Genomic DNA, 121,896 nt, shown 5'->3' with positions numbered 1-121,896 from the left:
CTGTGTCTTGCAGTTCTTCCAGCTGTATTTCACTGTCACTATATTAGAGCCCTGCTGGTGTGATGGTTAAGTTTGGGGAGAGAGGCATTCCATAATCTTCCATTTAAGTCTCAGTGTTGTAATGGATTTGTGTTTTAGGTTTATGACTTTTGCAACTATTTCCCCAGTGGTATAGATTTTTGTTTGATTTTTCTTTTGCTCCTATCTACTCTCTTGTTTTTGTTCCTATCTACGCTCTTGAAATCTTGACTCATGTTGATTATTTTATTTTCCTTTTTATGAGATGGAAAGGCTAGCTAAGCCTGGAGTGGAAAAAATACCCTTTCTCGAACTGGGCTAGGCTTTGGTAAAAAATTTCACTCTGGAGCACAATTTTTATTCTGATAAAATTTGAGACATAGTTCACAATGATTATAAGTGCCCCTGCCTGAGGTGTAAGGTCAAAGCCTAGAATTATGTGCTTCCTTGGCATTTGGTAAAACCAGGAGGGGCTTGAATGGCCTAATCTAATTTGCCCTCTGTTTAGCTGGGATTTATGATAAAACATACTGTCACAGACATCCATCCTTATGTAGGAACTCAGGGTCACCTCACCCTCTTGCTATTACTAAGCTTGCCTCCTATAGCACCTTATTGTTCACTCTGTTCCCAAGTGAAACCCTCATGCATTCCTGCATTGCATACAATATTCATCACTCTTGGGCTGTGAGTATATGTGACTAATAAATTACAGTCAAGTCATATGTCCAGGGTCAGCTGTTGTGTGTTTGGTTACTCCCCATAACCCTAGAGTGGAATCCCTTCCTCACCATGACCGGTTCAGGGAGAAATTTTATTGAGACATCACCTGGAAGAAGTGTCTATGATATTATGAAGGTTCCCAGGGGTTTCTCACACTTATTCTAGTCCATTGTCATCCTCCAGCAATTTTCCAAAATTACTTTTTAAGTGTTCCTATCAGTTTATGACTAACAATGGCTTCTACTTCAGATAAATATATCTGATCCCTTTCTTCCTGAATGATTCCCCTTCTGTCCAATTTTGAGGTAATGATTTTCCCTGAAACCTCAGTTCTCTGATGAATCCAACAAAAGTCATTTATTTTTAGTTTGTCCAACTTTTTTTGTTGTAAGGATAAAAGTGATGAATTCTAAGCTTTTTACATATTGGGGCTGAAACCAAAAGTCCTGATTCATTCCTTTTTTTCTCCTACTATATTCTCATTTCTTTATTACTGAAATTTCTCTTAGCAAAGTCACAACTATCTTCATTTCTAAATGTGATGGATATCTCCTTATTCTTTTTTTTAAAGATTTATTCATTTATTAATGAGAGACACAGAGAAAGAGAGAGAGAGACACACACACACAGGCAGAGGGAGAAGCAGGCTCTCCCCAGAGACCCCAATGCGGGACTTGATCCTGGATCCCGGGATCACTTTCTGAGCCAAAGGCAGACACTCAACCACTGAGCGACCCAGGTATCCTTCTCTCCTTATTCTAATCTTCTTGTGACATTTATTATTTTTTAAAGTTTTTATTTACTTAAGTATTCTCTATACTCAGTATGGAGTTACGTATTCTTCCAACTGAGCGAGCCAGGTGCCCCTTTTTGTGACATTTATAACTGTGGACTAATTCCTCCTTCTTGAAATTATTGAATTTCTAAAATTCCATATTTTTCCCTCTCCTAGGTTCTGCTATTATCTAGTCTTTAAATGTCGTGTTTTCCAGGCTCCATCTTCAGTTTCTGTCACTTCTCATATTCTCCTTGAGTTACTTCCACCTTTTTTAAATTGAAATATTAATATAGAATGTTATATTAGTTATGAGTGTACAACATAGTGATTTGGCAGTTCCATACATTACAGAAAGCTCACTACAATAAATGTAGTTACCATTTGTCATCATACAACATTATTATAATATTATTAACTACATTCCCTATGATTCACTTTTCATCCCTGTTACTTATTTATTTTATAACTGGAAGTTTGTGGCTCTTAATCCCCTATATCTATTTTTCCCATTCCCCCTATCCACCTTTTCTCTGGCAACCACCAGTTTGTTCTCTACATTTTTGAGTCTGGCTTTATAAAACACATGTTTATTTTAGTCTAGTTGACATACAATGTTATTTTATTAGCACTTCAAGATCTCCATGTGTTATGCTATGCTCACCACAAGGGTAGCTACCATCTGTTACTGTTTATCACTATTACAATACCATTGACTATGTTCTCAATGCTGTACCTTTTATTCCCATGACATGTTCATTCCATAATTGGAAGCCTATATCTCCTATTACCCTTCATCCATTCTGTCCATCCTCCTTCCCTCTGACAACAATGGGTTTGTTCTGTTTATTGGTTTGAGTCTTCCTTTTACTTGTTTATTCATTCATTTAGTTTTTCAGATTTCACATATGAGTGAAATCATATGATATTTTTCTTTCTAAGTCTGACTTATTTCGCTTTGAATCATACCCTCTAGGTCCATCCATATTGTCACAAATGGCAAGATCTCATCCTTTTTATGGATGTGTAATATTCCATTGTATATCTATACCCTGCTTCTTTATCCATTTATCTATCAATGGGTACATAAGTGGTTTCCATATCTGGCAATTGTAAATAATGCTGCAATAAACACAGGGATGCACATATCTTTTTGAAATACTGTTTTTGTTTTTTTTTTTAAGGTAAGTACTCAGTAGTGGAATTATTGCATCATATGGAATTTCTGTTTTTAATTTTTTGAGGAACCTCCTACTCTTTTCCGCAATGGCTGCACCAATTTACATTTTCACCAACACGGATGTATCTTTTTGTCCACATCCTTGAAATACTTGTTATTTTTTGTGCTTTTGATTTTAGCTATTCTGTAGTTGGGAGATGATATCTCATTTGTAGTTTTTGTTTATCCATTTGTTTAGCTTTTTAATATTCTATGTATAAGTAAAATCATATCTTCCTCCTGTTTTTTTTTATTAGCTATTTAACTTTAATCACTCCTAAGATCACCTTTATCTTAATCCCTTCACCTTAAACCCTTAATCCCTTTACCTTTGTTTAGATCTCTATTATCCTACCATTCTGGATATCTCCACTTGAATATCCAATATTTCATATTTGACACATCCCAACATGAAATAAGCATTTATTTTATACACTGATCACCTCAAACCTGATATTTTCCTATATTTCTCTATCTCTGAAAGGCTCCACTAGGCACCAGTCACACAAATCATAAACTTCAAATGCTATTCCATTTCTTCCTTGTCACCTATCAGTCATCATGTTTTCAGTTCAGTAACATCTGTAGAAGGTATTTTCTATTTTCCAATCCACAGCCAGTAATCTTGTCTCCTAACACTCTTCTGCTAAGTCAGTGGTTCACAAACTTTGGTGTACATCAACATCTCCTGGAAGGCTTGCCACAGTGCAGACTGCTGGGGCACAGCCTATAGTTTGTGATGTGGTAGGTCTGGACTGAGGGATAAAAATTTATAACTTGTTACATATCTAACAAGTTGCTGGGTGATTTTGTTTTTGCCAATTTGAAGACCACACTTTGACAATCATTGTCCTAGACTATTGCCTTAGCCTCCTAATGAAACTCCCTGTTTCTATTCAAGACTTCTAAGCCATATTTCACACCTAAACCATAATTTGCTTAAAAGTTATTATTGCCCTTCATTGCCATTTAGGGCCTTGCAAGTGTCTGGTCACATACTAAGTGTTCACTGTTTGTGTAGACAGAAGAGGCACCAGAGAATTAGTAGGATTTGCATAGGAGTTTAAACAGTTTATGCTAGTGTTAGGGTGGGATGGGGGAAGGGAATAGGCTATACAGCTTCAGTTGCAATATTACGTGTAAGGAAGCATAGCCCATCATGGAAATCAATTAATAAATAAGGACACATATAAATAAATATATATAGATATATTTCGCCAGTGAAGAAATCAACCAAATTGGAGCCAAAAAATGATACTAGACTAATCTATTCAAGGATAGAGAAGAACTCAGTATCTTAAACATCTTATTTTGCTTCACAGTGTTAAAGAACCTGGGTTTACTTTTCCACTTCCACCCATCTTACACAATTTGAATATTTGTTCTAGCATTCCCCCATATAGCTTTTTAGAGCACAAGAAATATATATTTATAGAGTATATCTACTTACTCAGTTTGTATGTGGAAACTTTTTCCATTAAAATTAGCTCAAGGACTTTATTTAGCCTGCCACCACAGTCAAGAATATATTTGTTATATCCCTAGAGTTTTCGTATTATGATTTCTTTATGAAAAGAATTGTCGTTTACTTGAAGCTTCCCCTTCAAAGATCTTTTTTATGTGGAGCAGAGAAACCTGTTTCCCGAAATATTATTCTTCACATTTAGGAAACTTCATTGAAAACTATTTGTCTCCTGTCCACAGAGGTGAATAAATTAAAAAAAAATACAAATGTAAAGAAGATATGAGTCTTCCAGGGATGATAGTTGATCATTCTCTCTTGAGAACTGTGGATGTCAATTAGGGTCTGTATCAGAATCTTAAATAAAAATACATATCTCTCTTCCTCCCTCTTTCCACTTTCCTTCTGAGAGCTCACAGCAGAGGGGAGTGGATGTGTCTATTTTGAAACTGCTTCTAAGGTAATTCTAATTCACTCTCTGAAAGAACTGACTTAGATTACTGGGTCTCAGATTTTTTTTTTCACAAATCAGATTTTTTTTTTGATTGAGGGGTTTATAGTGTTGACCTTTAATTTTGATTAGTAAAGGCTTTGAAATGAAAAAATAAACTACCTTATGTTATCACCATCTCTTCCAATTAAAGGATATTTAATACAAAAATGCTAATAAACACACTCCCAGAATAAGGAATAATCCTTTAAATAATAATTTAAAAAAAACACAGAATGAAAAAACTTACCATTTTGTCCTCACTTTGTCGGGGATCATTGAAAACATCACTATGGACCAGTGCTTTTTCTAGCCTCTGAGAGCCATTGCCCTAGATAAGTTAGCAGCTTCCAGGAAAGAAAGTTAACATCATCTTTACTGTCTTTACCTTTTATTTTAATTTATCATTTTAAAGCTTTGCTTTCCATGTATATCATAGTAGCCTATTTTGGTTCAATTAAGCATTTCCTTTCCTGTTTTTCTCTGTTCTGCTCCAGGGAACCATCCTCAGTGCTAAGAATTCACAGCATTAGATCAGGTGGTCCTTTTTCTGCCCTTCATCCAGTGGCAGGTTTAAAACCCTTTGATGATTTAGCTGTATAATATTTAAAGTTCTATTTCAAATCCTTCAAACTTAGGATTTTAGGAAATAGCTAGCTGCGTGGGAAGGCAAGAGAAGAGTCTATTAAAATCTACAATCCTCTTAGTGACCCATTCACTGAGTCTCTCAACAAATCTGTTCAAGTTTTCTCCTCTCCCGAAAACAAAAGACAAAGCAAATGGGAAACTAAAACTCTACCAAGGCAAGCCTAAGAAAAGCCCACTCAGAAATAAGCCTTATTAAGAGAGAATATTGTAAGTGCTATTTATTTTGTACACTATGAACCCTAGAATCTCAAGTAAACAGCTGAGTGGGGTTCAGCCTCTTCAGGCAACTTTTCTTTGTAAAAGGACTGAAAGGACCTGAAAGGACTTTCATACTTAGAATTCTGCAAATACAGAAAACAACTAAGACTACATTCTGTACTAAGAGCTATGTACTGTGTACATACCTATGACCAACTTTCAAGGCTATACAAGATTTCTGAAATCCATTTTCTTTTCTTCTTCACTCATTGCTTTCCATAGGCTTTGACCAAGGGGATGACTCTGGTCCAGTCTCCACGTCCTGCACGTGACATTGTTCTCATTCATCCAGGTCAGTTGGACCCCTTCCACTCCCTTTTAGTTTCTTGTTTATGTACTTGACCAAAGACTAGTTATTAGACACTGGCTCTTTAGCAGTTTTTATGGAGAGCTTTGCCTCCTTTCAACATTTTTGTTTATTATTAGTTGGGCCTGTATAATCCCCAGCTGTCTGTATCTCTAAGCTGAGCTGTATCTCTAAATGTCTCTTCTTTGAGGATCAATGTCCTTCTTAACACTAAAGCAAGGGTTTGTGAGGAAGGAGGATTAAATCCCTTTTGACAAGAAAAATGACTTTCTATTTGAATGAAAGCTGCAAATACATTTACTTATTTCTGTGGGACCATGGTTACATCAATGAAGTACCATTAAATGTCTCTTCTCTAACACTTCCCAGGCCTCCTGAGCAGTAGTAGTTATGATAAATGTATTAACAAGAAACATTTCTGTAGTGCTTCCTATGTGCCAGCCATTATTCTAGTGCTTTATTTTTATTAATTAATTTAAATTTTAAATAACCTGAATTAAGTACTATTATGCCCACATAGCAAAAGAGGACCCTGAGGCACAGAGATTTAGCCCACAGTCACTCAGGCAGTGGTGGAGCTTATATTATGAACATAGGCTCTTCTGCTCTAGAATCTGGTTCTGTAGCCACTAGTCTTTATTGTGAGAAGGCAAACATTGCTTTTCAATCAACCTATGTCTAAAAATTATGCCTGCTACATAGTTTTGCAAACAATGAAATTAGGGTCAAGGCATGATATAATAGGGCAATAATCAGCTTGCAAAATCTCTGGGTACCTTAGGGAAGCAGAGTTAAGATAGCACAGATGTGAAATCCAGATTTAAAGATTGGGAGTCACTAGCTGAGACGATGGGCAAGTTTCTCAACTTCAATACTTTGCTTTCTCATATTTATACAGAACAAAATCCATTTTTTAGGGTTTATGAGCTGGACTACAAAGAGAACACTGCAGCTGAATAACTGAGTTAATAGAGACTTTGAACTCATATGCTCCCCTTTCTCACCTGTGTTTATTTCATCAATACATACATCACATTTACTATTCTGTACTTTATTGGGTGTTTTGTATATACCAACTGGTCATGTATACCAAATGATCATGCATGCCAACTGGTCAAAGCCTCCTATAACAACTCCATGAGAAATTGTCATTATCGTGAAGTCTATTTAAGAGAAGAAGCTAAAGCACAGAGTGGTTAAATCATTTGCCCAGCATCACACAGAGCTAGGATTAGTAAAGCTGGGATTCAAATTCAAGCACACAAATACTGAACTGTTTTTACCTGCTAAGCCATGCTGCCTAATACTAGTTCAGCTGTGGAATGAGGCTGTTTGATATTCTAGCATTCATGCCTTTGCATAAGAGGGGGGAAGGGAAGGGACTGCAACACAAATTGTTTAAGAAACATTTTTGAGCACAAACTGTGTGGTCTAGTGGGAATTAGAAGTGTTCTTTTGACCAGCTACAGCTTTTTATTTCATAGTCAAATGCCCATAACTTTGGAATCTAAAGATGACACACAGAATTGATCAAGTAGGAATTTGGGATTTTACTAGAAAATTCAGGACCTAAGCCCACCAAGATTATACCATGCTGCAAATAACGTAATCATTCCAATATCATATCACTGCACAATAACAGATAAGCTAAGCTCATATTGCACTGTATTCTTAGAGAGAGAGAGAGAGAGAGAAACAATGAATAAGACTGAAATGGGATTTTCTGCTTGGTTTGTTAATGAAATATCTTGAAAGCACTTTCCACAACAATAACAAAACGCTCCTGTTCTGGTAACGTAGACAAATTCCAGCTGAGTGATTACATTCCACCTAATTAAAAATTCTTTCTCTAATTTCAGATTCTCCATGTTTACGATGCTCTTTACCTTCTGTCCTAAATTGTTGTTTACTATGTTTTCCTGCTGCTAAATTCCTTGCTGCATTTCTCCCTGGAGGTAGTTGTATACTGATAATGTTTAAAATAATTCTATATGTAAAATATGCATGGAATATGTAAATATTTGTACTTTAACACAGGAATAAATCTAAATTAAAATGTATAAATCTAAATTAAAATGTATAAATATATTGTTTTCAGAACTCCTTGCAAATGTTTCACACAGTCAAAACTCCTTTTGAATATGGAGTTAAAGATTGGACACATAGTTGTAATTATTTATTAATCATACATTTAATATTCCCCAAGCTGCCATAAAATGTCTGAGGAGACGTGCTGCTAAGAATAACTTGCTCAGCATTGCAGTACAATGCAGACAATTTTCCACAGGGAAAGAAAAAAAGAAACATATCTTTTCACCTGTTGCCAAGCAAATTGCTAACGATTTTGCCCATTTGAGCTGAGAAGTAATTAGTGGTATGGGATAGAGGCCAAGCATATCAAGAACTTGAAAATGTGTTCCTACTTATGTACTGATATGCCCATTTTGGATTTAGCTGTATTTCTGTATATTTTATGAATTTTCTTTAATTCTGTCACAATGTTAATATTGATAACTTGCCTTTCTGAAATAGCAATTTAAAAATAATGATCACATTTTCTATAGACACAAATTGTAATTGTATGAATAATAATAATAACAAACTAAGCCAATTAGGTGCACATGTTAATTTGGGGATCTGACAGCTTAATCTGATTTTTCTTTTTTCCATAGTAACTAAGCCCTGAGCAGTACAGAGGCTCACACCAGCCTCAGAATATCATAATGCTTACAGCCAGTGGCAATGGCTTAATGGGCTAATCCCTGGCATCAAAACCTTAGCAGTATTTTAAAGCTCTAAGTGTCTTCAAGGTCATCTGATTTACTTTTCCTGACATGATATTTAAACATTCAAATGGTGGCCTAATCCAATATTTCAAACCTCCAAGATAGACTAATATGTCTCTCTAGACAATTTTTTTCTAGGGTTCAACTACTCTGAAAGTGGAATAAATAAATAATTAAATGTATAATTTTATCCTCTGTTTCAGGAAGGATGGTAAGTTGGCACATGCCTACTTTTTTTTTTTTTTGCATTTGTGTAATGTGATAACTGGCATGGGTCATGGACAAGCATAGAGCCTGAGAACCAGGGAAGTTAGAGATCAGCTATTCTGGACACTTGAAAGGCAGCCACCCAGCCCGAGGGAAGAGGGACAGGAACATGATGGAAAGAAGTAGTCATGATCTCATCAGGCAGTCATGCTTGTAGTTACTGCCATTTTATAAGTGTATGGTCTTGACCCTGTCTGCTGTTAATGGTGAGTCATTCTTGAAAAAAAAAAAAGGCATAGGTTTATTTATTTATTTTTAAAGATTTTATTTATTTATTCATGAGAGACAGAGAGAGAGAGAGAGAGACAGAGAGAGGCAGACATAGGCAGAGGGAGAAGCAGGCTCTCCACAGAAGCCTAATGTGGGACTCGATCCCAGACCCCGGGATCATGCCCTGACTCAAAGGCAGACACTCAACCCCTGAGCCACCCAGGCATCCCAAAGCATAAATCTATACTTAAAGAATACAGTATACAAAAACTTATGAGTGGTGTTCCCAGACAGGTAAATGGCATTCTAAGAAACAACAAATTCTGAAAACAAAGTAAGTTATTAAATCAGCAATTGTGACGTGTGTTTCTATGTGTGCTGTTGCTTTGCTAGGTTATTTGAATAATCCAGTACTCGAATACAACTCAATAATTTTCACTGTCATTTCCCAATGTTTGACTGTTTGTGGTAGGCCACAGTTCTTGCAAATACTTTAAAGGAGGGGATTGAAGAGAGAAAGATATGAACGTTGTGTGGAATACTCTAAATAAAATCAGAAATTGATTTAAACTCTGAATTAAAAAAAACAACAACTCTAAATTAGCAAAAGCAATATTAATTTCAATAGCAAAACCAAAATCAGAGCAAGGAGAAAAGATATTTTCACCTCTAAAAAGGAAATGAACTTATATGAAACAACATATATTCTAATGCCTAACTTAAAGATACTTTTGGAACCACTCTTAAAAATCCAGTCATGAAAAATGCAAAATGAAAGGTGTTCTATATCTGGAATATTTTTTACAAAACAAAGGTCACGGTTATCAAGGAATTACTACCTTGTGTATTTTAAAAAGTTCATTTTAAGCATAATAGCCTAAAGGACCAGATGACATCATCAAGATGGTGACATAGATTGTTCCTGGTTCCTAACTTCAATCTTCTTAATATGAAGACCAACTAGCCACTATGCAGACAGGACACCATTATGAAACTGCAGAGTTCAGGGAGGAGGCTGTAGGCCTCCCCTGGACAACAGAGACTGAGCAGGACAGCATTTGAAAGATAAGAGAAGTCCTTTCACTTTAAACATATCCCCCCTTTCTGAGAGGGCACTGTACCTTACTAGGAGAGCCTCCCTGGCTCTACAATTTTTTCCCATGGGAAAAAGAGGACACACACACACACACACACACACACACACACACCCTCCTCCTGGTCGACATCCAACTTCCCCAGCATTGTAGGATGGTTCCCAGGAGACTTACTTGGGTCATCCCTCACAGGGATCATGGGGAGAATCTGTGAAGTTCAACTACTGGGGTTAAGATAGAGACGGATAAGGGGGGTAGGGCTTAAAGGAACTAGTATTTACATCTTGGCAGATCCTATTCCTGCTTGCAGTGGCACCTGAGCAGAGATCCCAGCCAGCATCTCTGTAGATCAGCAGACTGAAGCCAGTGACCCTGTCAGGCCAGGAAGCTTGGTTGGCATTTCAGCCTTATTTAGTTCTCTAGCCAGAGGGCCACATTAGCTGTGAAGCACATATTCTGGCCTTGCCTGAGCAGGAGAGGAAATTCACAGTTCTGCCCAACTACTAAGCACAGCATCCAGACCCACTCTTCAGGAATAGTGGCCACAAAACCCTGAAGCTGTGGAAGATATCTCATGGTTCTGCCTGGCAGGGAGCCAAGCCAGCAGCCCTGCCCATCTGTTGAGCATAGTCTCTTATTCCACATAGCCAGGGAGGCTCAAGCTTCCTGAGGAGCTTTGGAGCCCAACCTATGGTAATGACCCAGCTGCCAAGCCCAGCCTATAACCTTACTCAGTAGTAAAGCAGATGATATGGCCTTAACGGATGGCTAAACAGCTTGTGTCCTGACCCAAGCACAGAGCTTATCCAGTGACCTTGCTCAATCACAGAGCATATCCTGCAGCCCTACCTGACTGAGAAGCAAGGACAGTGAGCCTACTCAGCTTCAGAGCATGGTCACCAGCCTCACTTAGCCATGGGGTATAGTTAGAGGCCCCACTTGATCAGAGAGCCCAGCCAGCAACCTCTCCCAACAGAGGAGCATGGCCAGTAGCTTACTGAATTGTGAAGCCAGCCTGAAGCCCTGCCCAAATTTGAGGCATGGTCTGCTGCCCTAATTGCAGAGCACAGACTAAGGTCCCATCTGACCATGAATTCCAGCCCACAGCCCAAATGGAGAGTCAAGCCAGGGATAACACCCAAGTTGGTGGGGACAACCTGAGGCCAAACCTGAACAGGAAGGATTGCAGAGTATAGCCCCAAACCCTATCCTATTGCAATATTTCATCAGTGGCACTGCCCTGTGGGGAGTATAGCCTGCAATCCTACCCAACCAGAGGTGACTGCAGAGCCCAGAGAATGGCACCATTTAAACATGGAAAACTTGCCCAACTAGGTAGTGCACATAGCAGCACTACTTGAACACAGAGTCCAGCCAGAAGGCCAACTCAACCAGTGACAAACTCCACCCCCTCCCCAAGAGCAGGGACAGTGGCCCAATCTAATTAGAGACTCCAGTGGCAAGCTCCATCTGCTCACAGATGCTACCAGCTGACTGAGTACCCTAAGCTGAGCTGGCTGGTGAAGGTCTTTCTGTGCTGAAACAAAAACTGCAGAATTTGAACAAAGAGACTGTTTACTCAAAGGCAGATGCCAACCCAAGAATAGAAGGATCACAAAGCATCAAGTAAATATGACACTACAATGGAATCAAATAAAGCTCCCATAACTTAGCCTCCCAAAATGTAATCACTGAACTGTCTAACAAAAATTTTAGAGGGGCACCTGGGTAGCTCAATGGTTGAGTGTCTGCTGTTGGCTCAGGTCATGGTCCCAGGGTCCTGGGATTGAGTCCTGCACTGGGTTCCCCAGAGGGAATCTGCTTCTCCCTCTGCCTATGTCTTTGCCTGACTCTCTCTCTGTGTCTCTCATGAATAAATAAATAAAATCTTTACAAAAAAATAAAGCAACTCTTAAAAAAAAAACTTTAGGAAAATTGTCTCAAGGAAATTCAGTGAACTACAAGAATATACAGACAACTAAGTGAAATTAGGAAAAAGATTCATGAACAAAATGAGAACTTTAACAAAGAAATAGAAATCATCAGACAAGCTAAGTGGAAATACCAAAGCTTAGGAACACAATGACTGAACTGAAAAATTCAATAGAAAGCTTCAATAGCAGATTTCAAAAAGCAGAAGAAAATTCAATTTCCAATTTCTATTGGAAATTATCCAGTCAGGAGAGCAAAAGGAAAAAAAAAAGAGTGAAACACTGTGAAGAGAGCCTAAAGAACTTATGGGACATCAGCAAAATAAAATAAATTTATTTTTTATAAATAAAAATTATTTTATAATTTTTATAAAATTATAAGGGAGAAGAGAAGGGGAAAGGAGAAATGAACCTATTTCAACTATTGAAAACTAAGTTTTCAATGGAAAAACTCTGAAACTTTGGAAAAGAAATTCACATCAGATTTATGAGGCACAAAACACTCCCAAAAGTTTCCATCCTAAAAGGCCTAAACTGAGACATATTGTAAGTCAATTGTCAAAAGTCAAATAAAAAGAGAAAAATTGAAAGCAATAGAAAAACAACTGATAACATACATGGATACACCTTCAGATAATTTAACAACAGAAACTTTGTAGGCCAGGGAGGGTGACATGATTTATTCAAAATATTAAAAGAAAAAAAGTCCTATATACCAAGAATGGTATACCCAGGGATCCCTGGGTGGCGCAGCGGTTTGGCGCCTGCCTTTGGCTTCAGGGCGTGATCCTGGAGACCCGGGATCGAATCCCACATCGGGCTCCCAGTGCATGGAGCCTGCTTCTCCCTCTGCCTGTGTCTCTGCCTTTCTCTCTCTCTGTATGACTATCGTAAATAAATAAAAAAAATTAAAAAAAAAAAGAATGGTATACCCAGCCAACTTGTCCTTCAGAAATGAGAGAAAAATTCTTTTCCAGACAAATAAAACTGAGGGAGTTTATCATCATTAGGTCTGCCAAATAAGACATATCGAACAGTGTTCTACTAGTTAAATTGAATTGATGCTAATTAGCATTGGAAAAACAAACTTATAAAAGTTATCAGTAAAAGTAAATATGTCATTAAATCAGATTCTCTAACTGGTAATAGTACGTAAATCATTTACAATTATAGTTTGAAAGTTAAAAGAATAAACATACTAAAAATAACTGTAACTGCAATAATTTATTATTGTATACACAACATACAAAGGATGTAAACTGTAACATCAGTAGCCTACAATGTGATGGGAGGGAAAGAAGTAAAAGTATATGTTTTCTATATGCTATAGAAATTAATTGTTATCAGGTTAAAGTGGGATGTTATAACAGTAAGATTTTTAATGAAACCTCATGGTAACCACAAAAGAAAAACCTATAATAGATACACAAAAGTCAGGGACACCTGGATGGCTCAGCAGTTGAGCATCTGCCTTAGGCTCTGCGCATGATCCCGGTTTGGGGGATCGAATCCTGTATCCGGCTCCCTGCGAGGAGCCTGCTTTCTCCTCTATGTCTCTGCCTCTCTCTGTGTCTCTAATGAACAAATAAATAAAATCTTAAAAAAAAAGATACACAAAAATCAGGACAAGAGAATCAAGTTAAAGCATAACAACACAAAAAGTCATCATTTCATAAAGGAAGAGAATAAGAAAGGAAGTAATAAAGGATCTACAAAGCAGTCAGAAAACAATGAACACAATGGCAATAGTAAGTTGTTACCCACCAATAATTACCTTAAATATAAACAGATTAAATCTCCAGTTAAAAGACAATGAATGGAAGAATGGAGGAAAAAATAAGATCCACCAATATGCTGCCTACAAGCAACTCAATTTAGCTTTAAGGATGCAGACAGGCTTAGAGTAAAAAGGTGGAGAAAAGTCTTTTAAGCCAATGATAACCAAAAGAAAGCAGGGGTAATAAATACTTATATCAGACAAAATAGATTTTAAGCTTGAAATGGTCACAAGTGATAAAGAAGACCATTATATAATGCAAAGGTGGTCAATGCTTCAAGAAGATATAATGATTATAAATATTTATGCTCCTAATATAGAAGCACCTAAATATATAAAACAAATGCTAACATAGTTAAAAGGAGAAATAAATATCAATACAATAAGAGTTGGTGACTTTAATAACACACTGTCAACAAGGATAGATCATTCAGACAGAGAATCAATAAGAAAATAGTGGATTTGAACAATGCTATGGACCAAATAAAATTTAACAGATATTTACAGAACATTCCATCCAAGAGCAGCAGATTACACATGCTTCCAAGGAGAGTTGGAACATTTTCTAAGATAGATTGTGTGTTAGGCCACAAAAATGACTCAGTTCATTTAATAAGATTGAGATTATATTAGGTATCTTTTCTGATCATCGTGGTATGAAAATGGAAAACAATCACAGGGAGAAAGTCGGACAATTCTTGAATAGATGGAAAATAAACATCACACCCTTGAACAACCAACGGATCAAAAAAGAAACAAAAGAGGAACAAGATTAACTTAAGGGAAATGAACACGGAAACACAACATACCAAAACTTCAGAAATAAAGCAAAAGCAGTTCTTAGAAGAAAGTATAGCTATAAATGTATATATGAAGAAAAAAGAAAAGTTTCAAGCAAACAGTCTAGCATTACACCTCAAGGAACTAAAAGAAAAGTAATTTAAGCACAATATTAACAGAAGGGAGAAAATAAAAATCAGAGCAGAAATAAATGAAATGGAGAATATGAAAGCAATAGAAAATGTAGAAAAAAAACCCCAAGTTTGGCTCCTTGAAACGATAAACAAAATTAACAATTCTTTAGCTATTATAAATGAAAGAGGAGACAATACAACTGATACCACATAAATAGAAAGGATCATAAACAACTAATATGAGAAATTTGACACCACAAATTGGACAGCCTAGAATAAATGGATAAACTTCTAAAAGCACACAATGTATCTAGAGTACATCATGAAGAAATAGAAAATCTGAACAAACTAATAGTGAGTAAGGAGATCAAGTCACTAATCAAAAACCTCCCAACAAAGAAAATCCCAGGACCAGATGGCTTCACAGGTGGATTTTACCAAACATTTAAAGAATTAATGTCAATTCTTCCCAAACTCCTCCAAAAAATTGAAATTGAAGAGGAGGAAACTCTTCCAAACTCATTTTCTGTGGTGAAATTACCCAGATACTAAAGCCAGATGAAGACATAGGAGAACTACAGAGCAATATCTCTGATGGATATCCTTGCAAAAATTCTCAAGAAAATACCAGCAAACTGAATTCAGCAGCACATTAAAAGAATCATACATCACGACAAGTGAACTTCATCACTAGGATACAATGATGGTTCAACATATCAACAACAGATCAACAAATGTGATAGATCACATTAATGGAAAGAAAGGTAAAACTCATATGATCATCTCAATAAATACAGAAAAAGCATTTGACAAAATTCAACATCCTTTGATGATAAAAATTCTCAACAAATTGAGTATAGATGGAGTGCACTTCAACATAGTGAGGGCCCTGTGTTACAAACCCACAGCTAACATCATATTCAGTGGTGAATAGTTGAAAGCTTTCCTTCTAAGATCCAGACTAAGACAAAGGGGCCCTACTATCACCGCTCTCATCCAGCCTATTACTGGAAGCCCTAGCCAGAGCAGTGAGGCAAGAAACAGAAATAAACAACATCCAAATTGAAAAGGAAGAAGTAAAATTGGCTCTGTTTGCAGCTGATATGATCTTATATGTAGAAAGATGTAAAGAAAAGATAACTAACTCATCAGTCATTATTCAGAAATGCAAATGAAAACCATAATGAGCTAATATTTCACACTCATTAGGATGACTTGTTTTTTTTTACAAGGTAAACAAATAAAAGAGAAAAGAACCACTGTTGGCCAGGAGATACAGAAATTAGGATCCTTGTGCATTGCTGGTGGGCTTGTAAAATGATGTAGCTACTATGAAAACAATATGGAGGAAATGAAATGTCTGTCTTGAAAATGAGGAAATGAAATGACTGCACCCTCATGTTCACTGTGGCATTATTTACAATAGCCAAGACATGGAACAACCAAAGTGTCTGTCAATGAATGGATAAATATGTGATGTGTGTGTGTGTGTGTGTGTGTTACTAGACCATAAAAAAGAAGGAACTTTTGTCATTTGTAACAATATGGACAAAACTTCAGGTTATTGTGCTAACTGAAATAAGTCAAATAGAGAGAGGTAAATATTATATAATCTCGTATATGGATATTTAAAAAATGAAACTCATAAAGACAGATTGTAGATCGGTGGTCACTGGAGCAAGGGTGTGTGGGAGATGAGTGAATGTGTTCAAAGTATGAAATTCCTATTATCAGATGAATAAATTCTGGGAATGTGATATACAGCATGGTGACTATATTTAATAATCATGTATTATATACCTGTAATTGCTAAGAAATTTAAACATTTTTAAAGTTTTTAAAGTTCTCACCACACACAAAAATATAACTGAGATGTAACCTTATTGTAGTAATCATTTCACAACATTTGTGCATACCAAATCAGCTTGTACATCTTAAACTTACTCAATGTTATGTATCAGTTATATCTAAGAAGAGTTGGAAAAAATAATAAATGTAAATTTTAAATATTTCTAGCACATATATTTCAATTTCTAAATAATTCTTAAAATTAATATTAATTTAAGGTTTCTGTTCACAAATGTCTATATGGTAGAGATCATTTTTACATGGTATTGAATTATATAACCTTATCATAATATATTGCATTATAGTAATAATAAAAACCATGTGTTTTTTATTGTTTCTTAACACGGAAAATCTTTGAAAATTTTAGTGTAATCCTATCACAGAAAAATAATTTTCTATTATGGTCACTCATTATTATTTTAAAACAAAAATCCAGAAGCGGGGCAAGAAGGCGGAGGAGCAGGGTCCTCACCTCACCTGGTCCCCCCAACTCACCTGGATAACTTTCAAACCACCCTGAAAACCTATGAATCCGACCTGAGATGTAAAGAGAGGACAGCCTGATGCTACAGAGAGACGGGTTTTCGCTTCTAACAAGGTAGGAAGGAGGAAAAAAATAAATAAAAACTAATCCAGTGGGGGAGGGGCCGTGAGGAGCCGGGATAAGGGGGCAGAAGCTCGGGGACCAGAGAGCCCCCCCCCCGGAGAAGCAGGAACCTTCAAAATCCGCGATTCTTCCCCGACGGAAAGGCGCTCAGCAGGCAAACCGGGCAGGATCGCAGGCACCTCCAGCCTCCCGGGGCCACTAGGAGAGCAGGCACCCGGGGAGAGCGCACCCACACCGGCAAGCTCGGTAACGGGCTGGAGCGGGCGGGGCCTGGGGAGCAGCCGGGGTCGGGGGGCTCCGGGAGGGGGCGCTGTGCCTGCGGCCTCCAGGAGCTGTGGCCCGGAGCAGGATTCCAGCCGCAGGCCCGGATCCCAGGGCAGGGAGAGGAGACACAGCCCAGGATCCTGCGCTGCGCCCCCGGCAGGCGGAGGCGGGGAGGGCACAGGACGTCGGAGGCTCCTGCCCCCCCCCGCACCCCCGAGCTGTGCAGGTCAGCACCCTCCCCCGCCCTGCGCCTAGGCCAGTGTGGACTGGGAGACCGTGGTAGTTACTGGGGGAGCTGACTCCAGGTCTGGAGAGTTGGCCGCCCCCAGGGGTGTTGTTCCTCCTGGTGTCACCCTGTGCCTGGGAGGGGCGGGGCCGCCAGGGAACACGGGCCTCATGGGGTCAACAGCTCCCACTGAGCCCAGCACCCGGCGGGGGAGGGGTGGGGGGGCAGGTCCCTCAGATGCACACCCCTGAGAATCAGCACAGCAGCCCCTCCCCCAGAAGACCCGCTGGAAGGACAGGGGAAGAGCAAGTTCTAGACCCATCAGTGCTGGAAAGCTCCAGGACCAAGGGGAAAATCGAGAGAACATAGTATATAGAACTAGAGGGTACCCCTCCTTTCTTTTCTTTTTAAAATTTTTTCCCCTTTTTCTATACAACTCATTTTTATATCAGACTAAAAATCTCCAATATTTTTTGCTTTTACCCACCTTAACTACAATATTTTACCAACTCTTCATTTTTAAGTTTCTTCCTTTTTGACTTTCAAATTTCTACAATTACATGTCTTAGATATATTTTTCACTTCTGGATTCCTTTCAACATATTCAAATTAATTTTGGGAGATATACAAGATATGTGTTTTTGTTTTGTGTTTTTTTGTTTTCTCTTTGTTCTGCAATGGTGGAAGTTACCCAGTTTAGACCCACAGTCTAAAACATGACTAACATACACTCAGAACCAAGTGAAATACCATGCTGGTTCATTCTGTGAGATTATATTCTCTCTTCCTTCCCATTCTGCCCCCTTCTTCTATCTTGTATATGTTTTGGTGGTCAGTATTGGAGCTTTCAATTCGATGTCAGAAAGCCAATTCAGAAGCACAATTATAAAGCTATTGGTGACTCTGCAAAAAAGCATAAAGGACTCTAGAGACTTTGTTACTGCAAAATGGAGATCTAATCAGGCCGAAATTAAAAATAAATTAGTGAGATGAAATCCAAACTAGATGTCCTAACAGCTAGGGTTAATGAGGTGGAAGAAAGAGTGAGCAACATAGAAGACAAGTTGATGGTAAGGAAAGAAGCTTAGGAAAAAAAGAGAAAAACAAGAGACCACAAGGAAAAGTTAAGGGAAATAAATGACAGCCTCAGAAGGAAGAATCTAGGAACACCTGGGTGGCTCAGTGGTTGAGCATCTGCCTTGGGCTCAGGGCGTGATCCTGGGATCCAAGATCGAATCCCATATCGGGCTCCTTGCAGGGAGTCTGCTTCTCCCTTTGCCTGTGTCTCTGCCTCTCTCTCCCTCTGTGTATCTCATAAATAAATAAATAAATAAATAAATAAATAAATAAATAAATAAAATATTTTTTTTTAAAAGGAAGAATCTATGTATAATTGGGATTCCAGAAGATGCCAAGAAGGAGAGAAGGCCACAAAGTATATCTGAACAAACCATAGATGATAACTTCCTTAATTTGGGGAGGGAAACAGGCATTCAGACCCAGGAGATAGGAAGGTGCCCCCCAAATCAATAAAAGTCATTCAACATCTCTACATTTAATAGGGAAACTTGCAAATTCCAAAGATAAAGGGAAAACCCTTAAAGCAGTGAGAGATAAGAGATCCCTACCTTATATGGAGAGAAATATCATATTAACAGCAGTCCTCTCCACAGAGACCTAGAAGGCCAGAAAGGGCTGGCAGGATATATTTAGGGTCCTAAATGAGAAGAACATGCAGCCAAGAATACTTTATCCAGCAAGGCTGTCATTCAGAATAGAAGGAGAGATAAAGAGCTTCCAAGATAGACAGAAACTGAAAAGAATATGTGACTACCAACCTGGCTCTGCAAGAAATATTAAGGGGGACTCTGTAAAAGAAAGAGGAAGCCCAAAGAAATAATCCACAAAAATAGGGAAAGAATAGGTATTACAATGACACTAAATTCATATCTTTCAATAGGTACTCTGAACATGAATGGGCTAAATGATCCCATCAAGAGATGCAGGGTTTCAGACTGGATAATAAAAACAAGACCCATCTATTTGCTGTCTACAAGAGACTCATTTTAGACCTAAGGACACCTCCAGCCTGAAAATGAAAGGGTGGAGAACCATTTACCATTCAAATGGTCCTCAAAAGAAAGCTTGGGTAGCAATCCTCATATCAGATAAAGTTTATCCCAAAGACTGTAGTAAGAGATGAAGAGGGACACTAAATCATACTTAAAGGATCTATCCAACAAGAGGACCTAACAATCATGAATATTTATGCCCCGAATGTGGGAGCTGCCAAGTATATCAATCAATTAATAACCAAAGTAAAGACATATTAGATAATAATACATTAATAGTAGGAGACTTCAACACGGTACTTTCTGCAAATGACAGATATTTTAAGCAGAACATCTCCAAAGAAACAAGAGCTTTAAATGATGCACTAGACCAGATGGATTTCACAGATATATATAGAGCTTTCCATCCAAATGCAACTGAATACACATTCTTTTCAAGTGCACATGGAACTTTCTCCAGAATAGACCACATACTGGGTCACAAATCAGGTCTCAACTGATACCATATGATTGGAATTGTCCCCTGCATATTTTCAGACCACAATGCTTTGAAACTAGAACATAATAACAAGAAGAAATTTGGAAGAAACTCAAACATGTGGAGGTGAAAGACCATCCTGCTAAAAGATGGAAGGGTCAACCAGGAAACTAGAGAAGAATTAAAAAGAGTAATGGAAACTAATGAAAATGAAGATACAACCGTTCAAAATCTTTGGGATACAGCAAAAGTGGTTCTAAGAGCGAAATACATTGTAATACAAGCCTCCCTCAAAAAATTGGAAAAAACTCAAATACACAAGCTAACCTTGCACCTAAAGGAACTGGAGAAAGAGCAGCAAGTAAAACATACACCAAACAGAAGAAGAAAGATAATAAAGATTCGAACAGAACTCAATGAAATAGAGACCAGAAGAACTGTAGAACAGATCAACGAAACCAGGAGTTGGTTCTTTGAAAGAATAAGATAGATAAACCATTAGCCAGCCTTATTAAAAAGAAAAAAAGACTCAAATTGATAAAGTCATGAATGAAAGAGGAGAGATCACAATCAATACCAAGGAAAATACAAATACCAAGGAAATACAAATGATTTTATTTAAAAAACATATTATGAGCAGCTGGAAGAAATGGATGCATTTCTGGAAAACCACAAACTACCAAAACTGGAACAGGAAGAAATAGAAAACCTGAACAGGCCAATAACCAGTGAGTAAATTGAAGCAGACATCAAAACCTCCCAAGACACAAAAGTCCAGGGCCAGATGGCTTCCCAGGGGAATTCTATCAAACGTTTAAAGAAGAAATAATACCTATTTTACTAAAGATGTTCCAAAAGATAGAAAGAGATGGAATACTTCCAAACTTGTTCTATGAGGCCAGTATCACCTTAATTCCAAAACCAGACAAAGACCCCACCAAAAAGGAGAATTATAGACCAATATCCCTGATGAACACAGATGCAAAAATTCTCAACAAGATACTAGCCAATAGGATCCAACAATACATTAAGAAGATTATTCACCATGACCAAGTGGGATTTATCTCCAGGATGCAAGGTTGGTTCAACACTCATATAAAGCAATCAGTGTGATAGATCACATCAACAAGAGAAAAAACAAGAACCATATGATCCTCTCTATTTAGATGCAGAGAAAGCATTTGACAAAATACAGCATCCATTCCTGATCAAAACTCTTCAGAGTGTAGGGATATAGGGAACATTCCTCAGTATTTTAAAAGCCATCTATGAAAATCCTACAGTAAATATAATTCTCAATGGGGAAAAACTGAGAGCCTTTCCCCTAAGATCAGGAACATAAAGGGATGTCCACTCTCACCACTGCTATTCAACATATAGTACTAGAAGTCCTGGCTTCAGCAATCAGGTAACAAAAAGAAATAAAAAGCATTCAAATTGGCAAAGAAGAAGTCAAACTTTCCATCTTCACAGATGACATGATACTGTACATAGAAAACCCAAAGACTCTACCTCAAGATTGCTAGAACTCATACAGCAATTCGGCAGTGTGGCAGGATACAAAATCAATGCCCAGAAGTCAGTGGCGTTTCTATACGCTAACAATGAGATGGAAGAAAGAGAAATTAAGGAGTCAATCCCATTTACAATTGCACCCAAAAGCATAAGATACCTAGGAATAAACCTAACCAAAGAGGTAAACGATTTATACCATAAAAACTACAGAACACTTCTGAAAGAAATTGAGGAAAACACAAAGAGATGGAAAAATATTCCATGCTCATGGATTGGAAGAATTAATATTGTGAAAATGTCTATGCTACCCAGGGCAATGTACATGTTCAATGCAATCCCTATCAAAATACCATGGACTTTCTTCAGAGAGTTGTAACAAATCATCTTAAGATGTGTGTGGAATTGGAAAAGACCCCGAATAGCCAGGGGAATATTGAAAAAGAAAACCAAAACTGGGGGCATCACAATGCCGAATTCAAGTTGTACTACAAAGCTGTGATCATCAAGACAGTGTGGTACTGGCACAAAAACAGACACATAAATCAATGAAACAGAATGGGGAACCTAGAAATGGGCCCTCAACTCTATGATCAACTAATATTCGACAAAGCAGGAAAAAATATACACTGGGAAAAGGAGAGTCTCTTCAATAAATGGTGCTGGGAAAATGGCGCACGTGCAGAAGAATGAAGTTAGACCATTGTCTTACACCAGACACAAAGATAAATTCAAAATGGCTGAAAGATTTAAATGTGAGACAAGAATCCATCAAAATCCTAGAGGAGAACATGGGCAACATCCTTCCTGAACTTGACCACAGCAACTTCTTGCAAGATACATCCATGAAGGCAAGAGAAACAAAAGCAAAAATGAATTATTGGGACTTCATCAAGAAATTTCTACACAGCAAAAGAAACACTCAACAAAACTAAAAGACAATCTACAGAATGGGAGAAGATATTTGCAAATGGCATATCAGATAAAGGGCTAGCATCCAAGATCTATAAAGAACTTATCAAACTCAACAGCAAAGAAACAAATAATCCAATCATGAAATGGGCACAGACAGAACAGAAATCTCACAGAGGAAGACATAGACATGGCCAACAGGCACATGAGAAAATGCTCCGCATCACTTGCCATCAGGGAAATACAAATCAAAACCACAATGAGATACTACCTCATACCAGTGAGACTGGTGAAAATTAACAAGACAGGAAACAACAAATGTTGGAGAGGAGGTGGAGAAAGGGGAACCCTCCTGCACTGTTGATGGAAATATGAACTGGTGCAGCCACTCTGGAAAACTGTGTGGAGGCTCCTCAAAGAGTTAAAAATAGATCTGCCCTACGACCCAGCAATTGCACTGCTGGGGATTTACCCCAAAGATACAGATGCAGGGAAACGCCAGGACACCTGCACCCCAATGTTTATAGCAGCAATGTCCACAATAGCCAGACTGTGGAAGGGGCCTCCGTGTCCATCGACAGATGATGGATAAAGAAGATGTGGTCTATGTATACAATGGAATATTACTCAGCCATTAGAAACGACGAATACCCACCATTTGCTTTGACATGGATGGAACTGGAGGGTATTATGCTGGGTGAAGTAAGTCAATAGGAGTAGGACAATCATCATATGGTTTCATTCATATGGGGAATATAAGAAATAGTGAAAGGAATTATAAGGGAAGGAGGGGAACTGAATGAGAAAAATTAGAGAGGGAGACAAACCATGAAAGACTCCTAACCCTGGGAAACGAACAAGGGGTAGTGGAAGGGGAGGTGGGTAGGAGGTTGGGATGACTGGGTGATGGGTTATGAGGAGGGGACTTGACGGATGGGCACTAGGTGTTATACCATATGTTGGCAAATCGAACTTCAATAATAAAAATATATATCTTTTTAAAAAACCCAAAGACATTCTTTGAAAGAAGATATTCAAATGACCAAAAAGCAAATAAAAAGATTTTCAATGTTACTAATCATTAAGGAAATGCAAATCAAGACCATAGGATAACACTTTACATCTATTAGGTTTTTTACTGTGTTTTCTTTTGTTTTTTTTTTTTAAGGAAAATCTTAGTGCTAGCAAAGATGTAGAGAAATTAGAATATCACACCCCACTATTGGGAATGCAAGATGATACAGCTACTTTATAAAGTAGTATCTGGCAGTTCCTCATATGGTTAGAGATAGAATTACCATGTAAGTCAGAAATTCTATTCCTAAGTATACACTCAAATAATTGAAAACATCCCAAAAACTGACAAATGGATAAACAAAATGTGGCTTATTCATACAAGAAAATATTCGGCCATGAAAAACAAACTACTGATGCATGCTACAACATGAATGAATATTGGAAAGATTATGCAATGTGAAAGAAGCCAGTCACATATTATATTATTTCATTTATTTGGCATATCCATAATAGACAACTCTAAAGAAATAAAGAGCAGATTCCTGGTTGCTTAGGTCTGGGGACAGGGATAGGGGAAATAGAGGGATAAAAGAGTGATAACTAAAGGATGGGGGGTGGTGAAACTCTTAAACTCTCTGTGATAATGGTTGCATATTTCTGAGAATAAAATAGAAAACCGTTGTATTTAAATAAATAAATAAATAAATAAATAAATGAAAACAAAATAACATCTCATGAAAAATACAGAAAATTTAAGATTTTTGTGAAAATTACTGTGAATTCTCATTTCTAGTTCCTTAGTCCCAAGATTAATATCATTTGGGTACTTGGAAACATTATTAGAGAGTGGCCTGGTCTTCCTATCATAATGTATTTTTTATTCACAGAATAGTTGGAATTCACAAATTTTTACCTATTTTATTTTTGGTAACTTTTTGACAATAGAATATTCTGGCATCAACACATATATACATATACACACTTCCTGGAAGATGAACGAACACGTATTGTGAAAAACTGAGTCCTGAATTCCCATTTCTCAAGTTGGTGACGAAAATGTAACTTGCACAAGTATTTGCTGTCACTTTTCAGCCACTGTGGATGATGTCACTGGCAATAAGAAAAATGTACAAACCAGAAATAACAGTAGTTACTTCAAAAATTAGTATTAGTAATTATTATTCTGCCTTAAAATGAAATGGAATTTGGATACATTCAACAACATGGACAAACTCTAAGTTTATTATCTAAGTGATATAAGCCAGATACAAAAGACAAATATTGTGTGATTCCACTTATGTGAGGTACGTAGAATAAGCAAATTCATAGTAACAAAGAGTAGAATAGAAGGTATCAGGGGCCCAGAGGAGGGAAAATGGGAGTTATTGTTCAATGGGCACAGAATTTCTGTTTAGGATGATCAAAAAGTATTGGATAGCAGCTACGTTTGCAGAACATTATGAATGTACTTAATGTCACTAAACCATATACCTAGAAATAGTTAAAATGGTAAATCCTGTGTTACACACATTATGTGACAACAAAAATAACCTCCCAAATTAATATTCATTTACAAACTCTGGACCAAAATATGATTTAATATATTTAGCTACAAAAGATGCACTTATGTATCACTTTATGAAGCATGAGTTTTCATCTAGATCCCATGATTTTTGTAAATTATTTTTGCTGTGGCTATTCTAAGATTTCCTGTATATATATAAAGTGTGCAGTGGTAGCTATTCACATGTTGCTTTCATAACAGAAGAATTTCATTCACATTAAACATACACATATGTCACTTCTATAGTAGAAGAAGCTCATATGCATTTATATCAGTTATCAAATTTCAAATTGAAAAATTGTTATGTTCTGGCAATGATTTGATTTCTTTTAAATCCAATTGACAGAATTTAAGAAACTATTGGGAGTTTTTTTTTTTTAATCTTTAAAGATTTTTTTTTTATTTATTCATGAGAGGCACAGAGAGAGAGAGAGAGGCAGAGACACAGGGAGAGGAAGAAGCAGGCTCCATGCAGGGGGCCAAATGTGGGACTTGATCCCAGTTCTCCAGGTTCAAGGCCAAAGGCGGCGCTAAACCAGTGAGCCACCTGGGCTGCCCTGGGAGTTCATTTTATTGAAAGTGATATATCATTATTTGGAACATCTTTGTTGACTTATTTGTAAAAGTGAACACTAAAGATGTATCTGTTTTCATGGAGATAATATGATTACAAGTTTTGTGTAGCATAATTTATGATTAAAAAATGGTTTCCTAATAAATTAAGAAATTTATGGAGGAGCCATGTACAGGAAATTTGTTAAGGTACACTCATAATTTAAATTCAAACCAGCTATAGTATTCTATCCTTTGAAATATAAGCTATCATTATCCAAATTTACAAATATTCTGTACATACACAGAAAACTGAGCTACAAAATTTCTTTGAAAGAGCTAGTACCAAACACACACACATTATCATGGCAATATATATTTTCTCTTCTTATGACACATCACAACATCGATTTTAGATATGTTTGAGCTTAAACTGACCAATTTGGTAAGTCATTCTAATTGTCCTACAGTTACATTGATTTCTTTTGTAGCCAAGTTCCTTAATATTTCATGTTGTTAAAAAACAATTAGAAGTATTTAATAACTGTGTTAGAGTGGAATTTCAATTTTTGAAGCTTTGAAAGGAACTACAATTACTGAAGACAAAGCATGAAAACAAGTAGTCATCAAAATTTATTCCTACAAAGGAAGCAATTGAGCAAATTAAATAAGAATGTAAATGTTGTACATGATTTAGTTTTAAAATCCTATAATTGTATTTTGGAACATCTCATCTGGTAGAAAATCTTTTGATGGAGCCTCTGGTTTTTATTTGTATACATTTATTTTCTGTATCACAGTAAAATGAAATTGAGAGGATCAATGATTTTCGAGGATTCAAATTTGGCAAAACATTCGAAAGAATAATAAAAAGTGTCAACTCATTGACAAGATCCAACTGTAAAACTGTTGAACATTGTTACTTTGAATGGAGCAAAAGGATATTTGAGATGAAATATTTCCATTTAAATATGAAAAAATAAAATTCAGACTATCTTGCACTTAGCAGAATTTGCTCTGAACAGACTATGGCCCTCAGTGCTATAAACAGAATATTTTCTCAAATATTATGTTCTACATAGAGCAATTAGGGGTATCAAGAATTTCAAATCTATTGACCAAAAGATGCCATTGTGAGGATGCATCTAGGTAATATTATGATAAAACCATTTTACTTTGCTTTAAGAACACACATATACATTATTTAGCTTTTTAGAAATAATTTCATTTTATAACTATTCCTGTACAAAACTAGTTTCTAGGCCTACCAGTATAAACAAAATCAATGTTAGTGACTATTTCATAAGTCATATTACTTAAATTATTTTGATGTCTTTTTTCATTCTCAAAAGTATACATTTGAACAAAAATTGATTTTGGACAGAATGATTGGGCAGGTAATAATAATATAATTGCTACTTTAGATAAACAGAAATGGAGCCCAGGGAGGTAAAGTAACCTTCCCAAAGTTACACAGCTAACAAGTGCTAAAGTGATATTGAAAAAAAAAATTTTTTTAATGTAATAATAAACTGTTACCTATTGGGCATCTCCTATGGACTGAAGAGCATATTTGGTGCATGACATATACTCTTTATTTCTCAACAGAAGCTGTAAAGCAGATTATAATTATTTTTTATTCTTATTTTTATAGTCAAGGAAATTGAGGCTTACTGAAGTAAGATAATGTGGCCAAGATCAACAGCTGGTAAGTGAAAAAACTGGATTTCCTTCTGTCTGATCACAAGCTCATATCTCTTACCCATTCCTTCTTTTTTTCCTTCTGCAGATTTATTGAGATATAATTCACATATAATATTGTGGAATTTTAAGTCGTACAATGTGATGATTTGATATATGTATGTAATGCAAAATATTTACCAAAATAAAGTTAGTGCATCCTGTACCTCACATAATTGCCAGCTTGTTATTGTTATTCAGACCCATTCTTAATGGAAGTTTTAAACAATTCCTAGGAAAACATGAGATACACAGAAAAGGAACCATAATCATTACTTTGAAAGTAAAGGGACCAAGGTTCCTAATTAAGTAAAGATTCCCAGGTTCCAAGGTTAGCTAATAAAAAAGGACAAAGAATGGTCAACATGGTAGACTGTCTCCCATTACCTGTGGCTTCACTTTCTGTGGTTGCAGTCACTCACAGTCAATGGGGTCCAGAAGCACATGATCTTCGAGATGCATGGTTAGCAGGTCAGTAGTATAGCCTAATGCTATGTCACGATGCCTGTGCCACTCACTTCTCTTCATCGCATCTTCTAGGCATTTAATCATCTCACATCATCACAAGAACAAGGGTGAGAATAGTACAAATTATTTTGAGAGCGAGACCATCTTCACATAACTTTTATTTACAGTATATTGTGCTACTTGTTCTATTTTATTATCATTATCATTGATCTCTTGCTCTGCTAATTAGACCCAGTAAGTTTAATAAATTAAACTTTATCATAGGTGTGTCTGTTGAGGAAAAAACAGAGTACATTGGGTTTGATATTATCTGCAGTTTCAGGCATCCACTGGGGGTCTCGGAAACTATCCCGCATGGATGAGGGAAGACTACTATTCCCAGCATGTAAAGAAAATGAATTTTAAGTAAATAAGCCCAAGTTAACATTCCAGCTCTATAACCTACTAGCTGAGCAATCGTGAAGCCTAGTTTCATGATCCATGAGCTTCAGTCTATAAACAAAATGGCAAAAAAAAAAAAATGTCTATCTTAGAGTGGGTTGAGAATAAAGTAAAGTAGGGTTTAGAGAATAAAGTGAAGGAGCACTTAAAAACAAACTTAGAATAGTGCTTCAACCATTACTAGTATTGAACAAATGTTATCTATTATTATTATTGTTCATATTAACAACAATGTAAAGCAGTCCTTCTTTGAGAAATGGCTCATGTGAGTCTGCTTGCTAATGCCACAGAAACTGCCTGCGTCACCTTACAAATTGGACTTCGTTGCCTATATGTTTACCTTGGAAAATAACTATCAAATAAATATGTGGGTTACCTGATGAGTGGATAGGATGTGGGAGATAGAATTTTTTTTAAAGATTTGTTTATTTATTTATTTGAGAGAAGAAGAGAGGGCAGAGGGAGAAGGAGCAGATTCCCAGCTGAAAGTGGAGCCAGACATGAGGCTCGATCCCAGGACTCTAAGTTCTTGACCTGAGCCAAAATCAACAGTCAGCTGCTTAACTAACTGAGCCATCCAGGCACCTCCAATGACAATGTTTTAATAGGCCAAACCAGTTATAATTTTTATCATATTCCTCTCCTAAAAATTAGGGGGATTCCTCCCATAGCACATTATCCTATCTTAAAGAGTGAATGGAACCAGGAAATCAAAATGATATAGCTTGTCCTTAGATAGAATCATTTTAAGCACTTTTATTCTGCTGCCAAGATTATTTAGCATTATCCTTGGTGGGAGGGGTGTAGGCAGTGAATTTGGTAATAAGATTTTATTATTGGCATCAAAGTTTATGTTTCTTGTGATTGTCTTTCAAGGTAAAAAATGTCAAAGTTGTTTTTCTGCCCCACTTCTCTAAGGGCTTAAAAAGTACATTTTTTAAAGATTTATTTATTTATGTGAGAGAGAAATAGTGTGGGTGAGCAGGGAAAGGGGCAAAGAGAGATGGAGAGAATCTCAAGCAGACTCCCCTCTGAGCACAGAGCCTGACATGGGGCTCTATCTCACAACCATAAGACCACAACCTGAGCCAAAATCAAGAGTCAGATGCTTAACTGACCAAGCACCCAGGTGCCCCTAAAATTTATTCCAGAAGCAATGTTATACAATTACATTCTTGAAGCAACGTAATGCAAGGTAAGGAACATTTGGCATGACAATCTAAAGATCTGCCATCTTACTAGAAATATGAATTTTACTAATCTCTTAGGTTTCTAAGCCTCAGGTGCATTATCTGCTAACAGAAATGATGTTTGGGACTTCAAATGCAATAATACAAAATAGAGACACTGTAAACTGGAGAACTTTGGAGGTAGTTACGCCATGTCACACACCTTGTGTGGATATTATATGAGACAAAAATACTAAATGTTTTATATTTTTAATACACAAGAACATTATATGTACAATTGTTACAAAGATTAGATGGCTTAATCTGCTCAAGTAGCTACTAATGAACTTTTATTTGTTTCGTTCAGGAACTCACGGATAGTGAACCAGACAGTATGTTGCAATGGTAAATAAAACAGAAAATGTCCCTGCTTCATGGCATTTACCATCTACTAGAAAAGTTGGACATAAACACTCAATTATATAATTAAATGTTGTGATAACTTCTATGAAGTAAACTAACTGGCTCCTAAGAGACAGAATAACAGCTGGGGAGTGGGAGCTAAGTTGGACTGGAGAATTGGTGGGTATAATATTTGAACTGAATCTTAATAGATGAGTTGCTTTTAACTAAGTGAAGACTATTAACGGATGGGTGAGAAGAGGTGAAGGAGCTGTCTCAGTGGAGAAAATAACATATATAAAACCTGAAGCAGGCACAAGGTTCGTGTTCCCTAGGAACCTTTTTGAAACTGGTTCAGTGATGTTGTCATGTGCAAACATGAGATGGAGTTTTAAGATCTAGACAGAGGCCAGATCCTGCAGATCGTTTGGGGCCATGTTAAAGAGATTGGGTTTTATCTGAAATAGAAAGCAAAGCCATTGAAAGGGATAGGAGAGGGAACCTTTTCATATTGGACAAATTTATTTGCAATGACTCTGAGGCATTTAAGTGGCTGAGTCAAGTAGTTAACTGGATATGAGTTTGTCATTCTGGGGGTTAGGATTGGCAATATCAATTTGGATATCATTAGCACAGACAGTATTTTTAAAATCATGAGAATGAATGAGACCACTAGGTTGAGAGTCTAAGAAAAGAACCCAAAGAACTTCAACACTGAGATGTTGATAAAAAGAGTAACGAGGGCAGCCCAGGTGGCTCAGTGGTTTAGTGCTGCCTTCAGCCCAGGGCGTGATCCTGGAGTTCCAGGATCCAGTCCCACGTCGGGCTCCCTGCAGGGAGCCTGCTTCTCCCTCTGCCTGTATCTCTGCCTCTCTGTCTCCTCTCTGTGTATTCTCATGAATAAATAAATAAAATCTTAAAAAAAAAAAAAAGAGTAACGAGTAAAGGAGACTAAGAAAGAATTGCCAAAAATATAAGAGGAACTGTGGTGTCAAGGCATCAATGAAGCCCATGGTTTTGACAAATAGTGGCCACTTGGGTCAAATCTTCAAAGTTCGTTATAGAGGTCAGCGTCAACTTTAGCAACAATGAGTTAGATGGAGTGTTGGAGGCAGATGCCAGATTCAAGCGAGTGGAAAGGCAAACAGAAGGTTCGAAAATAAAGCCAAGGCCAGAGGAAAGTTTTTAAAAAAGATTTAAATACAAACAGAAAGAGAAATACAGAGCAGTAAGTGTGGGAAGATGAGATGCTTAAAACAAACAAATAAACAAACACACAACTTTTTTAAAGACCAGAAGTAGTAGAAAACGCTTATATGTTAATGAAACAATCCAATTGGAGCAGAGGTTTAAGATGAAGGGGAGAGAAAGAACAACTGAAGAAGTAAATTCCTTGAGAAGGTGAGAGAGCCCAGGATTCAGAATAGAAGCAGAGGGCCTCTTTGTTAGAAGTGGTTACTGATCCTAAAGATGTGGTGATACAAATTTACTCAGCTGCATGAATCTCTTCATTGATGCCCAGCTTCAAAGATGCAGCCTAGAGGCAGGTAATTGGGTTGATCTCATGTGGAGTTTTGCCAGAGCAGTTCATGAGATTGAGAGATCAACAATGGCAATTTACAAGGTGGTGCTTATAGCAGGTTGGGCTTGGGACTTTTGATAATAGACTGATGCAGACTTGGTATTTGTAGCAGTAAGCAGCATGTGGCCTAACTACTTTCAAGATGTGTCCTGCGATGTATATTCAATTTGAAGGCTAATACCTGTTTCTTTATTGCTACTTCTGAAGTACATCTAGGCATGAACATTTTAGTAGCTAAAATGTAGTGCCAATTTTTCCCATTCGGCATTCTTCGGTCAAGTAAGTAAGTAAGAATAAGCATTTTTATGGATCTCTATAAACATTATTTTCATTTTGAATTCTAAAGATGGGTCTTGTAAACACCTTTTCAAAATTTTATTCCAAGTTGGTCTTCACGCAAAGACTTAGCTCACTACTAAGCCTGAGGGCATGGTGGCTGTGAAGAACAACCACAGGCTCAGGGGATAAGTGAGTGGGCAATGACTTTGGGGCAGCCACTTTCACTTAGAACACATTCCTAAAAGTGTTGCTTCTGGAAACTTCCTAATCACTGGGTATCACAAATGATTACTTGGCCTACTGGGTGAAAGATGTCACAAATTAGCTTTAAGAAATTTAAAAATATGAGTCTAAATATGAATGTAAGTTAGATTAGAGTGCACATGTAAAGGAACTAATTTTTAACATTTTTGGATAAGATTTCCCTGTTTACAATCTACTCTCCCTTAACAAATACTTTCGATAGATTTTTTTTTAAAGATGCACTACCTAATTATCCTCCTACACCCATGTTCCTTCTTTGAGGCTCCTTCCTTTCTGTCTATGAAAATCCATCCAGCAGATACCCTCTCTCCCAGCTAAGCCCTGACTGTGACCTCTGTCTTGGCCACCATTACCTCCTTGTCCTTTGAAGTGACAGCATGCAGTGGTGGCAGTAGGATGCATTTACAACAGAGCAGGCCTCCTCATGCAACTAGCAATTCCAAATGCCTATTATTTAATGGGGTGATTTGGTGTTTTACCTGTCTGCCCAGTATAATGAAAAATGTAAAAAGAGAGGTAATTTTCTGTGATTGTTCTAAGTAAGATTAGGATAATTCTTCTCCATAAATAAATAATCAAACATTCATTAAAAAATAAGCATGTTATCAGTAGAAATCAGCAAGCAGTTTAATATTTATTTATGCACAACACATGTTTATATTTTAACTTCCTCCATTCTTCCCAAGCTCCCAACCTATTGGTAGCTTAGTTCACTTTTGGAAAATGTATAACAGCTATTCACAAATTCTAGGAGAGGTACTTGATAAATATTGAATAAATGAGTAACACTGTATGCTGTACCCATATATTATCTCATGTAATTCTCACAGTAACCCCTGAGAAATGGGTATATTATCATCAAATAAAGATAGGAAGAGTTGAGGGGCTTGAGTAACCAGCCTACAGTGACAGAGCTAGTAAGTGAAAGGGCCCAAATTAAGCCCAGGACTCCACATTCAAATTTTTATGTTCTTTTTAGTATCTGCACCATGCTTACAAATGCTGCATTGTAGGAACTGGGGTGAGTCACGTGACTGGATTTGGATGCAATGGCAAGACAGTAGATGAGAGTCTCTGGCATGTGTTGTCTTCTAAAAATACTTTTTGGAGGAACTAACTAGTCCTTCCCTCAGAAAACAAACCCATGATTTAAATCTCTTGGTATAGCTTTGCTTTGTCTATCACTCATTTTATAGGATCTTATGAGATTTTAAGGGCATAATATCTTTAATAACATAATCATGAAGAAAACATGCTATGATGAAAGGCCACTATAATGTAGCAATTTAGCCCTAAAGTAATAACCCTCAACTGTAAATGTTACACCATTTATAAGATTGTTTTTTTCACCAGACAAAAAGTATTTGTGCTTGTCATATAAACATGTGTGATGTACATAGTTAGTAAAACTGATAGTATTAATAAAAATCTTAATAGGCTTCATGATTAGAATAAAATGATATTTTGATCCAAATCCCTAATTAGAACAGTACATTTACCAACTGTTCTCATGGGAAATGGAGCCAGAATTCATCATTTAAAGTAGTACCTAATTAATCCTTTTTTGTAACAGATGTCAACCTTATTTTCAAATCTTTTGTAGACAATGACTTGCTGTATGAATCTTTTAATTGTGTATCTTGGGTTATTTATTTTTAACATTGTAATACGTGGTTAAATAAAGGAGATATAGATAATCAGTTTACCTTTGGTTAACTTTTAAATCTGGTTAGCTACTAGAGTAGAGCTATGGAATGTTGAACACAACAAATATAGTTATGGTTCCATCAGAATCATTGTTAAATAAAATGTAACAGTAAATCTGTTAATCACAGTATAGTGGAGAAGCCCTGAGCTTGGGAGCTAGGAGACCAGCCCTCAATTGTGACCCTGCCATGGATTATTGCATGAACTCAAGCAATGTACCCTGTCTTGTGGACTTCAGATACTGTATGTGCGTTACAAGGCCACTGGACTATGTGACTTTTAGGGACCCTTCCAGGGTGAAGATTCATTACCTTTGAAAAACTACTCAGTTTTTATGATTCACAGTCCATTTTAATCTACTTCATACATACGTGTATAGGTATGTGTATGACAATACGTGTGTATGTGTATATATACACATCCATACTCACACCTCCATCCCTATATTTACTCTTAGTGTTTTGTTCCAATCCATAGTATCTTTTGATGAAGGAAAGGAGCAAGCTCATGGAAGCTGATAAAGCTACTTATACTTTTAGACATGTATTATCTATAATAAGTAAAAAGGGAACCACTTATTCAGTGGCAGATTTCACTATGCACCTCTGGGAAGCATAATATTACATTTTGAATGTGTTTTTATTGATTGGTCAGGAAAAATAATTATATAACCAGAATTTAGTATATATAACTTTAATTCCTATGGATGCTTCTTTAATAAAGAAATACACATTCATATTCCAGTAAGCGATTACTAAAGCTGACAAAATTACAGTCTGAAGAACAGAATAAATATGGAATAGATTGTGTCAAAAATGGTGTCGGTACATGCCATGAGAATTAAAAGCATCAGCTAAAGGCATCAGCTTGTAAGTAGGAATTTAGGTACCACTATTGTTGAAGATTTGAACTATGTGATTTTGTATTTGGATGAGGTCTACACAAATTTAACCCTTGAGATTCTGTTGCTTTTGCATTGTCTCTGTAACATCTAACAAAAAGCCATGAATCTAGTAACCTTTAATGCCAGATGGCTAATAATGGCTAAGAGTCGTTAACGTTTATTAAGAGCTCACTCTATACCAGGCTATGTTTTTTGCACATTACCTCTTTATGTCATTTCACCTTCAAAACAATCATGAATCCTTCTACTAACTTTATTTTGCAGATGAGAAACCTGAGGCTTGCAGGTAACATATAGCTCAGCCTACACCACTCAACAAAGTGGTGAGGACCTAGGATTCCAATTCAGATAGTTTGATTCCAGACTCTTATCAATACACAGTGACAACAAGTCCAACCAACTAACCAACAATAATACAGATCATTCCTAAATGTGTTTATCGTTAGCCTGAGATCTAGGCATGGATGTACACTTTCCCACTAGACTTATCTGCTAGAAAGTCCAAGTCCACCCCTCCACCCCCTAACCACAGAATCACTGAACCTTTACCCTGTGCACCAAATGTGCTCAATCTCCAGGGATTTTCCTCCTTAGGCAATGGTTCCATCATTCATCTATGGCTCAGAGCTAGGTATCAACATAGTCCTCTCTGCCTTTACTTGCTACATCCACTTATCTATTACGTCAATTCAATTCTATCACTCAAATACTTTTTAAATCCTATTGCTCTTCTCTATTGCCATGGCCTCCGCCCTAGTCCAAGAGGCTGTTATTTCTCATGTGGACAGCTGTAACTTTTTCCAGTACTGGCTGCTCTTCTTTGAGGTTTGCTCCTCTTCTTTCCATTCTCTATACTTTAGTTAGAGCAATGTTTTGAAATCACATATTTGGTCATATAACACAGCTACTTAAAATTTACATCTTTTCATTACTTTTCGGTAAAGTCCAACTTCCTTAACCAGTTCTGCTCCATGTTTAGCCATTTGCCCCAACCCCAAATTACCTTATGACATCATCTCTTCCCATCTTATGGCACAGCCATAGTTCCTTTCTTGCAGTGCTTCACTTTTGCCTTTACTGCTTCAGGCCCTTCACGCATTTGTTTAGAACGCAGTTATCAATTACTTCCTAAATGATAGCCACTGTTCTAAGCACTCAAGTAGGGTGGTAAGCCAGACTAAGTTCCTGCTCTCAGGAAATTTTTCTTTTAATAGTTTAGAGGGACAGACCATAATCAAAGAAAGCAATGTATTTTCAGGTAGTTGTGAGTTCTATGAGAGCAGGGCAATGGGACAGAAAGTGAGTGGATGTCTGGGGTGGAGGGTAGCATATATATGTGTTTCTGGATGCCTGGAATATTCTTACATTCTCCCTCACTGTCCCATCACACTTTCTACCCTATGCCTCACTAAGTCCTACTCATATTTCAGGTCTCAGGTTAATTAGAAAACCTTGATTAGAAGGCTTTCCTTGACCTCTCCTTTATCCAGACTAGAATAGATGCCTTTATATTCTCATGCTCCAGAGGTCTCTTTTGTAATTTCTCAATTTTGTGACTTTCCTTTTGTAATACTCATCACACTTTAAATTACTTATTTGGAACATTTTAATAATTATTTTAAAAATTATTGCTTTAAATTTTAAATACTTGAAATAATTATAGTCATAATAAACAAAAATTATACATTTATATAATAAATAATAATACTTAATTACTTAAAATTATAATTACTTTGAGTAACTACTTAAAATCCATTTCTTACATTCAAAATTTCATGAAACTGGTCCATTCTACAAAACCTACACCTGGAAGACCTCTCCTCTCTGGAGTTTTAGGGATGACTTCTCTAAGGAAGTAATAATTAGTCTGAAGCCTGGGTAGTAAGAATTAGCCAAGAGAGGATTTGATCTGTCTAGGTGAGAAAACATCTCAGGGTAGAATGGTGTGAGTGACAGGGATCAAGGTAGGTGTGCTGTTTTAGATTGGGGGTCAGAAGAGTTTCCCTGAAGGGGTAAAACTTGAGTTGAGACCTGACTGGCAAGAAGGATGGAGCCAGATATATGAAGTAAGGACAGCGGAATTTCAGAAGGTGAGAAGAGTGCAAAAGACAGCTTGGTGGAGCCTAAGAGAATTAAGGAGATGAGCATGACTGAGATATAAGTGACTAAAAAGGTTTGTGGTAGGAGTTGAGATCTGAGAAGTAGGCAGAGGCCAGATCACAGAGGGCTTTATTGGCTATTGCAAGAAATTTGAACTTTATTTTAGATACATTGAAAAACCTGGAAGATTTAAGGCAGGAGAGTGACATGCTTGATTTATGTTTTAAGAAGATTACTCCGGCTGTTGTATAGACAAAGGATTTTAGAAGGCAGAAGGGTGTGCAATGAGACACCAGTTAAAAGCCCATAAATAATATAAATGATCACCTCTGTAATGTGAATGAAGAGTCAAAAAGGAACCTCTTGCATTCTATCATAGTGATTATTTCCTTTGGGAACAAAAGAAGTAAGATGTAGTGAAAATATTTAGGAGTCAGGCAGACTTGGGTTTAAACAGTAGCTTAACTATGTGACTCTGAATAAGGAAAAATCCATTCCTCACAGGGTTATTGAGGGGACCAATGAGGTAAGACTCTCAATTCTATCATAGTGCTGGCACTTGAAGAAGCCAATAAACATGCCTCCCCTCTCTCCTTTTAAAGGACAAATATTCCATGTGAAGAATAATATATGAAATTACCAGTGACTATTAACAGCAGTAATGAGTATTTCACATGGGTCTACTATTCTGGGCAGTGTGCCTGGTGCTGAGGGCAAAGCAGAAAACAAGGGAGGCCACGTTCCCTGTCTTAGGCAGCTTATAGGACAGTAGGAAAGATAGACATTACACAAATATTTATAGGATCATAGTTGAGGTGAGTCCTGCAAAGGACAAGGTCTTTAAAGCATATAATAGTAAGAGCTCATCCAATCTGAAATTTTAGGGAAGGCTTCTGGAATGGAATCTCATTAGAGACCTGAAGGGCGAATGTTAGCTAGATGATGATTTACTTGATCTGGTCTTTGCCAAGGTCACAGCTTGCAGAAAAATAATTTTTATTAGGATCAGAAGGAAAAATCAAGAAAAGGAAACTGAGATGAGCCATCTGATGCCAGGGATTCAGAGCAATGACTTGTGAGGGTATGTGATCCATGATGGGAAAGGGGAAGTACACAAGTTTGATGCTCAGCATAGACAATGGATGGACACTGTATATATCACTGAGAGCAGAGGGAAGTATCATGCTCATAACTTCACACTTTTCCTTTCCAGCTTCCAAGACATTGTGAGTATTAATGGTGAGGAGGAATTAGCCTCGGGAAAATTGGGTTAGTCGATAGTTTAAGAGTTTGGGCAGCTTTTTCAGTTGAGGAGAACTGAACAGTTTCAGGGACAAATAATTAAATGATAATTTCTCTTTGCTGGTATCTATAATAAATCTGTTCAGAGCTCATCCACAAATCTACAACTGTCCTGATACTCAAACATCAAAATATAAAGCATGGTCCAAAAGCTAAATTGATTCATGAATGAAAAGGCCTTAAGAGGGATCCCTGGGTGGCTCAGCAGTTTAGCGCCTGCCTTTGGCCCAGAGCGTGATCCTGGAGTCCCGGATCGAGTCCCACGTCAGGCTCCCTGCATGGAGCCAGCTTCTCCCTCTGCCCGTGTCTCTGCTTCTCTCTCCCTCTCTGTATTTCTCATGAATAAAGAAATAAAATCTTTTAAAAAAAAAAAGGCCTTAAGAGATATCAAAGTGTTTTTGATCCATTTGTGCATAATCATCTCACAAATAATTTACTTGAAACTATAAGTTCAGGCATGATGAGAAAGTTCAGAATGTAAGGAGGCCATATCTGTAACCTCAATCCTTCTTTGTCCAAACTTTCAGATTGGAAGGAATGCTGAAAAGTGCTCATAATACAACCTTTGATCAAGTACCTTTTTGTTTTAGAAAAGAAAATATTAGAGGGAAAATGTAAAGTCTGTATTCACATTTGGCAAATTAATGTGAGCACCCTAAACAACAACAACAGAGAAAAGCCCAAGTCCTACTTAGGAGAAAAATATTTTGGTATTCAAAAACCATCTGCTCAGAAGGATTTTTCCCTATTTTTTAAAGCAATGTTCATTTTCCATCCCTGCCCGTTGCATTTAGAGAGGGCCAAGTTGACAGTGTTCCTTCCTTCCTATGTGTGCTGATGTGGCTGAAAATCCCAGCGGCCAATCAGCAATTTTTGCACACTCCAGTTTCCAGTCCAGCCTGTCCTTTGAGCAAGGATTCTAAGTGCAGCTTGCCAAGAGCGCTCTGTTGGTGGTCTTGGCCTCAAAGTGAGAGTGATGTCAAACTGAATTGTTTCACCTCTGATCAAGGAACTCCTACTTGTCCTGCAGGCTCCTGTGTCTTCTCTGTGCCCTACAAGGTTATAGTCCTTTAAATTGGGTCATTGTGGGATCCCTGGGTGGCGCAGCGGTTTGGCGCCTGCCTTTGGCCCAGGGCGCGATCCTGGAGACCCGGGATCGAATCCCACGTGGGGCTCCCGGTGCATGGAGCCTGCTTCTCCCTCTGCCTGTGTCTCTGCCTCTCTCTCTCTCTCACTGTGTGCCTATCATAAATTAAAAAAAAAAATAAATAAATAAAAAAAAAATAAATTGGGTCATTGCAAACATTTCTCTTGCCTGCTGCACACAAGCCAAATCTCTTCAGTTCCCTCTAGTTATTCTCCTGATCCCTTGGAGTATTCCATTCTTTTCTTGGGAGCAGAAGCTCAACTTTTAAAAAATGAGTCAGGGTGGAACTCCGCCATTTGGAGACAGGGCTCTTGCAAAGGGACCCAGATTGTGAGATCACTTTTCTTCATTGCCCTCACAATAAATGGAGAGTTTAAGTCACTGCAAACCTACAGCTTGATGGATTTGGAGTAGGGGTTAATTTTTTTTCCATGTGCTTTCTGAGGACAATCTATGCCTTGGACTTGATGCATATGTTAGGGTATGCACAAGAATGTAAAAACATTCTTCAGGGATCCCTGGGTGGCGCAGCGGTTTGGCGCCTGCCTTTGGCCCAGGGCGCGATCCTGGAGACCCGGGATCGAATCCCACATCGGGCTTCCAGTGCATGGAGCCTGCTTCTCCCTCTGCCTGTGTCTCTGCCTCTCTCTCTCTCTCTGTGACTATCATAAAATAAAAAAAAAAAAAAAAAAAAAAAAACATTCTTCAATGGCAATGTTGAAATTTACTCTGATCTGGTGCTTTCCCCCTGTTGTCTAGATTTAGATTCTTTTAATCCCTTTGAGAAAGCATCAGCTTCAACTGGATTTTTTTTTTTTTTGCCTTCATTGTGTAAACAGATGTAATATGTAAATGTAAAATGCCTAGCAAACTGCCTGACACATAATGGATGCTGATTAACTAGTAACTTTATTTCATTTCTTCTAATTTGCCCATATTTTAAAATAATCAAAATAATAATTTTTTTTCTCCAAAGGATCTCCGTAATATATCCTTCACCTTTCAAAATGTTTTATATCAGTGGAATTAAAGTAGCATGTTTATTTTTTTTTATTTTTTGGGGGGGTAAGTAGCATGTTTAATATAGAAAAATGTACAGTTCATCAGAGAACAGATTTAGATCTGAATTTCTTTGTTTACAGTTTTTACGGGAATAGAGAAACCAACATGCTTAAATAATGAATTTCTCTTTTTGTGGTTAATCATCCTTGTTTGCTGTTTGCAAGGGGAAAATCTTGAATTTATAAATGGACCTTCATAGATTTTAAGATCTTCTTAAAGTGAAAACTTGTATAATGCAAATGCCATCTAATGATTGGTGACTATAAGGGTTTTATCTTACAAAACTTCTGTAACAATAGGTTTGTATATATCCTATACCTGAAAAATACATCAATCCTTCTGATTCCATTGCTTTAGGGTGGATCCTTTCCTCCCAAAGGGAGAATATTTCTTTTACCATCCAGAACAGCCCAAACAGCTATTTTAATCAATGACCTTTGAAGCACCAATCACATTACCCTCCTAACCATAGATTCTTCCAGTGACAGTTTATAAAAATAGTAGGATTCCTTTTTATTTCCAACTAGGATGCCTACTGCCATCTCTCTAGAAGTGTTACATATTTTTTAAAAAGGAATTTTTGAGAAACCCAAGGAAGAACTTGGTCTTAACATATCAATAATGCGCAGAAGAAAATAAGGGGAAGAAAAGAAGCACCGTCAGGGAAATTGCCCGCATGGATAAGAGGGTTTGGATCTGATGCCCTCCTATGCTTTCTCCTGACTTAAATTCTGCAAAGTCCCAATACTTGCTTGCATCAGAAACTTTTATTCAGGGCCATGAAGAGCATGAAAATAAATATTTTAGGGCTTCCAACATCATAGATTATTGAAATTCAATAAACCCATAGAAAATTTGTATATATAAAGCAGATTTATTTTCATTAGGTGAGAATGGAGACTAAAAAAAGTTTCTATAACCTTAAAAGAGTGGAAATAATTTTCTCTACAAAAATTGTGTTCTCAAGTTTCATTGCCTTGTGTCAGTTTTCAGCCGAGAGTGAATTTTTATGGTTGAGTCATAAACCTCTGAAAATCATACCGCTAGTTTATAGTGGAAGGCTGACACCACTTTAATTACAGTGTGGCAAGGGCCTGGGTGAGAAGCCTTGCATTAACTCCTTCACTTACATTACACTCTCCTTCAGACACAGGTGGACTTTGTGATTCGATCATGAAAATGTGTATTTTGAAGTCGTGGGGTCCATTTTATTTTTGTTTCTTTGCCCCTTCCAAGAAATACTATCTTTAGAGTTATAATGAATGGTTTCATTCCTTAGATTTGGATCAAAGCAATCTGCCATCTCTGAATTAACCAAACTTCCTAGGCTGTTGTAGCGAACATCAGACTGGGATTTATGAGCTGTTTTTGGATTATTATCACTGGGATCTTTCTTTGGCTAACACATGAAGAATAAGGTATTTGGTCTTCTAACTTGCAACTGAGAAATGACTTCAAAAACTCATGCCCTACAAAAGAAAAATCCAAGGCTTTTGACTACAACAGTTTCTTTGGCAACGTTGCCCATATTTTGATGAACAAGGAAATGATCAAGCAACTGTTTAAGAAGATCAATGAACCATAAGTGGCCCTAAAATAACTGACTCATGAAAGCAGCAAAGCTTTTCTCAGGCATCTCAGGGATTTCAAATATGGAGGCTGTTTTTTTGTTGTGGGATTTTTTTTTTTTTTTTTTTTTTTTGTATTCACATTTAGAATATAAACTGCTAAGGGATCACGACCATGTATTATATTGTGTTGAGTACATTGTGAGGCCTTAGAAAACATGAATCAATTATGACATGTTGGAAAAAACGGAGGAAAGGAAGACAGACATCTTATTTGTAGTAAGATACCTAGGAAATTTCATCCTAAAATGGCTGAGGAAACAGTCCTAATGAAATAAGCTAAGCTGGGACAGATCCATCAAGTCAATAACTACATTAGCAATTACATCCTTTTAGTGAAAAAGCAATCCTGGGCCATGTCTCCGTAGCTATTGAGGGGATGTCTCCTCAGCTGTGCTGGGAGAGGCCAATACTTTTGGCTGCCTCAGCTCTCCAGGGCTTTCCGTTAAAGCAGTTGATGGATTAAGTTGGCAGCTAACAAGGGCCAGCCACCAGAGTGTATTGGGACTGTGTCTGGAAGCTCATAGAACATTCTGAGAGAGTTTATATCCAAACAAAGTATAGAAATAGATTTGATGGCCTCTAGGAAGTTTCCCTTCCTTCCTTTCCTTTTTCTCCCTCTCTCTCTCCCTCCCTCCCTCCCTTCTCCCTTCCTTCTTTCCTTCTTTTCTTCCTTCCTTTCTTTCATAAATGATCATTCCATTAACTGAGAAAGTAAACAACTACATGCTACTCTGGATGGAGATAGACATGCTGATGAACCATGTTTTCAAGGTGTTCTTCACCAAGTGATAATTTATTCATGCTGCAAGGGATCTTAGAGGAAAACTCTGTCCACTGACTTGCCCAAGCTCTTTCTTCTAAATCATAGACTTGCAATTCTTAAAAAAATGAATCTAATATATTGGGTGCATGTGTTGCTCACTGTCTGTACTCATTTTATTTTCTGCTTACTATTTCATGCTGTGTATGAAGCCTATTTTTTGTGTGTGTGTTTTAAAATCCACAAGCATCTACCACCACCATCCCCCAGTGTGGTCCCAGATCTTCTATCTCCTGGGCTCATAATTTTCAAAACCTAGTAAAATACAGACAATGAGTTTAAAGTCAATATAATCAGTTGGAGTTGAAAAACCTTTGTTTACTTGTTTGGCTGACTGGTGTTGTAAAAACCAAATCAATCAATCTTGGCTAAAAGTGGTTCCAGCTGATCCTTGTACATTTAGTCCTGCTTAGACTTGCTATTACATTGTTTAAACTGTTGAATTCTCAACCATTTAAATGGACAGCCTTTGTCTTCTGCTGATAACCTGCATGCTGCTTGATTAGCACTGGTTTGATTCGCTTCCGGGCACTTTTCTTTTCATTAAACCCGATAGCTATTTTGGCTTGGAACTTCTAGAAGCACCCTAGGATCACTTATGTGTGTCCTTTCCATTTATAAAAGTCAGCTCCTGGTTTCCACAGGATAATGTAGGTAAAAGTGCTTTGAAAAAGTTAAAAGCATCATACAAATACAAAGTACTGGTATTTTCTTATTTGGGAAAGTAACCTTGGTGAAGCAGGTTTGGTACAGTACAGAGTTCAACTTTTGTTCTAGATCTTTCTTTCTTTCCTTCCTTTCCTTTGAAGCACTTCAAGAGTTTTCCCTTTCGGATCCCTGAAGCCTTGAAGTTGCTTTTCTGCTAGCATAAGGAATAAGCAAAGCAATGAATAAATATTTCACAGCTAGCATTTCAGGAAAAAACAACCTACTGACATCTTTCTGCTTTTGGAAATAGACAAATCAACTTCAGGGTATTGGGATGGCTGGGTTAGGGGGTTATCAAAAATAAAGGCCTAGACAGGGACAATACAACTGGCCAGGATACTTTCAGGCAGCTAAAAGAAGCCCTGGGGAGTGGAGTCCCAGAGTTCTCAAGATTCAGGTTGGTTTCATAGGATCAGCTGCTTGATGCTCTTCCTTGAGCCCATTCATTGGCTTACTTCTAATGAAATTTGTAGATCCACCCACAAATAAGAGTCATTCTGTAAGGGAAAAAAAATAGTTACAACTTATAAAAATTAATTTGACATTTTTGGCTTCTATAGTTCTCTAGTGCTTCTTATCTGGAGCTTCTTTCATAATCAAATGGCAAGAGATGTGAATAGCCATTATCAATAATATACCTTAAAGATTCAAAGAGAGCTCTAATGGGTTTTGGGAACTAGGTGAAATTGCTAGTGACAAAGAAAAGTGATTTAAAACACCATAGCAAAGAAAAGAGTAAGCAAGCTCAAAAACCTCAGTTAACAATGTTAATACCATGTTGGCTAATGCACAAGCAGCTTCAATTTCCTTAATTAGTTCAGAGTTCAGTGACAACATATTTAATCAGTAAGCTAACAACTGCAGCAGCTGATTGCTCTCACCGCCGTGTGTGTATGTTTTGACTGAAAAAGTAAATAAAATTACTTTAACTGCAATAATAAAGTGGCATCCTAATTTTATTACTGTAGCAACCTTTTAGAAGTACCATACAGCAGTGAAAATTGATTATTTCCCAAGTGCTTGTTTTCCCCTTCCACGTGTCACTGTGGTCAACCCTTTGGCGATGTGATGGCTAACTGAGAATCCGTTGGTCAGAGACAGGCCACATCATCTTTCTGTGGTTCTGTGTCTTTTCTGTAAGGTACTGAGCTGGTTCTGAGCGCACTGCTTGAATTCACATTAGCAGCTATTTTACTGGGTGGCAAAACGTGGCCTTTGGCAGACGGAGGGATCTGTTCAAAATTCAGTGTTTTTCCAATTAAACACACCTAGAAGCCAGCAGTGTGTCTGCTTGTTTCTTTTTTAAAGTGTTTTTGTCAGTGAGATTGGGAATAGGTGTCATTTTTCTCATCTTCTTTCTGACCTATATAAGGATTTTCATTTATTTATTTTATATTAACTAGCTTGGATTGTGCTATGGTTTTCCTGTTAGCAAAGGAGAACTCTCAAAAGCAAAGCTACTCACCCAGGAAACATGTCTTCCTATAACCTTGGTCCTCCGGGGTCTACCATATTTAGAATGCATTATGGTTCAAATTGTTTTACAATTCAAACCAATTACCATGTAATGAAAATAGCCTGCTATAGTAACCTGCTTCTTTTGCCATCAATATCTACATAAGATGAGGGACTCAGTTTATCTATATATTAAGTTTTCTTGCCTTCAGCCCTCATCAAAAATACTGAGACAAAGGTCTGACTTGAAAGACTTTTGATCTCCTTATAAAAACTCCTGATCCAGGGCAGCCCCAGTGGCCTAGCGGTTTAGCATTGCCTTCAGTCCGGGGTGTGGTCCTGGAGACCGGGGATTGAGTCCCATGTCGGGCTTCCTGCATGGAGCCTGCTTCTCCCTCTGCCTGTGTCTCTGCTTCTCTGTGTCTCTCATGAATAAAATTAAATTAAATTAAAAAAAAAAAAAAAGAGGGCAGCCTGGGTGGCTCAGTGGTTTGGCCCCTCCTTCAGCCCAGGGCCTAATCCTGGAGACCTGCAATCAAGTCCCATGTTGGGCTCCCTGCATGGAGCCTGCTTCTGCCTCTGCCTGTGTCTCTGCCATTCTCTCTCTCTCTCTCTCTCTCTCTCTCTGTCCATCATAAATAAATTAAAAAAAAACTTAAAAAAAAAAACTCCTGATCCAGTATAGCAGAAGGAATTTTAATTAAAAGAAAGAAAAAACCCAAATACTCAGATACTTTTATTTATCTTAGCTGGAGTGGTGATGCTGTACATCATCATCTTTATCAATAGCCTTATATTATGTGAATATGCCAAGTACCTAGCTGCTTTATCTCATTTAATCCACACAACCACTGTGGGGGTGTAGACATTATTATAATACCCATTTTTCAGATGAGGAAATAGAAGCACAGAGAAGTATATATCGCAGAGAGATCTGAACCTAGGCCTTCACTGTGCACCTCAAGGTGATCTTAATGACATTGCTAAATTCTTTCTCATCCTGCATTATTAAGGCTACCCCAACTTGTTTGGGGTATCCTGTGTGTTACAAGAAAGAATCAGTTCTCTTCTTTATCTCTGAGCATATTGGGACTCACAGTTTTCCCCATAAGACAGGTCTAATCAAAGGCCTCTCATTGACCAACTTCTTCTCAGAACCAGAGATTGATTTGGGAGGGGCGTTGATTTTGGGATGGGTGGTTTCCTTGTTTTTCTTTTCAGAATTACACATCTCCTCTCTTTTGAGCTTATTTAAAAAAAAAAAAAAGGATACCCATAGGCCTTGCAGCTAGATGAGTTCAGGCTCATTGAGCCAGGCATGAGTTAAATCCCTGACTCTTTGAACAAGTTACTTAACTTTTGAACCTAAATTTTCTCATTGGTAAAATGGAGATATAGATATCTACTATATATACTTCATGTGAGCATTAAATGTGATCGTAATGCTATTTTTATGTAATTCAAGATATATATGAGATCTACCCCCCCCAAAAAAAAAGAAAACAAAAAAACTTTGAACAACCACCCAAACCCTCAGAATTAGATAGATAGAGCCAACAAAATGTTGTGTAGGATAGGCTTACTTCTCATGTTTTTTGTTTACGTATCACTCGTGTTATCAATATCTGGAAGTCTGGAAACATATTTCAGTGAGAAGTTAATAGTATTTGCACTCATGGTAACAGAGGTATATGCGAGGGTATCCTGACTTTTGAGATGTCTTTCTCTACGTCTGTGGGGCATCTCTTGGCTTTGGGTTTCTGTTACCATTGGATTCATTTAGTTGTGGATTATCTCATCACCGCAAATATGTTGTGCGACTGATTTCTAATGGCTTCCCACAACTGATAACAGTCTGATCCTTCTCGTGCCAGGCATCAGTGACCCGAGGCTATGTAATTAACAGTAATCTACTGAAGCCTGTGGGCAGCAGATTCCATTGCAACCCATATACCATTTAAAATTGAGATTTTACCATATTCTAAAAAGTCCTTCAGCCATTCTTAGTGGCTCATCTAGAGAGGGCTTGATTTTCACTCTGTACTTCACTTCTCTTCCTCTCTGCAGACCTCTCTCTACTTTCCCAATCCTCCTGGAAACACCCAAATTTGCAGCTAATTATGCAGAGAAATAATTTAGTTCTGAGTCTCATTTCTCTCCTCTACCTTCTAGCTTTATTTTTCTCCCACAACCAAATGGCTCATCAATGTGTTTTGCTGTGTTCCAGAATTTATGCCACTCTCTTGGGAGGCAGAAACTCCTGTAGTGTGGTTAGAGTTTCATGTCACATTCTCCCTCCTGTCACCCACTGTATGCTCATTCATAAAGTTTTTATTAAATACCTATTATATGCCTAGTAATGGTAAGCAAAACTGATAAAGAATGTCTGCCTCTGAAGGGCTTACTTGGGTCACCTTTACCATTTTTGTCTCTTAATAACTGTTGTGACTTGGGGAAATAGCAATAAGACTGAAAACTGAGAAAAAACATTCTCCCTTCATAATGTGGGATTAGCAAAATGCTGCTTCTAATTCCCTGTCTTCACAATTAGAGAGTCATAGTACTCTATCATCATGGATATTCCGAGTACTAAGAAGGTTAAAAATAAAAAGTGCTATGGCCATCACAGCATAATATGAGAAAAGTCAACCTGAGAGCTCAGAGTAAAACAACCAAAGAAATGAGAAACAGAATTTGGGTTGGAATTTAGATTTTTCTCTTTTTTCATCTCTGGATTTACAATTCTACTTCCCTTGCCACTAATGTGGCAATGTCTCTGTATTTTCTTGTCCCCCTGGACTATTCATTTAGAAGATAGTAAGAGAAAGTTGGCAGGTGATTACTAATAGTAAAGTTTTGAAAAGGAACTGGAAGAGCCAAGGGTGTTAAAATGCAATGGGACAGGAATATTCAAACCTCTACCTGGTAGCCTATTGGTATATCCATCTGTGACTTTAAGATTATCCGTTTTGTAATGACCAAAATTTAGCATTTTAACATGTCACACGTCAGCTCTCAAAATCCTGTTTTTAATGGCAGCAATGACCGAAGTGAAGTTATATCAAGGCAGCTAAAGGAGGCTGTTAAAATAAAACTTCAACTGTGATCTGAAGGAATTAATTTAGAAAGCTAACATATGTACCAGGTGCGGTCCTACCTAAAACACTCTAAAAATAATACAGGATTCTCAGAACGAGGACCAAAAGGGACATTTAGCACTAGCATATTTTGTTTGTTCCCTAATAATTTCTGTAAAAAAAAAACCCATAAAGCAGTCTTAGATGGACATCAATTTTGCTTTCCCACCCCTCTGGAACTAGGCTATTTTATCATCTGCAGGAAATCAGAGAAAAATAATTGTATTATAAAAATGATTTTGGCTGGCTTCAGAGTTTTTAATTGCTTTATTTTTCCCTTTGAAACACCTGATATTTAATAGGCAGAAAAAAGTACATGGAGAATAAACATTTTTATAAATAAACAATAAGCGCCAAGGAGTATTGTTGACTGCAGTTGAAGCCTCCCACCAAAATAGATTAATGGAAAAAATAAGACCCTCTTCCATAAATTGGCTTAACAGGATGTGCTGTCTTAAGGATCTCTCCAGGATTGCAAAAGTCTGTCACTTCAGTGATGAGAGGAGGCTAAGTAAAGTGTACTCACTAGTGACATTTCTGGGCAATGCAGACATCTCACTCCTTCTTGCTCAGAGTCCAGACACAGCGCAGAACCAGCCGACATGGACAAGAGTGTGGAAGGGTTTCTCTCAAGCATCCCTATTGGCATTTTCCTGAAGTTTTAGCACAGATTGGGCCTTTTCCTTGCTTACAGGAAAGTTCCATTTTTCATCCTCTGGAGAGCCATGATTACGTCCTGTTTGTAATGCCTCAGAAGGAGCTGAGGTCTTTCATCAGATTAAAGTCATTGTCTGAGTGACATGAGGAAGGAATCCATCAGTTATCACCCAGGGAACACACTTGTCACCAAGGGAACAGTTTTGGAGGAGCAAAGGCTGAAGGGGTATTTATAAGACAGAGGAGTTGGCTATTTCCAGGATTTTTTAATGGATACGTTTTCCGGTTGCAATAATCCGATGATAAGAGAGTTGGTTAGCCCTTAAAAAAAGTAATTAAACAACATCATTCTAATTAAAGCCAAACCAGGGTGTATTAAATTTCCCTTGGAAATACCCCCTACCTCCTTCACTCTGGGGTGGATTCTGCTGCATGCACGCTGCTCTTTCTGTCCTCCACAATTTTGACCAGCAGGAATGTCAAGCAGGGAAACCAGTGCAGAGGGCAGTATAGGAGCAATCCTACGTGTTCCTATTTAAAACAAACAAACAAGCTGAAACAGCTGGAAGAGATGAAAGAGACACGCTGCAATTTATTTCTGTCTGTCGCCCAGGGTCCTGCAGAAACTAGAAACACATTTTCCCCTTTCAGGATGGCATGGTGGAGGGAATTGTCAACGGAAATTACAATTACAGAGAAAAACAATGTACTTGGGTCAGCGTGAAACAGTAGCAATGGATAGACCCACCTCTAACAAATCACACTCTTCCCAATGCTCTTCCACCCCCCAAAGTGTGACTGACCTCCTCTTGCAAGGGAACAAACAGTATAGAGAGTCGTTTAAGAATATGGGCCAGAGGAGCCTTCAGGCCTTCAGGCCTTCAAAGGCTTTGCTTTGAATCTCAGCTTTATTAATCTGTGACCTTAAATGATTCAGGTTCCTATATATAAAACAGGGATGATAACCGCATCACATTATACAGTTGCCATAAAGATGAGGCATGCATGGTGCATACAGCAAAATGCATAGAATTGTCAAATCATGATGTAGTGACCGCGGAACTCACGTAACGTTGTGTATCAACTATACTTTCAACTATACTTCAATTAAAAAAAAAAAGGTAAGGCATGTGACCTGCTTAGCCCAGTGCCTGACACACAAGCACTCAAACTGCATCAGCCATTGATCAGCACAGAAATGTGGAAATGCAGCTGCTGGGTTTTGGAGAAGTAAATGGAATTTATTAATGGATTAATTCAACAAAGCACTGCTGCTCTGTGTAGATGCTGTTTAGGCTTGGAGATGTAACGACAAACAAAAGAACCAGTCTCTGCTATCATGGTGCTTCGGGTAGAGTGGGGGAGACAGTCATTCAATCAATAATCACACAAACAGTTCTGTACAATTATACTAAGTGACTCAAAGAAAATATAACTAATGCCACAGAGAATATAATAGGGACCCTAAACCAGACTCCGGTGTCAGGAAAGATCGTCCCGAGAAGGTAACATTCAAAGCAAAACTTGAAGGATCAGTAGGAGTTAGCCAGATAAAAGAGATTGGAGCTGGTAGTGTGTGCTTCAAATAGAGGGAACAGTGTGTACCAAAGGGCTGATGCAGTAATGAACTTGGCCTATTTGAGGAAAAGAGAGTAGGCTGATGAGAAGAAGGAGAGTGAGAGAGGGGATGGGAGAGTGAAGAGAGAAAGCTGCCGAGGCAAGTAGCAGCCGGGTCATGCAGAAACTTCTAGGCTCTTATTGACATTCTGACTTTTTTTTTTTTTTCCTAATAAAATGTCATGAGGCAGTTAAAGGGATTGGAGGATAGCAAGTGACAAAATTAGACTTGTGTTTTATAGAGATCATTCTGGCTACTGTTTGAGAATGGATAGGGCAAGGAAAGAATGGATGTACAGAAAGAAGGTGGACCTTCACTGGAGATGTCCCAGTAAAAGGCAATGAAGAGGGTGGTAAGAGTGTAGACACAGGGACATTGATCGGATTAGAGACGTGTTTGGAGAGTTAGAGTGAGAGGAGTCGGTGGTGCATTGGAGTGATGGGGGTGAAAGAGCAGGCTCAAGGACGACTCGCTGATGCCGTGGTTCAAGCAAGTGGTTAGATGTACATGTCAATTCCTGATGGACTAGTTCATTCTCTTAATAACGTTGCTGTTGGTGAGGTTCAGAGATTGCCGTTAAGGATTGGCTGTTTTATTACATAAGTACATTAGTGTCATTTGGTGCAAGCATTGTCATTTTAAATTTGGGAAGGCATAATCAAATATTCCCTAATGACATTTTGTAATAAGTTGCCAATATATAGATTTCCAGTGGAAAAGCCCTTTCTTTCTTTCTTTCTTTTTTCTTTTTTTTTTTTTTTGTATGCCCTGCTGTACTTCTGGTGTTTTTGCTGGATTTTACACATACAAATATTTTTTGGTATTTAGGGATTCCTCTGTATTCCTCTTCTTATCCTCCTTCTCTGCCCCCCTTTCTCTCTCACAGCAGGTAGTCCTTTATCATGGGTGCTTATCTTCAGGAAAGCTGTCTGAAGTGAGACAATAATAAGATGGATAAAACCATGCTATAAGAAAGGGTGCCTACCGTTAAGTGTAGACACCAGCCACTTAAATGTGGGTAAGAGAAGAAGAGACTTTCTCAACAGCTTGCTGGGTTAGTTGAATGGGAACAGTAAAGGAGACTCTCAGTTCCAGAAGTCAGAGAGCCCTAGGACATCTGACATTGCTATAATCTCATATTCAAGAGTAACAAATATCGAGTAAAATGGTATTTTTCTGCTGCTTCACTCGAGCTGTCCTGGTGGTGACTATAGCATTCTGAAGTATTTTGACATCATTACCCAAGGTAATGGGGGATATGGAGCTGCATTACTATTTCAAGCTGTTTTGTTCTATCTGTTGTGTATCTATTATTTTTGGAACTCAAATTCAGTTAAAAACTAAATTAGGGCAACCTCTTGTCTGACTCTGCAAAGAAAGCTCTCGATATTAGTTTATAAATGAAGAGTTGGAGAGATAATTTCTGTTTTAAATTATTGATGATAAAATATTATTAATAATGTTAATAAATAATAATCCAATGAAGCCACATTTTACTGTTAAAAATAATCATGTAACACTTTCAGGGTCATGAAACCTGAGGAGATGGCTACATTTTGCAGTTTTATGAGCAATACTTCCATGGCATTTGCAATGGACTGAATGTGTCCCCCCAGAATCCACATGTTGAAGAACTAATTCCCAATATGACAGTATTTGGAGGCAGGTCCTTTGGGAGATAATTGGGGTTAGATTAGGTCATTTGAGTGGGGCCCTCACGATGGGATTAATGCCTTTATAAAAAGAGGAGGAGACATGAATCTTTCTCTTGGCCACGTGAGGATGGCTATCTACAAGCCAGAAAGTGGGCTCTAGGCAGAACCCAACATGCTGGCACTCTGATTGCGAACTTCCAGCCTCCAGAACTTTGGAGAAATAAACATTTGCTGTCTAAGTTTCCCAGTCTCTGTTTTTGTTACAGCAGCCTGAATAGGCTAAGACAGCATGGCTCTAGTACTTATGTGTATTTGCTTACTTTTAAACTGAGAGGATTGAAGGGTTATTAAAACAAGACCTTTTAGGGGCGCCTGGGTGGCTCAGCCAGTTAGGCGTCTGCCATCAGCTCAGGTCATGATCCCCGGGTCCTGGGACCAAGCCTCGCGTCGGGCTCCCTGCCCAGTGGGGAGCCTGCTTCTCCCTCCCCCTCTGCTTGTGCTCTTGCTCTCTCTCAAATTAAAAACAAACAAGCAAAAAGTACAATTAAAAAAACCCAACATTACCTTTTTACCTTGCTGTTGGTTTCAACACTGTTGTTTCTTTATCCTTCGGATTATTCTCCTACAGGCCCTGACTGCTGAGCATTGTGTTTGTGGGAGACTGAGCATGGGAGCGCATGTGACTATGGTTGTGTGGGCCAATTAGAGGCCAAGCGAGAGACACTGAGATTCTAGGTTCTGGTCTTTTCACTGGATCTTTCAAAAAGCTAATGGGAATAGACATTTATTGAGTCTTTACTCTGCCAGGCTTTTTACATATGTTGTTTTCCTTGGGCCTTGCAAGAACTTTGTTTTATACGTGATGAACCTGGGGCTCAGAGAGGTTAAATAATTTGCCCACAGGTATACAACTGGTGGAAGGTATCAACTGGTGGAAGACTGAATTCTAATTTCCAAGTTCTGATTCCAAGTCCTTGTTTATTATTTCTCTTATTCTCTTATGGCCTCTGTGACATTTTTGCATTTCCACCCAATTCATCAAGTGTGGGATTTATGAGAAAGCTTTCACTCAGGGCCTGCCTGGTTCCGCTGGCTTCCCAGGACATCAAATAGCCAGACCACCCTGCATGCACGACCAGGTAGAGTGTAGACTACGGGCACGTTCATAGTTCATAGTTGGAGAACAGAAGTGCACTATGGTGGCAATGGCTGTGCAGGAGCACCCCCCCCCCATGCGCACACACATTTAGGGGGGTGCCAGAGGAGAGGGGAGAGGACAGAAGCTGGTGAGGAGCTGCCCTCCTGTGCGGGAGTGAGACAGGCGCCGATGGAATCCCCAGGCCAGACTGAGGGTGCGGCGTTGACAGCTCAGCTCCGCCTCGCTCACCACCTGGGAGCCGTCCCAGAGCCCCCTGGCCAGGGCGCCGCCCCTAATTTTATGGGGTTTGGGAGGAGGACAAGCAGTTTGAGCAGCCTACGCCGAAGTTGTGGTAGGCTTCTCGTGCAAATGAGGCTGCAGTCCGGTTGTTTTGTTTCCCGGTTGGGTTTAGATGAACAAAAGCTCTGTTTTCTTCAGAGCTGATGATAAATTAAGCGTGTTTTCTGTCACAAAAATTGACAAGATTAAGTGTCCCATGGTCATCGCATCTCTGATTATGGAACTATCATTAACAAGCAAACATCTGGCCATTATTCCTGATGAATCTGTTCCTGGATATCTCTTGACAAGGACAGTGGGGGGGTGGGGGGTGGGGTCAAGACTTCAAGCGCGAAGGAGCCCCGCTTCACGCCCCCCTGTTGACCCCGGGGGTTCTTGTAAGCGGAGCGGCCTGGCTCCCGGATCCCGTCCGGCCGGAGGAGAGCTCGCTCCCCAGGTGCAGGTGCGCGCAGGTGCGTGCAGGTTCCTGCAGGTGCGGGGGGGGGGGGGGGCGCTGAGGCCGCGGGTCCCTGACCCCGAGCTCTTCCCCGCGGTGCCCCGAGAGCCTCCTGTCGGGGCGGGCTCCCCAGCCGGGCGGCCGCGCCAGGTGACCCCGGGGCAGTCGAGCCGGGTCCCCTGCCCGCGGCGCCCGCCGCCTCCGGGCTTGGCTGCTGACCTCAGCGTGGGGGGCCCTGGGGGCACTGCTGCGAGCTCCTTCCCGCGCCCCTTCCTTCCCGCGCCCCTTCCTTCCCGCGCTCCGAGCCTCCCGCCGGCCCCAGGGGCGCCCGACGCAGTCCACGCGCAAAGGGCCGAGCAGGGGCTTTCCCCGAGCGGTGCGGAGCCGCCAGCCAGGGCCCGCCGCGGCCCGGAGACCCCGCCCACTGCGTCTGTGTCCCCTGGGGGAGGGCGACGGGGCCCCCAGTGCTCGGGGCTGAGCGACTGCCGACGGCCCGGGTGACCCTGGGCCGGGATCATCCCGCGCGGGCTCCCTGCTGTGGCCCGCTCTTTTCTTCCCTCTTGCCTGGGGCCCCCCGCCTCTCTCATCATCTCTCTGTCACTCACTCTCTCCCTCATGAATAAATAAATTAAATCTAAAATAAAAAAAAGGGCGAAGGGTGAGGCCCCCATCGCCGCGGAGGGAGGCCGACCTCACGCTCTGGAGGCCCCACAGTGCAGTCTGCGCCAGTACTGCCCGTCTGACGTGCCTGCTTCTCCTCCCGGAGTGCTCCGGCCTCCCGGCGCGCGCCTCTTCCACCCGCTTTTCCCCCGGCCAGCAACCCCGGCCATCACCCGGGCCACACCCCGTGCCGCCACCTCGGCCAGCACCCGGGCCAGCACCCAGGGCATGCACCCAGCCAGCACCCGGCCAGCACCCAGCCGCCACCTCGCCACACCCGGGCCAGCCCCCGGGGCCAGCACCCTTGGGCAGCACCCCCCAGCATCCGGCATCACCCGGACCAGCACCGCCAGCCTCCGTGAGCGCCCCACGTTTTGCCCACGCCCTGCCGCCACACTCTTCCTCCTCGCCGGCTCCCCTTGGCCGCCCTGCTGGACCGAGGGCCACCTGCCGCCACCACCCCGCGGCTCCAAGGCTTCCAGGGTCCAATCCCTCTAACCGAGGGGGCCCGAACAGCGTCCGCCAGTCCATGCCGGCTGTTCTGTCCCCCACCGTCAGTCATGACCGTGAAGCGGCCTGGAGGCTGCGTGGACCTCGGGGCCCCCGGGCTCAGCCACCATCTGTGCCGCACTGGCAAAAGTCCCTTAATCCCTCTGCCATCCGGTTTCCTCGTGTGCAAGCGAAGAATTTAGGACTCGAAGAGCACACACACGCTCTCAGGTTGTTCTCGTCCCATCCTCGGCATCAGCGACCTGCGCCTGATGGCCGCGCTCGGCCAACCGCACCTCTCGCTGGCGTCCACCGCGCACCGTCCCTGAGACTTGATTTTATCCTGTTGAAATCCCACCCGTCGTTTAAGACACGGCCACAGGCTGCTTGGAGCCCTTCTCATTGCTCACGGTAGCTAGGCAAACGCCTTACTGTGCACCTCATTTTCTCCTTCAACATCTTTTTTTTAAAGATTGCATTTATTTATTCATGAGAGACACAGACACACACACACACAGACACACACACACAGGCAGAGGGAGAAGCAGGCTCCGTGCAGGGAGCCCGACGTGGGACTCGATCCCGGGTCTCTAGGGTCACGCCCCAGGCCTCAGGCAGCGCTAAACCGCTGGGCCACCCGGGCTGCCCCCCCTAAACATTTTTTTTTTGTCATGACTGTGCACCCACCTTCTTTTTCCTTCTTCCCGAAAGGTAGAGCTGTATCTTGTTCATCTTTGTTTCCCCTACAAGGCCCAGATCAATGCTTCTCACAAAATAGATGGCCAGTAAATGTTCATTGAATTGAAAAACTGCAGTTTGTGCCAACGAGAAAAATGTGCCTTTTTATCACTGGAAACTGATCAGGGTAGTAGCTAAATTCTGCAAGAAATTACATAATGAGATTTAGCTCTAACTCATCCTGATTTTTATGCTAATTGGTTCATTCAGGTGTCATAGGGGGCATTTGGAACTGACCCGGCCTGCTCCTTATTGGGTAATTTGCCACACAAGTATTAATTGGCGATATCCATCTTATCTATTACTATCTACTTTCAGTCTTGGAGGAGGAGTCTTCGCCGAGGTCCAAGCGCATTCCATAGTGGAAGGAAACACATCTGGACATATCTGGCAGATGGATGGGAAGGTCCGTAAAGATTCAATTTGCATAGGGGAACAAGGCAAGTCCTGGAAGAGAATTTATCCTAAAGGCAGATGAAGTCAGTCAAGGTTGCTCAGTAAAAAGACCCAGCGGTCAGGGAGATGTCCTTCTGACAAATGATAATATCGAGAGGTAACATTTATTGAGTGCTTACCAAATGTCAGGCATGGTACTAAGAGCTTCTTTGTAAGCATTATCTTGCTTAATCTCCATTTTGCCCTATTAAGGTGCTAACCCTTATCCATCTTTTAGAAATAGGGGAACTGAGAGAGATCAAGCATGTCTGTCACATATTTAGTGAGTGGCAGAGACGGAACCACACCTGGGATGTTCTGACTCTAGAGCAGGGTTTGGTCACTTACAGGCCAAATCTGGCCTGTGGTCTGTTTTTACATAACCCTCAAATTTTGGATGTTTATACATTTTTGGTTTTGTAGAGAAACCAAAAGGAAAACAAAGACTATGTGACAGCAGCCACGTGAGGTGTGCAAAGCCTGATGCATTTACTACCTGGCCCTTTATAGAAAACTTCTGCTGAGCTGGCTCACAGCACCAAGCCCATGGCCACTCAGCAGGCCAAGGCCTGAAGGACCATCGCTGGATCAGCTGCCCCATGGAATTGGCCTTTCAGTAGTAGGGAGGGAAACTGTGGCGAATGATACTTGAAAAAAGTGATCTCACTGAAGGTTCCTTGAGATACTGCGGGATAAGACTACCACTTTTGTCTACATGCGACCAAATATAGCACAAGAAAAGGACAGAGGCCTGAAATGCGGTGGCTTTTCTCTCCTAAAGATTACTGGGACTTTGTTGAGTTCCAGCATGCAGCAGGCGGCAGGCTGCGGAGCTTCTGTGGTGCAGGGCGATGCCACATGTTGGCACTAGATCTTTCTGAAACAAGGCAGCTTGTGACCGCAGACCTGCCTGAGAGAAGATGAAACAGGAGAATAAAAAAGAAGCCATCACATGGCAGCCTACAATAGATTTTTATGAACAAATATTCCTTAAAACTTGCTTCTATCCGGGAGAGAGCGATGAATAAGTGGAACACAGGGGATTTTTAGGGCAGTGAAACTGTTCTGTATGACACTGTAAGAGTGGACAGATGATAGTATGCATTTTCTGAAACCCATCGAACAGTACAGCATAGAGAATGCACCTTAATGTAAACTGTGGGTCTTGTTAATAATAACGGTGTCAACATTGGTTCATCAATTGTGACAAATGCAGCACGCCAATGCAAGGTGTTCATAATAGGACAAATAGGACAAACTGTACAGGAAGATGGGGCTAGGGGGTATATGGAAACCCTGTACTCTCCATTCCCAATTCTTCTATAAATCTAAAACTGCTCTAAAAAATAAAGTTTATTAATTAAAAAAAATTCACCTAGATTCTATCATTCTAGAATCATTTGCATTTGTTGGGGGAGATAACTCATAGGGCTATGGTCTCATAATAACAGGTGAGGATGAGTCATGAAGTATTATTTATTCTCTTAAGAGAAGCTCATTAGTGTCCTTCTTCCCAGAAGACTTGTGTGGCCTGGTGAAAGCCATATATTACCAGTAATTTATTATTTAACTGCACACTTGTCAGTTTGAGTGAAAATTATCAGACATTTCTCTTATTGAGAAAAGTGGTTAGTAGTTAATGGAAAAAGACTGTGAGCCCATCAAAGAAATTGTCAGAAAATCTTGAACAAATATATCAACAAGAGCAAATGTTTATTAACTTCTCACCAAGTGGCAAATTCTATGGGTATGTTAAAAGAAGTACAAGATGTGGCTCTTACCCATAAAACAACAAGCAATCTCAGTCATAAGCTCAAATGTATTTGCATATGACTAAGGCTGCATTTTTTTACATTTAAAAAATTAATTACTGAATACTCATTAGGTGCCAGACACTGTTTAAGTCCCTGAAGAAAAATTCTTCCTTTTGTGAAGGTTATGTTTTAATGGCAAAAATCAGATAGTAGGCAGGGCAAAAAATAAAATAATTCTGGTCAGTAAAAACTGCTATGAAGGGAATAAAATGTGTCAATGTGATAGTGATCTGGAGGGAGAACTGGTTTAGAGTTTGTATTCAGGAAAGGCCACACAGAACAGGTGACATCTAAATAAATGAGATCAGCATTGTAAAACAGACACTATATGTTAGTATTGCAGCTATGAGGGGTGGATGGGAAGGAAATCTCTCTCTCTCTCTCTCTCTCTCTGTCTGTCTCTCTTTCCCTCATTGCTTTATGCATAGGGAGAGAACCGAAACTAGAACCTACAACCTCCCTCTCTGTTCCCTACTTTCTTCTCTCTGCAGTGGAGAGGAGTGATTTATTGGATTCCTCATGATCTAAGAATTAAGGATTTCACTGGACTAAAATTAGCTTGTAGGAGCAATCACGAGTGGTCCCTAAAGGCAGGAAATTGATTCCGCAAGACCTCTTTCACCCCCTGAGCCTGAGGATGGCAGCCTTTCTAGGTTGGCTGGAATGAGTACATCTCACCAGAATCCTCCCTCCAATTCCCTCTGCATGTCAGCCTCTGTTGGAGGTGGCAGGTAAGTCAGGTTGGGCCTATATGCTAAGTCCTGCCACTTTCCATTAAGGGGGAGGAACAGGAAATCCCACTTCAGGCTCAGGCCTAAATGCCTTCTTATGCATCGTAGCGTATCAAGTTGTATAAGACTTTATACAACACAGTTTGATAAGCTAGAACTTCATTTCCCGTGTGGCTAGTAAAAATTCTGCCTATATTTCTGGAAAGGAGGAGTGGTGAGTGATACCCTGAATTCTGAGAAATAAAGGTTTTAAAGAAACAAAGAACAAAAAATTGCCAACAAGGAAAGAACGGTTTGAAGATACAACACTTAAAAAAAAAAAAAAGAAGAAGAAGATACAACGCTTATCTTCCTATTGTCTGCAAGTAGTTCACTGACACTGCATTAACCTTCACACATTATGTCTATTACATTATAAATTAGGATAATACTAATAATGTACTCTGAGGGAAAAAAAACTTCCTTTCAAGTGCCTTTTTAAGACCACAGGCTTTGAATTTAGGCCAGGGTTTGTTGTTTACTAGTTGTACTGAGCAAGGTACATAACCTCTCTGTATCTGTTTTCCATTAGGAAAATGAGGATAATATTCTTATTTTGAAAAATTTTTGTGAGGATTAAAAAATGTGATGATTATCCAAACATTGCCTGACACATGTGGCTACTCAGTAAAAGATAGCTAGTGATAGGTTATCAGGTATAGGCTCACAGTCCCCAGCTCCTGCATATGTTATCTCCATACATATTAGGAATGTGTAACATGACGGGTGTAGAATTCTAGGGACTATTACTCTACAGTAATGCACAGACCTTCCATCCATATTCACTTATTCACATTCATTCATTTATCCAATACTTGGTATCTACATAGTATTGTGTAGACAAAACAAAATAAGGCGTGATGGCTTTTCTTCAGGAATGTCTAATCCAGTAGGGAAGATACAGGCTCACGAACAATGATAAAGTGTAGAATGCATTAAGAATTTTCATATGAAGAATGAAAACGCTATAGGATATCTAAAGACAGGAAAATAACTTCTTTGTGGCCAACATTTACAGCAGTAGTTACAGTTTGTGGTGAGTCACTATACCTCAACCAAAAGGATTAGATATTCTCCCTTAAAATTCCTGGTCCCAATCCTAGGGGTCGGAGCAGTGGGTTCCAAGTAGCATATAGGACTTCAAAACAAGTAGAACCATAGCTTCTTTCCTCCACATCACTATTGTATAATACTCCATTTCAGTTTTTCTCAGAACCAGCATCAAATCAGGAGTCCTTTAGAGTCTTTGAGGTATTTTACCAATGCAATTCTAAATTTAAATGCTTTGTCATGTTACATTTTCAAGTTTTATTTCATGGGTAATTTGTTACAATGAGTGCTTTAGTTTGAGTTTCTCAGAGAAGTGAACTATGTAAATATGAGAAGTTATTTTTAAGAAAGATTTACTTAGTAACAAAAATAGAAGACACTTCCAGTTTCTTATGTTTTAAAAGTGACAATTTTAAATGGAGAATTGGACTTTATCTTTCACTTCCTAGGAGCCACAAAGAAAGAACACACTGAAAATGAAATTGTACTTGGAAAAATAGAATTCCCTCATTCAAAACTTTAGTTCTTGGAAGATTTTCTCATGTCATGACCCATGATTGATTTCACTTGTTATCCCTGTAATGTTAATATCTATATAGTTTCCACTGTAGTTATTTCTATTTTAAAGAAAGCGATCTTAAAACTGTTGAATTCATACAGAATAATTGCTAGGAGGGTAAACGGAGTCTTCCGGTAAACTTTTAATTGTATGGATTATTATCATTATTATCATTGGAGAATTCAAAGGATTTTGAACACTTACATTCTCCACTTCTGAATTAACTTGGAGAAGCAAGCAACAGCGGAGGTCTGAAGCCAGTAAGTCATAGATGTCACTTAGGTCCTCGTTCTGTAATACAGAGGGCTTTTTTGCCCAACAAGGATATTTTAAGTGACCCTGAATCAATTAGCTTCAATTCTCAGTATATACTGTGTTGGTTGAAAGTATAATTTCTGGAGTCAGACTGGCTGGACTCGGATTCTGGCCCTGCCAGAATCAGTAAGACCTTTGGAAGTTTCTTAAATTTTCTATGCCTCATTCTTCTTATCTATAAAACAAGAGACAGGAGGATAACTGCTTTCGCCTCATGCTTTTAGGTATGTAAGAATTAAACAAGCAAACCACTAGGAACAGTAGAAGGCACAAAATGAGTGTTAATTCCCAATGATCCCCAATAGCTCTGTATGATGGTGGACTAAAAGGTTCTGGTCACCCGATCCAATATATGGGAGGATTTTTTTCCCCACACCAACTAGCATTCTTGGAGCCAACAGATGTCCTACAATTCAACTCAATTCTGACACTATCTACCCAGAGATAGCATCAGATTTCACAGGTTGAAGGGTCAGTCCTCCACCCCACCCCAGTTTGCCACCTTTGCTTCTGATCCAAAGTTCCAAAAACTCCCTCTTTGGGCTTGATTAATTTGTTAGAGCACATCAGAGAACTCAGAAAAATTTTACTTGGGAAATCACTGGTTTATTATAAAAGGATATAACTCAGGAACAACCAAGATGGAAGAGACGCAGAGGGCAAGGTATGGGGAAAGGGTGTAGAGTTTCCATGCACTCTCCAAGAGCATCTCCCTGCATCTCCACATGTTCACCAACCTGGAGGTTCTCTGAACTCTTGAATTTTTAGGAGGCTTCATCACATAGGCATGATTAAACCATTAGCCATTGGCAGTTGATTCAACCTTGTGGCCCTGTATCCTTTCAGTTCAGCAGGAGTGACTGAAAGTCTCAACCCTTTCATCACAGGCTGGGTCCCTCCCCTGGTAACTAGCCTCCATCCTTAGGTGCTTTCCAAAAGTCACTTCATTAACCAACCAAAAGACACTCTTGCCGAGATGCCTGGGTGGCTCAGTGGTTGAGCATCTGTCTTCAGCTCAGGGCGTGATCCTGGAGTCCTAAGATCGAGTCCCACATCAGGCCCTTGCATGGAGCCTGCTTCTCCTTTCTCTGTCTCTCTCTCATGAATAAATAAATAAAATCTTAAAAAAAAAGACACCCTTATAACTCCTAGCACTTTAGAAATTCCAGTGGTTTTATGAGCTCTGTGCCAGAAATACAGACAAGGGCCAAATATATATTTCTTATTATAAATCACGATATCATGTTATCATTACCCCCCCCTCCTACAGATGAGAAGACTGAAGAGTGTAAAGGTAAAAGACTTACCACTACATATACGATTTAGAAGGTAGCAGCAGATGGACCTAAAGAGTCTGACCCTCGAGCTTTTTCAGGCAGGAAGAGGAGGATAACAAGTCTGAGTCTTTCAAGTTGCTTTTAATGCAGTGCTGGTGCCCATGAATGAAAAAATCCCTGGATGTCTTATACTTGTTAATACACATTTCATGCTACAGTTGGAAGAGGAAAGTGCTGGAATGATACAAATGGAGGATAAAAAGTGACAGGATGTTATTTTAGAAATATAGCAATGTAAGTGAATGAGAGAAGTGGCTGTATAGTACAGCTCAAGGAAATAAGCATGCCAGCATGGTATATTATTGTATGCCAGCCCATCTGAGCTTGAGATAAGTCCAAAAAGTAAGGAATGTGTTCCTTTTCCTGCTAGGTTTAGGCTAAATGTTTATTAAAAACTTGGAATTTTATGAATGCAGAATTGTGGTATTTACTATGTTCTTGCCACTTGCCCTTTACTTACTGAAGAATTTCACTAGTGTATATTGTAGTGCTTCCAACAGTAAGCACTACTGGTGATTTCCTCTTGACTCCTGGACCCAAACTCTAAAGAGTCTAACCATGGGATGCCTGGGTGGCTCAGTGGTTGAGCGTCTGCCTTTGGCTCAGAATGTGATCCTGGGGTCCTGAGACTGCATCCCTAATCAGGTTCAGCGAGTCTGCTTCTCCCTCTGCCTGTGCCTCTGCCTGTCTCTGTGTGTCTCTCATGAATAAATAAATAAAATCTTCTAAAAAAATGAAATAAAGAAAAACAAAGAATCTAACCAGAAGAAGAAAAACATGATTATTTTTGCAAGAAAATACCAGTGTAAATAAACCAGGTGTTTTGTATTATAATTTTTTGGTGGGAGAACATTGAGGAAGGTAACCAGACTTGAGATAAACAAGCACAACAAAGGTGCACTTCTGACCAATCATTTTGACCCTTATTTCATACATCTGCAGGTTTTCTAAGTTCTTTCCAAGTCTAGGTCAGCTGCTAGGTCTGCCTAACCTCAAAGATGCCGTTCACTACTAAGGTATTCCATCGACACCAACTTCCATGATGTATGACCTGGAAAGCACGTTGCTTAGAACAATAAAAGGATAGAAAAATTAGTATTATTGAGAAAGTCCTTTTGGCAAAGACTGGCTAGTTGTGTCGGGACATATTTCTCTTTCTTTCTGAGCGTACAGATTAACTACATTTCCTAGTTTACTTTCAGTAAGTATGGTCATGTGACTGAATTCCAATCCACCCTTTGGAATATGGGCAAGAGTGAAGTATGTCACTTCCAGGCTTGGCTTATGGAAATCTCCTAGTGATTCTCTTTTCTTTTCTTCCCCTTATTCTGGAAGAATATAAAAGGTCTGAAGGCTTAAAGGTGAGAGAAACAGCAGATAGAATGACCCTAGGTTCTTGAATGATGGCATGACCAGAGCAACCCCCAGCTCCCAATGCCAATAGGACTTTATATGAGCAAGAAATTAACTTTTGGATTAAGTCTTTGAGATTTGGGGGTTAATCTGTTACCAGTGGTGGAATCTCTGATGAGTCTTCTTCAAGAAGATTCTTCTTTAGGAATGAAGGACTTATTTTTAGGGAGTGCTACTGGCACACAGTCCCAGTTGTCAGCCACTCTTGAGAATACCTGAACTGAAGAGTTTTGTGTGTTCAAAGGCATACTCTTTTCTAGGACTGGATTCCATCCAATGACTGGTGAACAGTGGATACAAAGACTCATGGTGCCCTAAACTCAACGAGGGATAAAACTGAAAGCTATTTTTGACAGCAAAGCACTCTATAGGGTGGGCTGAGGACTTTGTTGAGAATCTGTATAGAACAATTTCTTCCCCCCAATCCTGCTTTTACCCTCTTCCTTCCACAAGTATTGATACCCATAATATTCCCTTTATAGGAATGTCCTGCATGGCAATCTCCATCAGGAGTGCAAGGAATTAAAGGCTATAAAAACATCCCAGATACACATTCTTTTATATGGGTTTGGCATCTTTTACTAAATAGTACATCTTTGTACTGCAAAGATTTTAATACTTATTTAGAACAGAAATATTTCCTTTTTTAAGGCTTGAAATACAACATAAATGAAAAACAAATTAATTCAAAATTAATTTCAGGCAGTATGTTTATTGGTTTCAGCTGAGACCAGTCTCTGAGTCACTTAACTCAAGACCCAAATTTCCTACTTGCTAGTCTGAGACATTAGAGATCTTCTTGACCTCTTTGACCTGAAGCATCTTCATTTATAAAATGGGATGATATTAGTACCTACTCACAAGGTTACTGTGAGAATTATATGCAAGAATATATTCAGAGTAGTTAGCACAGTGCCTGGGATATGATATATGCTTAATAATTGTTAGCTATTAAAATCTAATCTTAGTTTACCTTTTTAACCTAGTTTATTCTTACTACCTCTATAGCCAAACTTGGCTGACTTGCTGCCCAACTACACAATCCTGTGTTCTCTCACACTGGAAACACTTTCCCTATGCATGTTCTGCTCACAATTCAGGGTCTTCCTGAATTGCATTCTCCTTAGAAATCCTTAGTGCTTCTATCTGGGTAAAAGATCTCCCTTTCCTGAGTTCCATAACAATTGATCTTTACTTCTTATATGACTCTACATGTCATCTGTGCTACTAGATTGTAAGCAGCTCAAAGTCAAGTCCCATATATGATTTATCTTTATATTCACTGAAGCACTTGCACAGTTCTCTGCATAAACTAAGAACTCAATAAATATTCATTGCATAACTTCATGAATGAGTTAGGTCAACACAGTGGCCTTACCTGAAATTTGCATATATGCAAAATTAAATTCCAACCCATAATTATCAAGGACAAGATCTTCTATCAGAGTTGTTATGTTGGATAAGAATCATTGTTTCCAAAAGAAAAGATCCTCATACAATGCCAACAGACTGCTATTATTATTCTTTTAGAAGGAGTCCAAATGCAGATAGTTAGAAGCAAGCAAGTATTAAATATCAGTAAAATCATTTATTTACCTATCACATACTTATATTGGGTTGTATTATGTAACAGACATTTTTCTAAGAACTTCATAAATATTAAATCATCTCATATTTGTGACAACCCTGTCATTAGTCTCAGATGAACAAACTGAGGTACAGAGAAGTTAAGTAATTCACTCAAGAATATTCAGTCAAAAATGGTAGAGCCAAGTGCTGCTTCCTTCTACTTCTTTGGAGTCAATCTCATGGTACTACATTAGAATTTTCTGTTGCTTTTGTTGCTTTTGTCTCATGCTAAAATAATTTTCTACTGGCTGGTAAGAATTATATATCAACCACTGCACATGGGGTTACTGATAAGTAGAGTTCATCCTTTATGTGGGAGGTTGGTAAAAGATAAGTCAGGAAAATGACCAAACAAAAGCATACCTGGCATTATAATCAGTGCCAGGTGCACAGTAGGCAGGCTAAAAATACACTTCTTGAATGTACAAATTAGACAAGAAGAGATTGTGTTCTTGTTAGTGAGCCTAGAGTAATCCCAGATGTATTTGGGTAGTTAGCTTCAGACTCATATGCTTAAAACTTTATGTCTTATTTAAAAAATAAATCAATGAGCAATGTGCTTAGAGTTTAGATATAACCTTTAAATCTCAATCTAAAAATATACCAATTTTATCACTGTATAAGTGCTTGGAAATCACATGTCTGAGAGGACTCAGACTTCTCAGAAAGGAGACATTGCTCTCCTGTAACTAATAATGTAATTATAATGCAATAGATTTTAATCATTCCGAAGAAAAAAATATTGCTATAGGAAAAACAGAAATTGACTCATTCTTCATAGTGTAATGCTCAGGAAATAAAGAAATTCCCCGAAGAATATATGCAAAGTGATATGCTTTTTATACAGTTCCATAGCTAAGTGTACATCTATATGTGAGAAAGGAGAAAAGAAAAAAAAACAACAACAAGAGAACTATAAAAGAAAATTCAATATGGAGTTTACTCTGGTGCAGTCAGGAAGGGGAGGTGTGGAATAAGAAGTAATACAGAGATAGATATAAGTCACTGGCAATATTGTATTCTTAGATGGTTTGATGAGTTTATTAGAACTGATTCAGTAAATAAGCAAACAGATAAACAAAATCCAAAAAGGCATTAATAACCAATAATGATAATGTCCAAGGATTATGATTAATCCATTCCTCTGCCCCTGATATATAATAACAATGAAAAGTAAACCCTTCCAAAAATAGATTCATAAATATATTTTATATAATATTTAACAGATTTTTAACATATCAGGGACCCATAAAACTAAGACAGATCAGTTTCTTATGAATTTTAATAGTCAATAACAATTTCAGATGGGAAGGGGAGTGGTTTCATAAAGCCTATGCAAAGAAAAATGGAATAAACTCATTCATTTATCTATTTATCCACATAACAACTTTTTATTGAGCACTAACTCTTACTCTTGGAATAATTCTGTGGGCAGTGGGTGGAGTGGAAGACATGCAAAGGTAAATATGACTAATTTATTCATTCCTTCTCCTAATCATCCAACGACTTTTTACACATTATCTATTATATAATAGACAATCACTTACATGCTATGATACAGTGATTAATAAGATAAGGTTGTCTCTGCTTGCACTCTGGTAGTTAAGTCAGATATTCTTTAGGTCATTATTATAACATATGATGCGTGTTGTGATAGCAGAACTGCAGGGTGCTACAGAAGACCATGGGGGCAGAAACAATGTGACTCTTAATCTAATGCTTGTGCAAATCACAAGGAAGATGATATTAGAGAGGGATCTTAAAGGCTGAATACAAGTTTACTAGGTAGAGATGAGAACAGATATTGCAGGTCGGTAGACCAGAATGTAGAAAGCTTGAAAATAATAATAAAAAAAAAGGTAGCAGGATTGTTTTTTACTAAATGCTTAGTTTGATATAGGAACTACATGAAACACATAGAAAAATAGGGTTCTGATAGAAGATGAAAGTGGAGAGAAGAGTTGGGGTACACTTTTGAAACCGATTATATGCTATGCTAAAGGATTGCATAGAGGCAATCTTTTTCCAGGCAATAGAGGAATACAGATATTTGCACTGTAAAAAGAGAGAAAGTTGGAGTGGGGAGAAGCAGAAACAAAGAATTCAGTTGGGAAACAGTGAAAATTATCCAGGCAAGAGTTGTAAATAATTTATATTTCCAGGTCTTTGCTATTGAAAAGATGTGTCTACAGAGTGAGCAATGTTCTTAACATTGCAACGAAGAGTTCACATTCTGTCTAAGAAATCAATTGTATGTGTCCCCCTGTATGTGGATGCTTGGGTTTCATGTGTGGGTGGGAGAGGTAGGTACAGTGAAACAATTACCAAAATAAAAAAAATATTAAGCTACAATGCAAGATGCTATGTGTCTAAGTGCCTCATTTAAGAAATATAGCCAATCCTATAGGATCAGGGAAGGAAAGGTTTAGGATAGAAGGGTAATTTCAGCACAAAGATTTTTTTCAAGGTGAGAGAAGACTTCAAGAAAAACGGAGGGCCCAATGAAGACAGAGAAACTGAAGCTACCAGGAGAGGAGATAAAATCAGAGCAAAGCTTCTCAGGAATTGAAAGGTTTGAAATTTATTACTGAAGTGGAGAAGGTAGATAAAAAGATAGGAAGAGTAAATAGAAATTCTGATCAGTATTTGGGAAACTGAGCGGCAGAGTGGCTAGTGGGCTCAGTATGCTTACTAGAGTCTGAAATGAGGCCACCCACTAAGAGAGAAGTGGTGAGATTTTAGACATTAAAGAATTTGGTGATTATGATATCAAAAGTGTCAATAGTAATCAGGTTTCTTAATAATTTATGCCCGTGATTTTGAAGTACCAGTGGCAGTGGGAAGTAGCTGGATTGATGAATGGGAGGTGGCAGGATACATTGTAAAGAAGTTATTAGAGACCTATGAAGAAGAAAATCATGAGACAATGAGGTCTAAGAAATGGCAAAGCCTGTGGGTGAATGCTACAGGGTAGAGAAGGCTGTTGGCTGAGTCATGGATGTGCCACAAAGTGACATTGAAAGTCGAATGTGCCATGATGGGAACGTAAAAGTCAATACAAATGTAAGGAAAGATCAGGCCGAAAAGAAAATGCTTATACAGTTTGTACAATTTAAATTAGGTTCTGTGGGGTTTTAGGAAATTGTGGTAATAAGGTAAGAATAGTGTAAAATGTGCTGGAATAGTAAAAGGAACTGTGGATCTTCCAAAAGCTGACAGAAGGCACCTTTAATCTCTGTTCATATCTAGCTTCTTTACCCCTCTACCTAGATTTTTCTTTAGATAACAGGATAATGTGTTTAAAAGCACTTCTGCTTGTATTTCTTTAATCAGATTTTCAGTAATGAAACATATGTAAATACATAGGCCAGTGATGAGTAGTCTGGTTAATGACATATCTCGAGGTTCATTATCATCTTTGGTCTCTACACATCCCTCCCTTGTTTCATTTATTTAATGGTTTCAGTGTATCTCCAGTTCCAACGCCTGCCTTCCTCCTTTTCTCCAGCATTAGGGAAATTTTCAAGTGTACACAACCTGTATCTTTTGGTTTGCATGTATTCTTGCAAAATGCGTATTTTTGTTTTGTTAGTATGCAATTTTAGTTAGCATACATAGCACTGTATGACATACTTTATTCGGCCTCTGCTTTTCACTCTGAGGCTGTCTTTAAATCTATCCATGTTGCTATGATTACATCAAACTTGTTGCTTTTAACTGTGCATTAAACTCCATGATATTTATTTAAAACATTTTACCTATGGCTCTTCCAGTAATGGACACTCAAGTTTGCTTCCACCGATAACACTCCAGGGAATATCCTTGTACATGTCCCCTTTTGGACTTCTGTACAAGCTTCTTGGGGATATACATCCAAAATAGAATTGGAAATGGTAAGTTGTACACGTACTATTTTGACTGTGCAGAGCCAGATTGTTCTCCAGAATAGCTGTTTTGGTTCACACTCCCAACAATAATGCTGAAGGTCCCTACAGCCCCATGTTACTGCCAACACTTGGCATTACCACCTTTCTAATTTGTGCTGAACTAATAGGTTTAGATTGACTTGGATTTGCAAGTTTGATTACTAGAATCTTTTAGCATCTCTTCATGTGCTTCATAAACTTTTGGATTTTCTGTTTTGCATTTCCTGTATCTTTTTCTCTATTTTTTTTTCTTGACTAATTTTTAAGAGTTTCCTGTGTATTCTGATCATAAATACCTCATCAGTTTTGGGCATTGAAAATATCTTTTCCCATTCTATCATTTCTTTCTTGACTTTGTATAGAGTATTCTTGTTGACGAGAAATCATTCACTTCAGAGCAATCATGCTGGAAGAGGAATGTGTCAAAAAACTACTCTGCTTCTCTAGATTTTAAAATGTTGAACATAGGGGCAAAAAGACTGGGTTGATTTTTGAGATACATTCATCACAGCATGAGCTGCTATTGAAATTCCATGACTTGTTCCCATCCTTTAACTTTAGAGGCCTTTTTAAAATTTTGAACTCTTCCTTGAAATCAGTGAGATACCTTAATATCTTTTCAATAAACTCTTTTTTTTGTTGAGATAGCTACAAGCAATAAATTACTTTTTATTGCTTATAGTTAAAAGAACCTTCACTAATACCAAAGGTGAGACAACTGGAATGACAAAATGGTGTCACCAGAACTAAAGTTTGTAATGTAGTCCAGCAAGCCTTTGTGATCTGTGGATTTCCAACCACCATGTTAGGTTTCCCTCAGAAGCTGTTCAAACAGAGAACAAAACGGTATATTCTCACATAGGGAAGCTCCTGTTAATGATGAAAGAATTTCTCAGTTCCATAATCACATTTTGTTATAAACATATACACTAATAAAAACATGAGAATTTGATCATTCAGTAGCACTAACTACATTTTTAATGATGGGCTTAAAATAAAAATCCAAAGGTCTTTCTTAAGAGAATTCTGAATAAGCTAAGTTTTCTTGTTTTTTGGTGACTATTAATCTGGGCAGCACTTGCCTCATCAGCTGCGTCTTTCTAAATATGGATGTACTTACACAGTAAATACATCCTCTTCCCAGCACAAGCTTTGTGTCCTATCAAAGGATCAATTATGCTCCTTCAAGGGGGCAATGCATTACTAAATAATGTCAAAAACCTGATTGCCTTAGAGAATAAAGGCAGAACAATGTTTATGTAAGAAGTGCTCAGGAAATACAGTTGTTGTTGTTGTTGTTGTTTTTAAATTTTCTGTTCTTTAACTGGTAATTGAAATATGCCTCGATCCTAAAATAGAGGTTCCTGAGAACAGATGTGATTATAATTTTGTCAAGGCCAACAGTTTGGATTTTCATTACATTACAGGAAATGAATCTTTCAGGTCAGCTCGAATGAGAGTTCTTTTATTCTAGTACTTCTCAGACTTTGGTAGTTAAGAGATTTTGATTACAGAGTTCTGGGTAGAGCTCAGAAATCTGTATGTTTAACTAGCACCCTAAGTAGTTCTTAGGAAGGTGGCCTATGTCCTGCCCAAGGGGAATTGTTTTAAGCTATCAGAATAACATGGGAAAGGATTGGTTGAAGTGAATATCTTGGGGAGGTATATGATATAAGCTATCGTGAATTTGTTATATCTATATGGAATTTTAGAAACTTGGCTTTTCTAATAAGCTGCAGAAAGTATCACGCACATCATCTATTAATATAACAAGGTTGCTGGGAAAATTAGATGTGACAGCATATGTAAAGCACTGGCTTTTATTCACTCTTTCGCTTGGCAAAAACGTACTGAATTCCTACCATGTTAAAGTCAGCTTGGAATCTACAGAAATTATAAAATGTAATCTTTGAAGAGTTCATGATATATTAACTAGTAGGTGACAGGCACTTAAGAATTAACAGGAAATTAAAATGTGGTGTGATAGGAGCTATGATTGGAGAAATATACTGTTATGGAAGTGCTTTATGTGAACATCTGATCTATACCTAGGGTATAGGGAGAGGTGTCTCAGCTGAGAACTGAAAGATAAAATGTGGTCAGGCAGATGAAGAGGGAACTAGGGTAGTGCCTACAGAAGGAACTGCACTCTCGGAGACTTGGCAGTGAGAGAGAGAACAGCATAGTCGAAAATCTGAATGTGTGACTAAAGTCAAGCAAAAGGGGAGGATCATGAGAGAGAATTCTGGAGAGGTGAGCAAGAGTCAGGAGTTGGTGGGTCATGTTGAACAATTTGAACTTTATTTTTCGAGCTGGAATGTGTGTTTTGGAAGGTGTTTTGCAAGGGAGGGTCATGATCAGATTTATGTTTTTGAAAACCACTCAAGCTCCAGTACAGAGAATAGATTTGTAGATGGCTAAAACTGCAGGCGAGAGGGCTGATTAGAATAACTGAGTTGAGACGACATGGAGGCCTGAATTAAGGTAACCGGCGTGATAAAGAAAGTTGGGCAAATCAGAGAGAGATGAATCCAGTAGAGTCCATAGTACTTAGATATTTGTATCCTCAGAGCCTTGTGCAGTGATATAGACACATAGACTGCACTCAAAAAAAGTTTGTTAAATGAGTCAGGAAAGTACTTTATAAAAGAGATGGTAAAGCCGGATTGTGACAGGTTTTATCTACTTATTAGCTACATCTATCTGGAAATTTTGCCAGGTTTTCAAACGCAGTATTTCCATAACTGTATCTATCTTTGTCATTAAAATCTACTTCACTTCCTGACTTTGTTTTTTTCTTCTGGACCTGATAAAATCTGCCATCTACTGAAGTCTGGGAAACATTTACCTCTGTATATCCAGTACCTAGCACAGTACTTCACCCAGCTGTGCATAAGAGTATTCCATAATTTTGGGTTGAATAAATAGCTCCATGAATTCACGTAAGCTCAAACCTCACTGTAAATGAAGCTGCCCTACTTACATCAAATTAGTGGCCAAGGAGTTGAGCTTACCTTTGCAACATTTCCTGAATCCACTTCTTCTTTCCTCTATTGCTAGTTTCTTGTTTGCTTGTTGGTTCGGATTGGTTTTTTTTTTTTTTTTTGTGGACATATTCTACTCATATCTCCATGCTGTGCCCTCTTCAACACATTTAATTCAACTTCCAGATAAATATTTCCAAAAGACAGTTGTTAAGGTTCTCTACTCAGTGACTCTCCCTCACCATTCTAGTCTGACCCTCGTGATATTCCTTGATTTTCCTTCTGATCTTCTCATCCTTTTCTCCTATTATCCTCCCCCTACCTGTCTTTTCCTTCTCAGGCTACTTAAGTCATGATGGTATTATCACAGTCTCTCAAAATGCCCTACACTGTGTCACATCTATACCTTGAATCAGTGTGCTCTTTTGCTCAGAATGCTCTTCATTTCATGCTCTACTTGAGCCTGCCTTCCTTCAAAGCCAAGGTCCCAGGCATATCTTCTCCATGGAACCTTCTATGTATCTTCCCTGCTAACAATGACTGTTCTTTCCTAAGATGTAACAACATTTTCATTTGCTCATATTTCATGTCACTTTATTTCTTTTAAATAGTTATTCCTATTCCTATTTTATTTCCCTTTTATGCTGTAGCCAGGACATGGATTATATGTTTCCTTCTTCCTGACATGGTGATATCTAGTCAGTTGCCTTCCAAACACAATAGGCCTGATAAACATTTATCGGATGAATGAACAAATACTTAAAATCTATTCCTGGTTAAAACCAAGGAACTATTTTGCCATTCTTCTTATAATTTCATTCTCAAAAAAGGCTATGATAGTCCCCTACAAAGGACTGACGTGTGGGTAGAAATGTTTAGGTTGTCCAAATGTCTAGGGAAGGGTCATTACTGACGTTTAGCAGTTAGGACCAGGGATAGTAAATATCCTGAAGTACTCTGAATGTCCCTGTCTGTTGAAAAACACTTATGACATTTGAGTTTTATTGTATGATAGGAAGAATAGGAATTATTGACTTTCATTTCTTATATACTGGCCACATAATTATATTGAGAATTTGATGAAATTAGGTGTATAAAGCATCTAGGCTAGCTTGCAGTCAGTGGTAGCTGTTATTGTCAATTGCTTATCTGGAAAATGGTGCTAAAGATAATACATACCTACCTCATAGTATACTAAGGAGGACTAACTTAGTGGATGGGAAACTCTTGGAACAATAGGTATACTCTAAGTTCTCAACAAATATTAACTATTATCATTATTATTGTTATTCTTTTATTAGTATTATTTTCAGATGTCTCACAGCGTAAGATTATATTGAATTTACAGTCAACTAAAAGCCCCAGGATGTTTTCACATGAAGAGCTGTTAAGGCACTTCCTTTGCGATCTCATACCTACAAACAAAATAAGCTCAGACCTTGCTGTGCTTTGGTTCCTTTTGAAGGTTGATGGGAAATTCCAAGGTGAACAGACTTAATGCCTGTGGCCTTTATCCACAGCCCTGAGAAAGGAATATCAAGGTGAGAAATAGCAATTTGATTCTTGGTTTTGCATTGAAATGGATCTGGCACTGTGCTGCTTTTTATATAGCGCTGGAGCTGCCTTTCCACTCAGCATTTGGTTTTCTGGAGAAAGAAATGTATGAAGACAGAAATTTGCTTAGGAACTACTTTTTAATTTAATTTAATTTAATTTAATTTATTATTTTATTTTATTTTAATTATTTTGACATTACTGGATATTCTAGGAGGGCTTAAGTTGCTATCCACTTTTCAATTTAGAATGAGCTTTTTGCTTGCTTTCATGATAATTGTTAACTGAACTGGATCACAAAGCGCATTCGCATACATTACCTCATTTAATTTTTTACAACAGCTCCACGGAGTGGAGATTATTATTTTTCTTATTTTACACTCAGCACATTTGTGAGTCACACAGATAGTGTCAGCCTTAAGATTCACATTTGGGTTTTCTGGCTCTAAAATCTGTATTTAAAAGGTGAACTATTTAATATAAAAATATACTGATATGGGAAACAATGGCAACAAGAAAAATCATATTTCCTTACTACCTATGGCCCACTGACAAGTCCTTGAAACAGGTAGGGTAACATTCCTTTAGGAACACAGCTGCCTCAAGGTTAACACTTTGCTAAGGGCAAAAGGCAAAAGGCCTGACCCCTAGTATCCTGTAAGTCTACTTTAACATATAAAAATTCCTTTAGAAACTTCCTTTATCTCCACACCCCAAAATATGTGTTAGCAGTCATCCCCCAAGCATATAACCCACCGAGAGACATCTGAAAGGTCTCATGACTCAGATTTTATTAGACAGTAATAAATGACTTTTTCCAAACAATAGCTAGTCTTCTCCAGGTCCTGGAAATCTTGCTTCCAAAAATCCCTGGGAGGCTTAAGCTCTCCCTAAACCCTCCGAACTTGGAAGTATATAATGGGCCCCTCCTCATGACCCCAGGGCAGCTATTTCTGCCTAAGATCCTGTCCTCATGCTTTAAAGTAAACGTTTCTTTTCTTCCTTTCTCATTGTTCTCCCCAACGACCTATTCTAGGAATCCCTGAGACATGCAAAAAGGTGATTTTATTAAACATTTACTTTATGGGCCAATTGCTATATATTAGGCATGATGCTATACACTGTTCATTCATCATTTCGCATTGTTCAAAACATAGAAAGTACAGAAACTGAGATGAGGAGAAGCTAACTAACTTAGGAGTCTCCAAACTGTGTACAGCCTATGTGCTAATTTTTTAAGCTTGTTTAAAGCTCAGAGCACTTCCAGTGTTAAAAGCATGCAGTGATGATTAAGAGCAGCTTAAAGAGGTTCAAAGTTGTCAGGCCAAGTTCTCTGATTAAATAGCATTTTTAACACTGGTTCTGTGAAAGGTGAGCGGTAATGATTTTAAACCCAGGATGCATAGAAAGCGATTTCCCTGGCAGCAATTGTAGGGGCACGATAAAGTGGCTTTGGCCAGAGTCATGTGTACCTAAAGGTAACTAAAAAAATCTGTCTCCTCAAGTCCAGTGCTACATGTGTTTTATTTTCTTTGTTGGGACTTGCCGGAATTGTAATAGAATATCTTTTGGAAAAAATATATATATGTTTTCTCTCCCACTAACTCGAATGATGGTGATCTTTTTGGGAAAAGAATCTTTGTGGAACAAATTTACTTACTAATTACTTTCTGTTACTCAAAACACTTCCAAATTAGAATTTAAATAAAGATTTTAATGACTCTGATTAAAGCAGATGTAAGGAAGACTTATAATGAGTTATTCTTGCAGAAACTAGTGTAAAAAATTTCATAAACTTCTGTGGGACGATCAGTCTGCAAACTTTTTATGTAAGTTATTTGTGTTGTTTATATATTTCAGAGAAATAAAATTTTGCATTCAGTATATATGCACATCTCTCCATTTCATTGCAAATATATCAATATTTCATATTTGTAATAGCTTTCTAACTAATATAATTATTTTGTTTTACCTTTCAGTTATATCAGTACTATGTGCCCTTTTTTCAGCCTAGTTTTTAAAAATCTAAAGGAAATAGAAGGTATATCTGTTATTTGTAGCTGGATGGCATTACATGAATATTTTACAAGCAAGTTATAGAAATCTCTTAGAAACTTATGCAACAGGTATATGTTTATTATTCAATGCCTTCATGAAAAAATAGATTTTTCAACTCCCGAGGTTATACTGGTGAACATAATTTAAAATAAAACCTGAGAAAAGTAAAAGAGATTAAATAAATATTCATGAAAATGCCCTCTTCAGGAAATAGGGTCATTTGAACAGTCTATTCCATTAAAAATCGCTTTATTTCACTTAAATTGGTTACCTCGCAGGGAAGGAAGACATAAGAATACTAAAGGATTGATTCTTAAATCTGGACCAAAAAAATGACTTTGAAATCTCTCCATTGCATTAGCCAGATGGAATTTATCACACACAAAAAATCTAGAACCGATCAGTTGTTTTAACCTATATAACTTGGAGGAGTGTCAAGAATCTATTTATGTGCTATGTCAATTGTATGAAAAATTAGCATTTTTATTAATATATAAATATTAATTTATATAATTGCAAATTAATTTGAACTTTTATAGCATTGGGATGATCTAAAATTAGCAATTGCCTAAAGGCAATTTACTAACAATCGCTTACAATGATCTTTAAAATTAATTCACAATCAGAATAACACAGACTAGTCTTGTGAAATTATTAGCATCACCTGATTTTTATTTATGACAATCATTAGGAATTAAAACAAATGACCTTTAATCAAAAGATAAATTTGAAACTGAAATATTATTATCAGGTATTGGTAACCACACTTAGTGATAAACTATTGTGATGTTTGAAAGTTCAACCTAAACAACCTAAACCATTGCATGAATGGTTTCTCAGACTTATGCTTATCCCACCACCCACTTTTTCACTTTCTTTCTCTCTGGCACTTTACCTGCTGCTTTGGTCTAAATGTCTAAATGTTTATGTCACCTCAAAGTTCGTATGTTGAAATCCTAAAGCCTAAAATGATGATTATTAGGGGATGGGGCCTTTGGGATGTGCTTAAGTTACAAGAGTGGAGTCCTCATAAATGGGATTTTTGATATTATAAAAGAGAGCCCCAGAGCTCTCTACCCACTCCCACCATGTGAAGACACAACAAGAAGGTGACAGTTTGCAGCTGGGACCTGCCCATGCTGACACCCTTATCTTGGATGTCTTTCCTCCAGAACTGTGAGAAATAAGTTTCTGTTGTTTATAAGCAACCCAGTTTATGGTATTTTGTTATAGCTGCCCAAACAGATGAAGGGGATAACAGGTCAAATCCATCATGATTCAGTGACATTATCCAAGGCCCTTTGGATGTACTGAAAGAATCAAGGAAAAGGTAAATTAGATGAGCTTGCTCTAGACCAAGGATATTCACTATGTGTTCTGGGGTGAGAAATATCAGCATCATCTGACAATTTGTTAGAAATGCAAATCCTAGGCCCTGTCCTGAACCTATTGAATAAGAATAGCTAGACAATTCATTTGCAAAATAAAGCTTGAAAAGTAGAGTTCTAAGAGACGCCTTGAAGGTCAGATCTTCCTAAGTTCATGTCACTCTTGGGATGTAGTTAGAAAATGTCTTGTTTGAAAAAGGCAAGACATGAAATACTTCCAATAAATAATCCTTTCCAGGAACAATCGTAGGTCTACACGTGGTAGAATTTTCACATGGCATCTCTTAATGTTTTAAAAAATACAGTGCTGGTAGAGGAATGTGTCTGACGGCCAGATTCAGTCCACAGGTTGCTAGTTGGCCGCCTCTTGAGAAACAGATTCCTGCAATATATTCCAATAATTATCAGTTGCTTCTCTGAGGAAGTTATTCTTTATATATGTTATACAACCATTATGTGTTAATTCTTTTCCTATTTTCTTTTTGTTTTGTCCTTAAGGAGAAGAATGATGACTGCCATCCATGATCTGCATAAAAATGCAATGCATTTAAAAACTTGAGCCGCCCCACAGAGAACCTATTAATCTCCCAGTGAAATGGTACCAACATGTTCTTATAATATCGCTCACATACAATTTTCTCAGGATTTTTGCTAAGGGGATTTGATGGCACCTGTTTGAGACAGTAAAAGAGGGCCTTGTCTTTTCTCAGTGGGATGTCTTTAAAACACTAAAGGAACTCCTGGTGGCTCTGAAAGCTTTTGATATGCTTAAATTTGCTTAATTATCCCTAAAACTGAACGCTTAGTCAAAACAGAATGTCATATAGTGAACAACCTCAAAGGCTGTTCCTAATAATGGCAGTTGCTTTGGATAATGAATGAGCTGAACCTGTCAAGACTTCTGTGTTCCTATATACGTCCATCTTGGCGGAAAGACAAATATTCAGAAGCTGAATTAGGGTTTTTCTAAGTTGGTCGGGACTCGAGCCTGATGTCCTCCTGCATTAAATATCCATTTGTAAAATTTACTTCTTTGTGAAACATCTGATGCTATTATTAGAATCTTTTAGCCCTACTCAATCTTCCACCGTGTAACAATAATTTGAAAGCTTATACGGAAAACCAAATAAAAATGATTATTACTCCGAACTATCAGGGCAAGTTTTAAACAACGTGCTTAAAATTGATATCTAAACTCAAAGTCTTCCACTTGCATTATTATTCGTAGTTTAATTTTTTAAGTTAAAAAGAGAGAGAGAGGAGAGAGAATGTTTAGTATTTTTAGCAATCTGGAAGAAACAATAGTTCCTGTTGGGAGAAGAGGTTGCTAAGTCATTAGGAAAAAGTAAATGTTTTCTTTATTCATATTTGCATTTGAAGAAGCCAGAACAATGCCTCGACACTTTGCAGTGACCTACTGAAGAGCTGAATGAGTAATGGGATCCCAGCTGCTCCATGAGCTCATTCCTGTCAAGGCCTGGTAGACCTGAGATAAGTGTGGAAAGGCCAAGAGCAGAGGCTGGCTTTCCAAACCAGGATCATCCCTCAGGCTGACCTTTTCAATACCAGTAGAAGTGGGAGAAGGGTGAGGATCAGTGAGATTGTGGGGAATGTCTACATTCAAGGATCTCATGCTTTGTATTCTTGTAGGAGTTTTTTCTTTTAAGAACCTATTCAAACCCACTCACACATTTATATTAAAAGTTATGTTAATTGCAAAGCAAATAATATTTCAAATTTAGAAATCCTACTCATTCCTAATTATAGCTGTCAGAATGGCAGGCCTTTGTGAACTAAGTAGCAAACATGGAAAAGCCTTCCTAGTAAATCAATAAAGTGGAACATTTTTAGAGATATGTAATTAATTATTTAGCACAAGGAAACACTCTGCAGCTTGTACTGTGTCTATGTACAATTGCACAGATTCTTTTCTTTCTAATAGAATGCTAATTGTTCTTTGTAAGCACCTAGGATACAAATCACTTGATTTTCTAAGTGGTATGTCAAACTAACTTACATAGGCAGTGCCTACTTGTGAATATATTGAAAATGCGGCTGTGAAAGTAAATGGAATAGACCATTTATAGCCTTCTTTATAATACCTCAAAGGCATCTATCATGTAGGCAAGCACTGCGGCTGAACAATTTCTCCTTTAATACAGAGGCTTGTTAAAAGTAGCTATTCAGAATATGTTGCTCATTCAGTAGTGATTTCTGATAGTTTCAGTAGAATGTAGGGAACTGTGACAATGATTTATTGCAAGTTATTAAAGTAATTGCAAATGTGACATTAATTAAATTATTTTCTTCAAATTTCAACCTAGAAGAAAAAAAAAGATGTAGACACAGAAATGTGTGGATACACAGAAATTGTGGATAACATCATGGGCTCTGTGAGAAAACTTTCTGGATTCAATTTCTGCTCCCACCATCTATTAGCTGAGTCAATTTAGTCCTCTTACTAATGTGTCTAGGTTACAGGTTCCTCTGCTGGCATAAGGGTCTGTTAATAACTGCTCTCATTGCATGGTGTGAGGATCAGACACAACAATGTATGTAAAAGGCTTAGATGGTACTAACTACATAACAATAAATTATTGTTAGCTATTATTGTTTCAAACTTAAACTAAAAATTGGGAATACTTTCTGCATTGCCAAAAAAATATGTAGTAATTAACTCATTACTTGAGAACCGATTGTTGATACCAGCCTTTATAAATATTCACAGTAAATACCATAAAACCTTACTCTGTTGTCTAAAGGAAGGCCAATGCATTTGGAGATGCACTTTCTTTTCCTGAAGAAATTTGTTAATAAGAACATCTTATATTTTTGCCTACTAGTTCCTTATTCAGGTCTTTGTCCTTCCTTGGGTGAAAACCCTTATTAACATAAGACTAATACTTTAGCTATCTAAAGATTCAGCTCTCTGGAAAACCATCTCTAGAAGATGGCTCAGCACTAGGAAATAAACAGGCCATTCTAGGCCAAAAAAAAAAAAAATAGATGTCATGAAATCTATGCCGCATATTCTTACTCTTTATACACTTCCTTACAGGGGGTGGTTTTCAGACATCCACTCAAAGTTTATCTGTCCTCATTTTACACATAGTTCTTTATGAAAAAGTGATTATCTGGATTCCTGAGAAGGAGATTAGGAAGCAATAAATTAGAATTGGAAAGAGTGATCATATCTATATTATTGAGAATTTAGCAAATGGCTGATGACAACAAAGAAGATAGAAAATTTCAAAAGGCAGAAGTGAGGTAAAAGAATTAAAAGAATAAATCCTAGAACCTTCAGGGGCTATTTTGTACTGAGACAGATCTTCTTTTGTACCTCAGTAGATTCTGATATTATCCAAGATTGTAGTAATACAGATTAATAATTGATATATATAATCTAAGTCATCAAAAATATTTTGAGCTGTTTATATTACTCTGCTTAAGGAGTTAGAAAAGTAAGTAATATACCAGAATTGTCAAATTGGTGGCCTACAAGAAGAATCTGGTTTGGTGAATATAATAGGTTAGTTTCTTTAAAACAATTGAATTACTTACTGGCCAATGTTTAAAAATCAGAAACTTTCACCTAAACATTGGCATCTCCCAAATTCTTGGAAAAATTAGAAGATATGGTGATAATGAACCCATGTACTTACTTCTCAACAATCATCTGTATGGGAATACTCATATATTGCCCATGAGATTAAAACATAGTCACCACTTTGGAAAATTTTGAAAATTTATCATAAAGTTAACCATGTAGGTCCAGAAATTCTACTCCTAATTTAACCTAGATAAATGAGTGCATATATCCACAAAAAAAGACTTAATATAAGAATTATCATAACAACTTTAGTCATAATAGCTTCAAACTGGAAACAACCCAAATGCTGTCAATAGGAGAATGTGTTAAAAAGTTGTGGTACAGCCATTGACTGGAATGCTACCCAAAAGGAACCTAAAAACAAAAACATGTAAGTGATACACACAAACATGGATGAATCTCAAAACCATTATATGGAGAAAAATAGCCAGGCATAAAAAAGTACACCCTGTGTGACTTCATATATAATGAAGTTTAAGAGTAAGAAAAATGATCTTACAATGCTAGGAATCAGAATAGTGATTGTCTTTGGGGGAATTGCAGAGGAATTGCAACTGGAATTGACTGGAAAGGGAAATATTATTTATTTTGATCTTGGTGATGGTTGTATACATTTGCTGACATTACAGCATATACTCATCTGCCATGTATTTTACTGTATATCCCTTTTGTGCCAACACATACTATCAGCATAAAAATGAGCAAAACAAACTCAAATAATTGGAGCTGAATAGATGCCATCTTCTTTAGCCATACCATACTCCATCTGCATGGCTCCTGTGGGTATTAGGCTTGTAACTCTTAAGACTATTTTATTGCTTAAAGGAGTACATGTTAGCTCCCTGGAAAACTCAGCTGCTCCTAATAACTAATTCCTTCAAGATTCCAGAGAGTGACGATGTTCAGCTCTTTTTGTCCCTTGCATGTTTTGTTCAACATCACTTTCTAAGCTTGCTTTACTTTGGGTGTTTCAGTTGGATATCTGTCCTTATGTATCAAATGATTAACTATTATTACTGAGAGCATTTCAAACATTTTAAATAAATAGGAGCACTGCTTGACACAGCAGGCAGCAAGCTTAGGTGAAATAATAAAACTCATTGCCCTGAAGACTTACACAGATTCAAAATAATAATAAAAAATAGCTGCACACTGGCAAATACAATTATATATTTCAGATCCTCAGATTTTAAATCATAGCTCAGAGATTCATGACAATTTTCTAAAAGAAGCTATGGATGATTTCAAGTGAATGACAAGAAGGTCAACCAGTTCTCTTTCATAAGACATTCTTTGTTATTTCTATCAGGGACTAAATTCTGAGATGAAAGGATTAAATCTCTGACCAAGGATGGCATTTTAATATTATACAAATTCAGTTTCCACCAGAATAAAGAATTTTTTGATAAAATCTTAATATAAATCTTTGTGTTTTTCAGAAATTTAAGAGTATGTACACACGCACACACACATACAACCCTCTTATCTGTCAAATTCATTTACATTCAGAAGCATGATGCCATTTGAAACTTTATAAAAGAGGGATCTGTTCAAGGTCAACTATTATACTTGGTAACAAGCACTAAAAGTAGTTTATGAGCAACACATGTTATTAATTAATAATGCACATGCAGTTAAGTGCTGAGATTAAACAATATTTATGCATGCAAGTGTGACTCATTCTTTTCTTAGTGATTTATGAGACAGAATTTTTATCTAACAGACATTTTCAGGTATCTAATCAACCAGAGATATTGCGTTTTCATCACAAGGCAGAGATATTTCAAATTTAATTACAACTCATTGACCTACAGTAATGCTTTCAGGGTTGATTTCTATAGTCATCACCAGCAAGTTGAAGCTGGCCACTAATTAAAAGAATTACAAATCTAAAGATTGCTAAATAGTCTAGTAATATAGTAGGGTTTTTTTTTTGTTTTCTAAGATTTTTTTTTCTTAGAAATTTGGAGATGTTACCATGAATTCACATTGCTGTCTAGTCAATCTATGTCCTTACTTATGAGTTAATCATCCTGTGTAGATCTACAGCATCCCCTATGTGCCCAGAATAATCTAGTAGATTCCCACCTGATACTCCTGCTCACAGGTGTTTCTTGCTTAGCACTACCCACATGGACTAGATTCATCAAATACTATTTTCACAAGTTGGCCTGACACTCAAGATGTTTGTAATGTTAGAAAGCAGTATAAACCCCTTCTAAAACCACAGAGATTCCATGTCAGGCTCTGCCATGATATAGCTAAGCAAATTTATTTCAACCATAAAGTTATTTTAACTTTTTGACTTTATTTTTCTTATGTAAATAGATATGGTTAGTAGATAGTACCCGCTATACCCGCCTCTCTTGTTCATCAGTAGGTACAGTGCAATCAAGTTTGGCTGCACATAATGAATACCACAAAAAAGTCTAAAAAGTATCGATTTCTGTACCCGAGATACTGATAGTATTTAAATCTCTACAAGTGATTCCAATGTGCAACGAGATTGAGGAATAGTGATATTATTGAAGGAAATCATAAAAAAAAGTCTTCAGAAGTGGTAAATTGGTTAATTCTCTAAAAAAAAATCAAACATTTTTATCAAGTGAACTCTAAATCATCTTCAGACTCTTTATACAGCAGATTGCCTTTCTACCCAGACTGTCTCCCTAACAATGTTCTTTTTGTGTATCCATGGCCATAATGGACCAATTCTATGTGGCATTTATCACACTACCATAATGCAAAACAATTTTTTTTGAGAATTTGCCTTCTCCCATATCTGAAACATCCCTACGTTCTTCAGTATGATATAACTTTTGTCATAATATGGGTTGAAAGAAATGATAGAATGGTGTGCTTTTTTGGTTTCACCTTAGCAGACATAAATACCCCAGAACTGTATGTGCTAATTCAGACATGAGATAGACAAATCAGTTTAAATATTTGACAGCTTGACTGCAGTTGGTTGCAGACTGCAGATATATCTTTTTTTTTTTTTTTTTTACCCTTGGGATTTTACAAGGAAAACACATTGTAGAGTGGATTGTAATGCAAGAAAACTACGCTTATTAGCGATTGACAGCTGTAGGTTTCTGTCATCTTCAAGAAGGAAAGATGTGTGGTAATAAAGGAACTCATCCATAAATCTGTCTATGATAGAGGAGACGTTCTGTTAAAATTCAGTACAGATGGGAGCATTTTGGGACATAGGAGGCAGCAGTTCTCCTTTTGACTTTCTCTTAAACATAGTTCCTGTCTTCTGAGGGCTTCAGAATTTTGTGTAGTATTTTAAAAATCAGCCACATGCTGCAATTGTGAAGATAATGCAATCACTGGACATCAGCAGAATGCATTCTTCTGCAACGTTGGTGAATCTGCATCAAGCCATTTACACTTGTTTACTCAGTTTTCCCAGGAATCCAAAACAGGCACTTCTGAAATGGTTGTTTGGGATTATGGTTAACATCTGGAATAGGAAAGAGGAGTGAATAACATCTGCCTGACACCTGAGACACTTCTTTTTATCTTTCAATGCCAAACTTACCAAATGAGTGGGGTTTATTTATTGCCTCTATTTCCTGCAACCTAAAGATTTCTTTCACCACCCGGTGAGTCTGCTCACTGAAATGGTTTCTGACAACGTCTTCATTTGTCAATTTCAACAGTCTTTTCTTTGTCCTTATTTTATTGATGTTTTGGTACATTTACACATTTGACCACTTCTATCATTTGCCCCTGGTGTCTTGACAATACTATGTTTTGAAGTATGTATTCTTACGTCTTTTCTCTTTTCTGTTGGGCTTTATTTTCTTCCTTCTCTAGAAGATCTAAGGATGTGATAGCTTTCTCCACCTTTCCTTCTTATCTTTTAACATCTCCTTTCAGTATTTTATTGACTCACATCTCCAATGATCATTGCTAAGAAAATAGCTTCCAAAAAAGAAAGAAAGAAACAAAGAAAATCATTAACCTCCCATGAAATTTATCTGGTGAATTTTCACTTGAATGTTTGACTGCATTTAGAATAACAGGCTCATCTCTGAACTTCAGCATTTTCATGTTCAGTTAATCTCAGAGTCTTAGGATTTTTTTTTTCTTTTGCAGTCTTTGCCAAGTCTTTCTTTCTAGCCTCACTACTTCTAGTCTAATCCTGAATCTCTTCTTATCATTTTTGAGTCATTGTAATAACATTCCACAAGAAAACTGTGATCCCTACATTCTTCCATTTCTTCTGGTTATGTCCATCTAATTAATATTCCAAAATATAAAGTATATCACATCATGTCCTCATTTGTTATCTTTCTGCAGTATCTTTCCTTTGCTCAGTGTAAGCTCCACAAAGATACTTTATCCATCTTATTATTATATTCTCAGTTATTAGGTAACTAGTAAATAGTAGATTTCAATAAAACTGTTGAATGAATAATGTAGAATCTTTTTTTTAAATGCAGTCTGAATTTAATGTTTTCCACAATTTGACCCCAATTTACTTCTTTAAACCTATCTTTCTTTATTCCTTTCTGTGAATCATAAGTTATAGTTAGTCCCCAAATATATTGTGTACATCCCTTCAATAATTCCATTTCAAGAACTGTCTAAATGGTTTTCTCTTCCTATATTTGTCTTGTAATCTTGTCTTTACTTAAAATTCTAAAGTCTGACTTCCTTCATCACTTCCATCTGAAAATGGCAGCTTGTATTTGTTTACATTTATCCCAAGCTTTCACTTTGCTATGTGCTTTCCATAGATAGGCATTTACATTTCACAATCACCCTGTGAAGTTCCTCCTCCATAACTGAGGCCATCATGGCTTGGAGAAATTAAGTCACCTAGCAGTTAAATTATAGAGCTCAGATTTGAGCCTTAAATAGTCTGACTCCAGAGCCTGGATTCTCAGTTCCCATAGCCTTCACAGTCATGACATTCTCCTCTGAGCTCCTGGCATGGGGTCTGCATTGCTCATTTAGCATTAGTCATATTTCCTTGCATGATCGTTTAATTTGTCATATGTATTAACCTTGTCTCTCAAATGCAGAGAAAAGATCTGAATAGAGATATGAACAATAATTACTGAAGTGTCATTATCGACTTATGGGATTTCTTTTGGATCGAAATATACACTGTTGGCCTGGTGAACTAACTACTGAATAGATATTACCTGTTCAGTGCTTTATCCTAACATGAGCATTAAATCCACTTAGCAAAAATATATTTTCAGAACTGCAGTAGATGTAAAATAAGAACATCTCTTTATTTATGTAAATAATTAAAAATAAATGCCAGGCATGCCCCATTCCTACTCATTTAAGTCATTTTAATGATACATGAAATAAAAAAGGAGATTTTGTTAAAGGTCTCTAAGGAGAAAAGGGCAACACCACTAAATAAAGAAGGATGATCATGCTGGGACAAACTTGAAAGGAGATGGCATTTATACAAAATGCAATTTACTTTGACAGTAATTTTCTCAATTTCCCTGGTTATTATTGAAGATATATGTGTGTTTGAATAAGAATGCTCTGTCTTTCCTTTCTAGCCAGCTGCTCCGTTTGATCCTACAGTGAAGTCACCATCCTGTGTTAATGGCTTCACAGTTTGTTCCTGGAGAAGAAAAAAATTATTATGATGTCACAAATCTGTCATTTTGACTTCACTGCAGGGTCAGGTTGGGGGAAGAGAATGGGTTGTAAGGGATAAAATCTTCCAGGCGGAAACTTTCTTCCCATAATAAGAAATAGGTTTAGGATAAGCACTTAAAATCAAGTAGACAAAGGGTACAAGACTTTATGTTCACAGGTGTCATGTTAGAAATAATCCCATCTGAAGTTCTTCTAGTTTTAATGACGCCAGGATAAATAACTTTTTCTTTCTATGTCCAAGTCAATCTCTTTGTTTTTCTGCATGTACCTTACAGGTCCTGGTTTCAAAGGGAAGAGTGTCCTTTTGGTGTTTGTAGTTTTTTTGAACCTATTAAGCTCTTTGAGGAAGAGAAGGACACTGTGGCCCATATTAAGAAGGAGTTTGACAAGAAGTACAACCCCCCTGGCACTGCATTGTGGGGAGGAACTTCGGTAGTTATATGTCACATGAAACCAAACACTTCATTTACTTCTACCTGGAGCAAGTGGCCATTCTGCTGTTCAAATCTGGTTAAAAGCATGAACTGTGTCACACATCCAGTGATCCATCCAAAACCAAGGTCTGCAGCCTAAATTCCAAACACCAGGGCAGCCCAGGTGGCTCAGCGGTTTGGTGCCGCCTTCAGCCCAGGGCATGATCCTGGAGACCCAGGATCAAGTCCCAAGTCGGGCTCCCTGCATGGAGTCTGCTTCTCCCTTTGCCTGTGTCTCTGCCACTCTCTGTGTGTGTCTCTCATGAATAAATAAAATAAAATAAAATAAAATAAAATAAAATAAAATAAAATAAAATAAAATAAAATAAAATAAAAGTTATTCAAAAAATAAAAATAAATTCCAAACATCAGAGACTGAAATCTTCGGCCTTGCCTAGGGGAACACCTCAATCTTTGAACCTTTATTGTGCTGTTTTGTACCGGGCATTCTCTGTACAAATTTGTTGTGGTTATAAAACAATTAGCAAAACAGCTTACATTTGTATTTATTTTCTATTCCATACTTCCGCCCCATGTTTTTTCTTCTCAAAATCCATTCTTTTCCAAATAAATCTGTTGGAGAAGTGAAAAAGAAAAAGAGTCATGTCTCTCCACACGACTATCAAAGTGCATTGTCCTTTTAAATTAATGCATGCTAAAAGCAAAATTAATACATGCTAACTTCAGGTTTCAGATGGCAGAGTTGCAACAATTTTGTTCCTTCTTTCTCAAATCTATCGAAAATAATGACTCGAAGTTAAGAAGAAAAAAAAAACTAGCTAAAATGAAAAAAGAAATGGCAAAAATCTCAAATGAGAAAGTAATGCTATGCCTATCAAATGATATAAAATCTGGGCCAAAGGAGGGCTGAATGCTAGGAGCCAATGCACTCCTTTTTGAACATGGATGAATATTGATTTTTCCAAAAGTAAATGTTATAATCCAGAAAGTCATGGCCAATGGTTCTTTGATTAAAGATGACAACATCCAGGGGGTATAGTGGTGCAGAAAACTACAGGACCTCCCTGTGGAATAGAAATTTAATAGCATAGAATGGCAGGGGAGGTGGCACTAAAGTAGAAACCCAACTGGCACTCACTATTACTCTTGAGAAAGCCTCACACTCTTTTTAAGAGTGCCAGGGGTGAAGCGGGGTTGGAAGCAGCAGCACAGGGAACATCTGACATGAAAGGTTTTTTTATGAGTCAACAATTACTACTTGCACACTGAAAGGAGTCATGCATTCAGGACAATGGGAAAGACTGGTGCGGTGTGAGAATGTTTGAGACATTAAATTTCAGCCTAGTCTCTGGACCTCCCTATCTTTTTTTTTCCTTTAATTTTATTTATTTATTCATTATATATATATATATATATATATATATATATATATATAGAGAGAGAGAGAGAGAGAGAGAGAGAGAGAGAGAGGCAGAGACATAGGCAGAGGGAGAAGCAAGCTCCATGTAGGAAGCCTGATATGGGACTCAATCCTGGGACTATGGGATCATGCCCTGAGCAAGGGCAGACACTCAACCGTTGAGCCACCCAGGTGTCCCAGGATCTCCCTATCTCAGAACTCATTCTCCTCAGTCCTTTACATTATTTTTGGCAGATAGTTAACTTCATCCAAACTTGAGTAAAACTTAGAAACCAACAGATAAACTGTGGGCCTAATGAAGGAAGAAGACAGAAGCAAATGGTAGTAAAATCTATCATAAGAATTCCTACTTAAAAACACACAGGGAGAATTTAAATAAATAGCTTCTTCTATTCTCAAAGAAGTCAAAAGACAAATTTAAGGGCCCAAATAGGAGACTCTATATAATAGAAGAAAAGTTAAAAGTAAGCTGTTGGTCCTCAGGAAAACAAAAGTAAGGAACAAATAAAATATGCTGGAAATAAAACCATATAATAAGGCAATTTAAAATATAATGAAAGTGATTGAAAGCCAAAGATATGGTCAGTAGAATGGGGAAAAACACACAAAATTAAATGGAAAATAACAAAGATGCAAAAATAGTAATCAATAAGATGACAGAAAATGCAAAAGAAATCTCACTCATGCATATTTAGTGTTCCTGAAGAAACCAGATGGAATAATGATAAAAGCTTTTGAATATATATATTAAGAAAAAGTCCCTGAAAAAAAAAATACTTTTATTTACAGTTCTAAAAGACATTTGTGTCAGGGGAAAAGATGATACAGAATTATCAATGCCAAACTCAGTAAAATTGCTAAATTTCAATATCAAATAAATAATCATATAAACAAACTGGAAGAAAATAGATTAACAATCAGACTGCCCTCAAACTTTTATAAGAGAACTCAAGGCCAGAAGACAATACATAGAATGATAAAAGTTTTGAGAGAAAGCTACTGTGGCCCAAGATTTTATACCCAGTCCAGCTGTCCTTTAGGGGTAAAAGGCAATAGACCGACCATCTCATATGTGGAGGAACTTAGGGAATTCAACAACAATGAAACAAAAAAATGTTTAGGAAAACTACTGGCTGTATCTTGCCAACCAGAAGATAAATCAAAATGAACCTGAAAAATAGAGAAATAATGTAAAAAAAAAAGAAAGAAAGAAATTAACAGTAAGCTCTGAGTCTGTTGATATAAAATTGTAACTAGAGTGTGACTTTTAGCTAAAGGATGGAATTTAAGTGGTATTAAGTATAAAATGGAAAAAAATAAAGGAATATCCTGGATGTATAGTATAGGAAAGGAAATGGGAAAAAGTCCAAGACTAATTTATTCATCTATCACATGGACATTCAATGAATTTGTCTGTATTTGAAGCTTATAGTTAAAAATACTGGATTACAACCTTTTAAACATTTTAATAAGCAAGCTAGTTAAGGAACTAATATCTCTCCGCTGAAGAAACATTTATGTGAATTCTAGAATTTTATTTCCACTTGATTTTTTTCCTCTCTTAAATTCAAATAAAATAAAAAAAATTAAAATATTTTACTTATTTATTCACAAGAGACACACAGAGAGAGGCAGAGACATAGGCAGGGGCAGAATCAGGCTCCACACAGGCAGCCTGATGGGGGTCTTGATCCCAGGATGCCAGGGTCATGACCTGAGCCAAAGGCAGATGCCCAACCACTGAGCCACCCAGGTACCCCTCAAATAAAAATTTTAATTAGATATTTGTATTCAAGCGGTTTGTATGATGTGATTTCATTACTCCAAAATTATTACTAAAAGCCTTATATATTTCTATATCTAGTTGCCTAAGAATCTGGCCATCTAGGTCTCTTTAGATAAAAATTCTCTGGCATCTAGTTCTAATTCTATATATCCTTACTTATTACCTTCTGCCTATGTAAGGACATAAAGAGATGACTGAAATAAATTTTAACTAAAGTTAATTTCTGGGTGAGGAGAGTTGGAACAATATTTTACTTTGTATCTTTTCAACATTGACCTTTTACTTTTATCCTGATTTTTGTTTTTCAAAACCCACACTGATTTTGAAAGGGTGTCTTTCTCATTTGTCAAACATTCACATAAGAAAATCTTTGATTTGATTTGAATGAATAGTTATTGAGTTGTGGTGACTGCCAAATAGCACAATCTGAAAAGTTCTACATGTTGCTTTAGAAGTCTCACTTCCTAAAATTCATCCCTCCTTGGGTTTTAACCTCATTATTCTGTCTCCTTCATGGACTGCTATTCTTTGTCATTTCCAGATTCCAGCTGCTTCTCTAGCTCCTTTTTCCTACAAGTAGAATTTCATCAAGACTAGTCCTGGTATTAAAAAAAATAAATTAAAAAAAATAAAAATAAAAATAAAAAAATAATAAATAATAATAAAAAAAAGACTAGTCCTGGGTTTTAGCTCTTCTCTGTTCCCGCTTTCTACTGAAGCCCACAGAAAGTATCCTTTTATCTCTAAGAAGATGGTCATCTCATCCATTCCTCCATCCATCCTCTCTCCTGAGCTCTATATAGTTTTTTCTGTGTAGGTGCATGAAACTTTTCATTTTAAGTTACTGCCATCTCCCCAAGCTCAAGTTGGTTAAAACTGATTTGTCAGTTTTCTTAAAAACAACACAGGCAGACATGCACACATCAAACTAATGAGAACAACAACAAAACCTTATTCTTCCTTTCAAAAAGGAAGTTTATTAAAGTCTGTTAACTGCCAAATGTTTCAGATGGAGCTGTCTATATTAACATTCTAGTTCCTCACCTCCCACTCAATTCTTATCTGACAATAATTTGGATTTTATCCCTTCCCCTCAGTCTAAACTACTCTTAGCAAGGCCACCAATACCCTTCACATAACTAGATCCAATAGCAGGTGTGTTTTAGGCTTCAACCTTTGTGTCCATTAAACAACCTTCAATACTGTTAAGCACTTCCAGTAAGAAACAGTCCCCTTCTTAATTTTCTCACAGCACATCTTCCTCATTTTTAACTCTAACACTCAATTCTCTAGTCTCTTGTGCCAGCGCATCCTCCCTATTCAACTTCTAGATACAGCAGATTTCCAAGGGTTGCTCTAAGCTCTGTTAAGTCTCTCACTGTAAACTTTCTTTACAGTGGATATCATCCATACCTATGACTCATCTGTTTGCTGGGGACTTCTACATTTAGATCTGCAGCCTAGACTGCTCTGCTGAGTGTCAGACACATGTTTCTATCTTCTGACTCAACATTTCCAATTGGATGTCTCAAAGACATATCAAACTCAATTTTTCTAGGAATGAACTCATGATTTCCCCTTCCAAACCTGGGTCTGCACTGTTCCTGGCCCCAGGAATACTCTTTCCATCATTTTCTTTTTTTTCTTTCCATCATTTTCCTAGTTAACATCACTCTCTCAGAACAGCATCCTTATACCACCTCACCTCACCCAGGTGCTCTTGTTGCATGAACTCATAGCTGCCTCTGTTTTCCTTTATAAGTCCTATCAGAGTTTGTAATTATGTATTTGTTATTTGGTTATGATTAATACATTGGTTATTTGAATAACATGAATCACCTCATGAAGAAGAGTATGGGTGTATATGTATATATAAGATTATATATATAATGTAATACATATATATTTAATATTTATTAAATAACAAATATATAATATATAGTATATGTATATGTGTTCAAACATTTAGAATATTTGTTCCATAAGTGCATATAATTACTGTACTTAGATATTGGTTATTTGATATCTGGCCATCTTTCTATCTTCTTCTAAAGATTATGAACTCTACTGAATCCCCATGGATTTGTACAAAATTTGGCAAATAGTGTGCCCTCAATAAATATTTGTTAAAATAATACACTTTTTGAATAAATTAATAAGTAGCAGAGCATTCTCTATGGTATCTAGCCTTTAAGTCATGACATCTCTGTGTTTTCTTTAGCCTCACCCTATCTATCCAATCATTATTAAATGCATTTGAAATACAAGCACCTCTCCTACTCCTCTTCTTCCTGTTTCTATTCCTACCATTCTGGTTCAGTTCTTAATCACCTTATATTTAATCTATTGCAAGTGAAAATTTGGTCCCTGTCCTCCAATATATCCTCTCTAACACAGAGAGATTAAACATACAAGAATTAAGCTTTGTACCTTCTATTCTCTCATACAAAAACTCTTCAACATTTCTAATTAATCACTAAATAAAAATCCACATCTCTTAGCTTTGGCCTAGCTCCAGACTTTCTGACATAGCCAAGCTATCTGCTCATTGTCCTTTTAAAATGGTTTGTACAGTCTAGTATTTTTGATGCCATGGTTCCTCTTTCTGAAATGTAAGTCCCCCTCTCCCACCTCCACAGTATATATGCAGGTACTATTCCACACTTAATAACATTCTACTAAACATCAGGGCCATGCCATGAAGCTGTGAAATTTTCGCCAATCCTTGGCTAAAAATATTCTCTTCCTCATGTGACACAGTGTTTGTCCCACACAATACAAGATATTATATCAGTTATGATTTTTAATCACATATATATTATTTGTTTTTTTGGGTGCCAGTGGCTTATTTCCTTGGTTTTTTAATTCTCTCCCCAAATATTTCTGGTGTATCCTGGGAGATGACAGATTTTAAATTTCTTCAGTTTAGGCCCCTATTTCCAACACCCATGTGTTCAAAGTTTGCAAGTGATGAAAAATTCTGATATTTGTCACTTAGATATGTACACAAACATATCTGTACTTCCTCCTCTGTCTGCATCCATTTGCATAGGCCTATTGTATGTGTCTCTCTGTAGACATACCTGGTCCTAATGTCACTCCACATCTGTCCTGCCCTAGTCTGTACTTCCAGAGTGTTATATGTATAGATAGATATACCTATAGCTTCTGTAGACAAGAGTGGAAGGGTCTGTTTCATGACTTGAATGTAGTAAGTTATAATGTCTGAAACATATCTGTCCAGGGTGACCTCAGGACAAATAGGATTTTTTAAAAGTGTGTGTGTGTGTGTGTGTGTGTGTGTGTGTGTTGTTGCAGCTTGCCAACTAGATTTTAAGTTACCTCAGGGTAAGAACAATGTCAACTACTTTATTTCCCAGTGCCCACAATTACAGTAGGATCCAGCAGAGTGTTTGTGTCTTTCTTCTCCAACTCCTCCTTTTGTTTCCAAATAGCAGAGACCTAAGAATAAAGTATTGATTTTAACAGTAGAATCTTAACCGACAAGGGACAGAGGCAAGTGAAAGGTCATGATTATGATGGTGTGCCCTTCTACTATCGCTATTTGTAGTAACAATTAAAATATTTGTAACACATGTATCTGTCTTTTGTACTGTTTCAAATGGTATTCTAATTAATAATTTCATTAAACCTCCATGGAGGACTAACTCAACATCAATAATAAGAGAACTTAATCGATCTTCTCTCCCAGTGCATGGAAATGAATTTAAAACCTGTATCTTGGGATCCCTGGGTGGCTCAGTGGTTTAGTGCTGCCTTCAACCCAGGGCCTGATCCTGGAGACCCAGAATCGAGTCCCATGTCGGGCTCCCTGCGTGGAGCCTGCTTCTCCCTCTGCCTGTGTCTCTGCCTCTCTGTGTGTGTGTGTCTCTCATGAATAAATAAAATCATAAAATAAAATAAATAAAATAAAACCTGTATCTTGATATCTAAGTCAGAATAATAGTTTGTTTTTGTTTTTGTTGTTCTTTAATATTGAGAGGTGAAAATTTTATACATACTTAGTAGGAGCTTCTAAAATAGGTTTTGGAAGCAGATGAACCTGTAGAGATGTATACAGAGTTTACATGGGTTTTCATGCTGGTATGAAGATTCAAAATGTACCCTAAATCTTTAAATATCTGAATGTTCAAATCTGAATGTTCTAATAGAAATGGGATTGTCGGCAAATTATAAATAAGTCAGATCCTAAATTTCAATATAAAGAGAACGAGAGAGAGAGAGTGCGAAATATAAATAAATATAGGAGATTTCCCCGACTTTCAGAAAACTCTTTGGGCCAGTGTCATAAAATTAAATAGCTATAATAAAAACGTTTTAAGACTACATGAAAATGAGTCCTTTTGCTCGAATCAAACCAGTTCAAGAAAATTTGGCCCCTTTAAAGTTGACCTCATTAATTTCATGATCTTTCGATGCCACATAGCACCCCAACTGTGCGGATTAGTTTGTACCTTTGAAACCCACCAGCATCATATATCTCTGAAGATTAAAAAAAATACAACATAGAACTCTGAACTTGTGTAATTAAAATGCAGGCATTTGTTCAAATAGCTCTTGCATTGAGCTATAAATAATCATTTGAAAATCTTTTTAAAAATAAAATAGATATAATATAGAGCAGACATTAAGCATTTCTTTGTTAGAGATGGCTGCTCCTAAAGATTGGGGATAGAGAGTGTTTCCTATAAAGTTACTGGGCATGTATGTGTACATCACTCTTCCCATGACCTTGACACTAACACAGAGTTAACAATTATCTTGAAACTCATGGCCAGTCAATTGGCAGTCAATTCCCCTTGCATTTTAGGTAAGCAAAAATAGGGCATTTCTGCTGCATTATTTTGGGGAGGACCATGATAGGTAGATATTTCCTGCCACTCATTGAATTGCCCCAGCTTGATTAATGTGAAGTCAGGTATCCCTTTATCTATAAGGTGAGCGTTCATTCCAGTTCTATAAGAGAAGTTTCCTATATTTAAACCCATATTAGTTTTGACATTCATTCCACAATAGGTAGTTTACATTACTTGACAGTAATTACCAAGTGATAGTTTTGATTGAACTATTTAACATGCCTTTTAAAAAATGCTCATCGGAAAGACTGATACAATAAGAGGCAGATTTACAATCTCTGAAACCAGATTACTTGGGGCACATCGAATTGTAAGACAGTTTTTGCCTTTCATTTCTGGAATGGGTTTGGATATATTTTGCTCACCATATGTTGGATGTAAAACTAGAAACCAACAAGGAACGTAAACATCACTCATGATTTGAGGTTTAAAAATTTTTGGAAGCCCTCTGATTTATTTTGCCAGAAAAGTAATTCCACTCTACTGAGCACTATATCCCTTATAGCCATAAGAAGCACAATTTGCCTTCCTGGACTTATTCCCCTCTGATGGTTTCTGTGCTCTGTGAGCGATTACAGAAATGAGCAAAGAGGTTTGGTATGTGTGGAGTAATGATGTGAGGGTTCAACCTCCAAGCTATGACTTCAGATACTGTGTATATCACAAAGTCAGACAATTCTCTGCCAACAACTATATTGTAAAGTACTGACTTGCCCTGTCAGAAATGCATCCTATAATGAGAATTCCTTGATTCATATTGAAGGCTTGATTTGGGGGCTACAGGATTTTTTTTAAGACAGAGAAACCAGCAAATTGTGTTTATGGTTGTGTATGCTGATAATCTAGTACTGTGATCCCATGAAGAATAAAACCAAGTTGTCTTACAGGGGTAGGAAACTATTTATTTTATTCCTTAACTTCTCAGTAAACAGTGACTGCAAGTGCTTCTCATTAATCAAAAGAAAGACCTCCAGGCACAGACTTGGCAACATGCTATAATGTCCTTATATGTTAGGAGGTACTAAACATTTTTTCCAAGCGAATTAAAAAGTGCAGTTTTTTCCCTGACTCAGCAAAATTCCATAGAAAAAAACCTACACATCACACCATTTGCAGAATGTTAATTAAGCACTGGACGGGTTCAGATGGTTGCATTTTTACTTTAAAAAAACCACCTATATTTTGATAAAGACATGATAGTGCAGAGATTGGAAATGGATGCTCACTGTGTTACATCAGGCCTGTTGATATTGTTTGTTAGGCCCTGTGGTCTTGACCCAGAGGATTCTCCTTTTCAAAGTTCCTTGGTAGCCTTTCACATATAAATCTGGATTTTCAGCTTCTCTTAAAAAAAAAAAGAAAAAAAGAAAAATCAGCAACACTGGTCCCACATTTCTGCCTTGAAACAGCAGGTGGGGGCTGAGTATCCCCTGCTGTTCTGCTCTCCTGACTCTTGTTTCTCTTACAGTGTCTAAAATCCAGGATTCTCCATTTGCTTCCTTACCTGTCAGGCCCTTCTGAGAACCTGTGTATGTGACCTTTGTATTAAAGCTTTCCTCTTTTGTGTGTGTGTGTGTGTGTGTGTGTGTGTGTGTGTGTGTGTGATTTTCTTCATACATTTGTTTGTAATCTAGAATAGTACTTCTAAAAGGCTTAAACTGATGCAGGTGATTTCAATGTTTTGAATAATCAGTTAGGAACAGAGAACATCTTGCATAAAATACATCAAATGTCAAAGTCAGAAAGAGTCCTTCCAGGGTAGAGTGGGTGCCATGTCGTTGGAGTGGCACCGTGAGTAAAGGTCACGTCTAGAGTCGGCAGGTGAGGCAAAAGTTAAGTATAGGCAAGCACGCCCTTGAACATCCCTTCCGAAGGTGCCAAGTTGGAAACAGATATACTGTCTCTCAGTAAATCCAGTACAGCCAAATTTTCTCTCTAGCTTTGGAACAGATAGACTTTTTTTTTTTCTCTTTTGGTTGAGCCCCAGATGAAGTAATTGCATTGAATTCAGGAATCATATTATATGTAATAAATATCTTTGAAAACTAGGGTACTCAGAACTGCAGCAAGGTAGTCGCTGAGAGAGGGATATGGGAGGGATGTGAATTCACCAAAGAAAAAGGCAGAGTTCCATTTTGCACCTCGCACTCACTCTGGGGCATATGCTCACTGAGTGGAATAGCAATTGAAATGTTCATATGCTATGTGATTCTTTGTCTCTCGAGCTCTCTCTTTCCTTCCTTCTCTCTCTCTCATCCTTTTATGAGCACATGTACTTATTTGACTAAATTTGAGTTTGTGCCTGTGGTAGAAATAAACTGATTCACCTATAGGATCACCTAGCACATGCTTGATCACTTACTCAGTTATTAGAACATAGGACAGCACTGAGGGGGGCACTTGACCGGATGAGCACTGGGTGTTATGCTATATGTTGGCAAATCGAACTCCAATAAAAAATATACAAAAAATATGAAAATATCCACACACACAAAATAAATAAATTTAATTAATTACTTCAGGTAAAAAAAAAAGAACATAGGACAAAGGAAGTGAAGAATAGTGTTTTGATTTCTGATGAGAACAATTCATAGAAAAATGACCATACCAGTTAAGATATTTGGTAAGCGTCCTGTGTGTGTGAAGTGCTCTGACAGGAGCTGTTTGGGATGAAGAGTGGTGCAATGTGATTATCTTTACCAAAAGTGTTCTAAAGTCTCATACATTTTACAACTTAGAGGTTTAAGAAAATTTGGCAGTGCCAGAGAGTTGCTGTTTGATTTCAGCCATTGAGTGTATTTAAAACAGAAATATATATGAACACAAAAAAGCAAGAGGGAGGTAATCTCATAGTCAAGTATGGTCCTTTAGGCTGATCAAATAGCATTATGAAGATCAGTACTGCCTCATATCTTTGCCTGTGAAAGGTCATCAAGGAGCCACCAACTTAAATGTAGAGATACTGTATGTGCATTTTAAAAAGTTAATGACCTCAACAAGTGAAAGTTAAGAGTCAGATGAGTAGGGTAAATGAGGTTTTTATGAGCCAAAAGGAAAATGTCCAAGCACTGGAGGTTAAAGAAAGGATTTAGACATTCCAATTAATACATAAACACCTGCCTCCTACACATCTGCTGATTGACCGAATGGATGTATGGATGAAATTGGGATGGCTTCATCTATGAAGTCTTCAGAGAAGTTGTAAGATTTGAGCTGGCCTCAAGAAATAAATTGGGAAGCCGGGGTGGCTTAGTGGTTGAGTGTCTGCCTTCAGCTCGGGTCGTGATCCTGGGGTCCTGGGATCGAGTCCCACATTGGGCTCCCTGCATGGAACTTGCATCTCCCTCTGCCTGGGTCTCTGCCTCTCTCTCTCCCTCTGTGTGTGTGTGTCTTTCATGAATAAATAAATAAAATCTTAAAAAAAAAGAAATTGATGATTTGGAGAGGTGACCAGGGCAAGGAGGAAAGACTAGAGCAATGATAAGATCACAAGTGTAATAATGTTTGAAATGTTAGAAGAAAGGATCCAGCAGAGGGTTTGTGTCCTTCTTGTTCAACTCCTCTTTTTGTCTCCAAATAGCAGAGACCTAAGAATAAAGTGAATTCAAAACTTAGTAATTATGCATTGCATGTTTAGAGGTCCTAGAGTCATGGACATGGAATAGTCAGGTAAAATAGCCTGCAGAGAAACAAACAAAAATGCATTTACTACCCAAACTGCTTCACTATCATGGCTTTGCTTCATAGTTATGCTCACATAGACAATTCTACAATTATGGAAAATAGATGTTGGTTGGGCTTGTGTTTTTTTGATGACTCTCAGGCAATGTCACCAGACAAAGATATTTGGGGCGAGGGGGTCGATGTGAGGAAAGAATACGTGGTAGTAGGAGAGAAGAAGCTCAGGGCTGGATTCTAAGTGTCGGTACTTATGTATCCGTAGAGAGAGCTTCAGGTAAACCTTAGTATTATCACTTTATGAAGAAGGTCAGAGGACTTGAGAGATCTTTTTCTAAAATCAAGTTTCTTAAGAAGGCTATTGTTTTTGAGCATGCCTGATGTATTCTTTTTAAAGGGAAATTCTGAATTTGAAAATAGAGAAGAGCAGAGAAAAAGCCTTTTGAATATGTTTGGTTAACCACTCTCGTGTGTGACAGGAATGACAAGGATCAGAGACTCGGGAACGTGCTAATAAATGACTAAAAGTTTTGGGCTTGCCATCACCTTTCCTTAGACTGCTGGTATCACTACGATAAGAGAAGCAGATCACGGTATCTGGATGAGTTAGTGACTAGTTGCCTCATGGATTTTGTCAATTTCTTTTTATCTCTGCGTGCCACTGTTGTCCAAGAACTTACTTGGGTGAGTCAGGTCCAAGCTCCTAATGGATTTTCCAATCTTCTCTTGGTGGCCCTTTGATCTTTTCTCTGCCTGGCCCCCAAAGTAATTTTTGTTTAAGTATTTTTCCAGATTTATTGACATATATTGAGTAAGTTTAAGGTGTACAGTGTAGTGTGATGGTTGATATATGTACATATGGCAAAATGATTACTCACAATAAGGTTAGTTAACCATCCATTGCCTGAAATAGTTGCCATTTGTGTGTGTTGTGTGTGTGTGTGTGTGAGGTGAGGACTTTTAAGATTTACTGTCTTAGCCCCTTTCAAGTATGTTATACAATATTGTTAACTATAGTCACCATGTTGTACTCTAGATTTTCAGAACTTATTCATGTTATAATTGTTAAGTTTGTACCCTTCGACCACCTTCATCCACTTATCCCACTTCTGGTCCCTGACAACCACCAATCTACTCTCTTATGTTCCCAGGAGTTCTTTTTTCTTTTCTTTTGACTCCGCATGTAAGTAAGGTCATTTGGTGTTTGTCTTTCTCCATCTGATTTATTTCACTTAGTATAGTGCCCTCAAGTTTCATCCATGTTGTCAAATGGCAGGATTTCCTTATTTTTTACATCTGAATACTATTCCATTGTAAATATAGGTCCTATTTTTAAAAAGATTTTATTTATTTATTCATGAAAGACACACACACACACAGAGGTAGAGACATAGGCAAAGCAGGCCCCATGCCGGGAGCCCAATATGGGACTTGATCCCAGGACCACGGGATCACGCCCCGGGCCAAAGGCAGGCGCCAAACTGCTGAGCCACCCATGGATCCCCGATATGTCCCATTTTCTTTATCCATTTATCCATTGATGGAAACTAAGATTGTTTCCATGCTTTGGCTATTGCAAAGAACTCTGTTGTGGTCATGGGGGGAGCAGATGTCTCTTGGAGATAATGATTTCATTCCCTTTGGATATATACCCAGAAGAAGGATTGCTGTATCATATGGTAGTTTTATTTTTAATTTTTTGAGGAACCTCTGTAGTGTTTTTCCATAGTGGCTCTAACGGTCTACATTCCCACCAACAGTAAACAGGGGTTCCTTTTACTCCACATCCTTACAAGTGTTAATTCTTGTCTTGTTTTATATATATATATATATGCCATCCTAACTTTTGTGATGTGATTTTTCTTTGTGGTTTTATTTGCATTTCCCTAAGGATTAGTGATGTTGAACACCTTTTCATGGACCTGTTGCTCATTTACGTATCTGTTTTGGATAAATATCTATTCAAGTCCCTTTGCCCATTTTTAAAGTGGATTAATTTGTTTTTGCTACTAAGTGATATTATGTATAGTTACCTATGTATTATGGTTATTAACCCCTTATCATACATATGATTTACAAATATTTTCTCCATTCTTTAGGTTGCCTTTTCATTTCGTAATCATTTCTTTGGCTGTGCAGAGATTTTTAGTTTGATATAGTCATACTTGTTTATTTTTGCTTTTGTTGTCTGTGCTTTTGGTATCAAACCCAATTGCCAAACCAATGCCAAAACTGTTGCCAAAACCAATATCAAGGAACTTTTTATTTGTTTTCTTCTAGGAGTTTTGTTTCAGGTCTTAAATCCATTTTGAGCTCATTGTTGTGTCGGATGTAAGCTAGGAGTCTCTTTCATTCTTTTCAATAGGATATTCAGTTTTCCCAGTACCATTTACCGAAGAGATAGTCTTTTCTGCATTGGGGATTCTTGACTCCCTTGACCAACATTAGTTGACTGAATGTGTGTGGGTTTATTTCTGGGCTCCTGATTTTTTTTTCATTGGTCTACGTGTCTGTCTTTATGCCACTACTATACTGTTTTGGTGACTATATACCATAGCTTTATTGTATAGTTTGAAATCAGGAAGTGTGATGCCTCCAGCCTCGTTCTTCTTTATCAAGATTGCTTTGGCTATTTAGTGTCTTTTGTGGTTCTATACAAATTTTGGAATTGTTTTTCACTTCTGTGAAAAATACCTTTAGAATTCTGATGGGGATTGCATTGAATCTATAGATGGCTTGGGGGTAGTATGGACATTTAAATACTACTAATTCTTCTAATTCATGGATATGAAATTCTTTCTTCAATTTCTTTCATCAATGTGTTATTGTATTTAGATATTTTACAACGTCAGTTAAATTTATTCCTAAACTTATTTTTTTATTCTATTTTGAATGGGACTGTTTTCTTTATTTTCAGGATAATTCCCTGTGGTGTGTAGAAACACAATCAATTTTTGCCTGTTGATTTTGTATGCTATAACTTTACTGAATCTTTTTTTAAAAATTCTAACAGTTTTCTGGTAGATTCTCTAGGGTTTTTTATATATAAGATCATATTATCTGTAAACAGAGAAATTTTACTTTCTGCTTTTTAATTTGGATGTTATTTATTTAGTCTAATTCTTTTGTCTAGGACTTACAGTGCCATGTTGAATCGGAGTAGTGAGAACAAGCACCCTAACTTTATTCCTGGCCTTAGAGGAAAAGCTTTCAACATTTCACCACTGAGTATGGTGTTAGCCATAGGCTTGTCATCTATGGTCTTTATTATTCTGAGGTGAGTTCTTTCTATACCAAATTGTTGAGAGTTTTTATCCTTAAAGGGTATTGAATTTTACTCTTTTTTTGAAGATGTTTTTTCTGAGTCTATTGAGATGATTATATAATTTTTACCTTTCTGTTAATGTGATGTATCACATTAATTAATTTGCATTTCTTGATCCATCATTGTATCCCAGCAATTAAACCCAAATGCTCATGGTGTATAATTCTTTTAATGTGCCTCTGAATTCAATTTGCTAGTATTTATTGAGAATTTTTGTAAGGATATTCATCAGAGATACTGTTCCATAGTTTTCTTTACTTGTAAGGTCCTTGCCTGGCTTTGGTATCAGGTAATGTGGCCACATAAAATGAGTTTGGAAGTGTTCCTTCCTCTAATTTTTTTGGAACACTTTGAGAAGGATTGGTACTAATTCTTCTTTAAATGTTTGGTAAAATCCACCTGTGAAGCTTCTGTCCCTGGGATTTACTTTGTTGGGAGATTTTTTTCATTAGTGATTTAATTTTCTTCTTGTTATTGGTCTGTTCAGATTTTTTATTTCTTCGTGATTTCTTGGTAGTTTGTATGTTTCTAGGAATTGATAAATCACAATTTCCAATTTCTTGGCATACAATTGTTTAATCACTTTGTATTTCTGCAGTTATCAGTTGTAATATCTCCTCTTTCACTTATGAATTTATTTGAGTCCTCTCTTTTTTTTTTCTGTTGGCATATCTAATGGTTTATGTACTTTGCTTATCTTTACAAAGAACCAATTCTTAGTTTTGCTAATTTTTACTATTGTTTTCTGTTCTCAGTTTCCTTTTTTTCTGTTCTAATGTTTATTATTTCCCTCTTGGTAACTTTGGTTTTAGTTTGTTCTTTTTTAGTTCTTTGAGGTAGAATGTTAGGTTGTTTATTTGAGATCTTTCTTTTTTTTTCTCTCTGATATATGCATTTGTAGCTATAAACTCCTCTTAGAACTGCTTTTTGCTGTGTCTCATGAGTTTGGATATGTTGTATTTCCACTGTCTCAAGATATTTTTTAATTTAACTTAGGATTTCCTCTCTAATACATTAGTTGTTCATGAGTGTGTTATTTAATTTTCACGTTTTTGTGAACCTCCCTTCCATCTTTCTTCCTTTTATTGATTTTTAGTTTCATACCATTGTTTTCAGAAAAGATACTTGATATTTCTGTCTTCTTGAATTCGTTGAGAATTATTTTGTGGCCTAACATACGATCTATTCTAGAAAATGTTCAGTGTATATTTCAAAAGAATGCATATTTTGCTGCTATATTGAATGGAATGTTTTATATATGTTATATTCAGTTTGTATGTAGTTGTTCAAGCCTGCTCTTCTCTTTCTTTCTTTCTTTCTTTCTTTCTTTCTTTCTTTCTTTCTTTCTTTCTTTCTTTCTTTCTTCTTTCTTTCTTTCTTTCTTTCTTTCTTTCTTTCTTTCTTTCTTCCTTCCTTCCTTCCTTCCTTCCTTCCTTCCTTCCTTCCTTCCTTCCTTCCTTCCTTCCTTCCTTCCTTCCTTCCTTCCTTCCTTCTTCTTCTTCTTCTTCTTCTTCTTCTTCTTCTTCTTCTTTTCTTTCTTTCTTTCTTTCTTTCTTTCTTTCTTTCTTTCTTTCTTTCTTTCTTTTCTTTCTTTCTTTCTTTCTTTCTCTTCTTTCCTATCCACTGTTGAGACCAGGACTGATGACCATGCTCCTTAGTTGGGCAAGGTCACTACCCTGATTCTTAGTTGGCAGAGTGGCGGGGGCTGCAGGCCCTGTTCCACAATTGGTCTGAGATCCCTGTATAGGAGAGGCCACAGGCTATTCAGTTATGGGGCAGGATCTTACAAGGACTCCATACTGAATGGGGTTGTAGGCTGGCTCCACTTCTAGGCAATACCATAGGCTGGATGCCAAAGCTCCTCAGGATCACTATTTGAGCTTCCTGGTCATGAAGGGCCAGAGGTGATGCCCAGCAGATGGGAAGGACTGTTGGCTTGGTTCCCTGTCTGGGCAAGTTGTAGGATGTGTTCTCTGGCTGCTGGGTGTTGTGGTTATGCTTTACAGAGTGGTGGGACCAGACGCAAGGTTCAGCAGCTGGGGGGGCTGGAGCAGTAAACCTGCTCCCCGGCCAGGGGGTGCTGGGGGGGGTCTGCTCCACTGCTGGTATGGCCCTGTGGCTTATAATTCAAGCCAGGCAGAACTGCCAACTGGACTCCCCGGCCCGATGAGGTGACCTGTTGGGCTTCCGTGGTTGGCAGAGCCTCAGGCCCCACTGTCAGCAGGGATGCAGGCTGCTAAGAACTGAACACTGGTTGCCGGAAACCAGGGGTTTAAAAGCAGTTGAGCTTGTCAGAGTCTTGCAGTGATTCTTGTGAGGTGAGACCTGAGTAGTCCTCCTGGGAAGCATCTTGCAACTCTGGGGAAGCCGAATGTCCACTTGGCTTCTCTTTTTATCACTAGAGAAACTGGAGGCCCTGGGGGGCCCTCTTGGGGTGGCAAAGTACTAGCCTGAGAGTGGTTGACATGGTCAGAGTGAAGCTCTCCCCTTCCTCTTCTAATGGGCCCTTCTCAGTCTCTGCTGCCCAAGGGAGGCCTTCAGCTTCACTTCATTTTTCCGAGACCTCTGTAATGGTGTCTTGTTTATGGATAATTCCTAGGTGGTCTTTTTGTGAGATGGACAGAAATTAAGTATGATACACATCACTATTTCTATTATGTCATTTTAAAATGTTTTTAAAATGCAAACTGGATCATGACTTATCCTCATTTTATATCCTTCAAAGGCTTTTCAAGGTTTTTAGGATAAAGCTTGCCTCAACAATCCTGACTCTGAATAACTTGGTTTCTACTCCCTGTCTCCTTACCTACCACTCTCTCCCTCTCCTTCTAGTCTAGAATTTATCAAAGTATGGTGGTTGATACATCACATCATAATCACCTTGTTATTTTAGAACTATTAAGTAAACACTGTATATGTGGGGCCTGGTAATCTTAATTTTAAGCAAGCTTCATGGATGATTCTCATTAAACTTAAATTAGAAAATCACTACACAACTCCCTATTAGCCTAGCCTTTTCTCTGTTTCTCAAATATGTTCACTTAATTTCTATTTCTAAGTCTTTAAATGTGCAATTTTCTCAGGCTGCAATGTTGGATTTTTCACTCTTGTTCTGAGATGAATTTTTAATTATGCTAACCTTCCAATTTACATGTTGGTTTCTTAAGGATGTCTTCCACTGGGGCTCCTAGGCTAAATTATATCTTCTTATATATTCTCTTCACTTCCTATAACTTTCTTTCATAGCACTTAGGATGTTGGTAATTAAATACTTATTTATGTATTTATATTTTCATCTGCTCCATAAAACCATGTGCTCCCGAGGGCCACAAGTTTTATCTCCTTTCTTACACAGGGTTGCTGTACTATCATTTTGTGTTGTATCCTGCTTTTCACTCCTATTGTGGCTGGCGACCACCTTAATCCTTGCTCTTATCACACTGTGCTACAATTTTCTCTCTACTATCTGTCTTATATTAGCATGTGAAATTCTTGAGGGAAGAGACCAACCATGTTTGAAACACTATCTAGCAAAATAAGTTGAAAATAGTAGGGGCATTAATGAATACTTGGTGAATGAATGAATGAATGAATGAATGAATTACTGGTGTGATTTGTTATGTTTTAGGGAACAGTCTGAGATTTCAAAATTTCTAAATCTACAAAATACTGAAGGCTGTTTGGATTCTTCTGAATTAGAAAAAATTATCCCATTTTTTTCCATTAATATTGGGTCTATTTTAAACTATGTTGTGAATGATTTATAGACTAGAAGAAAACATAAAAGAGAATTTTTGCAATCCTGGATTAAGCAGAGGTTTCTTAGATACATTACAAAAAGCACAATCCATAAAAGAAAAAAGATTGATAAACTGGATTGCATTAAAATGAAGACCTTTGCCTATGTATGGCATTATTAAGAAAATAAAAAGACACAGACTAGGAGAAATATTTGAAATCACATATTTGAAAAATGACTTGAATCCAGTTTACATAAGAATCCTCAAAAGGCAGTAATGAGAAAACCATCAGCCCAGTGAAAAAAGAAATGAGCACAAGATTTACAAAGACACTTGAAATTATAGGAATGGCAAATAAGCACATGAAAAGATGCTTAACATCATTAGTTATTAAGAAAATGCAAATAAAAACTACAATATGACAGCATAGCACATCTATTAAAATAGCTTAAACAAGCACACAAAATAACTGAAAATACCAAGGGCTGGCAAGGATGTGGAGCAACGGAAGCTCCCATATATTCCTTCTGGCAATTCAAAATAGTGCAGTCACTTTTTAAAACAGTTGGGCCGTTTTTGTAAAGTTAAACACACTTACCAAATGACCTAGCAACCGTACTCCTAAGTATTTACCCAAGCTAAATAAAATTTTACGTTCACAGAAAAACATGTATGTTAATATTAATAGAGGCCTTATTAGTAATCACTAAAAACTGGAATCAGTCCAAACTGAGGTACATCCATACCTGGCAATAAAAAGAATGAAAGGCTGGTATCACGATAACAGGAATGGGTCACAATTGCATTTTTCTGGATAAAGGCGCCAGACTTAAAAACAAAAATCATAAACTGCATGATTCCATTGATATCATATTCTGGGAAACATAAAAATATAGGAATGGAAAATAGAACCATGGGTGCCAGGGGCCTGGGGTGTAGGAGGGGTGGATTGCAAAGGGCAGGAGGAAATTTGGGAAGATTATCAAACTGTTCTACTGTTCTACATCCTGATTGTGATAGTGGCTACATGGCTATATGTGTTTGTCAAAACTCACAAAGTGGTACACTACAAGGATGAATTTTATTCCATGTAAATTATGCCTTATCACAAAAATGAAATGTCAGTGACAGAGACTTTCTGTGTAATTTATGCTTTCAAAGTCCATGTGTTACCACCATTTGCTTTCGCTGTTCTGAATATAAGCAATGTCGGCATGTACGGTTGCATGCCTGTTTAAGAAGAAATGTAGGACAAATTATAGATTTAAATAGCCTTAACTGTTGTCTGAAAGTAGAAGTCATTAAAGCTATTTGACTAATAGCAGCTTGAAAAAACTCTAGCTTCGTGCTGGAGCCTTACATTGCTGAGTGGCTGGATTCCAGGTAAAATGATTGATTGCATTATTGAGGAACACATGTTTTACTGGTCTACCTATAAATTACCTTTAGCTCCAGGGCTACCGTAATAGGTTTTCATTTCAGAGCATTTTCCTCCATTTAAAATTCCATGATTTTTTTCAATCTGATCATATGCCCATTTCTATCTTGTTCATTTGTGGAACTAAGCTCAGTTTTATCCTACTCTGTAGACAACTATCATTGTGTCGAAGTGCCTAAAATGCTGGAAGTAACTGTTTTGAATGACTGATTTCTGAGGGAGCAAAAAAGAATATGGAGGTCTTTCTTGGTACAATCTCTTTGCAGGGGAAAGGTCAGTAATTCAAGACAAATCCTATTTCATACCTCTAGTAAGGGGTCACAAAGAGCCAGTCATACTCGTATATTGAAAAAGACCTCTCTCCATTTTATGACAAGGGACAAAAATCCTTACAGACAGCTATGACCTTTAACATTCAATATTAGTTCATTTAAATACACGTTCACCTGCAAATTATTTATTAAACCTATATTTTGCCTTCTAAATGACAACGTTTCCTTCTTTATTTCCCTGTCTTATGGAATTTCTACCAATATACGTGCCCAACAACCTTTAGTTGTTTGAAGGACAAAGGGTGTTTTTGAAAAGACATTGACAAACCCCCACTATATATTGGTCCAGCAGAGTGGTGATTCAATTATCTCCACCAGGTCACCGAACACCAACGGTGGCTCTTCTGTCACAAGCTCTGCCACCTTCAATCCAAGTCCCACAATCCAAGTCCTTCTCTGTCTGGTGGCATTATCACAGCCTGCACCCTCGTGGGCTCCAGACTTCAACTTGTCCTTATTCATAGACACTTAAAGCAATTTCCTTTATGCAGATCTTGATTTGTTATCAGAAATCAATATTTTGAAGACATTTTCCTCCATGGATTACTATCATTGCAAAATCAAAATATTTTGTGATTGCTGAAAGCTCACAGAAATATTCCGTGCATGAGCTGACAGGAAACTGTAATCAAATTGTCAAGCAATTGCTCCAACTGTGGCAAAGTGAGGATGCTAGATTACATGTGTCAGCATGTGAAGATAACGGCTGCGCAGCCAACGGCAGCCTGAAGGCTTGATAGGAGACGGCAGGTTTATCCCTGGAAACTGCAACCCATTGTGGACAGTTGTGCCACCTAAGCACTCCTTCGTTTGCATTAGGAACCCTTTATGGTCAAGAAAGTGTCTCCGTTTAACCATTTGGAAAGCATTCTGAAAATTCCCGGCAAAGCATGCCCTGTCAATTAATCTGTGCTAATCTGCAAGCCAGGGTTAAACAACTAATGGTTTCGAATGGGTGATCTTGGTCAGCCAGTCTCAGCCCGGACCTACTGGCATTAATACATTCATTTCACAGGAGGGACTATTACAGCAAGGGAGCAAATGCTCTTCAACTGAAATGGGTAAAATCCTTTATCCGGTGGCCTGTTTGCTTGGGTATTAAAAGATTTATTGCCAGGCTCTTCTCTCCTGGTTTCCCTCTGGTCTCTGCAAGACCCTCGAGGTTCTTCGACACTGTCCCCTCCTCCCATGGCAGCTTGCAGCCTCCACCAAGGGTTTCCAAGGATATCCATTATTCAGTGCCTCTGGGCCTGCTGCTACCTCCACGGCCTAATCACTCAGCGGCCGCTGTATCTTCTCCCCCAGAGGCAGGGGGAGGCTGTGGAGTCTGAGGTCAGGATGTGGCTTCTTCGCTCTTTTATCCATCTTGGCAGCCAGATATTTTAAGGTGCTATATTTATTATTCAGTTGTGATGACTGATGCTGTGGTATACGAGGTGTTTACTAAATAAATACATATTTTATGATGTGCATTATTTATTAAGTTAAACATTATTTCACTCAAGTGTATCTTCTGGTATTCTTTTTTTTTCCTTTTTAAAAAATTTTCTCCACTTTGTTTTCTGAATATAATCCTGCACATGAGGCCCACTGTTGGGAGTACCTGGGATATTTTCTGGGAAGAGTCTGGCACTTGAGGAAGCTACATTAACTCTTTCTGGCCCTTCGGCTACCACTTTATGATTGCCTATTTTGATACCCTGGGAGTGACCACAGCCACCTGAATTGACACAGCTCCCTGGAGTCCTTTCAGGAAGTGGCGAAGTTTTTTTAAAGTTTTTTTTTTTTTTTTTTTTTTTTTAAACAAATCCTGCAGATCTCCCCCATAGACTTGGCTATGGGAACTCTGCTTCTTTGGAGCATGACTGTGTGTAATTCCAGCTAGTCAAAGGGAAGCAGACCATGGAAACGACTAGGGTTTGTGATTTGGGTGTATTCACTCCATTTGCTTCCCCTCCCAGGCCATCACATTCCCCCAACACTCCTCTAGTCTTGAGGCAACACAGGTAGCTTCAGGGAGTAGGTGATAATCTTCTCAGTGCCTGTTTTCATTTTTAAAGAAGTCAGTGAGGAGCAGAGTTGCCCTCCCAGGATATCCTAAGCCCCAGGAAGAAAGAACAGAAAGGTTTAAAGTGGCATGTAACCTGGCCCATGATAGGTGTCCAAACCAGGCTTTTGAATTTTCAAATACGCTGTGGAAGAAGGTGGAGGTAACTCCTTACTGTCGATGATGTTTTATATAAGTAAAATGCTTTATTTAACAATTATCAGGTAAGGGATCCCTGGGTGGCGCAGCGGTTTGGCGCCTGCCTTTGGCCCAGGGCGCGATCCTGGAGACCCGGGATCGAATCCCACGTCGGGCTCCCGGTGCATGGAGCCTGCTTCTCCATCTGCCTGTGTCTCTGCCTCTCTCTCCTTCTCTCTCTGTGACTGTCATAAATTAAAAAAAAAAAAAAAATTAAAAAAAAAACAAAAAACAATTATCAGGTAAGCAGTAGCTGGTGACGTTGTTAGAGAGCATCAAATGAACCAGATATCAAAATCTGGTATTTTGTTGGTGTTTTTCTAGCCTCCCTCAAAGTACCCCGCATAGCAGAGCATATTGGGAATCCTGCTTCTTAAGATGGGTCACAAGAAATCTTCCAAGTATTTTATGAGCCTTAGATTGATAACAAGCCCATTTCTTTTTTTTTTCAAAATTTTGTTAAAATTCTAGTTAGCTAACATACAGTGCAATATTGGTTTCAGGGGTAGAAGTCACTGGTTCATCATTTATATACAACACCCCGTGGTCATCATAACAGGTGACAGGTCCATTCTTAATAGCTGCTGTTTCTACCTGGAGCCAGAGTACAAATGGAGGCCCCTGGCTGGCATTCTGGGCCTTCTGATGCGGAAGTCTGGCTGGGGCCCTGGTTGCTGGCCAGTCTCTGGGCAGTGCAGAAAATCACCACGAGGAGTCAATTACCTGTTGTCTCACATTGTCTGCCTTGTGTGTCATGGGGTACATTGTCTTTACCTACACTGTCTGAATGCTTGAAAGCAGCATTTGCAGGGCTTTTGCAATCTTTACAGTGACTGGCATAGCCCTGTGGATATAGCAATAATATAATGTAATAATAATTTTACTCTTTTATGACTTCGTAATGATTTAGGCTTTGCAAAACTCCTTGAATCCCAAACCTGTGAGATAAATATTAGATACAGGCACAATGCAACTATATTTAAAGAAGAATGATGTATGACTTAGAAAATGCACCCCTGCAACTTAAATCCATTGTTTTCAATAAAGCTGTTCTGAGCCCTCTCCTTCCTCAACTAGGCTCACCATCATGTTCCTCTGGGGTTAGCAGCCATTAATCTCTATTCTTTCTATGATCCCATAACAACTGTTCATATATTTCTTTTTAGCAATTCCTGTACTCTATTTTTATTATTGTTCTTTGCGCATGCATCTTAGCTCCTCTCTGGAATGCGAAATGCTAGGGAAAGGATTTCACTCACTTTTGCATTGTGCTGTACCTTGCATAAAGACTTATCCTTTGAAGTCACTCAGGAAATGTTTGAATTGTTTGAATTGAAATCTGGGAAACAGCTAAGGTAGCATGTCTCCATTAAATGCACTTTGAGGTGACAATAAGTATTGGGACAAATAAATCACCTTTTATGCTCTGTACACCCTGACATCATATCCTCAAAAATACAATATGGTGTGCTACTACACAAATAAAGCCTTTGCTAAAAAGTGATTTTAAATTTGAAAACCGGCTTACTTCATTACATAAGATATCCATACCTTCACTGATAAGGGTCTATCTACCAGTTGACTTGATAAAATCATGGATTAACATAAAAATAGTACTTAAAAATTACTAATTGAAGGGTGATAAGTTTCCCTCTTCAAACTGTTATTTAATAAATATTACAACAGTGCTCATGGTCAATGTATTAGTTTTTATCAGAGCACTGTTCTTTAGGCAAAGTTATTAATGATTGTAGAATGGAGTGGGTAATAGGTATACAAAGCTCCAAGGCTGCATGAATTTGCTACTTGCAGTGATACAATGTGAACTGCTTTTAACTTCAACAATGAATTAGAATATTTCCTGTCCCTTATGAAAAGACTTTTTCACATCACAATACACAATTTCCTTCTACCATTCCACCCACTCATTATATTAAAAATATTGTTTAAAATATTTTAACAGTAACTCCTCAATGATGACTGAATAGTGTTTATTTTTTTCTATATCACCTGTACTAAGTGATACCAAAATCATGGGTCGGAGTCTTACAGCTATGAGCAGAGGAATTCTGTTAGAGGTGGAGATGCAAATGATGTTTTTGGGAACCCTAATTACTGACATATCATTTATTTCAAATAGCTCACATCCGGGGAGGGGGTAGGGAGTGCTTGACATTCTGGGAGCTGCACCTCCTTGTTGTCTCTCTGTCCTAAACACCACCTGAGAGTTCTTAATCATTCCCATACGTTTCTTTTCTCCCTTCCAGATAGAGCTGCATCCTTCTTGAAGTGATGAGCCTTCTGAGAGTACTTTGTAAGTGATTTTTTTCTTGGGCCTAGAATGCAAACATGTTGAACAATTAAAAACCAAAAACTGTCTCCAGAAGCTGGGAAGTGGCACTGAGTAGCCATGTCATGACTTTTGTTCCTCCATCCTGCTGGTGCCATGGAAACCAGATAATAAATAGCAAAGGTTACCTGATTGTGAAGACTTTCTTTTTTAAATTCTTTTTCTTTCTTTCTTTCTCTTTTTTTTTTTTTGGTGAAAACTCTCTCAATCTGCGTCTCTTCTTTAAAAAGCCCGATCAAAGTTTGCTGTCAGGGACACGTACGTGGGTGGCTCAGTGGCTGAGCATCTGCCTTTGGTTCAGGTCATGATCCTGGAGTTCTGGGATGGAGTCCTGCATCAAGCTCCCCGCAGGGAGCCTGCTTCTCCCTCTGCCTGTGTCTCTGCCTCTCTCTCTCTCTGTGTGTCTCTCATTAATAAATAAATAACATCTTAAAAAAAAGTTTGTTGTCAAATACGCTGACTGCAAGGGTTGATGAACTTGGGTATCTTTCACCATAACTCTCAAAATCCTACCACTTTCCCCATTCCTTCTAATCTCATATCCAATGACCCCTTCTCAAGTTTATCCTTTCTGATCTCTTAAGCACAGTATTATGTTGTACTAATTTTATTTTTCTTTAAAAATAAAATGTTCAGAACCTTTAAGTGTACTCGTTCCTTTCAGTCTAGAATTGTTCTACTTTTATCTATTCTTTACTTCCTTCTCTTTTATGCACTCATTGTAGTTATTGTTCTTGATCTGTACAATATTCTATTTTCAAGTCCTCAACATTTAAGTTAGGACTATTTTTTCCAGGACTTTATTTTGAGGAGAGGTTCAGCAAGGTAAGGGGTCAGGGAAAATTTAACAATAATAGCACACAAAATTAACATTCATAGGAATTAGGATGTTCAAAACTGAACAAAAAGATGTTTGGATCTTCTATGTTGCTTACACTCTCAGGAGAATCCCTCTTTCCTCCCAAATCCAGACACTTCTACCTCTTTTCCTGACTTTTCATCCCTTTTTCTTTCTGGCAACGGTTTTGATTATTCCAGTTTTCATGCATCTGTCTGAGAGAAATCCAGCCACTCTGGAGTGCAAATTTTGATGGAAACAGAATAGTTATGGGGCTGTGAAATGGGGCTTACTTTTGTTGTTTTCTTTCTCTGAGACAGACTTATATGGTAACATTCTTTATTTCCCAGGCCTAATAGTTGCCATATAATCAAAATAATCTCCTATAATTCTTCAGACTGAGAGGTTTCTACCTCCTTCTTCCATGTTGGTTATTTTTGGATTCTACTATGGAATAAATGTATCTCCTCAAAATTCACAAATTGAAGTTCTTAGTTTCCAGTGGGGTGACATTTGAAGGTGGGAGTGATTAGGTTTAGATAAGATCATGAGGTGAGATCCCCATAATGGGATTAATGCCCTAGAAAAAGGAAGAGACACGAGATCTCTGTCTCTGTGCATGGACCAAGTAAAGGCTATGTAAGTACATAACCAGGAGTAGGGCCTTCACCAAGACCCTGACCATGCATCTGACCATGATCCTCATCTTCCAGCCTCCAGAATCATGAGAAATAAATATTTGTTGCTAAGCCACTCTGGATATGGTATATCATCATAGCATCTTGAACTAAGATTCCTAGGCCTCATGAATCATGTCTTCAATAGGATACAAGCCAAGAGTTAAAGAGCTGATAGTTTGGAGAGACAGCTCTTTACCGGAATAAAAAAACCAGTGCTCGCTTCGGCAGCACATATACTAAAATCGGAATAAAAAAACCATAAAAAACAAAACAAAACGAAACAAAAACACAACACAGGGACATATATATATATATATATATATATATATATATATATATATATATTCTTCCCACTTTTTCTCACTTCTTTATCCTTGCACTAGTTAGTGGCTGTGTCACCAAGGAGTGGAATTGGGAATTAGCTATAACTTCCCCACCCCTGCCCTATAATCCCTATTAGTGTTTTAAACAAAAATAAAAATAATGTTTAAAATCTAGTCCAAAATGGTTCTTGTTATGAAACACAGCTTCATGAAATGGATATTTCCTATCCTGAATTTCCCAATGGGTGTGTCATAAATCCTGCAAATTAGCAGTGAAGGGAAAGCTTTTATAATAAAGAACATTGAAACCACTAAAAATATAAAGATTATAAAAACATTTAAAATTATTATGAACATTTGAGTATTATTCAGAAACTAACTCTGATAGGTTGCTGAATAGAGTGATTGTGGTGTTAGTCCTTAGGACTCTAGAGATACCATATCACCTTCTTCGTACCTTTTTGTTGAATCACTTCCCTTTGGTTTAGTTAATTTTTCAGTGGGTGTTTTTTTTTTTTTTTTTTTTTTAAGAGCAGGGTCCTGAAACCATACCAATTCACTTCAAACTTTCACTTTACTAATTACGTGTTGTCTGACTGTGGGCAAAATTATAAAAATTGTTACTCAGGTTTCTCATTTATAAAATGGAAATAATGCTGATACCTACCTCAGGTGGTTATTGTGAGGATTAAATAAACCACATAAGTGGATAAAGCAATGCTTGACACACACACATTCATGCTCAGGAAATAGGAGAGATCATGATTATGATTATAATTATGATTATTATCAGGTATACATAAAAAACCTAATTAATTTAAATATTTTTTCTAAATGTGTTTTTTTCTTATATAACTACTTTTATTATTTTTATATGAACAATGAATCAAAATATGCTGCTTAAGTTTTGTAATTAATTATTTTTTTCAAAGTAAAATTATTTCCTCAAAACAAATAATACTGAATATTTGTAAAAAGACCATTTGTAATATATTATTTTCAGAATTTTAAACATTAATGTAAATTGACATTTTATTCTTTGCATATTGCATATTTAATCCTTTATATTTTAAGAAAATACATCTTTAAATTTTCTTAAGGATGCAGAGAATATAGACATATTTTGCAAAATGCATTTTTTAATGTTTCATAGCCTATGATCCCTTAAAGTACTTTCTATTTAAATGGTTTTTACAGGCATGTTTTCCCATCTTAATGGATAAACTTTTGATTAAAGCTGGAAAGCTATCATACTCCAAGGACCATTCCAATGATGTGAAATACTAAGCCCTTATTAAGCAGTTGAGTGAGAATTTCCTAAATATACATTTGAAAGTCCCTAAAATTCTTTTCTTCTTCACTTTAAATATATATAATATATATATTGCATAAAATATTAGCCAGTGAATCAATGAATCATTATAAACAAATTCTCTGGTATCTTACCTCAAAACATTTTGAACCTTTTTCTCAAAAAATGCTGAACTTCTTAAAAGAATGTTTTACTTATCTATTGCTATATAAGAAATTATCCCAGTACTTAATACCTTGAAATAATAAACATTTATTATCTCAAAATCTCTATGGGTCAGAAATTCAGGCATGGCTTTGCTGGTTGCTATGGCTTAAAGTCAGTCATGAGCTTCATTGAAGTCAAATTTTTGGACAGGGTTATGGTCTCATCTGCAGGCTTGACAGGAGAAAGAATCACTACTAAATCCACCCCTATGGTTGTTGGAAGGTTCTACTCCTTGTAAGCTATTGGACTAAGGTGTTAGTTCCTCACTGGCTCTCGGGTAGAGGCCTCCCTCGATTCTTTACCAAATGAATGCTCCACAAGACAGCTCACATCATGACAACTGGCTTCCCTGAGAGGGGTGAGTGAGCCAGAGAACAAGAGAAAGAAAGTATCTAAGACTGAAGTCACCTTTTTTCCTTTAACAATGTAGAAATTAACATTCCAATACTTTTGCTGTAATATATTTATTCAAACAAATCCACTGAAGGGAAGAGTCATACAGGAACATGAATACTAAGAAGTAGGGGTAATTAGTTGCTGTTTAGAGGCTACTTTATAACAGAGTATGCCAAAAACCCACTTCACCAACACTCTTCCTTTGCTCAGTTGATAGCAACCACTTCTTTCTAGTTCAATCCCAAACCTCAGAGTCATCCTTGAATGCCACTCCATTCTGTGAGGAAAGCTTGTCAGCTCTATTTCAAAAATAACTACAAACCTCCACTACTATTATCTTAGCCCTAGATACCACCATCTTTGTTTAGATTACTGAAAGAGCTTCCTAACAGGTGATTCCACTTTTACTCTTACTCACCATAATTTTATTCTCTATATGGCAGCAAGAGTGACTCCATAAATAGAAATCAAATCACATTACTCTGTTCAAAATCTGCCTTGGTTTTCCATTTCACTCAGAGTAGAAGCCAAAATTTACAATGGCTTGCGAAGCTCTGCATGAGGTGGCTCTTTATTCTTTGTCGCTCTCTTCCATCACATGCTCCAACTACAACCACACCGACTTTCTGGTCCAAGGGCCATTTCTATAGCTCTCTCATTTGTCTAGAAGAGTCTTCCCTAGATATCTGCTTGGCTAACTTTCTCTACTATTCCAATTCTCTCTTAAACCGTCTTGGAAAGGTATAACCTGTTTCATAGTCCAATCTGGCCCCCTCTTCCGTTCCTTCACTCTGATCTACACTTTCTTTCATCGAAAGTGGTACATAGCACAATTCATTTGGATTGAATTGTGTCCCTCCAAGAAAACTCACATGCTGAAGTTCTAACTCCTACTACCTCTGAATATAACATTGCAGTTATAATTAGTTAAGATGAGGTTAAATTTGAGTAGAGTGGACCCCTAATCAAATATGACTAGTGTCCTTATAAAGAGGAGAAATTAGGACATGGACAAGAAGAATGTCATGTGAATATGGAGTCAAAAATCAAGGTGATGAGTCTTCAAACAAGGAATGCCAAAGATTTCTGGCAAAAGCTGGAACAGAGGCATGAAACAGATTTTTCCTCACAGACCTCAAGAGATAAAAACACTGGCCTACATCTTGATCAGAGATTTTTAGCATTCAGACTTTAACAGACGATAAATTTTTGTTGTGTAAGCCACCTTACTTATGGTACCTTGTTATGGTAGACCCAGCAAACAAATATTTTAACATATTAGGGAATTTAAGTTTTATATAGTTTACTGTGTCTTGCTTTGTTGGAATGTAATCATCTCAAGGGCAGGAATCTTTGAATATTTTGTTCATTGACAAAGATGCATGCTTATCATATAATAAGGTTTAGATAAATGATTACTAAATAAATGACCAAGAAACAAATTTGCTCCATGAGATCATTTTTACAATATTAATTTATGCTCAAAGAACTAATTACAAGGCTCTGTAATGCCCAAATAGAGAATGGCTCCATCAACTGTAGAGTTTTTGTTTTAATAGCCTGCCTTGAAACTGCTAATGCAATACATGAGATCAGTGAAGCAAAGGAAATAGGAAGTGTACCACTTCTTGATTAATGCAATTTGTAGACACATTGAGGACATTTTGGATAACAGAGATCACACTAATCCAGAATACTTTTAGATTAAAGAAGTTTCATTACAGATTGGATAGTACTTTAGTAATAGTACTAGTGAGAAGCTCTAAAGAGAAACTCTTTGAAGAACTTTATTTGTTCTGTAAAATACCAAAAGAGCCTACAGGAGATGAAATGCTTAAATTGGTAAGTGAATGCTTTGATACACACCAGACAGAAACCCTACATAAATTTGCCCTGATAGTGAGGGAACAATGGCAGAAAGTTGTAAAGGCTTTCACATACAGCTCATATTATAAACCTTAAGATTTAAGAAACACATTATTTTCTTCACAGCGAGGCTTTCAGATGTAGACATTTGCTATCGATCAGAATTCCACATTAAATGATGTTATCAAAATGGTGAATCTAATAAAATCTACGCAGCTTCATCCTATTTTCAGCTTTATGTGAACAAATGGGATCAGATGCCAGTCTTTGCTGTTTCATACTGAATTGTGTTGCTCATCCAAAGAAAAACTTCTGTCAAAAATTAATAAGCTGTAAGAATCAAAAACATTTTTTTTTCCGAATGATTCCCTGTTGAATATTTTTGAAGCAAAGTTAGTGGCTTGCTAAACTTTACATTATTCAGCCACTAGAGGAACTTACTGAAAACTCTAAGGATTCCATAAAAACATTAGCATGCACAGAGTTTACAGATTCAAAATGAAAATGAAATCTTAAAAACACGGAGCAAAAAACACTTTAATAATGCTATTTAGTGGATATTAAATTTTAATCTTAATGAAGAATTATTAATATCCAGTAGATCAATACTTGGCTGTATGTAAGGAAAAGCCTTATCATTATTTGGAATACTGAATATGAAAAAGTTACATTGGGTTTGAAATCCAAGCATATTATCACAAAGTTTTTCAAAATTACATTGGTCAATGGATGGGAAAAAAAGAGCTATTCAATGTCATGACATAAAAGTTAGAGAAAGTAAACGATCTAAGTTCTGGCAATGGGGAAAATTCCATCCAGGAGTCAAAAAGCTATTAGCAATCTTCCAACATTTGCTGCCTTTACTTATGTGAATAAAGTTTCTCATCAATGGTTGTTCATAAACAAATGAAGAGGTCATCTGTTTTCATTACTTATTTCTACATAGCAAAACACTCCAAAATTTTATTAATTTGTTAATAAATCTTAAAGCCATAATTTATTATTACTGCTCACAGTTCTGTGTACTGACTGTACATCGTGCACAAAGTGGTATCAATTGTCAACTGGCTCTATAGTCATTTAGAATTTGACTAAGCTGAGTATCTAAGATAACTGGCAGGGGATGCTCGCCGTCAGCTTCTAACTCTACTGGAGTTGTCAGCCCGAGGGCTTACATTTGGCCTCTCCATGCAGCTTACGCTTTTCCCTTGTGGCAGCTTTGTTCTGAGATAGGCAATTCCTGAAATAAGAGTTTCGAGGCCCCAGATGAGGTGTCAAAATTTATGACTTTGTTTCAAAAGTTCAAAAATATTACTTTGGCTGTATTTGATTGGTTAAATGAGTCACCAAGAAAGTCCTAAATTCAAGTGAGGGGGGCTAGATTCTACTTCACGATGTGAGCAGTAGCATGTATTTACAATAAGGGAAGGAATTCATAGAGGCCATCTTACGGATGCTCTATCAGGTAAAGTTTTTATGAGAAATTGAATAAAAACACTTACAGAATAAAATATGGATTAAAATATACCCATTGAAGCAAATTTAAGTTAATAATTAATAATAAGAAAATATGTTATTTAGAATATACCCATTGAAGCAAATTTAAGTTAATAATTAATAATAAGAAAATATGTTATTTAGAAGTAGGATATACTTTATGGGTAGGATTGATGATGCCAGGCATCCATGTACTTTGTAAATATCAATTTATATAATTAAAGCCTTACAATTAACCTGTGAGGTAGGTATTATTGCTAGTTGCTTGTTAGAACTGTGATGCAAGAATTAAGAAACAGAAAAGTTAAGTAATTTGCCCATGGTCACACAGCAAGTAGGTGGTAGAGCCAGCATATAAACCTAGGTATTTTGGTGCCCAGGTTCTTAACCAGTATATTACTTATGCAGAATATAATTTTGGTGAAGGAAAACTAGAGATGCATCAGCTGCAGGTCAAATAAAATAATAGATTGTTTTATTTCATATTCACTTGTATTATAATGTACTTGGTGAATAATGTGTTTCCACTTAAATGGTAACACCTAGAATCCAGATCTTGGTTTTTTAACACCATTCTTTAGTAAAAGGATTCAGGACTCCTTAGAGAAATAGCTGACTCTAGGGCTGAGGTAGGATATGTACAAGATAAGCCTGGAGTATTTTGTAGTGCCAGAAGGTAAGAAAATGCTGAAAAACAAAAAGCAACACAAAGTACCACTGAGGAATTTCAAAGGAATGAAAGCCAACTTGAAAGAACTCCTACTGGCCAAATAGGGATCAATTTGAGCAACAAAATAAATAACATAGTATAACTCAAAGCATAAAATAAATATTCATGAGTCCATCCTGCTATAAATAAACAATGGGATAAATAAATGAAGAACCGGTAAATCGCCCTCAGAAAAATTTTGAAATAATCTATATAACTACTCCTCTAGGAGGTTTAACTTCATTTCCCATGGCTTTAGGGTGAGCGGCACTTAGTGACTCACTTCCAAAGAACAGAGTTTGGAAAGGGAAAAATGATAACCTTACAGTGAAGACACCCGACAGACATCACATTAACCAGGAGATCAAGTTTCACTTCGCCAATGATAAATAATGTTGATGTCATGTACTTCCTGATATGAGGTGATGAGAAGGGCACTGATCATGAGAAAACATATTTAAAAATCCAAATTGAGGGATGTTCGATGGACTACCTGACAGCAGTCTTCAAAGTGTCAAGGACGTGAAAAATAAGGAAAGCCTGAGAACCTGTCACAGACCAGAGGACACCAAGGAGGCGTGACATGACAACCAAATGCAGTGCGATACTCTGAACTGCACCTTAGAACAGAAAAAAGATGCTGGCAGAAAAACCAGTGAAAAGAGAAGAAAGTATGTAGGTTAGTTAATGATTAAGTTAATTTCTTCATTTTTAAAAAATGGGAAATCTGGGTGAGGGGTTTACCGGAACTCTCTGTACTATTTTTGTGACTATTCTGTAAATCTCAAATTATTCAAAAAATGTTATGGAAATAATAAAATAGGAGAACATATTTATCTACATAGTATAATCCCTAGTAAGAATACACGCCCAAACACAAAAACAAAGGAAAACAGCCTGGAAGGAAATATATAATTAAATACGAACTGTGGATACCTCCGGGTTTGAGTTATGGATTAATTCTTTCTCCCCTTAATATTTGTCTATAGTTTTCAATTGCCTATAATGAGCATATTTTACTTTCATAATTAAAAATGTGAAAAAAGGAAAAGCAATGTAGTATAAACACAGCTTATGAACAGCATTTGTTAGCATTCTCGGAATGTTAATTGATGCAAATGAGAATGTTAACTAATTTTTTCAAGTAGCTAAGGAGCAGTATAGTGGAAGCTTGGACGTTAGTTGGGTAGAGCATCTGGAGGGTATAGACTCGCTTCCTGTTTTCTAGCTTCCTCACTTTGGGGAAAGATGTGCCAGTGCTATTGATGGTTTATTTCGATTCTTCATTAAAAAACCTAAACCTAAAAACCTAAAACCTAAAAAACCTAACTTTGCAAATTGTTGAGTTTGTCTGCACCCCAGTTTCCTTATTTGGGACTAAATTAAGTCCTAAAGAGAAGGACTGGAATTAAATGTGTTAAGTATTTTGTAAAGAGTACTTTAAATGGGGCCCCTGGTGGCTCAGTGGTTGAGCATCTACCTTTGGCTTGGGTTGTGATCCCGGGGTCTTAGGATCGAGTCCCACTTCGGGGTCCCTGCAGGGAGTCTGCTTCTCTCTCTGCCGATATCTCTGCCTTTCTCTCTGTCTCTCTCATGAATGAACAAATAAAATCTCAAAGAAAGAGAACTATACAAATGGAAGAGGTTAGTAGTAGTGGTGGTGGTGGTGGTGACGGTGGTAATCATAATAGCAGTTGTAGTAATCATAGTCATAATTTGCTAATGTGATTGTTCAGTATTGTTCAATGAAATGTGGTATCTTGTGTTGGGTCCTGGAATAGGTAAAAAAAAACACAAGTGGATTTATCAAGAATGCACATTGCAAATAATGGTTTCTCATAAGTTCACTTCATTCATTTGACTTTGAAGTAAGGTACGAAGTTCAAGCAATACTAAAAAAGCTACCTGCTTGATTGCATTACCGTCTGTAAGAAGGCTTTACTGTCTGCCCTAAGAAAAACTAACCTTGGTGCCTTCACCATGTCTTATGGTTGTGCATAGTATAGCACTCATCACAC

At 37.6% G+C, this 121,896-nt stretch overlaps 1 long non-coding RNA gene across 1 annotated transcript; it reads left to right on the top strand.

The window, feature by feature from the left end:
• Positions 1–17,173: 17,173 nt before the first annotated feature.
• Positions 17,174–101,852, top strand: LOC129520214 (uncharacterized). Its single transcript, XR_008666516.1, has 3 exons — positions 17,174–17,325; positions 27,586–27,639; positions 101,754–101,852. It is a non-coding gene; the product is annotated as an uncharacterized LOC129520214 (long non-coding RNA).
• Positions 101,853–121,896: the final 20,044 nt, after the last annotated feature.

This window comes from Nyctereutes procyonoides, unplaced genomic scaffold (genome assembly GCF_905146905.1).
Source record: "Nyctereutes procyonoides isolate TBG_1078 unplaced genomic scaffold, NYPRO_anot_genome, whole genome shotgun sequence".
NCBI lineage: Eukaryota > Metazoa > Chordata > Mammalia > Carnivora > Canidae > Nyctereutes > Nyctereutes procyonoides.
The sequence above is the reverse complement of the archived record's forward strand: the minus strand, read 5'-3'. Positions and strand labels throughout refer to the sequence as shown.